The sequence below is a fragment of the Pollachius pollachius genome (genome assembly GCF_949987615.1).
Source record: "Pollachius pollachius genome assembly, chromosome: 10".
Lineage (NCBI taxonomy): Eukaryota > Metazoa > Chordata > Actinopteri > Gadiformes > Gadidae > Pollachius > Pollachius pollachius.
The window spans coordinates 19,490,056-19,632,231 of record NC_136943.1 but is presented as its reverse complement, the minus strand read 5'-3'; the positions used below and the strand labels follow the sequence as shown (position 1 = coordinate 19,632,231).

The 142,176-nt window shown below is 44.7% G+C and overlaps 9 protein-coding genes across 13 annotated transcripts; 1 reads left to right on the top strand and 8 right to left on the bottom strand.

Annotated features, from left to right (window-relative positions):
- Nucleotides 1-10,514: 10,514 nt before the first annotated feature.
- Nucleotides 10,515-18,864, bottom strand: LOC307081683 (caspase-3-like). The gene is made up of 7 exons (XM_079744939.1): nucleotides 18,795-18,864; nucleotides 18,061-18,135; nucleotides 16,648-16,802; nucleotides 14,820-14,948; nucleotides 13,514-13,689; nucleotides 13,080-13,194; nucleotides 10,515-12,258 (listed from the first exon to the last, which is right to left on the bottom strand). The coding sequence occupies exons 2-7, from the start codon at nucleotides 18,126-18,128 to the stop codon at nucleotides 12,032-12,034; spliced, it is 870 nt and encodes a 289-aa protein (XP_079601065.1). The 5' UTR covers nucleotides 18,129-18,135; nucleotides 18,795-18,864; the 3' UTR covers nucleotides 10,515-12,031.
- An 8,035-nt stretch (nucleotides 18,865-26,899) lies between these two features.
- LOC307081685 (caspase-3-like) lies at nucleotides 26,900-33,573 on the bottom strand. Of its 2 annotated transcripts, none has more exons than XM_079744941.1 (7): nucleotides 33,496-33,573; nucleotides 33,145-33,219; nucleotides 31,821-31,969; nucleotides 31,023-31,151; nucleotides 30,684-30,859; nucleotides 29,433-29,547; nucleotides 26,900-27,626 (listed from the first exon to the last, which is right to left on the bottom strand). In XM_079744941.1, exons 2-7 carry the CDS (start codon nucleotides 33,210-33,212, stop codon nucleotides 27,400-27,402), a joined length of 864 nt encoding a protein of 287 aa, XP_079601067.1. In that variant the 5' UTR covers nucleotides 33,213-33,219; nucleotides 33,496-33,573; the 3' UTR covers nucleotides 26,900-27,399. The 2 variants fall into 2 exon arrangements, with proteins under 2 accessions (XP_079601067.1, XP_079601068.1); XM_079744942.1 differs by having other exon boundaries at nucleotides 26,900-27,297.
- A 1,608-nt stretch (nucleotides 33,574-35,181) lies between these two features.
- Nucleotides 35,182-40,101, bottom strand: LOC307081684 (caspase-3-like). Its single transcript, XM_079744940.1, has 7 exons — nucleotides 40,009-40,101; nucleotides 39,658-39,732; nucleotides 38,354-38,502; nucleotides 37,556-37,684; nucleotides 37,183-37,358; nucleotides 36,716-36,830; nucleotides 35,182-35,931 (listed from the first exon to the last, which is right to left on the bottom strand). Exons 2-7 carry the CDS (start codon nucleotides 39,723-39,725, stop codon nucleotides 35,705-35,707), a joined length of 864 nt encoding a protein of 287 aa, XP_079601066.1. The 5' UTR covers nucleotides 39,726-39,732; nucleotides 40,009-40,101; the 3' UTR covers nucleotides 35,182-35,704.
- A 1,594-nt stretch (nucleotides 40,102-41,695) lies between these two features.
- LOC307081915 (caspase-3-like) lies at nucleotides 41,696-45,010 on the bottom strand (the record flags this gene model as incomplete). The annotated part of the gene is made up of 5 exons (XM_079745287.1): nucleotides 41,696-42,445; nucleotides 43,230-43,344; nucleotides 43,697-43,872; nucleotides 44,060-44,188; nucleotides 44,839-45,010. 5 exons carry the CDS (start codon nucleotides 45,008-45,010, stop codon nucleotides 42,219-42,221), a joined length of 819 nt encoding a protein of 272 aa, XP_079601413.1. The 3' UTR covers nucleotides 41,696-42,218.
- A 1,546-nt stretch (nucleotides 45,011-46,556) lies between these two features.
- Nucleotides 46,557-53,129, bottom strand: cenpu (centromere protein U). Of its 2 annotated transcripts, XM_079744238.1 has the most exons (13): nucleotides 53,019-53,129; nucleotides 52,422-52,473; nucleotides 52,128-52,209; nucleotides 51,780-52,014; nucleotides 50,549-50,773; nucleotides 50,244-50,328; nucleotides 49,676-49,769; nucleotides 49,186-49,306; nucleotides 48,724-48,802; nucleotides 48,556-48,603; nucleotides 48,400-48,461; nucleotides 47,614-47,770; nucleotides 46,557-46,851 (listed from the first exon to the last, which is right to left on the bottom strand). In XM_079744238.1, exons 1-13 carry the CDS (start codon nucleotides 53,021-53,023, stop codon nucleotides 46,741-46,743), a joined length of 1,356 nt encoding a protein of 451 aa, XP_079600364.1. In that variant the 5' UTR covers nucleotides 53,024-53,129; the 3' UTR covers nucleotides 46,557-46,740. The 2 variants fall into 2 exon arrangements, with proteins under 2 accessions (XP_079600364.1, XP_079600365.1); XM_079744239.1 differs by lacking the exon at nucleotides 50,549-50,773.
- A 1,294-nt stretch (nucleotides 53,130-54,423) lies between these two features.
- On the bottom strand, nucleotides 54,424-70,915 carry LOC307082033 (long-chain-fatty-acid--CoA ligase 1-like). Its single transcript, XM_079745443.1, has 20 exons — nucleotides 70,883-70,915; nucleotides 65,993-66,467; nucleotides 64,651-64,765; nucleotides 63,856-64,022; nucleotides 63,602-63,701; nucleotides 63,057-63,232; nucleotides 62,716-62,748; nucleotides 62,541-62,592; nucleotides 62,285-62,358; nucleotides 60,747-60,824; nucleotides 60,101-60,235; nucleotides 59,512-59,646; nucleotides 58,107-58,202; nucleotides 57,869-57,941; nucleotides 57,669-57,757; nucleotides 57,316-57,432; nucleotides 56,822-56,965; nucleotides 56,612-56,716; nucleotides 56,026-56,097; nucleotides 54,424-55,648 (listed from the first exon to the last, which is right to left on the bottom strand). Exons 2-20 carry the CDS (start codon nucleotides 66,185-66,187, stop codon nucleotides 55,508-55,510), a joined length of 2,097 nt encoding a protein of 698 aa, XP_079601569.1. The 5' UTR covers nucleotides 66,188-66,467; nucleotides 70,883-70,915; the 3' UTR covers nucleotides 54,424-55,507.
- Nucleotides 70,916-71,080: 165 nt separating this feature from the next.
- st3gal5 (ST3 beta-galactoside alpha-2,3-sialyltransferase 5) lies at nucleotides 71,081-90,431 on the bottom strand. 3 transcript variants are annotated; one of them, XM_079744739.1, is made up of 8 exons: nucleotides 90,247-90,431; nucleotides 88,000-88,811; nucleotides 87,355-87,475; nucleotides 84,423-84,632; nucleotides 82,048-82,181; nucleotides 80,428-80,614; nucleotides 78,999-79,085; nucleotides 71,081-72,255 (listed from the first exon to the last, which is right to left on the bottom strand). In XM_079744739.1, exons 2-8 carry the CDS (start codon nucleotides 88,041-88,043, stop codon nucleotides 71,998-72,000), a joined length of 1,041 nt encoding a protein of 346 aa, XP_079600865.1. In that variant the 5' UTR covers nucleotides 88,044-88,811; nucleotides 90,247-90,431; the 3' UTR covers nucleotides 71,081-71,997. The 3 variants fall into 3 exon arrangements, with proteins under 3 accessions (XP_079600865.1, XP_079600863.1, XP_079600864.1); XM_079744737.1 differs by having other exon boundaries at nucleotides 78,927-79,085; nucleotides 90,247-90,426; XM_079744738.1 differs by having other exon boundaries at nucleotides 78,927-79,085; nucleotides 88,740-88,811; nucleotides 90,247-90,424.
- Nucleotides 90,432-90,619: 188 nt separating this feature from the next.
- polr1a (RNA polymerase I subunit A) lies at nucleotides 90,620-122,294 on the bottom strand. Its single transcript, XM_079744736.1, has 37 exons — nucleotides 122,155-122,294; nucleotides 121,681-121,789; nucleotides 120,354-120,449; nucleotides 119,918-120,067; nucleotides 119,568-119,678; nucleotides 119,376-119,461; nucleotides 118,997-119,085; nucleotides 118,801-118,881; nucleotides 118,458-118,572; nucleotides 117,792-117,936; nucleotides 117,287-117,460; nucleotides 116,375-116,497; nucleotides 115,417-115,644; nucleotides 115,183-115,290; nucleotides 114,723-114,869; nucleotides 114,146-114,337; nucleotides 113,497-113,646; nucleotides 112,407-112,590; nucleotides 111,934-112,016; nucleotides 111,287-111,445; nucleotides 110,253-110,351; nucleotides 109,258-109,410; nucleotides 106,906-106,988; nucleotides 106,617-106,782; nucleotides 106,124-106,247; nucleotides 102,931-103,031; nucleotides 100,341-100,534; nucleotides 98,636-98,803; nucleotides 98,223-98,358; nucleotides 97,699-97,856; nucleotides 96,168-96,279; nucleotides 95,482-95,604; nucleotides 95,085-95,348; nucleotides 94,274-94,474; nucleotides 92,829-92,946; nucleotides 92,203-92,367; nucleotides 90,620-91,137 (listed from the first exon to the last, which is right to left on the bottom strand). Exons 1-37 carry the CDS (start codon nucleotides 122,229-122,231, stop codon nucleotides 91,037-91,039), a joined length of 5,073 nt encoding a protein of 1,690 aa, XP_079600862.1. The 5' UTR covers nucleotides 122,232-122,294; the 3' UTR covers nucleotides 90,620-91,036.
- Nucleotides 122,295-122,524: 230 nt separating this feature from the next.
- Nucleotides 122,525-133,328, top strand: ptcd3 (pentatricopeptide repeat domain 3; the record flags this gene model as incomplete). The annotated part of the gene is given in 24 exon segments (XM_079745472.1): nucleotides 122,525-122,555; nucleotides 122,558-122,654; nucleotides 123,013-123,065; nucleotides 123,179-123,227; nucleotides 123,344-123,389; nucleotides 123,475-123,543; nucleotides 123,754-123,858; nucleotides 124,242-124,365; nucleotides 124,509-124,612; nucleotides 124,975-125,139; nucleotides 126,264-126,324; nucleotides 126,769-126,851; nucleotides 127,926-128,070; nucleotides 128,784-128,834; nucleotides 128,942-129,031; nucleotides 129,145-129,173; nucleotides 129,277-129,383; nucleotides 129,549-129,627; nucleotides 130,413-130,503; nucleotides 130,602-130,687; nucleotides 131,056-131,201; nucleotides 131,495-131,536; nucleotides 131,732-131,884; nucleotides 133,038-133,328. Coding segments are annotated over 24 exon segments (2,052 nt in total). The 3' UTR covers nucleotides 133,084-133,328.
- Nucleotides 133,329-142,176: the final 8,848 nt, after the last annotated feature.

Genomic DNA, 142,176 nt, shown 5'->3' with positions numbered 1-142,176 from the left:
TTTCGATGTCTGTAGCTTTAATGCAAATGAGGAGAGAGGTGGGTCAAAGAGGAGGGTGGGGGTGTGGCCCTGAGCAGCTTGCAGCCACGGTACCATGCGCTCTGTTTACAGTGGATGTATCGCAATAGCGAGGCCGGCGGACAGCCTTTAGCTGTGTTCTGTAAATATTATAGAACACACGGGAGTCCTGGAGCTCTAGATCTAAATAACATCATATTATATATAGATATCTATATCGTATAATATATATTATCACGGCCAAAAGCTATGTGAGCCTCCAGACGATATTATGAATCTCAAACGACCGCGTCGGGTTCTCCAACATCTCTGGTTCTTCCACTTCCACATCAATCTGAAGTAGACTGAACCGCGCACTGCCTGCTGCCGGCTGCCGGGCGGTGGTGCTTCGCGGCGATGGTGCCTCGCGGCAACCAGCGGCAGGCAGCATGTCGCAGTTCATGTACTTCAGGGAGTCAAAGCCAAAGTTCATTTCCCCCAATTCCTTCTCAACCATGGCTGAGGTAACCCCAACTAGTCTCATTGTGGAAATACAAGAGACGTTAAAGAACCGAAAGGTGTTATGCGCCATAACACCAACAGCAAACACTTGCGTTACAGTGTGTGCAATCACACACACACACATGTGGCGCTCGCACGGTCATGTCTCATTGGCGGGGCAAATTCTCTGGGCGGGCAAGGCAGAGAGAGGAGAGGAGCTTAGGTCCTTTATGAAGACATATGGGAGCATATTTCAAATCAGCGCGCTTGAGCCTCCGTTTTTTCAAAGGCGAGCCGAACACCTAGTGCCCGTTTTACACGAATGCAAGTTTTAGCCGCTGGGGGACCATAGGCAGGCTAGGGGAACTCATTTATGTTAGAAAACCTCATAAAGTGAGATTTTCATGCCATGGGACCTTTAAGTATACCCACTGAAACAGTCAAAGTAAAGCTTACACACTTACCACCTTTCTACTTTTACTTTACTGTCTGAATGTTGTAAATGTAGAAAATGTTCTGAAGCTTTTCTTTAGTTTGTTTTCCATGCTTCACACATTGTTTAATTGCAATGTAGTATAGTAAAGCTATAAGTGGGTGAAGAAACTGCTAAGCAAAGTAAAGGTAAATCAGTTAATATGTGTCTTCAGTGATGTTTGGTATAGTAATGTCAATTAAAAGGGCAACGCTCTGCTCGCTACGAGAACAGGGGGCGCAAAACTCAATCTCACCTAGGGCTACCAAAGAGCTAGAACCGGCCGTGGGGTAGAGAGCGGGAGATAGGCGATACGGACAAAGGTAGCGAGCTTTGTTTAGCTTTGTCATGTACCGTATGTCATCATCGCGGTTGCCAGTTTGGGATCAGTCAAACCAGCGCCTGCGCTGAATCAAACATCATGCTCCTTGCTTGTTGCCCTTTTTAATTCCACTTAATTCCAATTCTTAATTCCACCATTGTTTTCTTAAGGCGTATTCACACCTGCCTTGTTTGGTTCGAACCAAACCAAAAAAATCGCTGGTGCGGACCTTTTGGGCTGGTGTGAATACAAACCATCGAACTCTGGTGCGGACCAAACAGCCGGTCCGAGACCCAGCCGGAGAGCTGGTCTCGGTTCGCTTCCAAACGAACCCTGGTGCGGTGCGCTTGAGATGTGAAAGCGACTTTTTTGGACGCAACTAGGCTCCCATTGCTGCTTGTTTATTTATATTGTTTGATTAGCGCGGTAAATTCAAAGATAAACGTCACGTTATCAGACCGGCATCACGCTATCAGACGATATTCGGGCAGACGCCAACATATAAAGTATGTTGGAGAACATACCGATGCATTTAATAAATTCAGTACAAGCAGGGGTCGAGTTGTAAAAAAAAAAGCCAGTGGGGATGGTGGATTTTAACTTTTAGGGACAGATCATTTGTGCTGATAACAGTGCATATGGTGGGAGACCAACGGTGTGATAGTTATTATTATTAGTAGTAGTAGTAGTATTATATTATTATGTATTTTTTGGGATAAAATAAGAGCGATGACTACTGTAATCGCTCTTATTTTATCCCCAAAAATGCAGCTCATGGGACGCATCACACGATTCGAGGCATGCATCACCTTTAAGGATTATAAAAACTGACTCCTTATTCTTTTTTTCAAAAATGCATTCGGCAGAGGAGGGAGACTAGCATTGCTCACGGGTTGGAATGAAAGGGAGAAAATGGGACAAAGTTGCCTGCGGAAGCGATGTCTGAGATGCAGAGACAGCTTCACGATACCAGTGCCTGTCTCGTACGGTGTGGAATGAGAGCTCGTGAAGGCACTATTGCGCAAGCACGCAGGCGCGCAGCAAGCGTGTCTGCGTGCTTGCGCAATAGCATACTGCACGAGAATGCAGTATCGCTGTCAAATCTGTGCCTGGGAAAAGTAACGTTGCGCCGAATTGAAAAAGGAAACCGCTATAATGAAATAGCGGTAATATTTCCACATTAATTGATAAAATAACAGGGGATGGGAAGGGGGATGTCTGTTTCAGAAGGGGGATGATATTGATCATTTTAATTCCAAAGGGGGATGCCGTCTCCCTCCTCTGCCGAATGCATTTTTGAAAAAAAGAATAAGAATCAGTTTTTAAAATCCTTAAATGCGATACATGCCTCCGAATCGTGTGATGCGTCCGATCAGCTGCGTTGGTCTTCCACCATATGGGCTGTCATGATCTGTCCCCAGTGGCGTAGCCACCCCGCTGGCCCCCCGAGTCTGATAAAAATATATATATATAATTAAATGTAAATATTTTTTAATTAAAAAATCCCAAACGGAAACGGCCTAAAGAAAGCTGAAGTATACGCACTATTAGTTTGATGTAACCTTGACTTATTATTATTATTATTTGTGTTATATTTTGACATTATGAATAAATATTGACAGTGGAGTCCCCCCCCCACCCCCCTTGATAATGGAGTCTTCCCTCCCCAACCCCCCACCACGGTAATACAGTTTTTTTCAATTGCTTGAACACATTTTGCAAAATTTTGCTCATTGTGTCAAAACTCAACCCACAAACAAATAAGACACAACACTGGGAAATAAACCAGTCACATCTATGTCAAATTGAAACTCGGCTATCGAAACCTAACAATTCTTTGTGAAAATGTCACTCTGATGACAAAATGATACACACTTGCATCAAATGAATACACTTTCAGATCAGCAGCAACACACTGGCCTACTTTATATAAAACACTGCAGTATTTCATGTTCACTGTTTTTATTCAGTTCCACAGAGGGCACGTTTTCACCCCAACCAAAAGATCAAATACTAAATACTGTACCTTGCAGTACTGTACATTACAGTGCAGTAAATACAGTTTGAGCAAAAATAAACCTTACTTTACTGTAAACACAGAAAAACATGGCAATTGTGCGTGGGTGGGATTACGGATCCTGCCGTCTGTTGGGGTCAGGCCATAGGATCTCATCAACATCACAAGCAATGTTTTCTCCCGCTAAGCATCGGGGGAAATATTGCCTTGTGTGCCGAATCCATCCATGGATTGGCCCTAAGTCAATGTCTCCGCAGGCCTGATCCATTGCCTGCAGATGAGGCATGCGAGCATGTGGTTGGCGGTCATATACGCGCCATCTCCAAGCCGAAAAAAAATCTTCTATGGGGTTTAGAAATGGTGTGTAAGGGGGCAAGTATAGGACTTCAAATTGATGATGGTTGGTGAACCAGTTGCGGACAAGAGCAGCCCGATGGAAACTAACACTATCCCAGACAACAACAAACCTGGGCTGCTCTGGTCCGTGCTGTACAGCTGCATCGTGAAGTGCATCCAGAAATGTTATTGTATGTTCGGTATTGAAGGGACCTAGTTTTGTTTGATGGTGCAGTAGCCTTTGAAGGCTTATGGCAGCACACAATGAGATATTTCCCCCGCGCTGCCCCGGGACTTGCACAATTGCCCTTTGGCCAATTATGTTACGACCTCGTCGTCTTGTTTTGCTGAGGTTGAATCCAGCCTCATCAATGTAAATAAATTCATGAGGCTGTGCAGCTCCATCCATCTCCAAGATGCTCTGTAACAAAACAAAATACATGTATATTTCGATGGCATTACTCAAAACACTTAACTACAGTACTACACATACAGAACCCCCACCCCATCAAACAGGTACCTGGTACTTCTCTGAATGTATCTATGTGGTACTGATACAATGGCACATATTCAGCTGTAACTGGATGACACCAATACTGTATTGTAAAGGTTAAGGACTGTAACACTTACCTGTACATATTCACGTCGAAGTCCTTTGACCCTGACACTGTTCCTCTCAAATGGGACCCTGTACAATTGCTTCATGGTAATTTGGTGCTTTACCAAGATGCGTCTGATAGTGGAAATGCTTACTCGCTCTATGTTATTGAATACTTCTCTATCTGCAAGTATTTGTTGCTATAGCTGGTTGAGACAGATTGCATTGTTTGCTCTGACCAGGTCCACAATGGCAGGCTCCTACCGTTGGGTGAACAGGCGTTGGCATCCGCCCCCAGAAGGTCTTCTAGTCATTCTATAGAAAAAAGCAACCACAAAATGTTACTGTATTGGTTTGCTTCTGTTTTACAGTACTGTATATACTGTACTTTACTGTATATACCATAGAAAGTACTGAGACATCTCAATGTAGGTAATCACAGTATGTCACAAAACTTCCACTTTCGTTCAAAAAGGAGCATTAGCCACCCTGCAATACAGTACATGTGATACGGTACAGTACTGCAAATACTCTAGATACAGTCTGAGTAGAGTAGAAAGTACAGAGTGGAAGACATCCCTGTTTTCCAGTCGGAATGTCCTTATCATGGATGAAACTGTGAAACGGCTTAGATTAGGGTGGACTCTCTGCCCAGCTTCCCTCATAGTCAGACCATGGTTTGTGACATGGTCCACCAAAGTTGCTCTTATGTCATCGGAAATAATGTTCCGTGCACAGCCTCTTCCACCACGTCCTCCTCTATGTCTCTGTCCTCCTCTTCCTCCTCTACCTTAGGCTAGTGACAATGCCCCCCAAATTCTGAGATACCCCTACCGGAGGTAGAACTAAACCCAACAATGTTTTTCCTCATCTCTAAGGTCTCCCATACATGAAAGTGATTCTTGGCTAAAATATTTTTACTGCTAAGATTGTGAAATTGACAGATATTGTTATATACCTCCAAACAAAAAAAGGCCTAAAATATAGCCTGTCCGTATGGGAGTTAAGACAGATAAACTAATGCAGAATGATAACACAAGCTCTGAGAGCTTTGAGACTTGGCAAGTTTGTAGCCAGGGAGTCAATGCACCTACTGGAAAAATCTGGATGTGAATATCTTGATGTATGAAGTAGATGGAGACCTATAAACACATACCTAAAATAAGCGGACAGTGAAAAAAATTGTTTCTATGCAGAATGTTATCATTTACTTTGTAGTTGCTTTGCCAGGCATTATCATAGGAACAGATAAGATGGCTTGTTGGAAAGGTGGGATTGTGCTGAATCCAGCAATACCAAACATCTATATATGGTATGAACAATGAAAATGGTATGTCACTCAATGTATGAGGTGTCCAAAATGAAAGAAAATGAAACTGATATAAAAGTCCAAAGCTGCAAATTGCAAATTAAGTAAGAGGTTAGTGCTGCTCTATACTACACATTTAATAATGACACAAATAATATAGCACATTGTATATATACTGTATATATCTATACAGTTCATATGGAAACAAAGACTGAAATTGAAAGATGACACGTTTACAGTGACTACTTGTACTGTCCTCGAAACTCATAAAATGGCTTGTTGGAAGGATGTCATTGCGCTAAATCCAGCCAACCAAATATAAAAATATAATATAAATATATTATATATATAATATAAAATAAACCATGCAACCATTCATAATTAGATGTTTTAGCTGTCCCAAATGAAAGAACTCATTGCATTGCAATGTGCTGTAGTGTCCTATCTGAGGCGAGTCTAGTTATGGCTTAGGGCCTGGCAATAGCACACACAGGAGACCAGGAGTCAGGATTGCAGTTTGGCATTGATGAGCCTTTTAATAAAACTATTACTTAAACTATAACATTTCATTGTCACTCATCCACATCATCATCAGTGACAAAATGAGTCACATTTGGACAGTTTGGAAAAGAGCAAGAGCAAAACTCAGTGCAAGTCAATCCCACTGCAAGACACTGGCATTTGGTGGTATCATTGCATTTTCCATCTTTACAGTACATATGGGTGATGTCTCTGACTTCTTTAGGTGCTGGTTCCTTCTGGAACATCACAGGTTCAATGGACCCATCTTCTCTGAGCTTCCATCCTCTACCAACTGGGTTCCAGAGATGAGGCCTGGCCAGGTGGCTGTGACGCCACACTGCTGTTTGATACAAGGCTCTCAACACATGTTGCTGGAAGGCATCTTCTGTTGGAGGTAGATTTGCTGCAGATGCATCTGTGGTAGATGCAAGTGTGTACCTCAGCTCATCCAGATTGGTGCAAAGATGTCCATCCACCCTTTTCTTTTGGCCATACAGGAGCAGGGCATATTTTCTTGCCACAGGCAAAGCTTCTTGCAGGCTTCCAGAAAGTCCAAACTTAGTCATTTCCTTCAGCTCACTCAGATGGGACTTCAGTCTTGTGAAGGCAGTGGTCTTCCCAATTCTGTATAAGCTGCTTGTTGTATCGCAACCTGTGAGGGCATGGCATGCAGGCAAACAATCACAAAGAACCGGTCCAAGCTTCTGAGTGATTGAACAGACTGGGATGAATCTTTCCTTCAGGCCATGTCCAGAGTGCATGAAAACTGCAGAGGATCCAAACATTCCTTTGCTTGTATAATAGATCAGCAAAACCAGCACATCTGTGTCATCACATTTGACTATTAGACGAGAATGTGACCTTGCAAGGTGTATTGCATGTAACACCAGTCTCGTATCTGCCTCCTCCTGGTCACTGTAAAGCTCTGTCAAATTGTCGATGCCTGACTTCCTAACCCTCTTTACTTCCTCACCATTATCAAATCCACCAGCCAAGATAACTGTGTTCTCTGAAGAGAGTCTCATCGGCCCAGTACTTGTGATGTAGTTACTCACAAAGCTACATAGAGCAGCCTTGTTTCCACTTATCTTAAGGTATTTCCTATAGTTTGGAACACTTGCTTGTCCTGTGATGATATGTGTTCGTGTGGTTTAAATGGTGCCTCTTCTTTGCCTCTCTAGATCTTTGACTGAGTGTTGATGGTCATATCTGTCAAACACTTCAACAACACAGCTGATGCCTTCCTTTCCCATTAACATTGTGATCTTTTTCCAGACACACTCGGCCAGGTCGTTGAATGTTTGAAAGGCTGAATCATGGAGAGTCTGTATAAGAGCCATGCCATCGATGATGTATGCTGATGGTACGTCAACATTTGGCAGCTGCTGTGACTCTTCAACAACAGCCTCCAGTTTCTTGGCAAGGTCAGCTTTAGTTGTCTTCCTCATGCTTCCATCATCATAAAACAAAGAGGGCAGGACAGCTGCGAGTTCATGAGACATCACAGTTTCCATGGACACCTCTCGCTGCTTGGAAACAGCCAGTAACCTTCGAAAGAGCACATCTGAGTCCATGTGAACCTGTCTAGACTGGACTCCAACTGATGTTTTCATATCCTTGAAGGTTGCACACTGGTTTCTTTTCTCAGGCTCCCAGAAGCTCTTTGTTCTTTTTGATTTTGCCAGACGTTCTTCAATAAAGACGGCATTCTGCTTTGCACCATCTTGGAGGAAGCTTGAGAGCCCTTTTGCAACCTTCTCAGATGCAACCTGACCACTTGCAATATTGATCAATTCCTCAGGAATGCTTTCAAGATCAAAAGGATTCTGTCTCTGCTCCACAGCTTCCATTATCTTCTGTATGTCTCTCTCGTCTCTTTCCGTTCTGGATGCTCCATGCTCCTGGTGTACTTTTTGGCCCTTTGCATCAGTGTCACAAAGCTCTTTCATGGCATCCACATATGCTGTGGTCACATGTCTTGTCATCAGCCATCTTGTGAGAGCTCCCTTTCGCAATGTAAAACCAACAACTCCACCCTGACTCTTGCCTTCACGATGAATGGTTTGCTCCAGTGCCTGATCAGATGCCACACAGTTGAAGCTTCGATGCTCAGACCGGCGAACAACAAACCCACCTTGCTGCATGAATGTGTATGCTTCTGGTTGTTCATGTTCAAGAGCTTTCATTTCTGCAACATAGACAGGCATGTACTTGGAATAATTGGTCCTTCCAGCAGCTCTGAACCAAGGCATAACTTCACACATGCAATTCAGGTGAAGTTGAAAGTCAGCTTCGCGTTCTGAGCGAAGGATCCGTAGCAACAGATCAGCACCATTTAGGAACATTATCCAGTATCCAAATGTTGCTGATTGCTTAACTCCCTCATTTGTGAACTTCTGGATTTTCTTCTGAATCTCATGGAGTTCAGTCTCCACCTCACCGATGAACTGTTGAGCAGTGGCCTTGTCATTACCATGAAATGCATGCTGTACATCTCGTAGGAGTTGCTCTTGTTCTTCAGTCATTGCACATTGGCCTTGTTTTTCAAGCCATGATTGCATAGCTTTCCAGAAGAGCCTGAACAGAGCCTCAGAGGCTAGCTTTATGCTCCTTACTCCTCTTGCCAGCTGTTTCCCTTGAAGCATCTGTCGAGCTGTTCCCTCTGCATACACATCTGACTCAGTAAGTATGTCAAAGAGTCCACCATCGCCATACAGCTTTCCGATGCTTGCCAGGTAAGCCATCGTGATATGCATACCTCCCAGTCTCATTGTGATCTTTCCTTGTAAAGGAAGTGGTTTGCTCCACATTATCTGTTGTGCTTTACTATAAATAGCAAGGTCTGCAGTCACAAGAATATGGTCCTGTCCCAGGTCTGCAGCAAGCTGTACAAGTCTTATCAAAGATGTATAGATGGTGGACAATTCTGAGGGTGATTCTCTTATGAAGGGCATGTAGAGTACACTGGCTACTGAACAAGCAGTGTCTGACGTGAAGGCATTGAATGCAGACCATGAAGGGACATGCTGCTGTAATGATTGTAATGCAATGATTTACCTGTCAGTTTAGGAAAATATCCATGAAGACAATGATGTAGCTAGCTTCATCATTAGTCACATCAAAGGTCAAATCAAAGGTCACATCAAGGGGGTAGTGGGTTCTACTGCCCACTTCTGGTCTGGAGAGACCAAAGCTGCCAACATTATTTCCCATTATTCAGTAATTACTTGACTACAAAGAAATTCAAGTGGATGTAAATATTTTGATATAGGTGTTCTTTTCAATTATAACCTGATTCAATTGGATCTTTCTTTCTGTATGAACTATATAATACAATGTGCCATATTAAAAATATAATCATTAAATGTATTATAATATACAGCAGCACTGTAAGTTAATTTGCAGTATTATTGAATTTATCAACATTCCTCTGACCACTGATATTGGGCATTGGACTGGTTTCATTTTCTTTCATTTTGGACACCTCATACATTGAGTGACATACCATTTTCATTGTTCATACCATATATAGATGTTTGGTATTGCTGGATTCAGCACAATCCCACCTTTCCAACAAGCCATCTTATGTGTTCATATGATAATGCCTGGCAAAGCAACTACAAAGTAAATGATAACATTCTGCATAGAAATCATTTTTTTCACTGTCCGCCTATTTTAGGTATGTGTTTATAGGTCTCCATCTACTTCATGCATCAAGATATTCACATCCAGATTTTTCCAGTAGGTGAAGTGACTCCCTGGCTACAAACTTGCCAAGTCTCAAAGCTCTCAGAGCTTGTGTTATCATTCTGCATTAGTTTATCTGTCTTAACTCCCATACGGACAGGCTATATTTTAGGCCTTTTTTTGTTTGGAGGTATATAACAATATCTGTCAATTTCACAATCTTAGCAGTAAAAATATTTTAGCCAAGAATCACTTTCATGTATGGGAGACCTTAGAGATGAGGAAAAACATTGTTGGGTTTAGTTCTACCTCCGGTAGGGGTATCTCAAAAACTAAAGCCCTTTCTGACTGTTTCTCACTAGCCTACCTCTGCCTCTTGCTCTTCCTGCATCCATGCTTGCAAAGTTCTCAAAATGGCTTAACTGAGGCCTTTTTTTCTGTAGCTGGCTGATTGGTGTTCAGTTTTGGAATAAAGTGTTTTCAGGTGTGAATGTAAGTATTTTCAATCAACCAATGTGTTTAGGATTTTGAATAGATGTGTTTTCCCAATCCATTTTACTTTGCTGCTCAATTTATTTGCTTCACTTTTGTGGTGTTTTTATGTTTACAATTTGAGTATGTATGCACTACTTGTGCTAATGGTATGTAGTATGTTTAAAAAGACTGTTCTATAAGCACTTATATAGCCTTGAATTTAATATGTTGAGGTGTAGCCTGTAAGATGTGTTTAATGTTTCACAATAAAAACACACATGGTTTAATAAGGTTTATTTAATCATATTTCATGGTTAAATAGTTTAAGTGATTGTGATTCATGATAAATAGCTAAATATAATTCATATTTAGTCAAACGATTAACACATTTCATATGTGGAAAAAAGCTGTACAGTTAAAAAAGATAATTCATTCATTCATTGTATTACTATGGTGGTTCAACAGTATGTTGAGGATTTTGATGATATCCATTATGCCATAAAGAGTATTATTCTAAGACCCATGTAGTAATAGACTGTTTTCATATAGGCTAGGTTTTTTGGAGTCCTTGGAAACCCTTGAGAATCTGGATCGAATTCCCCTTGACGAAGTGGTGGCGAGCTAGTGAAGATACCTCCTTATCCAAAGGAGTGGACCGCTATCACCTGTGCCGAGGAGGATACCAATCTTCCTTTACATCCGTCACTTGAGCATATCAGGTGAAAGCGCTCTGAGGCGCCACACATGACCAATTGACTTTTACTTTTTGACTTCTGACTTGACATTCCCCTTTTTTGACTAAAGTACACTGAACTGGCTGAACCAAGGAAACTAAAGGAACACTTACAAGGAATTTATTTTTGTTTAAATTTTTTTTTTTCCTTATGGACATTTTTCAGCCATTTCATGGTGTTTAAAGATAATTGTTTCTGACCTAATGTTAGGGTCTAAATTGTGGAATCCCTGAATATTCTTGATTGCATTGAAATATAAATTATTATTTTTCTACAAGGTTGAATACAGTTAATCAAAAAGTTAACCTGTGGCTCCAGTTCGTCATTGTGTTGTCATTTATTATTTCCCTCCTTACGAACCTAGTGACTAGTCCATATCTGAATGCTCTACTGCCCACTAGGGTTACATGTATTAAAAAAAAAAATATATATATATATATATATATACAGTGCGGTCGGGGGCCCTAAGAAGCCGCTTAGTTTGAGTATATAGACTCTGATAAGCCTTGATATTAACATCATGGTGATGACGCCTCAATATATATGATAAAATAGTTTGTATTTACTCTGTCACTTTAGAGGAGCTATAATGGAAAATTGTTAAGTAAGAGATGACTGAGTCATCCTGTGCTCATCATTCTGAGTTGCTTTTTATTAAGACTTTTCATAAACCGAGGAAAGATAATCCTAATTTATAATTTAATAATCCTAAATCGAACATTTCAAAAGATTGTTTTGCAAGCATACAACAACAATCAAATTTGAGTCAAGCACCAATATAGCAATAATCATAAAATGAAATTTTACATAAATAAGTTTCTGTTCTGGTCCAAATGTGGCTAGCTTCTAACCTTCTAACAGATTACACCATCACAATACAGTGTAAAATACATCAAAAGCCAAGGAAACCCAGTTTAACACACCCAGCGACATCCAGCACCACATTCATCCCATACATTCATCATAGAAACAAAAACCCAGCCAATAATCTCCTCGGCACCAGTAGTCGAACACCCATAATCAAACTAAACGGTTTTGAAACCAGCCATCAATTTATGACTATCAAGGGAAGTAGAAGTCCTTGGTCAACATGGAGATGATGCACGGGATCTGCTTCTTGGCGCTGAAGCCTGGCGTGCTGGAGGCTGACTCAAAGTCCAGCGCCACCTTGTGGTTGACCCGCGTCATGATCTGCATCAGCTCCAGCTGGCTGCTGTGCTTCTTCAGCATCTCGCACAGCGCCTGCATGAACCAGGAGCCGCTGGTTGTGTTCCTCCAAGAGTAGTAGCCTGGTGGGAGATCATGAGGCAATACCATTCATTGTAGGACAGATCATATTTTTATTAGATTTTTTTTGAATCATTTAAAAAAAAAAAAGGTTTATCCTTTATATTGTAGAGTAAGACAGGCAGGTATGGGAGAAAGAGGGGAGGACATGCAGCAAAGTACCACGGGCAGGAATCAAACCCCGACCACTGCAATAAGGTCTGGGCATTAATGGTACGAGCTCTACCTGGTGAACCCCAATAGATCACAGTTTTTAATACTTATCCCCTGTGACTTTGACTGACCCAGTCAATACCAAAGGTATGGATGATAGTAATAGTAATTACTATGATCATAATAATTCAGTGTGTTGAATACATAGCACCGTTCTCACACACACTTCACAGAGACGGATAAACAGACACATTCACATTTATACTGGGGATTACATTTGAGAACCATAAGGCCAGTTTTGACCCAGAGAGCAATTCATTAAAGGTGGAAAAGGTGTGTTTGATATCCCTGAACCCATTTCATTTGATATTTTTTAAGAAAGCCTCATGACTGATTACTATGGGTATTAATATTAGAGGTTTTGCCACCCAGCTATAAGAGTTCTACATAAAAATGTATGAAGCCAAGATATTTGTTTGGATAAATACCATAACTGATAACAATTTGGTATGGACAAGTCTTCAACAAAGACTACAATAAAATGGGCAGTGATGATCATATAATGGATGCATTGTAAGAGATTAATGCTGGTCATATGTTGTTTGTGACAAAAGGACCAAGATTGGCATATGACCGCCTCATGATTCAAACAGCAGCTATTACTGTTTACCTGGAGCTGTGGAGTAGGCATACAAGAAGTCGGCCTCCACGGGAATCCTATCCGATGATTGGTCGCAGGAGCTGTCAGTCTGAATGCCGTCGTCCAAACAAGTGCCACGGCATGCCTAGCAGAGATAAGACTAGTTTAGAGTCCCATAGCTTGGTCTTAGAACGGTACTGTTTAATGATCAACAGAATGCACTATTTTAGCCTGCTATTTAATATACTGTATGTGTATAGGGCTAGGATATTTCTGATGGAGAAAACATTTGATTCAACACAAATACTAATGATCCAATCAAAGATTGATACACAAATACAACCAGAGGTCTACTAAAGGACAACTGTATTCTCCCTCTACACTAGCTTTTCCAGCCGTGAATAATAAAGGGAAGAACAACATGCAGGCATATGGCTTTGGCTATGCTGTCCTTCAAAGCCCACCTGTATGAAGAAGAGTTTGGGCTTGGCCACCAGAGTCTTGCAGCGGTCGCCGCGGAACATTCCGGTCAGCGTCTTGAGCTCGGTGAAGCCGTCCGTCCCGTAGAAGATCCCTTCATCGCCGTGGCTCAGCAGCACGCACACAAAGGAGGCGGAGCCACTGTGGTCCTCCTGGGACACTATGGGGGGGGGGTTAGATTGAGGAGGACAAGATGGAGGCTGTTCAGATTGAGGAGGAGGAGATGGAGGCTGCTCAGATTGAGGAGGAAGAGATGGAGGCTGCTCAGTCACCAAGTGTTGGTGTTTATAAACCCTGAATGGGTCTGAACAGGCTCGCTATCTTGAGCACACATCATAGGGACAAGTCTGTACCAGTGACCATTTGTGTAGTTGTCTCCCCGTGACGACACCACTCAGTAACACCATGGATATACAGTATGTGGTCGCTGAACAGCTACAGGTTTGGCTTGGGTGATTATCCTGTTGGGTGATTATCCTGTTTATGCTTCTGCTGGCAGTTCCACAGGGACCAGGCGTATCTCTGTCTGCTTCTACACTCTGATAAGAGGGGGACTGGGTCCAACTGCTCTCGTTCAAAGCACTGCACTGATTGCCCTGTGTGGCACCGATTGGGTTAGCTTCAGTAATCATATTCGAATAGAAAACCTGATTGAATTTCAAATGTGTGTTTTATGTAGGGAAAACTGGGATTTCAAGTAGGATGGAACTTTAATATTATCATTTTACTAATGCTACTTTTTAAGTAAAAACTAGCAACAGGTGTTATGTTGTCAGCAGCATCTGAAGGCGGCCAAGTGCTTCAAGCAAAGCAAACTGCCCTTTGTAGAATTGTTAGCTAAACCCTTTTCTTGTTAGCCTATACAAGCTCACTTACCTATGTAGACATGTACAGTAAGGGGTCGGAAGTTTCCACCTACAAGATTAACATCTAAAGGTATTATTATAACCTGTATGATAACACTCTTTTGATTAATTTTTTCTGCCGCCGTCTTAACAGTAGTATAATGATCAGTTCTTCCTCTACCAGCGTCTCCATGTTGTTTATTTACATGAGCGCGCAATACACATGCTTTTGCACGATTACCGGTTCTGATATTACTGTGGTCTGCCCCAAGTGGAGACTTCCACTGTCATGCGTTTTGGCCGCGTAATGCTGCAGCAAGTCTGCAGGCAGGACCCAGCAGGTTCCATACGCTTACGCTTGGAAGACAGCAAGTCTAATCCAGCCCACCACACTACCCCTACAACGCTTTGGCTCAGTTTGAGCTCTACATGATGAGTCCTGTACCGGTGTAGAGCAGCTTCTCCAAGTCTGCCACCGTAAGGTCATTGGCCATCTTCATCTTGTAGCCCAGACCGGAGAAGGTCTTCATTGCACCCCCCGCGTCTAGGTCGGTCCCATTACGAATGTTCATGCCTGGTGGGGTGGGTGGGCGCACACACACACACACACACACACACACACACACACACACACACACACACAGTACCATTGGAGAATAACAAAACGTCTGTAAGATATGGTTCAATGTTAGCAAAATGCTTTCTGACCTCATCATAAACAATCGCATGCATTTTATTCAACAGTGACTAAAAACAGAATGAGTAGGTTAACAGATAAGCGTTTAGTGAAATAACAGGAACTGATTAATTTGAAGCGTCATTTGAAGTTATTCATATTCATTTATACTTTTTTTGGTTTCCTGTTTGCCTTTTACACTGTAACAACACAGGCAGATTCCACCGCAATATAGGATTGAGACGAAGGTTTCCTTGAATACAGGAAATATGCGCCATGGAGCACGCCTCCCAATATAGACGTTGTGCTGCAAGATGGCCCTCCTATTATGTTTGGGGTCAATTTGTCCCGATTCACTGTTTACAGCCTCTAAAAACATGGTTAACATACTTTTCATGTGCGTGTGTGTGTGTGTGTGTGTGTGTATGTGTGTGTGTGTGTGTGTGTGCGTGTGTGTGCGTGTGTGTGTGCGTGTGTGTGAGGAGAAAACAGTTCCCACGAGAGCTCTTATCATTCAGGAATGGGAGAGGGAGGACATATTTGCTGCGAGAACTCACTGACAGTTCTCATAACAACTCTGACAATTCTCACAGGATAGGGGTTGGGGCAAACATATAACCGCGGTAACTCTGATCATTCTTGCAGTATGTGGGATGGGGCAAACAAAGTTCCCGCAAGAACTTTGATAATTCAGGCAACATTTCTCTTTGCATTTGTGCCTCAACTTAACATTTTGAAAATTATCCCCAAACAGGAAAAGATTTGACGCCACTAAGGTTCTGTCACAGATCTTTCAGGGTCTTTCAAAGTGATATGGATAAGGACGTGTCTGAGACAAAGGATAATGTTGAGGAGGTCCCTGATTATGCGGCATCCTCCTGATGAGAATGAGCCAGTGAGATTGGACATTCTGACCCTCCTGTGCTTTCTCAAACACAATTATACCCACTTGTCATATCTCAACCACTAAGAACTGACCAAGAACATCCATAAATGGAAAGCTGCTGATCCCCAGTTACAAGACAGGCTAGACTGACTGCAGCTAATGTCATCAAAATGTTTCCAGGCCTCACCAGATATGTTTGCAGTCATATACAAGACAATCTGCATTTTAACTATATTATATTTTACTATGTAAAATACATTACTATATTTGAATATCAACATAAAGCCCTGCAAACACCAAAACATAATTTGTTTTTCATTTTAGGTCAATGAATGAGATCGTACAGTGATTTGCATATTTCGCATTAGTCATGTACAATAAATACTAGATGTATAAGGGGAGGTTGGGGGCAGTCATGTATTATTTACTGGGCTCTAAAGATGGTCAGTAGAATGGCCTAAAGTAGCTGCTAGAAACTTGGTTAAGACTTTCAGTTACAATCATTTTCTGCATGTTTACATTGCTCAGGTCAAATTGACCCCAAACATCAAAGTTGTATGTTTATTTGAACATAATAGGAGGGTTACCCGGGAAGCACCGGTTTGCAATATGTATAGCTGTGATCTGATCTCCCTAAACGTCCAGCAGAGGCCAGGTGTGTTCTAGCGTGTCTGTGTATGAGGAGTCATGATGTGTCATGGGGGGCTTTACCCGTGCTCTTATGGAAGTTCTTGTTGTTGATGATCACGCAGGTTCCTATACAGGGGTAGTCCATTTTGTAGCGGTAGGGGTCCGTCGACACGGCTCCAGCTTTTCCCTCTTGCCCCGCCTTGTCAGTCCCTTCAGGAACCTCAGAGCCGACTTGCCTTAACACAGAGTTTACGTTGGGTTAAACACATACCTATAATGTCTGTCATTTCTTGAGTGTCTGATGTGGTTTCACCTTTTTTATCGTCTCTGTCTTCTTTCTGTGATTAAACGTTCACCCCAATGTTGTGCAAAGGAATATCCTCTTCGATGAGGTTAAAAGACTTTATACTACTTTATTTAAGAATGCTTGATTCTGATTGGCTGGGAGGAGGGCATTAACCCGGCAGGTTACCCGCCGACTTGTCAGTTCTACTTGCTGCTGACTGAGCACAGCTTCATCAAATAGTAGATCAATACGCCGCTTGTATTTCAGCCTTCAAAACGAGAGCTGGTAAATTGTGAAAAATGTTGTCGGAAAACGCGGTTATATGCTATAGACCATATAGTATAGACCGTCGCGATTCCCGTTGAAACGAATGGCGCAGTGATTATTCTTCAAAACGAGGGCTGGTAAATTGTGAAAAATGAATTGAACTGTAATCAGACAACAACTTTATATTTGGATTGTAAAACGCATGAAAATATAAATGAATGATCTTAATTTATTTTCTTTGGCAAGTGACCATGGTATAAGCGGGATAATGTCCTTCGAGGTGTCCAAAATATGTTTGATCGATCGTAATGAAAGGGGACTACTTTTTGAGGGAGATGAACTCAAACAGAGTATACATTTAATAAGCATGCAATACGAATAGGAAAAAGCGTTATTATTAAAGTATTTGAATTGTTTCATTATGCTGGCAAGCAAGAAGTAGAATAAACGGGATAATCACCTCAAGGCAGGGCAATAAAAAGTTTGATATGCCCGGCTCGCGGAAGGTTAAGCCGTCCACGAGCCGGGCATATAAAACTGTTTATTGCCCTGCCTCTCGGTGATTATCCCTTACATATATCTAGCTTCAGTAGGGTCCAGAAGTGAGTTACCTGTGAGGATATAGGACTATCTATCTATCCTCAGTAGGGTCCAGTAGTTAGTTACCTTTGAGGATATAGGACTATCTATCTATCCTCAGTAGGGTCCAGTAGTTAGTTACCTTTGAGGATATAGGACTATCGATCTATCCTCAGTAGGGTCCAGTAGTTAGTTACCTGTGAGGATATAGGACTATCTATCTATCCTCAGTAGGGTCCAGTAGTTAGTTACCTGTGAGGATATAGGACTATCTATCTATCCTCAGTATGGTCCAGTAGTTAGTTACCTGTGAGGATATAGGACTAACTATCTATCCTCAGTAGGGTCCAGTAGTTAGTTACCTTTGAGGCCAGAATTTGGCGTCCACACTGTCTCCTTGCTCCTCTGCATCGCCACAGTTCTCCGACATGGTTATTCTATACATGACCAAAAACAATCAAGAGATTATAAATGGGCTATTGCCTTGCAAACACCACTGCCTACTGTATCAGTTGCATAGTAAGCCATCATAAGGTATCAGCTAACGTGTGATCTGGTGTGTTGGTAGACTTAAGGGCTCTTTCTGAAGTGTACTGGCCCCATATAGTGAAACACCAATGAACAATAAGAGGGGCTTCACGTTAAAGGAACTCATCAAAAGTGATTTGTTCCCGTCTCAATTGACATTAAAGCCAGTGAATAATGCGAGAGGAAGCTGGCTTTGTACGATTCTGAAGTAGTGATGCGTTAAGGTGAAACCAAAAGTACTGTCCTCTCCTATGAAGACGTGTACAGTTACTACAGTACGAGGTGTATGAGGTTTACACTTTGATGCTTTTATTGTCACAAAGCTACCGTCATCAGGACAGCAGAGACCGACCAAGATCACTTTTAGGGAACAACTTGACGCTGAAACAAACTAATAAAGAAACTAAGGTGGGTGGGGTGTTGACTGTTAATGATTATCATTGATACACATAACTATATGCTACGACATAACGACGATATACAATATAAAAACAAGTATCCGCAAATTATTAATATACCAGGTTCCACGAAGTGTTTAACTAAATCTACACTACTTCGTCTGACTTACCGTTCAGCCGCGACCGCAGGTGAGTGGCGAAATGTAAGGACAGAGACGAGGAAGGACTCCCTGTCAGCGGCCAGCCAATCACGGAGCAGTGTCGAAAAAGGGGCGGAGCTATGAAGAAACGGATGGTTATGAATCCTGTATTGCAGAGCTATTTAGAAAGAAACAAATAAATCTCTAAATGGCTCTGCTGTGTTGAAAGTGATTTAAATTGATTTATTCTATGCTTTAGTAAGACCACATGATATTCAAGCTTACATCAGTACCTCAATGGACCACATATTTCTAGTGCTAACACCAGTCCTGAATAGCTTATTCTTCTACAAATAGAGTGGTCATCACATCAGCACAGTTGTATGTGTTTGAGATAAGTCCGGCCCTACAAGCAGAGGCGGAGCTATGGAGCCAGTATCCTGCCATAATTCAAACCTGAAAAAAAAAGTTTCAAAGGCTTGTAAGTCTGGGTTTGAAAACTCAACACCTTGTAAAAAAGGTCTGCAACACTGAAAAAAGAGATTATAGCCTGAAAAAAAATTAAAACATCTGCAAACATGATTTTGTGTTCTATTTTATCTTCTCCATCATTTTCACCAATACATTTTCAAAGTTTCAAAAATGTCACCAGCGCATTTGCAGAGTTTCAAATCTTGCACTGTTCTAGCAGTGTATTTCATTGTTTCCCGGTTTTGAAACCTTGTAAATGGGATTCTGCAAACAGGTGTTCATACATTGAGAAATAAGTTTTGAAAGGTTGAATATTTATTTTTAAAAACTTGTAAAGGTGTAAATTTACACCATTGCAATGTTTTTAGAACTGACTTTTCAGAGATTTGACCACACAGGCGCAAGCTTTGAGTCACGTGATTATTGGCAGTGTTCTGTCGGGCATTCGTTTTGAAACTCCCTGACAGTCAAAGGTCTGAAATCGTTGATCTGCAAAAAGGAAAAAAAAAACGTTCCTGGGGGCGGGACCATTTGGCTCTAAACCTATTGGTTGCTCTCTGCTGACGTACATTCCAATCACGTGTGCCGTTGACCGGGCTGTGCGTGATTGACAGTGCTCTGCCGATGACAAGATTAACAAGCGACCTGCGTGGTTGAGTTTGTTTTCCACTTTCTGGAACCATGGCTGGGTACGGAAACCGTAAATGGACATCGGGGAAAATAAATAAAAAATTAACGTTTCTCGTGAGCACGAGAAAGTAACTGGTGAGCACTGGTGAATTCTTTTGAAAACTGGAAGCAAAACCTACTTTACACACTCTCTTTGGACCCATTGTTTGCTCCACTTCTCGTCGAGGGGGCGACGTGGGCTAAGAAGAGTAGAACTGCCGTTCTCAGAGGATTCCGGGACGATGGTGAGCAAATTGCTGAAGCTCGCAGGCGAACTGCTCAACAGAAAGTGAGCCATTTAGAACTGATGCTAGGTCAGATTGCTAACTATTGCCCTGTGATTTCACGTAACACCATTGTTCGAAATTCCACATCGATAGATAGTATCTGGCAAGCCATTCGACTACATTACGGTTTCCAGACAACTGGCGCTCAGCTAATTGATTTTGTGGACATTCACTTAGAAACTGACGAGCGACCTGAAGATCTATATCAGCGCCTTATGGCATTTACAGAGGATAGCCTCCTCAAAGCTCGTGTGTTGACTCACCATGGCGAAACTCTAGCTGAGGATGAAGAGCTGTCCCCATCCCTTGAGAACTTTGTAGTTGTGACATGGCTACGCTTAATTCATACTGGCTTACCCAAATTTATCAAACAACGCTACGGCACTGAATTACGCACACATACATTGGTTTCTATCAAACCAGAGATTTCCCAAGCTCTTGACTCCCTCCTGAATGAAATCCGCACAGCTGACGATGCCAAAATCCTGCGTGCGGCTGCCAGTAGCCGCACATACAGGAGCTCATTGCCACGCAAGCCCCCATTCGGTGCTTCCCCTAGAATGCCGATGAGAATGAGCCCCCATGAGAAATCATGCCCTCTCTGCAAACAAGCAGGCCACCAGGGCAACACACACTTCCTCAGCGCATGCAAGTACTTGCCCGAACAGGACCGTAGATTCATGCTGAAGGCAAGACAGATTGTCTCTGTGCTTGACGAGGATCCTGACGACACAGCCGTGTACCATGAGTATCCTGATGAGCCACTTCCTCACGAGTGCCCTGAGCCGACACAGCCCCACACTGCTCGCGCTGTACAAGTTCGGCAATCTCCATACATCGACACCTTTTGCAAACACCACCATGCACGCATTACTCTTGACACTGGTGCTACGTGCAACATGATAAGACTGTCAGCGGCACGCCACCTTGGTGCTCTTGTGACCCCGAGCTCCCAGTCGGCTCACCAGGCCGACGGTTCCTCTCCCATTAAGGTGGTAGGAGAGACCCGCCTCGCGTTCTGTCGTGACTCAAATGAGTTCCACTTTGACGGCCTCGTAGTTGAACACTTGGATGTGGACATACTGGCAGGCACCCCCTTCATGTCCTCAAATGACATTTCTGTGCGTCCTGCTAAAAGACTGGTCACCGTAGCCGATGGTACAGCATTCCCCTACGGCTCCGCTGACACCCGACTCACCAGGAACGCTGTCCGCCGCACCATACTGTTGCGTGCCCCTCCCACTTCAACCACCATTTGGCCGGGTGAGTTTGTGGAGATATGCCTCCCACCTGATGCTCCGTCCGATTCGGCATATGTCTTGGAACCCCGCCTGGATGCGCACAGTGCGCGCAAGTGTGAAATGTCACATGCCTGGCCTCACCCTGGATTGATATCAAGCGTTGCAGGCAGGGTCCGCATCCCGAACCTCTCGAGTGAGCCTCATGTCTTGAAGCGCCACCAGCACTTCTGCCAAGTGGACCCCCTCTCACCACCGTCCACGCCACACCCAGCACCAGACTCTTACACTATCACGCCCATAGTCAGACACCTCCCTGTGCTGACTACAGGTGTTAAACACTCCCGGGGCATCCTAGTGGATCCAGACAACCTACTCCCTCCTGGCTTTAAAGATAGGTTTCATACCTTGCTGGACGAATATGATGAGGTTTTCAACCCTGCTATCTCGGGTTACAATGGTGCTGTAGGTCCATTCGAATCCAAAGTGAACATGGGTCCGGTTGAGCCTCCTCAACGCAAAGGCCGCTTACCCTTATATGGCAGAGACAAACTTACCGAGTTGCAACAGAAGTTCGATGAGCTGGAGAGTCTGGGGGTCTTCCGACGCCCAGAGGATGTAGGTGTGTCAGTGGAATATCTCAACCCTTCCTTCCTAGTCAGGAAACAGAGTGGCGGTTACCGTCTGGTGACTGCTTTTGCTGATGTTGGCCGATATTCAAAACCCCAGCCATCTCTAATGCCTGATGTGGACAGCACCATACGTCAAATTGCTCAGTGGAGACACCTGATAGCGACTGATTTGACAAATGCCTTCTACCAAATACCACTGTCGCACGAATCCATGAAATACTGTGGCGTTGTCACTCCCTTCCGAGGAGTCGTGTCTATGCACGCTCGGCTATGGGCATGCCTGGATCAGAGACAGCTCTCGAAGAACTCATGTGCTGTGTGCTGGGTGATCTGCTTCAAGCCGGTGTGGTGGCGAAGCTCGCTGATGATTTGTATTGTGGCGGCAACTCCCCAGAGGAGCTGGTGAATAACTGGTCCTCGGTCCTACATGCTCTGAGACACTGCAACCTGCGCCTTTCGGCGCTGCCTGTCATTAACCCTCACTCTACAAACGTGCTGGGGTGGGTGTGGTCCCAGGGTAAGCTTCAGCCAAGCCCCCATCGAGTGTCCACACTAGCTGCTTGTGAGCCCCCGAAGACAGTAGGAGGCATGAAGTCTTTCATTGGAGCGGTTAAGGTAATGGCCCGTGTGATCCGACACTGCTCTGCCCTCCTTGCTCCTCTGGACGCTGCCATCGCAGGGAAGACGTCACAGGAGAACATTACTTGGACTGAAGAAATACAGTGTGCCTTCAGTAAAGTTAAGGAGTGCCTCTCCTCCAGCCGCTCAGTCACGCTGCCACGTCCAGATGATCAGCTATGGATTGTGTCTGATGGCGCCGTTAGGAGACCTGGCATAGCCGCTACCCTGTACATAATGCGCAACAAAAAGCTTGCCCTTGCTGGCTTTTTCAGCGCTAAGTTACGTAACCATCAATTAACATGGCTACCCTGTGAGGTGGAGGCTCTTGCCATTGCTGCGGCTGTCAAACACTTTGGTCCCTACATCATTCAGTCATCGCACAGGGCCTGTGTCCTGACCGACAGCAAACCATGTGTGCAAGCCTATGAGAAGCTTTGCAGGGGTGAGTTCTCTGCTAGTCCCCGTGTGTCTACATTCCTCTCCACGGCAAGCAGGTTCCAAGTATCGGTCCGACATGTGGCTGGCACTGCCATTCTCCCATCTGACTTTGCCAGCCGTAACCCTCCTGACTGCACTGACATGGCGTGCCAAGTTTGCAGCTTTGTGCAACGGACTCAGGACTCAGTCGTGCGCTTGCTGTCCAGTGATGATATCCTGGCTGGTCGCGCAAGACTTCCGTTCACGAGCAGGACAGCATGGTGGTCCCTACAGTCTGAATGCTCTGATCTGCGTCGCACCCATGCTCATCTCACTGAAGGGACACAGCCGTCTAAGAAGATGACCAAAATCAAGGACATCAAAAGATACCTTAGCATAGCGTCCATAGCCAGTGATGGCGTGCTCATCGTGAAACGTGATGAGCCTCTCTCCCCATCGAGGGAGTGCATCATTGTCCCCAGACAGGTTCTGGATGGCCTGGTGACCGCTTTACACTTGCAGCTTAGTCACCCAACGGCGAATCAGCTCAGGAAGACAGTAGGGAGATACTTCTTTGCCCTTGACCTCGACAAGTCCGTCAGCCGGGTTACTGATGGCTGTCATTCCTGTGCTGCCCTTCGTCACACCCCCCAGGTCATTGTGGAACAGTCATCGTCTGATCCCCCAGCTGCTGTCGGCATCATCTTCGCCGCTGACGTCATGAAGCGAGCACGTCAGTTAGTGCTAGTGGTACGTGAGTGTGTGACATCCTTTACAGTGGCCATGCTCGTGGAGGATGAGGGCAGCCAGACCCTGCGGGATGGACTCATCAGACTATGTGTGGAATTGCGCCCCCTAGATGGTCCATTTGCCATGATCCGGACAGACCCAGCCCCTGCCTTTAGGGCCCTGGTCACCGACACGCTCCTTGCCCAGCACAGAATTTCACTGGAGCTGGGGCGAGCGAAGAACCTTAATAAAAACCCTGTCGCAGAGAAGGCAGTGCAGGAGTTAGAGGAGGAACTGCTCCGGCAGCAGCCACGGGGTGGTCCTATATCAGCGAGACTCTTGGCCATAGCGACCGCTTGCTTGAACTCCAGACTCCGTTCACGTGGCCTGTCTGCCCGGGAAATGTGGACACAGAGAGACCAGTTCACCTGCACTCAGTTGCCCCTAGCTGATGAGGAGCTTATACGCAGACAACACGATGTGCGGAGCAAGAATCACGCTTACAGTGAGAAATCTAAGGCCGCTCATGGGAGGACCTTGGTCCCCTCTCCAATCGAGGTTGGCGATCTAGTTTACATTCGCACTGACAGCAACAAAGCATGTAGCCGCGACCGATATCTCGTCGTTTCCATCGGTCTCTGGTGTGGTCTGCGCAAGTTTGCCGGATCACAACTTAGGAACTTCACCTATCGAGTCAAGTCGACGGACTGTTACAAAGTCCCTGTCACCTGCCATGATGCCATTCGGTCCACCAGCTACGATGACGCATCTGACGACGACAATCCTAGGTCCCCGGCTGCGCCCCAGGTGGAACCCCCCGTGCCGCCTGCTATTCCCCCTGAAATAGCATCAGTGCCCACCCCTGTGAGCCCCGTTGGGCCCCGCCTTGTGCCGGTGTGTCAACCCACTGACTTTACTGCCCCATCATTTGATTTGCTGGAGGCTCCGGGGACGGCGTGCGATGGCCTTGGTAGTGCGCCCTCTCCCCCCAGGCGATGCACCAGGCCGCGCCGCCTGCCATCTCATCTCAGTGACTATGTCGTGGACTTGTGATGGACCTGTGGCGTATCCTTTTTCTAATATCTTATGACGTTATACTGTGTTTATGTGATGTTGTTTTGTTCTCATGTGCTGGGATGTGAAGCTGTGTATTGTGTAGTTTGCCTAGATGGGTCGTCTATTTGTATGTTTGTTCGCCATGGGTTCAGCGTGTGGTTTCTGCTGCTATGTTGTATTGAACTGATGCCTCCCACTGGTTAGGAGGGGGTGGGGAAGAAAGGTGGTCACGCCAGTCCGCTGGCTTGTTATTGTTTAACCCTCATCGGCGCATGCGCCGTCGCCTGCCTTTCCTTTTTTTTTTTGTTTTCCTGCCTGTCTCCGTGCGCGCTCCCCGCTCCCCTGTGTGGATCCTCAGTAAAGTTATGTTCGACTACTATACTCTCAGTTGTGAGTTTCTCCTAACTACTGGCGCTGGGTAAATTAGAACTTGTAGGCATGGCTTTTTTAACATTCTGCCCATTTCCAATCTAAACAGAATTCTTACTTGTGTTCGAGAGATGCTTCATTAACCCCCTCCAGAGTGCCAGCTCGTTTACCTTGTGTCTCTGAATAAACCACCTGTTGAACATTTACCACTCTCATGGTGCGTTCACACCAAACGCGAAGGGGCGACACGATCCCATACAAAGTGTTTTGATTTATCGCGCCACACTTTCGCCCTGCACAGTTGAGCGCCTTCACGAGTATTTGTAGCGCGACAAATTCGCTCGAGTTGAAATATTTCAACTTTGCTGCGACAGTCGCGTGATGACAGCCAATCAGCGTTCAACAGCGTGGCCACTGAGTGACATGTGTAACGTAACAGCCAAGCAGCGTTCAACTGGCCAACCGTTCCCTGCAGTGCAGTCCAGGGTGAACCGCAGCAAATTCGCCTGACAAAACTTGCTCAGCGACAGTTTATGATTTGTCGCGCGACAAAACTTGGGCGACAACGCGAACGGGTGACAAATGTGTCTTTAGGTGTGTACGCACCTTCTGAGTCATACAAAGCGCCCGAAACAACAATAGGCCTACCACAGAAGATTCAACTTTCGAAGAATCTACAAATGCAAACTTTTCGAAAACCCTGTTGAATTTCACAATTACAACCAATCACGGCAGAAAACGGTGAAATGTCAAGAGTCATGGCCAATTCTGGCCTCTCTATGGTTTTTTATGCAGATCATAATATGGGCGGATTACAAAATCGAGTAAGCTTGGAAAAAACTGACCTAATGTGTAATTAATTTAATTTTGTAAGGCATATTATAATTGTATTATGTTTTGATTGACAATGGTGATGAAGCCACCAATATCAATCAAATGTAATATATAAATGGATAAACTGCTGCATCTTAACGCTAATCACAAGCAAACAAAGAAGGGTGGTCCACATGCTGATTGAGTGGAATGAACCAACCTGTTAAGGATCCACAGACCACTGTCCAGAAAAGGAGGCTGAGGTAATAGGTCATGCTTGCCACGGTTTCTGGGGTGTTGAGTGACAGCTCAGAGTCCTGCAGTGCTGAACTCAGAGGGCTTTAAACCCTCTCAGAAACCTAGTTTCAGCACATGCAAAGCTCCCTCTACATGGAAATGAGTGACCTGTTTCCACTCATCAGACTGGGGGAAGAGAGTGACTGCAGACATTCCGGGAGGACCGCTGTATCTCTTCTACGTTCACACTTTTGGAATACAAATATTGTTTCACTGCAAACTATTGGAATTTATAATCAATTACATTTTCATTTGTTAATCTGTTTGTCTGAAATCCTTTCACTTTTATCTGGTGTTCTGTAGGACGCCCACGTCAGCTGGAGGGATCGTTTCATCGACCTGCCTGAACAGCAAGTCCTCTGCGCTCGGCTCCAGGCAGGACTACAGGCCCCGGGCTGGAAACAGATTCCATGCCAGTCCGTGAACGTGTACATGGACTGGCATCAAACTGGAGTTTGTTGAATAGTTGAAAATCCCAAAAGGTTAGGGCTCTCGTTATATGAGAAATGACTGATGAGTCCTGCATCATTCTGGTTTACTTCTTATTTAGTATTTTCATAAACAAATTGAAATGTAAATTTTGCTTGATACTGCAATTTAAAAATATCGCCTAATACAGCAACAGCAAACCGATATTTCTCAAGCATAATAATGTTTAACATTTTAAAGACTTTCATTCACTTTGGAATGAAAGTAATATACACATTTTCCAGTAGAAGAATTCTATAAATTCTGAAATAATCTAGGAATTCTATGTAAAATAAGTGATTAAATTGTCAATCATCTCCAGAGCAACTTGTGGCATAGAATCCACCATCACATTAAAACGTAAAGTATATCAAAGCAAGCACAGGATCCCCAGGTCCAATCAAATAGATTGCAAAGACAGCAACAAATGCTTCTCCCATCCACCACAAGCACAGACAGGACAGACCTGAAGAAACAAAAAAACAGCCAATAATTTCCTCAGCACCAGTAGTTGAATCCATACGATCACTTTAACGGTTCCAAAACGGACTCCATCAGTTGGCAACTATCAATGGAAGTAGAAGTCCTTGGTCAACATGGTGGTGATGGAGGGCATCTGCTTCTTCTTATTGGTCTCATGATCGTCGGTGGACGACGCCAAATCCAGCGCCACCTTGCGATTGACCCGCGTCATGATCTGCATCAGCTCCAGCTGGCTGCTGTGTTCCTTCAGCATCTCGCACAGCGCCTGCATGAACCAGGAGCCGTTGGCCTGGTTCCTCCAGGAGTAGTAGCCTGGTGGGAGATCATGTACGACACATTTAATACACTTGTAACTACACTTCAGCCAAATACAATCCACAACAGGGTATTGATGATGATTAGCTTGAAATTTACAAGTTCTGAAAACGTGTTTTAGCCTTGAACCTCTCAGATCATTTATGATTTCCAAGGGGCGAAAACAACGGGCGGACCAAATGGCCTCTAGACGCAATTGGATAAACCTAGAACCAATCACAGCAAAGAAATCAGTGGCATCCATCTTGGTTGTTCAAGGAGTGCCCGAAAGGCGTCCTCCCATATTTGATAACAGGCTGTGATTGGCCTGTCCTTGCCCGGGGGGGGGGGGGGGTTTGGGGGGTGCAGACGAAATGAACTCGCAGACGTATTGTTCCCAGGCTAGATCATTATAATAATCATAATAATAATAATCAGATAAACAGACACAATTATGTTTGCACTCTATACAAGTCGATTAAATTAGATCTGCAGAGAACAATGAGGAAAGCTTCGACCTAGGCACTGAGGCACCTAAGGCACTGAACCAGGCGCGTTGCTAGACCTTGCTGGGCCTTCGAGGCTATAGCCCCGGATCTTTTGGAAATAGCCCCTGATCACTCTGCCTTCAAATAAAAATTAAAAAAACATAATTATGATGAAAATAGCCCCGTAGAGTAGGCTTGTTTGTGGTTGCATTACCAGCCACAGATGCAACATTGTAGCCAGTGAAAACCACAAAATTCTGACGTGTCCATATATGGGCAGATTTAGAATAATTTGTTGCAAAATGTTGCAAATTCAACGTTGGTATGGTTTCTTCTCTATGCATAGCGCATCTCGTCGATATTGCTGTTTCGTGCTGCTAGCCTTTTAGTGAGATCAGAGTGTTGTGAAGGACAGTAATAAAATATCTTTGGTAAGATGGATATAAGAAGAGAGACCCGCAGTGAATTCAACCCGGTCCACTTGACATCGGGTAGGTGCGTGACAGTGTCTACAGTAAAACTTCAATAGCCCAGGCTTTTATTTGTTTCAATCAGTGAACGTTCGAACAAAACTCTTGCTCAGCAAAGATGGGAAATACTATCAAATGTATTATTTAAACCAGTATGAATATTACCGTACATGTATAACCATTACCAGGCTATCAAATAACACCTGCACGCTTACACGCACACACACACACACACACACACACACACACACACACACACACACACACACACACACACACACACACACACACACACACACACACACACACGCACACAGTGGCGGAGTAATAGTCGGGAGCGTCAGGAGAATTCCCGGTGGGCTGATCACTGCGGGATAACAATATTGTGTTTAGAAAAAGTTCCTTGCAGCGCCCTCCGGCAGCCTTCCCTGACGTAAGTCAGACGTCATTGATTAGTCATCCCTTTACCTCTCAAACTACATTACAATTGAATGTTCATCAGCCCGATTTTCCAATTTTCTTGGGGGAGAAAGCCCCGAACAACCGTCTTAAAAGGACTTCTGGGCTAAAGCCCCGAATATTTTCAATTGCTAGCGACGCCCCTGAACTGAACTATAATAGTTATAGATTTAATTTAATTGTGTGATGCAAAGGTATTTGTTTGGACGCACGTATATCAGAGGTAACAACTATTTGGTATGGAAAAGTCTTTACACAATAACTACAATTGAATGGGCAGTAATGATTAAATAATTAATAGATTGTTAGGATCATAATGTAGGACATTCAGTATGCTGTTTGTGACCAAAGGACAACAATTGGAATTTGATCGCCTCATCATTCAAACAGCAGTGATTACTGATTACCTGGAGCTGTAGAGTGGGCGCACAAGAAGTCCGCCTCCACAGGAATTCTATCCCATGATTCGTCTCTGGAGCTGTCCGTCTGAATGCCATCCTCCAAACAGTCGCCATGACATGCCTAGCAGAGATTTATACTCATTAATTTATTTTATCGAACCTTTATTTAACCAGGAAGTCCCACTAAGGCTACGTTTACATGATGACGGTCTGAACAGAAGACACAAAAGTGGCATCGCGTCTACACTTTTTATTCTGCGTTTAGACGAGTGTTTTCGGGAGGAAATCTGCGTGCATACGGTGATGCAAAAGTGTGTGTATTTCGATTGGGTATGCCTGTCAGGCAGCTAGCTGATGCTGTGATACACTTTCACACAACACCACCATGTCGGAGCGCATGCGTAGAATCTTCCTTCTTCTATTATCTGCGCCGTGAAAACCAAAACATAATTACAGATCCTTCTCTATTCAGTAATACTATCTGTACATATCCTGTACATTTCTTGTCATTTAATAAGACTCCTGTACGTTTATTTCCCTGTACTGGCGCTGTATGTGACGTAAACGCGTACGCGACGTGAGCAGATCTGAGCAGAGTTTTGCGTCTTGGCAGTGTAGACGGAAACGCTTCGGCGGAGCGTATTCAAGTTTTCCACTCTGGAGGCTGGTTTCCGATTTTTGCGTTTTTAAGCCCCAAAAACGCCGTCACCGGCTAAACGAAAGGAACTTCCGATAAAATATTTGGTCGTTGTTACCCGCAAGCGTCCTCGTATAAACGGGGCCTGAGTTAAAGTTATTCTTCTCCAAGGGAGTCCTGGCAAAGACTCAAGGCAACAAGTTTAAAAATACATAAAAAATAGGACAAAGGTAACATACTACAACACAAATCGCATACTATACATACTAGAACACAAACAATACATTACATTTAACATGACAAATAACAAGCTAATACAGGCAAACAACTTAAAGGGCACCTAGTTATAATCATCAGATAAGGTGCAGATAAGGCGGGACTAGTTTAGAGTCCCATAGCTTGGTCTTGGAACGGTACTGTTGAATGATCAATATGATGCACTGTTTTAGCTTGCTGTTTAATATACTGTATGAATAGGGCTGGGATAAGTATTCTCACTCCACACTAGCTTTTCCAGCCATTACCATTCAAAGGAAAGGGCAACATGCACCTCAGTGCGTTAAATAAACCCACACATCAGCAGTAAACCACACGTCATGAACCTGTCCTTCAAAGCCCACCTGTATGAAGAAGAGTTTGGGCTTGGCCACCAGAGTCTTGCAGCGGTCGCCGCGGAACATTCCGGTCAGCGTCTTGAGCTCGGTGAAGCCGTCCGTCCCGTAGAAGATCCCTTCATCGCCGTGGCTCAGCAGCACGCACACAAAGGAGGCGGAGCCACTGTGGTCCTCCTGGGACACTGGGGGGGGGGGGGGGGGGCCCTCCTGCACTCCATCAGTGCAGGAGGGTCAGCAACCCAGGGACGTGCAGACCCGAGTAGCGACTAGGCTTTGAAGAGCGGCATTACTCCTACAACTCAGGGCTTCGGGTCAGTTTAATCGCTGCATAATGTCGTCCTGTACCAGTACGGAGCAGCTCCTCCATCTCTCCCACGGTCCGGTCGTCTTCTCTTCTTATCTTGTAGCCCAGACTGCGGAAGGTCCTCTCCACAGCCTCTGCATCCACGTCGGTCCCCTCACGGGTTTCCATGCCTGAAAGGGTAGGCACGCACACACACACGCACAGACAGGCACACACACACACGCACGCACACACACACACACAAACACACGTTGTTGCATGTAACAAAAGATTCTGCCTCTCCACTGGGTGAATTGTGTGTTAATAGTGCAAAAGACAAACCGACCACAAAAAGGCTAAATCTCTACAGATCACTGCTTTAAATGAGACTGTTACTGTTATTTCAGTAACCGATAATCTATTTTGCTTTATTATTCGTTTTTTCTGATAAGATTTAACAGCAAACATGGAAAAAACGATAATATTTTAACTAAAATATACTATAATACTAGCCTATTATATATCTTCAATAGAGTAATAATGATTGTAATAAATGTCTGGCCCCATAATTATATTCACAACCCTCAGCATGGCCCTTAGTTCAATTTGACAGCCCTGCTCTAGTCGTTATGTTTTAGTCACTTGACTGTTAAATAAAATGCATTCCGTCGATTGTGATGAGTCCAGACACTTGGCCAACATTGATCCATGCCCTTCACAGCGGTCTGCAGTATGGCTGTGATCTGACACCCCAAGACGTCCTTCAGAGGCCAGGTGTGAACGCTGGATCCCACCTGGCCTTGGAAGGACGTCTTGGCAGGTCTGTGCGAGGAGTCATGATTTGTCATGGGGGGCTTTACCTATGCTCCCATGGAAGTTCTTGTTGTTGATGATCACGCAGGTTCCTATGCTGGGGTAGTCCATTCTGTAGCGGTAGGGGGCCGCGGACACGGCTCCAGCTTTTCCATCTCGCCCCGCCTTGTCAGGGGGTCGGGGAGCCTTGGATTGCCTCAACACACAGATGCCGTGTGGTTAAACACACAACTAAAAAACGAGGATGTGGTACAACAGAGATCAACAAGCCGACATTCTTTCTTGTTCAGGTAGCTGATGTACCTTGTAAATGAATGTTAGTGCATTATGATATTTCCACTCAAATGGACTGTGTGGCTGGGAGTAGCAGAATGTTTCATGTTCTGTTGTTTATTCTGTGTCTGATGGGGTTTCGTCCTGTGTACTTGTGTACTGTGTCTATCTAACGTTACTCACTATGATTAAACATGCACCCTGTTTTCGCAAAGGAATTTCCTCTGCGATGCCGATAATCGACTAATGACATATCGATCGTTATTAGGGTCTAGTTATTAGTTACCTGTGAGGATAGAGGCAGTATTCGAGTTGAGGGGGGATGAGGGGGGATGGCATCCCCCTTTGAAATTAAAATGATCAAAATCATCCCCCTTCTGAAACAGCCATCCCCCCTTCCCATCCCGTTATTTTATCAATTAATGTGGAAATATTACCGCTATTTCATTATAGTTGTTTCCTTTTTCAATTCGGCGCAACGTTACTTTTCCCAGGGACACATTTGACATGGATACTGCATTCTCGGTCAGTATGCTATTGCGCAAGCACGCAGGCAGGCTTGCTGCGCGCCTGCGTACTTGCGGGATAGTGCCTTAACGAGCTCTCATTCCACTCGGTACGAGACAGACACTGGTAGCGCGAAGCTGTCTCTGCATCTCAGACATCGCTTCCGCAGACAGCTCTGTCCCCTTTTCTCCCTTTCATTCTAACCCGTGAGCAATGCTAGTCTCCCTCCTCTGCCGAATGCATTTTTGAAAAAATGAATAAGAATCAGTTTTTAAAATCCTTAAAAGTGATGCATGCCTCGAATCGTGTGATGCGTCCGATGAGCTGCGTTTTTGGGGATAAAATAAGAGCGATGACAGTAGTCATCAATCTTATTTTATCCCAATAAATATATAATAATAGAATAATAATACTACTAATAATAATGATAACTATCACACCGTTGGTCTCCCACCCTATGCGCTGTTATCAGCACAAATGATCTGTCCCTAAAAGTTAAAATCCACCATCCCCCCTGGCTTTTTTTTTACAACTCGACCGCTGGATAGAGCACTATCTCTCTACCTTCAATAGGGTCCAGCAGGGAGTTACCTTTGAGGCCAGAATTTGGCGTCCACACTGTCTCCTCGCTCCTCTGCATCGCCACGGTTCTCTGCCATGGTTATCCTATGGAGTTAGTTACATATTAATACACACGGCGTAATAATTTGTTTCTAAAGGTGACAGTAGAGCTGATGAATAATGCGACCTGAAACCACAGGATCGAGACTCTAGTTTAACGAGACGAAACGCGGCGTTAAAGTGAAAGTGAAACGGCCAACTCATCCACAAATAAGTAGTTTACGCTCAAATCCGTTATTTTAAAAATAACTGATTTGAAGTAAAATAACATTACCTAACAATATATCCCGAAATGTTAAAAAAAAGAGTTCATTAGCCTACCGTGTACGCGACCAAAGGTGATGGGAATGTAATTGACTTCAACTTCAGACAGGGAGACGCTCACTAGGCCGTTTCTTTATAGGTCCATAGGGCCGATCGACTGACAGCCAATCACAGGTGACTAACAGGGCGGGGCTAGGAGGAAACAGATTGGTTGAAACTGAGCCATCACTATGGGCTCTCCCTGCTCCTTCCCCTGCCAGCACCACTATGTTCCATATACCATATGATTACCAATATATTCATGTTCAAATGGAAGCTAACCCTCACCCTAATATTTATAAGCCACCTGAGAGGACCCAGCGGTGAAATGAGTCATGGCCTATTCTGGCCTCTCTGTGGTTTTTATTGCAGATAATAATATGGGCGGATTTCAAATCAAGCAAGCTTGGAAAACTGACCTAATGTGTAATTCATTTTATTTTGTGGGATAAATTATAATTGTATTATGTTTTGATTGACAATGGTGACGAAGCCACCATTGTCAATTTAAACATAATACATAAACGGATAATCTGCTGCATCTTAATGCTAATCACAAGCAAACAAAGAAGGGTGGTCCACATGCTGATTGAGTGGAATGAACCAACCTGTTAAGGATCCACAGACCACTGTCCAGAAAAGGAGGCTGAGGTAATAGGTCATGCTTGCCACGGTTTCTGGGGTGTTGAGTGACAGCTCAGAGTCCTGCAGTGCAGAACTCAGAGGGCTTTAAACCCTCTCAGAAACCTAGTTGCAGCACATGCAAAGCTCCCTCTACATGGAAATGAGTGACCTGTTTCCACTCATCAGACTGGGGGATGAGAGTGACTGCAGACATTCCGGGAGGACCGCTGTATCTCTTCTACGTTCACACTTTTGGAATACAAATATTGTTTCACTGCAAACTATTGGAATTTATAATCAATTACATTTTCATTTGTTAATGTGTTTGTCTGAAATCCTTTCACTTTTATTTGGTTAAAATAATTCTGTTGACATTGTGACCTCAATCAACATGAAGATACTCAAATATTCTAGTAGTCTTGAAGGTTTTTTAGTAAGTCAATTTAATGAATTGTGTTCAAAGTGACAACTGTTTGCATGTGTGTCTTCAAAGATTTTATGAAAAAAATCTATATTTGGTTTATTAAATCCATATGCATTCAAATAATAGGTAATAATAGGTAGTCCATTGGTCTCCCCACAGATGACGAAGGGTTCCCCAATTCGTCCCGGTCTCCGTGCCACTGGGTCCTGGTCCTCTGTCAAGGACCGCTTGGTGACTCAGCTCTTTGGGTCTCTCCGGTAACAGACCCTACGTTCAGGAGTCCTCCATAATGGAGGCGGAGGCAGTTCATCTCTAGGACAGACGCACCAACACCCGTGTTCTGGAGGACGCCCACGTCAGCTGGAGGGATCGTTTCATCTACCTGCCTGAACAGCAAGTCCTCTGCGCTCGGCTCCAGGCGGGACTACAGGCCCCGGGCTGGAAACAGATTCCACGCCAGTCCGCGAACGTGTACATGGACTGGCGTCAAATGGTGTCGAGAGGAATCGCAGCCTCAGCCAGTCTATAACAGACATGCTAGGGCTGTCCCTCCTCATGTAGCCTATGAGCTCAGATCAACAGGATATATAATGGAGCCCTAACCCCAAAAGGTTAGGGGTCTCGTTGTTTGAGAAATGACTGAGGGTCATGCGTCATTCTGGTTTACTTTTTATTTAGTATTTTCATAAACAAATTGAAAGGTACATTTTGTTTGAAAGTGCAATTTCAAAATATCGCCTAATACAGCAACAACAAACCGATATTACTCAAGCACAATACTGGTTGTTGAACAATTAAGAGTCAAAAAGCATTCACTTTGGAGTGAAAGCAATATACACATTTTCCTGTAGAAGAATTCAATAAATTCTGAAATAATCTAGGAATTCTATGTTAAATAAGTGATTAAAATGTGGCCACAGCTGTTCATCTCCAGAGCAACTTGTGGCATAGAATCCACCATCACATTACAACGTAAAGTATATCAAAGCAAGCACAGGATCCCCAGGTCCAATCAAATAGATTGCAAAGACAGCAACAAATGCTTCTCCCATCCACCACAAGCACAGACAGGACAGACCTGAAGAAACAAAAAACAGCCAATAATTTCCTCAGCACCAGTAGTTGAATCCATACGATCACTTTAACAGTTCCAAAACGGACTCCATCAGTTGGCCACTATCAATGGAAGTAGAAGTCCTTGGTCAACATGGTGGTGATGGAGGGCATCTGCTTCTTCTTATCAGTCTCTGGAGCGGAGGTGAGCGACTCAAAGTCCAGCGCCACCTTGCGATTGACCCGCGTCATGATCTGCATCAGCTCCAGCTGGCTGCTGTGTTCCTTCAGCATCTCGCACAGCGCCTGCATGAACCAGGAGCCGTTGGCCTGGTTCCTCCAGGAGTAGTAGCCTGATGGGAGATCATGTACGATTCAGTTATTTCAGAGTTTATTGTTTTTAATATTTACCCCCTGTAACTACACTTCAGCCAAATACCATCCCCCACAACCCAATCCACAACAGGGTATTGATAAGGATTAGCCTGAAATCCACAAATTCAGAAAATGTGTATTAGTCTTGAACCTCTCAGATCATTTATGATTTCCAAGGGGTGAAAACAACGGGCGGACCAAATGGCCTCTGGACGCAATTGGATAAACCTAGAACCAATCACAGCAATGAAATCAGTGGCATCCATCTTGGTTGTTCAAGGTGTGCCTGAAGGGCGTCCTCTGTGACCGCATCTTATTTAACCCGCCCCCCGACGCATATGCTAGATTAAATAATCATGAACTCACAGACGCATTGTTCCCAGGCTAGATTATTATACTAATCATTATAATAATAATCAGATAAACAGACACAATTATGTTTCTACTCTATACAGCTAGATTAAATAGATCTGCAGAGAACAATGAGGTAAGCGTCGACCTAGATGGAACTGTACTATAATAGTTATAGATTTCATCTAATTGTCTGAAGCAAAGGTATTTGCACACATATACCAGAGCTAACAACTATTTGGTATGGACAAGTCTTCAAACAAAGACTACAATAATTAGTGATAATTAGTGATGATTAAATAATGAATAGATTGTTAGGACAATAATGTATGACATATGTTGTTTGTGACAAAAGGACCAAGATTGGCATATGACCGCCTCATGATTCAAACAGCAGCTATTACTGATTACCTGGAGCTGTGGAGTAGGCATACAAGAAGTCCGCCTCCACGGGAATCCTATCCGATGATTGGTCGCAGGAGCTGTCAGTCTGAATGCCGTCGTCCAAACAAGTGCCACGGCAGGCCTAGCAGAGATAAGACTAGTTTAGAGTCCCATAGCTTGGTCTTAGAATGGTACTGTTTAATGATCAACAGAATGCACTATTTTAGCCTGCTTTTTAATATACTGTATGTGTATAGGGCTAGGATATTTCTGATGGAGAAAACATTTGATTCAACACAAATACTAATGATCCAACCAAAGACTGATACACAAATACAACCAGAGGTCTACTAAAGGACAACTGTATTCTCCCTCTACAATAGCTTTTCCAGCCGTAAATAATAAAGGACAGAACAACATGAGCCTCAGTGCATTAAATAAATCCCCACATCAGCAGTAAACCACACGTCATGAACCTGTCCTTCAAAGCCCACCTGTATGAAGAAGAGTTTGGGCTTGGCCACCAGAGTCTTGCAGCGGTCGCCGCGGAACATTCCGGTCAGCGTCTTGAGCTCGGTGAAGCCGTCCGTCCCGTAGAAGATCCCTTCATCGCCGTGGCTCAGCAGCACGCACACAAAGGAGGCGGAGCCACTGTGGTCCTCCTGGGACACTGGGGGGGGGGGGAAACACACACATTTTTTCAGTTGCCGTGTTCACGCTAACTTATGCTTGTTCTCCATCAGTGCAGGAGGGTCAGCAACCCAGGGACGTGCAGACCTGAGTAGCGACCAAGCTTTGAAGAGCGGCATTACTCCTACAACTCAGGGCTTCGGGTCAGTTTAATCGCTGCATAATGTCGTCCTGTACCAGTACGGAGCAGCTCCTCCATCTCTCCCACGGTCCGGTCGTCTTCTCTTCTTATCTTGTAGCCCAGACTGCGGAAGGTCCTCTCCACAGCCTCTGCATCCACGTCGGTCCCCTCACGGGTTTCCATGTCTGAAAGGGTAGGCACGCACACACACACGCACAGACAGGCACACAAACACACGCACGCACACACACACACACAAACACACGTTGTTGCATGTAACAAAAGATTCTGCCTCTCCACTGGGTGAATTGTGTGTTAATAGTGCAAAAGACAAACCGACCACAAAGAGGCTAAATCTCTACAGATCTCTGCTTTAAATGAGACTGTTACTGTTATTTCAGTAACCGATAATCTGTTTTGCTTTATTATTCGTTTTTTCTGATAAGATTTAACAGCAAACATGGAAAAAACGATAATATTTTAACTAAAATATACTATAATACTAGCCTATTATATATCTTCAATAGAGTAATAATGATTGTAATAAATGTCTGGCCCCATAATTATATTCACAACCCTCAGCATGGCCCTCAGTTCAATTTGACAGCCCTGCTCTAGTCGTTATGTTTTAGTCACTTGACTGTTAAATAAAATGCATTCCGTCGATTGTGATGAGTCCAGACACTTGGCTAACATTGATCCATGCCCTTCACAGCGGTCTGCAGTATGGCTGTGATCTGACACCCCAAGACATCCTTCAGAGGCCAGGTGTGAACACTGGATCCCACCTGGCCTTGGAAGGACGTCTTGGCAGGTCTGTGCGAGGAATCATGATGTGTCATAGGGGGCTTTACCTATGCTCCCATGGAAGTTCTTGTTGTTGATGATCACGCAGGTTCCTATGCTGGGGTAGTCCATTCTGTAGCGGTAGGGGGCCGCGGACACGGCTCCAGCTTTTCCATCTCGCCCCGCCTTGTCAGGGGGTCGGGGAGCCTTGGATTGCCTCAACACACAGATGCCATGTGGTTAAACACACAACTAAAAAACGAGGATGTGGTACAACAGAGATCAACAAGCCGACATTCTTTCTTGTTCAGGTAGCTGATGTACCTTGTAAATGAATGTTAGTGCATTATGATATTTCCACTCAAAAGGACCGTGTGGCTGGGAGTAGCAGAATGTTTCATGTTCTGTTGTTTATTCTGTGTCTGATGGGGTTTCGTCCTGTGTACTTGTGTACTGTGTCTATCTAATGTTACTCACTATGATTAAACATGCACCCTGTTTTCGCAAAGGAATTTCCTCTGCGATGCCGATAATCGACTAATGACATATCGATCGTCATTAGGGTCTAGTTATTAGTTACCTGTGAGGATAGAGGCAGCACTCGAGTTGAGGGGGGATGAGGGGGGATGGCATCCCCCTTTAATGATCAAAATCATCCCCCTTCTGAAACAGCCATCCCCTGTTATTTTATCAATTAACGTGGAAATATTACCGCTATTTCATTATAGTTGTTTCCTTTTTCAATTCGGCGCAACGTTACTTTTCCCAGGGACACATTTGATATGGATACTGCATTCTCGGTCAGTATGCTATTGCGCAAGCACGCAGGCAGGCTTGCTGCGCGCCTGCGTACTTGCGGGATAGTGCCTTAACGAGCTCTCATTCCACTCGGTACGAGACAGACACTGGTAGCGCGAAGCTGTCTCTGCATCTCAGACATCGCTTCCGCAGACAGCTCTGTCCCCTTTTCTCCCTTTCATTCTAACCCGTGAGCAATGCTAGTCTCCCTCCTCTGCCGAATGCATTTTTGAAAAAAAGAATAAGAATCAGTTTTTAAAATCCTTAAAAGTGCTGCATGCCTCGAATCGTGTGATGCGTCCGATGAGCTGCGTTTTTGGGGATAAAATAAGAGCGATGACAGTAGTCATCAATCTTATATTATCCCAATAAATATATAATAATAGAATAATAATACTACTAATAATAATGATAACTATCACACCGTTGGTCTCCCACCCTATGCGCTGTTATCAGCACAAATGATCTGTCCCTAAAAGTTAAAATCCACCATCCCCCCTGGCTTTTTTTTACAACTCGACCGCTGGATAGAGGACTATCTCTCTACCTTAAATAGGGTCCAACAGGGAGTTACCTTTGAGGCCAGAATTTGGCGTCCACACTGTCTCCTCGCTCCTCTGCATCGCCACGGTTCTCTGCCATGGTTATCCTATGGAGATAGTTACATATTAATACACACGGCGTAATAATTTGTTTCTACAGGTGACAGTAGAGCTGATGAATAATGCGACCTGAAACCACAGGATCGAGACTCTAGTTTAACGAGACGAAACGCGGCGTTAAAGTGAAAGTGAAACGGCCAACTCATCCACAAATAAGTAGTTTACGCTCAAATCCGTTATTTTAAAAATAACTGATTTGAAGTAAAATAACATTACTTAACAATATATCCCGAAATGTTAAAAAAAAGAGTTCAGTAGCCTACCGTGTACGCGACCAAAGGTGATGGGAATGTAATTGACTTAAAGTTCAGACAGGGAAACGCTCACTAGGCCGTTTCTTTATAGGTCCATAGGGCCGATCGACTGACAGCCAATCACAGGTGACTAACAGGGCGGGGCTAGGAGGAAACAGATTGGTTGAAACTGAGCCATCACTATGGGCTCTCCCTGCTCCTTCCCCTGCCAGCACCACTATGTTCCATATACCATATAATTACCAATATATTCATGTTCAAATGGAAGCTAACCCTCACCCTAATATTCATAAGCCACCTGAGAGGACCCAGCGGTGAAATGAGTCATGGCCTATTCTGGCCTCTGTGTGTTTTTTATTGCAGATCATAATATGGGCGGATTTCAAATCAAGCAAGCTTGGAAAACTGACCTAATGTGTAATTCATTTTATTTTGTGGGATAAATTATAATTGTATTATGTTTTGATTGACAATGGTGACGAAGCCACCATTGTCAATTTAAACATAATACATAAACGGATAATCTGCTGCATCTTAATGCTAATCACAAGCAAACAAAGAAGGGTGGTCCACATGCTGATTGAGTGGAATGAACCAACCTGTTAAGGATCCACAGACCACTGTCCAGAAAAGGAGGCTGAGGTAATAGGTCATGCTTGCCACGGTTTCTGGGGTGTTGAGTGACAGCTCAGAGTCCTGCAGTGCAGAACTCAGAGGGCTTTAAACCCTCTCAGAAACCTAGTTGCAGCACATGCAAAGCTCCCTCTACATGGAAATGAGTGACCTGTTTCCACTCATCAGACTGGGGGATGAGAGTGACTGCAGACATTCCGGGAGGACCGCTGTATCTCTTCTACGTTCACACTTTTGGAATACAAATATTGTTTCAATGCAAACTATTGGAATTTATAATCAATTACATTTTCATTTGTTAATGTGTTTGTCTGAAATCCTTTCACTTTTATCTGGTTAAAATAATTCTGTTGACATTGTGACCTCAATCAACATGAAGATACTCAAATATTCTAGTAGTCTTGAAGGTTTTTTAGTAAGTCAATTTAATGAATTGTGTTCAAAGTGACAACTGTTTGCATGTGTGTCTTCAAAGATTTTATGAAAAAAATCTATATTTGGTTTATTAAATCCATATGCATTCAAATAATAGGTAATAATAGGTAGTCCATTGGTCTCCCCACAGATGACGAAGGGTTCCCCAATTTGTCCCGGTCTCCGTGCCACTGGGTCCTGGTCCTCTGTCAAGGACCGCTTGGTGACTCAGCTCTTTGGGTCTCTCCGGTAACAGACCCTACGTTCAGGAGTCCTCCATAATGGAGGCGGAGGCAGTTCATCTCTAGGACAGACGCACCAACACCCGTGTTCTGGAGGACGCCCACGTCAGCTGGAGGGATCGTTTCATCTACCTGCCTGAACAGCAAGTCCTCTGCGCTCGGCTCCAGGCGGGACTACAGGCCCCGGGCTGGAAACAGATTCCACGCCAGTCCGCGAACGTGTACATGGACTGGCGTCAAATGGTGTCGAGAGGAATCGCAGCCTCAGCCAGTCTATAACAGACATGCTAGGGCTGTCCCTCCTCATGTAGCCTATGAGCTCAGATCAACAGGATATATAATGGAGCCCTAACCCCAAAAGGTTAGGGGTCTCGTTGTTTGAGAAATGACTGAGGGGTCATGCGTCATTCTGGTTTACTTTTTATTTAGTATTTTCATAAACAAATTGAAAGGTACATTTTGTTTGAAAGTGCAATTTCAAAATATCGCCTAATACAGCAACAACAAACCGATATTACTCAAGCACAATACTGGTTGTTGAACAATTAAGAGTCAAAAAGCATTCACTTTGGAGTGAAAGCAATATACACATTTTCCTGTAGAAGAATTCAATAAATTCTGAAATAATCTAGGAATTCTATGTAAAATAAGTGATTAAAATGTGGCCACAGCTGTTCATCTCCAGAGCAACTTGTGGCATAGAATCCACCATCACATTACAACGTAAAGTATATCAAAGCAAGCACAGGATCCCCAGGTCCAATCAAATAGATTGCAAAGACAGCAACAAATGCTTCTCCCATCCACCACAAGCACAGACAGGACAGACCTGAAGAAACAAAAAACAGCCAATAATTTCCTCAGCACCAGTAGTTGAATCCATACGATCACTTTAACGGTTCCAAAACGGACTCCATCAGTTGGCAACTATCAATGGAAGTAGAAGTCCTTGGTCAACATGGTGGTGATGGAGGGCATCTGCTTCTTCTTATCAGTCTCTGGAGCGGAGGTGAGCGACTCAAAGTCCAGCGCCACCTTGCGATTGACCCGCGTCATGATCTGCATCAGCTCCAGCTGGCTGCTGTGTTCCTTCAGCATCTCGCACAGCGCCTGCATGAACCAGGAGCCGTTGGCCTGGTTCCTCCAGGAGTAGTAGCCTGGTGGGAGATCATGTACGACACATTTATTTCAGAGTTTATTGTTTTTAATATTTACCCCCTGTAACTACACTTCAGCCAAATACCATCCCCCACAACCCAATCCACAACAGGGTATTGATAAGGATTAGCCTGAAATCCACAAATTCAGAAAACGTGTATTAGTCTTGAACCTCTCAGATCATTTATGATTTCCAAGGGGTGAAAACAACGGGCGGACCAAATGGCCTCTGGACGCAATTGGATAAACCTAGAACCAATCACAGCAATGAAATCAGTGGCATCCATCTTGGTTGTTCAAGGTGTGCCTGAAGGGCGTCCTCTGTGACCTCATCTTATTTAACCCGCCCCCCGACGCATATGCTAGATTAAATAATCATGAACTCACAGACGCATTGTTCCCAGGCTAGATTATTATAATAATCATTATAATAATAATCAGATAAACAGACACAATTATGTTTCTACTCTATACAGCTAGATTAAATAGATCTGCAGAGAACAATGAGGTAAGCGTCGACCTAGATGGAACTGTACTATAATAGTTATAGATTTCATCTAATTGTCTGAAGCAAAGGTATTTGCACACATATATCAGAGCTAACAACTATTTGGTATGGACAAGTCTTCAAACAAAGACTACAATAATTAGTGATAATTAGTGATGATTAAATAATGAATAGATTGTTAGGACAATAATGTATGACATATGTTGTTTGTGACAAAAGGACCAAGATTGGCATATGACCGCCTCATGATTCAAACAGCAGCTATTACTGATTACCTGGAGCTGTGGAGTAGGCATACAAGAAGTCCGCCTCCACGGGAATCCTATCCGATGATTGGTCGCAGGAGCTGTCAGTCTGAATGCCGTCGTCCAAACAAGTGCCACGGCAGGCCTAGCAGAGATAAGACTAGTTTAGAGTCCCATAGCTTGGTCTTAGAATGGTACTGTTTAATGATCAACAGAATGCACTATTTTAGCCTGCTTTTTAATATACTGTATGTGTATAGGGCTAGGATATTTCTGATGGAGAAAACATTTGATTCAACACAAATACTAATGATCCAACCAAAGACTGATACACAAATACAACCAGAGGTCTACTAAAGGACAACTGTATTCTCCCTCTACAATAGCTTTTCCAGCCGTAAATAATAAAGGACAGAACAACATGAGCCTCAGTGCATTAAATAAATCCCCACATCAGCAGTAAACCACACGTCATGAACCTGTCCTTCAAAGCCCACCTGTATGAAGAAGAGTTTGGGCTTGGCCACCAGAGTCTTGCAGCGGTCGCCGCGGAACATTCCGGTCAGCGTCTTGAGCTCGGTGAAGCCGTCCGTCCCGTAGAAGATCCCTTCATCGCCGTGGCTCAGCAGCACGCACACAAAGGAGGCGGAGCCACTGTGGTCCTCCTGGGACACTGGGGGGGGGGGGTTATTCATATATGTTTTGTTCACACTAATTGATGCTTGTTCTCCATCAGTGCAGGAGGGTCAGCAACCCAGGGACGTGCAGACCCGAGTAGCGACTAGGCTTTGAAGAGCGGCATTACTCCTACAACTCAGGGCTTCGGGTCAGTTTAATCGCTGCATAATGTCGTCCTGTACCAGTACGGAGCAGCTCCTCCATCTCTCCCACGGTCCGGTCGTCTTCTCTTCTTATCTTGTAGCCCAGACTGCGGAAGGTCCTCTCCACAGCCTCTGCATCCACGTCGGTCCCCTCACGGGTTTTCATGTCTGAATGGGTAGGCACGCACACACACACGCACAGACACACACACGCACACACACACACACACACACACACAGAAACGCACGCACGTACGCACGCACACACACACACACACACACACACAAGTTGCTGTTACTGTTATTTCAGTAACCAATAATCTCTTACCCTATTCCATGACCTTATTTGTTATACAAAACCATTTTTCAGCACTTGATAAATACTGTTTTGCAAAATTATTCGTTTTTCTGATAAGATTTAACCACAAACATGGAAAAAACTATAATATTAGAACTTTTCGTTTTTCATTGAATGCAGTTTCTAACTTATTATATATCTTCAATAGAGTAATAATGATTGTAATAAATGTCTGGCCCCCTAATTATATTCACAACCCTCAGCATGGCCCTCAGTTCAATTTGACAGCCCTGCTCTAGTCGTTATGTTTTAGTCACTTGACTGTTAAATAAAATGCATTCCGTCGATTGTGATGAGTCCAGACACTTGGCTAACATTGATCCATGTCCTTCACAGCGGTCTGCAGTATGGCTTTGATCTGACGCCCCAAGACGTCCTTCAGAGGCCAGGTGTGAACGCTGTGGAAGGACGTCTTGGCAGGTCTGTGCGAGGAGTCATGATGTGTCATGGGGGGCTTTACCTATGCTCCCATGGAAGTTTTTGTTGTTGATGATCACGCAGGTTCCTATGCTGGGGTAGTCCATTCTGTAGCGGTCGGGGGCCGTGGACACGGCTCCAGCTTTTCCCTCTCGCCCCGCCTTGTCAGTTTCACCGTCTCCTCGCTCCTCTACATCGCCACGGTTCTCTGACATGGTTATTCTATACATGGAGTTAGTTACACATTAATACACACGGCCGGGTACCTGACGGAGAAGGAACTCATCTATAGTCGATTTGTTTCTAAAGGTGACAGTAGAGCTGAAATAATTCAATTATTCAACCTGAAACCACAGGACCCTTTAAAGTGAAAGGGCCAACTCATCCCCAAATTACTAGTTTACGCTCAAATCCGTTATTTAAAAAAAGAATCCTACCTAAATGATTAACTTAATTTATCAATATATCCCGAAATGTTAAAAAAAAATTCATTAGCCTACCGTGTACGTGACCAAAGGTGATGTAAGGACGTGACTTGACCTTCAGACAGGGAGACGCTCACTAGGCCGTTTCTTTTATAGGTCCATGGGGCTGACCAACTGACTGCCAATCACAGGTCACCAACAGGGCAGAGCTAGGAGAAACCAGATTGGTTGGAACTGAGCCAGGGGCTAAGGTCTAAGGGCTCTTAGCCAACATCCCTGCTCCTTCCCCTGCCAGCACCACTATGTTCCATGTACCATTTGATTACCTATATATTCATGTTTAAATGGAAGTTAACCCTCACCCTAATATTTATAAGCCACCTGAGAGGACCCAGCGACCTGGGGACGAGTCGGCGACTGACGTCCTCTAGAAAAACCTCACCCACCACCCAGGGCCACGACACCAACATGTGGACCCGGGATGTGCTTGAAGGAAGATCATCACTGTTGATCTTCCTTCAAGATAGGGTTAGTCTATCCCGCCACACAACTATACAAGACGAAACCCCAACAGAATGAACTAGACACATCAAACATGCTGCTGCTCCCAGCCACACAGTTCTTTTGAGTGGAAAGGCAATAATGCCCTCACATTCATTTAGGATCATCAGCTACACGCTGTACACCTTTGAAAGGGCCCGGTCCTTCTACCTGAACCACTCCGACAGGACCACGTTCGCCTCCTGGATGAGGAACCTGTTCACTGACGATTGCTTATCAATGTTATTAAATCATCATGGCATTCATGGCTACTTTAAGCCATTGATGCATGTGTCTACACGTGTATTGGCAGACGTTTGTTAAAAAAAAAAAAGTAGAGAGAATGAATGTTGGTGTGTTGATCTCTGTTGTACCAAGTCCCCGTTTGTAGTTGTGTTTAACCACACGGCATTTGTGTTTTGAGGCAATCCAAGGCTCCCCGAACATCATCACCGATGGTCTTTCTTCATCTCACCCGCTTTAAAATGTATTTTTTAAACAAGCTTCAAGCCTGTTTGCGAACATGTACATGGCTTGGTGTCAAACGGTATCTGAGAGGAATCGCAACCTGAGCCTCTAAGAGACGAGCCTGGGCTTTGGTGAGCCTGGTCGGTGTGGCAAACCTGCGAATAATTAATAAATAAATGAGTGTTGTTAATGATATGTTGTAATAACATGGTGCTAATAGGGGTGAGTAATCTGAATCATTCTGTAATACACACACACACACACACAGACACACAGGTATTTCTCAAAATACATTTTCTTTATTTCGTCAACATAAATGGTATGAATAATTGCTTTCCTGCTCAAGAGTATGATCAAGACATGCATAGAAGAAAAGGTCAGAATGAATTCTAACATTGAAATTTAGCATACATTGTTTGTGTGCTTTCCACGTCACTTAAGTGACGTCCGGATACGATCCGATTAGATTAATTCATTGAACACGGCAGGTGTTCCCAGACGTCCTCATTGGTTCATTCTCTTATCCCGGCCTCCAGCCGGTTGTTGATGTCTCGGAGGCTGTCCTCGGCTCTCAGGAGGCTCTTGGTCTCCAGCAGCAGGGCAGGCAGACTTGGGGACCCAAACTAAGTAAGGACGCAAAAGACCAAGAGTCATTCATTATTTCATCACATTAGAGGAGAACAGATTAGCCCGACAGATGAGTGAACTACAAGGGACAATTCAAACCAATCAAGAAAACAATTATGAAACGTAGAAGTAGCCTCATTAGAGTCATCTCCCTGAACATGTCCAGCCACCAGTCTGGGCTTGAAGTAGGTTTTTGTGACGGGAATCACACTTTTCCCTCTCAATATAAAGGCGCTGTAACCAATGTGGTCGTTTTGGCCAACTTCCTGTCCATGTCTAAAGTCAACACTCCTCTCCATATCAACGTGGCTCTGGCACGACGGCAAACGGTTTTATCTACTTTGCCTATTTGGTTGTCAAGCTATTCCCGGGAACGCCGGAATAGGGAGCGTCACTGCCTCCACCACCGGCAGTCGACATTTACATCCTGCCGGCTGCCCGTGAAGGCCCAAGTGGGACCGAGTCTTGTTGGATAGTGCTCTTCACAGGTTGGATAAAGCGGGAACGGGTTTCCAGATTTTTCCTGTTTATTGCAAAGGAATGATTGGAAAACCCATAATACTTAAACACTGCATCGGCGATGTCTGTCGGAATATAGGGCTATCCAACACTCTTTTTAAACACACTCATTTAGATAACTTACGCTTTAACTAATTGAAAGCTGCCTTAGATGGACGTTGCGTAGAGTCTTTATGGGGTTCATGAGGGAAGTGCCTCCCCACATGGACCTGCAACCGGTACTCTTCAATGGGACCCACCTGCTCTTTCTCCGAGGGGTGTGCCCGTCTGTGGGCCAGGTATCGCGTGGTCAGGTCTCTGAGGCCGTGCAGGGAGGAGAAGCCTCTCCGGATGTGGGCCAGTCGCGCTCTCAGCTCCTCCTCCTCCTTCCTCAGCGAGCCCAGCTGCCGCTCCGCCCTGTCGGAGCGGTCAGAAGACGTCAGGGAACACGCCACACGAGGCAACCCGCACGCTACGAGAACACTGTGGAATGTCGGTTTCTCTTGTCTCTCTGTGTTCACATTCCTTAGTGTGGGGGCAGGTCAGTGCCTCTTCAGCTGATACCAGGCGTTATTACCAACACTCCTTCGTTTGTTTATGTCCCTACAAGGAAGGACCAAATGGCCGGTCCAAGGCCGTCTGGGTAATAGCCAGGGTCATATACCTTATCAAGGGAGGAACTGCATCTGTTCTTTTGTGATTCATGCTTTATTTTGTATAATACTCAGACAAAACTTTAGTTTGGTCAGAAGCGGGATCGACAGCCAAGGAGTATCTATCCGACCCTCTGATCCAACCTGTCATGGTGCCTTGGTTTCCACTTCAAGATAATACGACGAAATAAGCTGAAATCTAACAACACTGACACCAGGCTGGCAACATGCAGCCTCCATGGGGCCACTTCGTCAAGACGTTGTGTTGTTACTATTATTAACTATTATACACCATTTCTCATTGATGCATTTTATTGCAAATACAGATAATGTTTCTCTGAGGAATGGTTCGTGTTTTTTTAACGGGAGAACTGGTGGGATCTCCGAACTGACCTTAACCGCTGAAACTTGGCCTCCAGCAGTTTCTGTCTCTTTGCTTTGATCTTTGAGTCAACCTGTCAATCACAGTGGAGATCAAGCCTTGAGGGACGGGAGGGAACGCACTGGACCAATGCCATTGTTATCACAGCCACTGATTTCCATGGTTACCTTGGCGTTGTCCCTCTTCAGAACCCGGAACTCCTTCGAGATGGTGATCTTGGGGGGGAAATCACAGTGTTAACGTGTTTTGGGGTCTGTTGCTCTGTGCGTTGGCGGCAGGGCAGTGAATACCAGCTTTAATAGTCACCCACAGAAGACCAGGGACAGAGCGCTCACCCTCTCAGTGAGTTGCTCCTCCAGGGAAGAGGAGAACGTGTCGATGGCGCGTCGCACGGCCGTTGACTCCACAGACTCCCTTCCCATGAAGAATAAAAGACGGATTAGTCATCCATGTTGGTTAATTCAGGCAGAGGGATGCCAGAAGCTGTTTAGGGCAAAATGATCTCATATTGTGAGACAGATAACCTCTACATTACAGATCATCCTGAAAACAGTATGTGCCCCAACAAATACATTCATATACTTTAAGAAATACCATGCATGGTATTGAAGCATGTCACATTTTAATTAAATTGTAACAAAACACACCCATTCCCCGCCAACTATGTGTAAAATATATTGGTCCGATATCATGAACATTCATAGCAATAGGATCATATGTAAGGTACAGAGACCATATGAAACGGCCGGGGGGCCAACCTGAAGAGCAGGGTGTTGAATCAAGGTTGAATGACTGACTTGTATGTTTGGCAAAGGGACAGGAAGCTTTCCAGCACCACGGACACGTCTGCCCCTCCAGTCCCCCGTGACCTCCCTCCTGTTCTGTCTGTCTGTGAGACCGTGGGCTCAGCATCACCACCTGGGAGGAGGAGCAGATAGGACCACAGTCAGCGCTGTTCACCTCTACCCGCTGGAAAGGCTTAAAATGGCTTTCTATTTAGTACTTTAATGACCAACCGCTTGGATTGAAAGTGTGTCGTGGGTGTTATGAGCGGGTAGGGGCTTTGCTTTGTTTGTTGCTCTAGAATGCACACAGGATAAGGGTTCAGCTGGGAATCCAACAGTGAGTGTTTATATAATTAGGGGGCCAGACATCTTGCATCATTCAACAGCCAGTCAACTTGACCGGAGGATACCATTTCCTGATGCTGTATAAAGCATAAAACCTATTGGCCTGATATCATGATGACAGTCATATAAACAGGACCACAGGGGACAGGAAGCCGACCTGGAGAGGAGGACGTCCTGGCTAACTGCTGCTGGCGGTCAGCTGACTGGCCTGAGGAGGACTTCCTGGTGCGGGCCCTCTTGGGACCAGGGGTCTAAATACATGAGAGAAGAATGTCAACACAACAACACAGCAACACCCCCGCAGTATCCATTGGCCTGCATTTTAGATCCGGCCCTGAGTGGTTGAGGCCCCTGGGCAGGGGCCCTGAGCAAGGCCACTTCCCACAGTCAGGCCCTTCTATCTCCGAGCCCGAGTCCTACTAAAAGTTGATCAAGACTCAGTTTCTAAATAATTTGATCGTACCTCTCGGTTCTTCAAAGATGTGTTGATGTCTGTTATTACGGTGAATCAGGTGCATTGCTTTGTAAAGTAGGAACCTCTTAGAATGTCTGCATGTTATTACATCTTCCACTAAGCATTTGTTCTAGGTACACCGATGTCTTTCATACATGCTAAATAAACCATCGGTTGAAAACCAAACTGCACAGAAATTGTATTCAATGTTTTGATAAGAATCAACACCTCAAGCATTACAATCAGACCATCTTAACAACCACTCCCATACCGGTGTCTCAGAGCTGCTGGACTTCCTGTCTGCTGATTTCCCCCCTTTCTTCTTCTCCTTCTCTGCCCCCGGTTCCTTCCCTGGTCTGGGAGAAGAGAAGCGACACACAGAGGGTAAGAACAGGGAGCAGGGTATCCCCGCTGGATAGGACGGATGCAATGGATGGACGGATGTCCTACCTACTCAGAAGCACATTAGTGTCACACAAAACATCGAGGGAGGGTCAAGTCTCGTCGTAGCGACAGAGCCAGTGTGTGCTACTTTGTTGTGAGCCCACCCGAGTGAACCAGGCTACCTGACCGTACCTGGCTACAAAGGGGAGCTGCAGCTGCCGGCTAACCCTCTTGGCAGTCGACTGTCTATCTGGGGGTGTGACCCTGCGTGAGGCCTCCCTGGGAGCTGGGGCTCGGGGCGGTGGCAGGGTCCCTCTGGTGGGCAGCGGACCAGGCCGCCTCCCTAAGCCTGGGCCTTTCCTTCTCTCCTCCTCCACGATCCCTCCTGCCTTCTTTCGGGCGCGCTTCCCCGCTCTCCTGTCAGGAGTGTTGTGTATCGGCAAGAGAGTGATGCATTTCAAGAGATGGAAAGATATCTCCGCCTCGCTCTCTTTCACATTGCATTGTGAAACTGTGTGTTGAATGATTGGAAACTGATGCCAAACTGTTCCAAATATAATGGTAGATTGGGAAATAGGATCAGGCTGAGCTTATGAAAGTGTTTTAACACCACTGACTTAGCCAGTCTAAGGAAATGAAGATAAAAACAACAAGAACATGAACAATTTTAGAGTGTGTGAGGGGGCTAGTGTGTGAGCGGACGAGTGTGTGAGTGACTGTGTTATGCCGCTGTACACGTCCGTCTACAGATCTCATTGACTTTGCATGGGGCGCTCTCGAAATGCATTGTGGGTCAATCCATTCCGTTGGCTCCGTACTTTTCAGGCTGCGACAGATCTGTCGGCCAATCAGATCGCCTTACCCATACGTCAGACACGCTCTCCGTCATCCGGCGACAGACATGTACAATGTGAACGCGCTGTTATGGGGCGTGTGTGAGTATGACTCTCGCTGTGTCTTATAGGAAAATGTAGCATCACAATAATTATGGGGGATTTTACACAATGGTGATAAATGTCAGGATATTCTTATGAATTCAGAAGACCAGTCTAAACAGTCTTACCCAGGTTCCTTACATCGAAGTATGTCGAAATGTAAAGTATGTTATCCGACTAAGGATCGTTTTCTTCCTTCACTGATTTTTAAACCTGATATTTGATGTATCAGGCATTGATCGGCATAGATTCTCATTGTAAATAATTAAGACTATAAACCCAGATATCACAGAATATCTCCATTATGATGTACATATGCAGCATGAAAATAAAATAAATGATAATATTCAAGTGTTGTTCGGCCCCATGACAAACAGACACATCATATTGATGACACCTTTGGGAATCCAGCACCAAGCCTTGGTGGGGATAAGAAAAGAGACTACTCTAAGGGTCTCGGAGGGAGGAGCCGGTGTAGATGATCTTACCCAGCCGCCACTTTCTCCCCAACACTCTTCCTCTTGTCTCCCGGCCTGGGGCCTTCCTGACTCCTGGGGGACGCCGCTGGCCTCTGCTTGGCCCCCGCGGACGTTGCAGCCTTCCCAGGACCTCCTGCTCTTCCTCCCACTTTCTTTTCCACCTTCTCAGCGGGCCTGGACACCTCCTCCGTCTCCTCTGAGAGTGCGAGGTCTTCCTCTAGAGCCGTGCTGTGGAGAGGGTAACCTAGGCAACCGCAGCATCAACAGTCAGGCAGGGGAGACGTTTTTTTGACCACTGACTTAGTTTGAGGGAACACGTCAGGAACAAGGCTGTTTCCGAGTGTGCGGGTCGCTCACCATAACTGATTTGTGGTTCTCTATCCAGGCTGCTGGCCCGCAATATGCTGGACACGTCCAGAACCTCAGGCAGCACTTGTTTCTGGAGAACAGGCGGAGGTCTTGTAACCTTCAGTCCACAAGTTAAGCTCACAAGCCAATACCAGGTGACCGCCACCGTGACCATCTCAGCCCAGGATGTTTGGTTACTGAGGACTGGTGAGCATTTATAAGACGGTAAGGCTTCATAAAACCTGCAGTCTCCCTAACGTGACACACACACACACACACACACACACACCCACCTCTACTCACCTTGGCCTGACGGAGAGGACCTTCAGCCTTCCTGGGTCCCTGCTTCTTGGGTCTGTGAAGCCATGAAACACGTTGATTCAATGTGAACAGGAATATTAAAGAGCTGTTTAAACTAACTAATTAACAAACCGAGGAAAAAACTAACAAAACAGGTGTAAAACACGGTCGGGCTGTTCGGTACCCACAGTGTTTGTTTTGATTAAAGTCATAATTATATTATATAACTTATTGTAAGAGCCATGTATAGTAAATGTCTAGTTTGCATAGTTTGCGTTATTGTTTCTCTTAATTAGGATTGCATATCAACATGGACCCATAAGGCTTCCGTATAGTCGTGACGTCCAAAATAGTGAAATCATGCGCGGGAAACACAACGCTAGAGTCTTACCGTCTTACCTTACAAAGCTAGAGTCAACCCAGTTTTCTGATTCTTATTTGGATTTCATGCCTTTGTTAGTTTTGTTCCCTGAGACATGTCATGTTTGTCATGTTTGGACCCAAGCTCATTGCTTCTTTGGGCTTACCGAGGGTTGGAAAGAACATTGGAAAGACAACGCTACACTTATAATTCATAGTACATAGCAGTGAACAACATACCCCATCGTTATTATGAACGGCGCCGCCTCAAGCTTTCAGACCAGCATTTCCTCCATAATAGTGAAATGCATTCAAAATGAACGACGCTACATAGTTTCTGGTCGTCTGGACCGTACCACTGCGCTAAGGAGGGCGTCCCGCTGAAGCATTCAAAAGTCTGGACCGTACCATTTGTTGGTCTTCTTCTTGCCGGGGTGGCCGGCGGTTAAAAGCGTCGACATGTGACACTGCCCCCCGCAGGATGACCAGGAATTAATCAAACAAATCAGAAGCACAATCAGAAATAATTTATTGGTGCGTACCTGATTCACGTTACAGTTGCCATCTCCCTATAATCTAAATATAAGAATAGAAAAATAATAAGAAAATACTAAATAAGAAATAAGAAGTGTATACAAATATGTAATCATCTTTGTATTATATAGGCTACAATATAAAACAACAACAATATAACAATCCTACAACAAAGAAATATTGATGTTGAGAAATGGGTTTAGACTGTTTTAAAATGCAGGAATAGCGTATCACAGAGTTGAATCATAGCACACATTATTGCAGAGTTGAATTATTGAATTATTGCACAACTATTGTGCAATAATACATAATACAGTATTACACTTTAACTGAATGTAGACCGGGCACACACCATGGAGTGGGTGGAAGACATGTCCAAGATGACACGTAAAGCTAGACTGGAGATCTATTGCAGATATCTGTGATTCAATAGTCCTATTCAAAAATAACATTTCAGATATCAACAGGGGAATTGTTGACATAGATTATTGGAAAATAAATATATCATAAATATTCGAAGGTAAATATAGTATAACGTTTTGGAATAGTTTCAAAAATAGTGTTGCTTTGTGCATTCCATCATGTTTTACATTGTAATTCTTTCCATAGACGTTTTTTGTCTGCTTAATAAACAAACTTGTATTTTGTCTTGGCTCTCCGTTCCTCTCTGGCACTGCAGTAATTTGGTGAAAAATTCTACCTAACCAATGGTCAGCTTCTCCGTTTTTTATTTTTTATTTATTTCTAAAATGTTGTGTACAACACATTATAATATAAAGACGAAGACAAAAACGATTTGAGTGTAAATCCACTATGAAAGAAACTGAATCAATAAAGCATTATTATAGTATTTAATGTATAAAGGATAATGTGCTATAAATATTATAATATAATAAAGCCTAATTATATATAATTATAATACAGGCATTAAAGCCACGCTGTAGATAAATGCACCTTGTCTGTGAATGAATAGTGTTAGACCCTAATACGGGGTAACGCTGGTTTGCTTTTGAATTCGAAAGGGTATGAGCATGGAGAAGATCACACAACATACCACACAACACACATGGATACAGTTTTTAATATTTATAAAAACTGCCAAATCCCCGAGAGCACAATAAAATAAAATGATAATATTTTTGGATTTGTAAAAAAACAACAACATTTAAATGTGATCTTGGTCGACAAGACATTCCACAAGCAATTTCTTTAAACAAAAAATACTTTCCGAATTACAATAATTAGCTATAGTTCCTAGGAACATTTCATACAATAAAAAGCTGTCTTCACCTCTATGATAAATAAATGAACACAATGAGCTCCAGTGAAGGAGTGAGTATACATTTTAATCTCTCATCTGTCACATCCCTGATATGGACCTGAGCACCACAACAAAACTATTAAGCACCGTGCAGAAACACATGCTTCAATGTCTCTGTTGTGGTTCTCCACCTCAACAAAACTCAAACACTACTTTAAACCACCTTTCCAAACAAAAAAACATGGTTTACATGACACTTGAGAATTCATCTTAGGTGTAAGAGAAGAAAGTATTCAATATGGCTGGTAAATATATTTAATCCCTGTTTGAGAGAATCACTTTTGAAAAGTTTGTGCCAACGAGATCCACAGTGTGGTTTAGCAGCATGACGCCGGTCCCTGATCCAACAGAGCAGTTCCCGGTGTTGCCAGATTGGGCAGGAAATCTGGCCCAATCTGGCAAGACTGGCGATTACCCGCACTGTTTTCCCTTTAGAAAGCCCTCACAGTTCCTATGAGACCCACCGACACACCTGATTCCTAATCAACGCATAATGGTGTGTGTAGGCCACACCGGAGAGCCTCATCTGCTCATTCACATCACAGGGCCGCTCGTCTTCTGTGCCGTATGTCTAACATGACCCCACATGGACCCCTGTCTCCTTCACTGAATAAACCCCATCATAATGCTCTATGAAATCACTATTAAATCAGATAGCATCACACAGACACTCACACGCTGTAACTTGAAACAATCCAGGACCAGGTGTGTGTGTGTTTGTGTGTGTATGTATGTGTGTGTGTGCATTTTCATCTTTACAATGAATTGCCGGTTCCTTGTGCTCTTAGCATCCTTCTGCTAGGGGTCCCCCAACACGCCCTCCTCCTACATCTGGACCCCGGTGTAGCTAGGGGTCCCCCAACACGCCCGCCTCCTACATCCTGACCCCGGCGTACAGCTCATCGATCTGGGCCCTGAAGCGCGCCTGCAGCTCGGTCCTCTTGGCCTTCAGCGTGGGGGTGAGCAGGCCGTTCTGGACGGAGAACATCTGGTCGTGGACATGGATGGCCTTCACCTGGAGAACGGGGAGGCAGGGATCAACAAGGGCACCCACAGGGACCCCTGCAGGACCGAACCTGCAGCTCGTTGGTGTGTTCTCGAAGGGAACGTGATGTCAACCGTGTTATTAACACATCACCCCTTCACTGACACACACGTCAGACTAACGTTTAGTGGAACTTTTAGTGAAGGCCTCACCAGGGTCAGGGTTGCAAGTTAGTCTCGACTAACTATGCAAGGCATCTATTTTAGAATTGATATGAAACAATGTACAATGTATTTGTCCCTGCTCAATAAACTTCTAAATAAAATAAATGAATGACTTAATTGACAGAATGTTTGCATTGGTAGGTTAATTTGACTGCTGACGACGTCTACATTACTGATGACTACCTGCTCAAAGGACTTGAGGCCTGCTTGCTTGCCAATGGTCAGCAGGTCATCCAGGATGGCTGCCTTCACCTCCTGGGAACACAGCAACGGGAATTAAGAAGAGGCTGAAAAATGATGTCACATGGTCATTCAGATAATTGATGTTGTCGCAGATGTTTACTCGTCTATTACCCATATATTGGTTGAGTACAATTACTTTAATGTCCCCAAAATTTCCTTTTGAATGATTGAATTCAAAGAAATCATCCGTACATCTGATAAACTTTAGCTTCCAATTTAATGTATCGAAAACACATGATGACAATAAAATTGTGGTAAAAAAGCCAGCCGAAACTTAGAAAAAAACGTTTGTGTGTGTGTCTCTGTGTGATTGTGCGTGTGTGTGTGTCTGTGTGGGTGAGTGTGTCCGTGCGTGCATTTGTGTGTGCGTGTGTGACTGTGTGTGTGTGTGTCAGTGTGTGCGTGTCTGTCTGTGTCCCTGGGTGCGTGTGACTGTCTGTGTGAGTGTTCGTGTGTGTCTGCATGAGTGTGTGCGTGTGTGTGTATGTCTATGTGAGTGTGTGTGTGTGTGGTCTGTGGTCCTGACCTGTTTACCACTCAGCTCCAGGTAGCTTCCCTCCAGCCCCAGGCTCTTCTTCACCCAGCCACAAAGGAAGTCTGGGTCAGGGACCACCACCGCTACCAGACAGGCCTGGAGGAGCAGGCATGAAGAGCAGGCATGGTTACACCTTCAATACACACACACACACACACACACACACACACACACACACACACACACACACAGTGCCGCTACCTGCAGGCTGTCCCCGTGCACAAAGACTTGGGCCAGGGCGTCGCTGCGGATGTAGACGTTCTCGATCTTCTCTGGCGCGATGTACTCGCCCTGTGCCAGCTTGAAGATGTTCTTCTTCCTGTCCACGATCTTCAGCGTTCCGTTCTGCACAGTCCACCGTTCCCAGCAGGGACACAGTCAGGTTAACAAGGGGAGCGCTTTGGGACGTAGAGTATACCTATTGTATAAGTACTGATCTAGGTGTTTAGCTTCATGTAAAGTGTTTAACATTAAGTTTTGATATAGCTGTCCATAGTAACAATATTTTACTAGGACGATTTATCAAGGTCCAGGTTTTTAACATTGAGGGGACACCTAGTTGTGAGGTCGAACATTGCATCGAACAGTTGTTTTCTAGAACTGTTGGTTGGTTCTGGCGGCACGATCCTCATTTCTAAACACTTCAGATCATGGACTGAATCAGCGCGCCGTGCTGATTTGAGATCACGACTCACCGGCAGCCACTTCCCGATGTCTCCAGTGTGCAGCCAGCCGTCTGCGTCCAGGGCCTCCTCCGTCTTCTCTGGGTCCTTCAGATAACCTATGAACACGTTGGGGCCCTTCACACACACCTGCACACACACACCCTCCCTGTTGGCATCGGAACTAAAGAGTCTTTGTGTTCATGCATGTGCTTGTGTGTGTGTGTCTGTGTGTGTGAGCATGTGTTTTTGTGTGTGTGTCTGCGTGTGTGTGTCTGCGTGTGTGTTTTTGTGTGTGTCTGCGTGTGTGTTTTTGTGTGTGTGTGTGTGAGCATGTGTTTTTGTGTGTGTGTCTGTGTGTGTGTCTGCGTGTGTGTGTGTGTTACCTCTCCCTCCCCGTTGGAGGCCAGGTAGTTCATGTCCGCCACGTCCACGAGTTTGATGGCGTTGCAGGGCAGGGGAGCACCGACGTGGCCTTGGTGGGGGTAGACAATAAGAAAAACACTGTAGCCTGTGTGTGCCTGTGTGTGTGTGTGTGTGTGTGTGTGTGTGTGTGTGCATGCATGTGTGTGTGATTTCATCCTACCTGCGCTAAAGTCACCGGGCATTGATAAAGTGCATCCAGCGGTGCATTCTGTTTGCCCATAGCCTTCATAGAACTGAGAAAACAAGAGACCACATCATGCAATACTTCTCTAATAACAGGAGCCAGAGCATCATCGTTAAATTATCAAAAACAACATTATGATTGTCTGTAATCATAATGTGACACCCTTTGTGTGTGTGTGTGTGTGTGTGTGTGTTTGAGTGTGTGTGGGTGTTACCTGACAGCCCAACGCTGCTCTCAGGAACGTGAGCACAGTCGGGGAGACTGGAGCGGCTCCAGTTATCATGAGCCGCACGCGACCGCCAAGACTGTCCTGTAGGTGGCAGGGTTACATATCATTATTATTAGGAGATGACAATTTCGAACAATACAATCCACTATTGTCCATTATCAGAATTGCCTTTTCAGGAGCTTGTTTTGTGAGCAAACATAGGATATATTAGGCAAATTCAGTTTACGAGGTGATCTTCAAATCAAACATTCCTGAGAAAATATTACACATGCTGAGCACTGAAAACACTGCCAGTCTTTGATTTCAGAGAATATTCACGCACAAAAACCCAATATCAAGAACTATTATTTCATTGTCTTTAAATCTTGCTAGCACATCATAGCATGTTGGACTACATTTACATCAAAAAGAGAAACTGATAGAAAGTTAATAGTGTGAGGGCAAAACAAGCCACACTATTGTAATTATGTGTCCTGTTTATTATAATTCTTCTGCCAGATTTTTTGTAATTTTGCCAATTGCAAAACAATTCTGAAAAATGTGTATGTCAAATCAATGGCAAGTCCAACTCAGAGAACCCCAGAGAACAACTTTGGTGTGCCAATAACGGACCTCCCCCTTAGGTAATATGGAACGTTTTCTCAGTGCAAACTTCTCAGGGTAGTCAAAGTGAGTACACACAAAGAAACTGCGCTTAAGCAGATCTCCAAAAAATAAAGTACTGCTTTGGTGACGGGGGCATCCATCTTCTTCTTCTTTTTGTGTCTATGAAGCTGGTTGGCTATATAACAGTTTCCCATTTCAAGGGGCGCCATAACTCAACCAATCAAAAACGATCAGCCCCATTATCAACCAATCACAAGTCCTCTTCAAAGCGGCCCAGGGCCTTGATACTTGGCGTGGTCGCTCATTAGCCTTGGAAATCCGCGCACACGACGAGTTGGCGCAACCACACGCATATTCTTTAGAAAATGCACATGCAGCAATATGTCTAGTTATGACTTGTAATCATTTACTTCTGACAATTTACCACAGAGTTAGTCTTTATCGATATTCCTAGTGAAGAGGAACTTACAACTGTTGGGAGGCACGGAATCATCATCATACTTGGACATCATACAATGTCAGAATTCAAAGTTGAACTCTCTTATGGTAACCTGACAAACAACAGCCAGATGTCACACTGATGTCTACTGATAGTCGGTGGTTGTTGCAGCTTGGGCACCATCAAACTAGAGGGCCAGCACGTGTTAAGTTTTAAGCTGGCCTTCCGTGAAGACCAGTGTCTTCACTGGCACGCTGCAGCTAGTGTTGCCAGATTGGGCAACATTGCTGAAGACCAAGCTGAGCGTCCCCGGGCTGCTGGACAGTCCGGGGAGCCGCCACCCACCTGGACCTTCCTGAAGATCAGCTTGTCCCAGATGCTGTCCCTCCGGATGATGCCTCTCTTAAGCTCCGCCTCCTTCCTCCGGTAGGCAAAGCCCAGGACCCATCGTTTCAGCGAACTGTTGGCCTGTCCGTAGATCTGCACACACACCGGGGCACACACACTTCAGAGGGATCCCACAGCCGGCAAACGGTGTATCAGCACACAGACCACTGTTTCTGAAGCCCAGACACACGCACACACGGACACACAAACACACACGCACATACACGCACAAGCACACACACACAGGCGCACACACACACGCAAAGCGCACACAAGCACACCAACGGGGGCAATAAAAATGCACAATGTTTGTTTCCAGAGACTATTAACTTTTAATCCTAAAGGTGGCAGTAAAGACACAGTCAGACAGGGCTAAGTCACTGTGACTTGGGGATATTTAACACTGTAGTTGTGTTATTGAACTAGCAAATTGTCCCCAGCCGCCGTGTCAACGGGCTCTGCTCTCTACTAGTCCTAGACACGAGGATGTCTCCCTCCCCAACGGCCAGCTGGAAGGAGAGGCGGGGGGTTCAGCCTGAAGGCTGACCTTGTCAAACATCCGGTTGAGGAGTCTGGGCACCACAGGGAAGACGGTGGGCTTCAGGGTCACCAGGTCGTCCATCAGCAGCCGGATGTCCCCCTGGAAGTATCCGATGCGGCCGCCGTGCACCAGGAGCAGGCCCTAAGGACAGGACGCACGGTTCAGGGGCGGGGAGGCGGACGCAGGGCCACCGAGGCCGGGGGGGGGCGGCAGAGGGGGCAGAGTTAGGTCAGATAGAAGATGGGTTAAAAGTGACACGACAAGCAGCACAAGATTGAACATTCATTCAGGGGTTTTTTTTTGGGGGTCCATTGCATTATTTATTGTATTTTTCCTGGTGAATTTAGGGCTGTAGGTCAAATGTGATTGAGGATGACTTTATATTATATAACGGGTCATATGGTCATGCACTCTTCGCGGCCTGGAAGAGTAAGGAATGTACCATTTTCCGCAGCCAATTCCAGGGCAACGACTCACAAACACCTCGGTTTGTGGCAGACACAGAGAAGGGAGGGGCTCGGGCTAAGATATAATTAACCGGCGGCTGGGAACCAACCAGCCAGGCCAGTCAGGGACTGGAGAAGCAGAGTCGTGGAGACGACGGAAAAACAGGAAGGAGGAGAGGACGAACAGCGACACGCTAAAAACATACCTCTACTACTCTTTCAAACATATGAGCCAGGGGCAGGTAAGACATGTGGACATCACTGGAAGTACATGGAGTGATAGCCTACAGGGTGGTACACACACACACACACACACACACACACACACACACACACACACACACACACACACACACACACACACACACACACACAAACAGGTGAGAACGGTGGCCTGGGAGGTGAGTGTCAATGCTCATGTGTACCTCCACCATCCTCTCAAACATGTGGGCCAGAGGCAGATAAGACATCATCACGTCTCCGGACGAGGTCGTGGAATACGACTGTAGAGCAGGGCACAGCATTACAGTTATCACCGACATTAGAAAACACTAGAGCACAGTAGAGTCATTACAGTACAGTAGAAAACACTAGAGCACAGTAGAGTCACCACAGTACAGTAGAAAACACTAGAGCTCAGTAGAGTCATTACAGTACAGTAGAAAACACTAGAGCCCAGTAGTTAGCACAGTACATTAGAAAACACTAGAGCTGAGTAGTCATTACAGTACAGTAGAAAGCACTAGAGCTGAGTAGAGTGAGCACAGGACAGTAAAATAGAATATAGTTGAGTAGAGTTAGAGCAGGACAGTATAAAAGAATAGAGTTGAGTAGAGTTAGCACAGGACAGTAGAAAACACTAGAGCCCAGTAGAGTTATCACAGGACAGTAAAAAATAATAGAGGTGAGTAGAATTAGTACAGGACAGTAGAAAAGAACAGAGCACAGTAGAGCAATCCCAGTCCAGTAGAAAATAATGGAGCACAGTAGAGCGATCGACAGAAGACAGAAAGCATCTGTATCATGGTAGCATATCATAGCAGTATCATCTAGCCCAGTAGAGCAGAGCAGGCCAGGGGTGAGCACTGTTCAGGCTCACAATAGCTCATCAGGGAAAGTCGCCTGCTATTCTCACTCTGTGGGGATTGGGGGTGGAGTGGTTACCATGGTTACAATTGATTCTCCATGGTAGCATTTCCCCCTTGAATATGTCAATAGGGAAGCTCAGTTGTTGATGATAAGATAAGGCATTCAGCTGGTCCATTGTGGAAATTGTGGGTAGATGCTATCTAGCAATATTATGTTTAACTTTTCTTTACTATTAAGTATAAATGTAAAACATTTTTACAGATGGTACGGCCATGTCCACTCTTACATTTCAAACCTTCAAACTTTGGTCTTGCATTCTGCAAACGCAAACATAAATTAAACACTAAATGATTTATTTCTATGTACAGAATTGTGTGCCAACTTATTTGGCGCTCGGGTTGTTGTGTTTATCTATCTTATCTAGAGTATAACAAGAGGCCCACAGAAGAAAAGATGTGCTTCTTCTTAAAGCCATGGCACAAGGGGTTACCAGATACATGAGTGAAGATGGAGCCATCCTTCACTATGGAGGGGGAACAAACTGATTGATCCGGGAGAGAGACGGAGGGACCAGGGCAAGGTAGAAGAGACAAAGTGTGGTTAGGAGCCGTGTTCTCTACAGAGTCAGTCTGGAGGAGCGGGGAACAGCCCTTACGTTGGTGATGCCGATGAAGGCTGAGCAGTTGGAAACCAGGTTCCCATGGGTCAGCATGGCTCCCTTAGGGTTCCCTGATGCACACGCACACACACACACACACACACACACACACACACACACACACACACACACACACACACAATCCATACCCATACCCACGTCATGAGAACAAAGCCCATGGAACATTGGAACCTGTGTTGTTATGGAGTAGTGTGAGGATGTGTGTGTGTGTGTGTGTGTGTGTGTGTGTTACCCGTGGTTCCACTGGTGAAGCAGATGATAGCCATGTCCTCAGGTCGTGGGGGCTGGTGGGAGTGAAAGAAGGTGAGAGGGGGGAGGGTCAAAAGCTGACGCGTCAGAAAGACAGCGCCATAATGTATTCACCGGCGGTTGCTGTGGTTATTCAATAGGTGGACGGGGTAACTCACAATGGGCTGGCGATGATTGGCAGCACCGATCGCCTGAGGGACAAAAACAGTGAACTCTGTGATGCTCCGGCTCATTTCAATACGGGAGTGACGAACCCCATCAATATTTCAGCTTCAGTACAAGCCAAACAGAGCCATCATTCAGCAAGCAATTCAAAGGCGCTGCAGGTACATTGTGAGAGTTGTAAAGAGAGAGCGAGTGGAAAAGGGCCGAAGAGCGGAGGACCATGAAACTAATCCTCAAACGCCCCCTTCCCTCTCTGCTCCCTCTCTCCGTTCGTTACTCCGCCAAGTGATGCGTCCCACAAAACGGTGGCTGACAGGCAAGATCACTGGGCTACCTCCATGGCCTGCAGGCTGAGTATCTGGATCCCGGCCTGCTGCCCCCTGCTGACCAGCTCGCTGCTGGGGGGCTCCATCAGCACGATGGTCTTCACCGGGTGCTCCTTGTCCCTCACACACTCCAGCACCAGCTCCACCTTGGCCACCACGTCGCACACCACGGTCGAGAGGACGGCTGCACACACACACAGCAACCCGCGTCAGCCAATGCTTTCTCCCGCCATACAGCTAAATGCATCTACATTTACATTCGCGTGATCTGGCTGACGCTGGTATCCAAAGCGGCTGACAACCATTCATTCACACATTCACACACCGACGGCGGAGTCAACCACGCAAGGTGACAGCCAGCTCGTCAGGAGCAAGTCTGGGTGAGGTGCCTTGCTCAGACGCACCTCGACTCAGGTAGGAGGAGCCGAGGATTGAACTAGCAACCTTGGGTTACCAGTCAACCCGCTCTACCTCCTGAGCTACTGCCGCCCCTATCTATATCAAAAAGGTTAAGGTACAGACCACCTGATTGGAGAGAAGGTTGTTGGATTACCTTTGTCGAGGATGTAGCTGATTGCCTCCAACCCCAGAGTGTCATACAGCGGGACAGACACCAGAGAGTACGTATAGCAGGCCAGCTCGGTGATGGTCCACTGAAGGGACACACACACACACACTGTTATATGGAGTATAACATATAAACATATGATCAGAGTGTTTTGGTTTGACAGCAGGGCGGTGGCTAGCCCACAGATCAGGACTCTGGACTTCACAGCTGATCAGCGGGGGCTTTGTCGCTGGCCTCACCTCTGGTCTGTTCTGAGAGAAGATGCCGACGTGGGGGTCTCCCTTCTGGGAGTGGCCTCTGTGGAGGAAGGCAGAGCCCAGGTGCTCTGCCTTCTCCAACACCTGTCTGTAGCTCAGCCACTCGTAGGGCTGCTTGGCCTTCCTGGAGCCAAGGCATGGGCCGTTGTCTGAGGAATGAATTAATAGAAACAGATATTAAATAAAGACTAATAATGCACCTGCTCCAGTGGCAAATAGGACCTCTGCTGGAACACAATACAACAATGTAGTGCTGGACTAGAATATCATGCTCATATGTTTAAATTTGCGTTTAATACGATTTTGATAAGAATTGTTAAGTTTCCTTACCGATCGTGTCTTTCGTTAGCCATAATCACTATCTTACTTGTAATCTATTACCTATGGTTTTGCAGACTAGATAACCTAGTACAATTTATAAATCTACCAAGGAACCTACTTGGCTGCTGGACAGTTGTAGACTCTGACATTTTGAAATTACGTCATGGCCCCTCAAAGGCCACCGTATCTCCCAAAAGAGTAAGGGAGGGGTGAGGGGAGGTGAGGAGGCGAGGAGGCATTCAGTTGGTTGCAATCTGCAACCTCACCACTAGATGCCCCTAAATCCCACACTGCCCCTTTAAACTATTGGAACTCTACTCTCTTCAGTCATTGTTGTCCCCAGCCCTTGTTGTGTTATTCATCCAGCTGTGGGAGGATGTTATTAACTGTCCAGGAGAGCGTGAGCCCTGACCAGCTTCTCTCAACGCCGTTGATAAACCCCTTTGAAGGACTTACTGGAGACTCGGACCCCTCGGAGGAGGAACTCGTACATGGTCCTGGCGTCGTCGTAGAAGTGGGTCATGTGACCTTCTCCGTTCAGAAGAACCGAGTCCCTCGCAAAGCCTCCTCCCTGATTGGGGAAGGAAAGGGGGAGATAAAGAAAGGGTTTAGACAGTAGAATAGAGATACATGCACACACACAAACACACACACACACACACACACAAAGAAACACACAAACACACGCAGCTCATTCCCATAAATAAATAACAAGGATAAGTGAAGGTTTACCCTCCCTTGAACCTGGAGGGGCCTGTTGCTCCCAACCAACCCTGCCTGTGTCAACCTATAAATCCTACAGCTCAGAGAAGACCTGCGGTGCTTTCACAAGCGTACCTCGGATGAACAGATCCTATCAGAGTATCACGGTCCAAATCAAAACACATGTAAGCGCTGAACCGAATGGTGTCTCAGGGCATCACGTCAGATCACTGCGGCCCGAGCGTGGAGCGTGCCGCAGCTCTGTACAGAGCACCACGCTCCGCGGCCGCACTGCAACCAACGTAGTAGTCTAGTTTGAACGTGAAGCTCAACCCAACTACTTGCATGAGACGCTGGGCAGCGCTGCGCCTGGTGCTCTGCTCCGAGTCGTGCTGGGCCCTAAAGTTAACAGCTCTCTAAATGAACGGTGCCATTCTGTCTGCATGGTGCCGCTCTAACTGAATGGTGCCAGGGCATGGGGGGGGTCAGATATTGACAGACAGACAGACGGATGGAAAGAGAGTTGTTACTATCTTTGATTACTTTTTAAACTGCTTGGCAATGTAATCAAGTACTGTATATTTAGTTTGAATTGAGAGAGAGAGAGAAAGAGAGAGAGCGAGAGAAAGAGAGAGAGCAACAGACAGAGAGAGAGAAAGAGATAGATTCCCCTCTATGCATCCAGGAATTCACTAAATGCAATGCCTTTTATTTAGAAGCATTCAAATCATACCCACCCCATACTGCAACCCCTCCATTGTTACATTGCCGTTATTGTCGCTGTATAAATATGACAAGAATCAGCAAGAGAGCATAACGGTCATCTGCAATCTAATAATAAACCCATGATACAGTAGGGACGTTAGCTCCTGAATGGCTAGTAGACTAAAAGTAGGAAGCATGCAAAGAGGAAGTCACACAACGAGTGACTTATTAATAGAATCGTTTGGGACAGAGGCAGCTGTATGATAGAACCCAGATGGCAGGTCGGTTCCCAAGTCCTATAGGAAGCGAGCGGAGAACACAGGCCTGGTTCATTCACGCGGCGTGGTTGTGAATGACCTGAAGGAGGTTGCTCCCCGACACCCCCCCTCACCTGGATCTCCCGGGACTGCGTGCGGAGGTCGCAGGGCGACGGGAGGGCCTTGGGCCGTGTGGCCAGGTAGTAGGTTGTCATGGCGGCCACCGCCCCCATGCTGACCAGCGTGGGGACGGAGAGGCTCTGGAGGAACTTGCCCATGTCGTCCATGTCGGGCAAGCGCAGCCTGGTCACCATCCCCTGGCTCAGCATGGCGGGAATGATCGGGACGGCCCCTACTACAAGGAGAGCCTGTGCGTATGCCTGTGTGTATGTTTGTGTATGAGTGTGTATGTGTGTGTATGAAGGGAGGGGAGACGGGGGAATTGGTGGGGCCGGATGAACCTAACTAGGAGTGTGAAGCTGTTTAGGTTGCATTTTGTGTGTATGTGTGTGTGTGTGTCTGTGTGTGTGTGCGTGTGTGCGTGCATGTGTTTTTGACAGGAGTGTGGTGGGGAAATTGGCCGAGTGGAGGACCGGTCCAGGGGAGAATCTGGGAAGGAAAATTGGTGGACACAAGTCATTAATTAACTGGAATGAATAATGTTGATATTGATTTATGCTGTTAACTCTCCAACCTGCTCTAATTCCTGGCTTTTGGAAGCTGGTTGTATGGTGACATTTATATTCTGGCATCAGACTAAAGGATAGCACTGTGTGGAAAAAGCATTCAGGATAAGTAGGTTCCCTTTTTGGTAATTGATGTTCCTCAAACTGAACTGAACTAGACTAAATACAGTCTATGCCCAAGGCGAAGAGGCACACTTTCTTGTCGTTCGGGTTTCCCAACAAGATATGTCCATTCATGCGAGTAGCTGGGTTTCAGTTTGAGAGCCTGTGGTGTGGTGGGGATTCAATAATACCAGGCTGCATTGTTCTGCTGCACCTCAACAGACTCTCGTTCTATCGCTTTATTGTGTTACCGCTGGCCTCGGTTCGACAGCTTTCCATAGCAGGTGTCAAATGTTGAGTCCCCATTATGTATGGGGACCCACCCAGAGAGACAGGGCTCCTCCCCTGGGCTCCTGGTTATGAAAGTGTGGTCCCATTAATAGTCCTGTTCCTAGATAAGGGAATGTGGCCAAGACATTGCACTCTGGAGATAAGTTTTGTGTGGTCACTCATTGGTTGACAGGAGAAGGTCGTGTGAAAGTCTTGTAACTCGTTTAGGGAGGGTGGTCATGTTTGAGCAGCCAGCATCAGAAACAGGTAATGTTGAGCAGTGGTCAACATTGAGGGCAGGAATTGAACAGAGAGGGGCAAAGACTGGTCTATAAGTAAACGGGGCAGCTAGAGGTTTTGTTTGTTTATAGGCCTATGTAAGGCCTTATTTGTTTACAGGTCATTCTTCCTCTATCAAACATGGCGGTTTTGATGACATAGTGCAGCAACAGGTTGAGGAAGTCAATGCGGTCTACGTTCATAGGTCCTAGCTCAAACTAGTGTATGCCCAAAACTCGTAAACGTTCTATCCTTAATAACCTTTATATATATATACACACATTTGTTTAGCAAAATACATAATAAAAAGCCAAGGATATCCTAACCAGCAAAAATGTAATTGATTGGCTTTGGATTTCAAAAATGAAATCCCATTTGATGGTTCATTGATGCGTCCATGTCCCGCAAGACTTTGTCAGGCACAATGACAAACCTGTCAGCTCAAGGAAAATGTAAAGAAAAAGTTGCAGTTCTCTGTTGAGATCCGTTCCATAGTATGCCAGATACTTACATTACCACTCATCTTAACAATATTGTCCAAAAGCAATAAATTGCAGCCTGTTTCATCAATCACAGCTGCAGTTTTCTTGCTCCATACTACCCTTATAAACATTGTTTTCTGCGTTAATCCCTTGAACCCAGAATGTTTGAAAACAGGGTGCAGGATGGAAGGTTGTCTTTTTATTTTATTTTTTCACACTGATTAAAGGATATCAATACTTTCTAAACCATTTAGGAATTACTATTATAACAAAGATTTACATACTTCTTTATTTTTTTTTCCTTTTAATTTCAGGGTATTTATAGATTACGCATATCCTTTTGCAACAGCATTAATATTCTATTCATTCAGCCAGATGGTCACAATATTGTTTTTCCACAGTTTTCATTCAACCAAATTTGTTCTGCCGATCTATGAGCTGCCACCATTGGTACTAGATTTACCAGGAAGCCGATTCATCCAAAGCAACTTACAGCAGATGTAAAGCTACATACCATTGATGAACATGTATCTACAGGTAAACCCAGACAGCAAGGCAAACCCAGATCCATGTTGACTCTGAACCAAATACCCTCACCAGCAGAATATCCTGTCCCAGCTGCTGTTTCTCATGCTTCTACACACATGCATTGCTGCATGTAGGCCAATCACGACACACACATCATAACCCAAAGGACACACAAGCTCATCCAATCCTGACAACAAATGGTCAGGATTGGAACTGACCATTTTAATAGTTAACTACTAGTAGTTGAACTAAAAAAATGATAAACAGCTGTACTTCAATTTATAGCCATTCAGGATCAAAATAGTGCATTATTTGTGAAGGAGCCTTTGGAACCATTGCAATTATGCCACAGAATTGTGTATAGCCTGTTTAACAGCCTGCCATAAAATTGAACAGCTTGAAACAACTGTCAGAAATCGTATCATCTCTCATCCACAGCACACCTTCGAATAGACCACACAGGAGGACGCTAGATTCACCGCCACAACCTTGTAGCCAATGACAACGGCAGGCTCCAGACCACTCAGGAGCAGGCTTCGAGAGCACACTGTCAACTAACATGTTATCCGCACAGTCCCAAAAGATAGGTGTCCTCTAAGAGTTTCCCTGATTGGTCTCTCGGGCTGGGACACACTGGTGATGTCAAAGAGGATGATTGTGCGCTTGTGTCTTGACTACATAGAAAGATGGTCACTGATTGGTTAACGGATGAGACAACTGAGGGAGGCAGGGAGCGAGTGAGGAGGACGATGGTTGGATCCACAAACAATATCTGCTTGTGATAATTCCACTTTGGGGACTTTGTGGTGACAAGCAAGGAATGGCAAAGAAGATGACAGTACACGGCATGTTAATAGAAGGCAAGAAAAACCTGATTCTAATGGGTAAAGAAAAAGGAAAAGTATCGTAAAAATGATCAGTATAACTTCAAATATAAATTATATAATATAACAATTAATCCACAAACGTTGTGAGGAGGTGGAGTTTCCTCTAGAAAAAACGGAAAAATGTCCAAATTGTTTGCACAGGCAAATATTTAACATGAAGCCAGGAAGATTATCCACCCGAATGCACAACAGAAATGCAAATCAAACCTGCAAGATCGAATGTCATTGCAGAGAGTGAAGAGCTCCCTGGTATACAGACAGGAATATTCAAACCTCTTGTCTAACCATATAGCTTATCAAAAATAGTACAATTCTGATTTGTTATTTATGCAAACGCAATGTAGCTAGGCCATTTTCAAGATCCTGCTTCGCCAATTCTCGAAATAACAAAGGACTTAATAAGCTTAAAAAATATTCAGACGGGTTCCTGTTTCATTGTAAACGATCCTATGCAGTGCAACCTACACTGCATTCGTCCCAACAACCTTGTCAATGCGACCCCTCATTCACTGACTGGGTTGGAGGAAACAGCGCCCCCTCAGGCCAAGAGAACTCCCACAGTACACAGCTCACCTTTACCCCAGTGACCAGCGACCCGGGCACCTGTCATCTGAGAGGCCTTCACATCATCGGTTAGGGGAAGACGAAGATAAGGAGATCGAAGGATGAGGTGACAGGCCGAGTGATATGGAGTAATGTGTGCTCTGCGCAGTTACGAAGGCCTATAAATGTGAACTTTTGTATGCATCTAGAACATATCTGAATCTATTTCATCCCTGCATCTCCACCTCATCATTTGGAGTGAAAGTTTGACCACAAAAAGTTAAGTCCCTTGATCTTTATGGTTTATGGACATGGCGTAGAGTGTGTGAGTGCACATAGCATTATTACTTCTGTGCATGATAACATGGTCAATGAAGAGTTGCGTGTGTGTGTGTGTGTGAGAGAGAGAGAACCTGTCACGGATTAAAGATCACTGTGAAGTGAAGGAACCCATGGCTTAGCTGGTGGGTTCCCGTCCGCCAATAAGACAGTTGACCTTTCACCTCCAAACCTCCTCCACCACATATGCACTGTGAAGCCATGCATGTGTTGAACCAACAACCATCTTATCTTACGACACTAATGCCCTACCCCACTACAAGCCGCTCGTTGACATACTGACATTGGTTCGACTTCGGGCTGGGAAAAAAAAACATCATTGCCGGTTCCAGTCCCATTGAGCTGTGTGCTGCAGAATGGTCCGGGCGTGATGTAAATTATTTTAGTCTATGCTTCTTCTGACATGTTTCCAGCTAACAACAGTTATGAATGATTTCTTCTCCACACAATGGACAACAACGTATAGGCGCTCTGTATGCCCTGTGGGGGACACTTCTGCCGCAGCCCATGAGCCAGACGATATCTGGCTCAGCGTATTAACATAGGCAGAGACTGCGGGGTTGAAACTGTTCAACTCTGCAGGAAACAGCGTTGAGACCGGTCCGTATATGGCGGTGAGACAGCGGGCTGGTCCCAATACGGTACACGACGTACGAGGCTTCATACCGTCCCTCTCAGTAACGACTCGTTATAAAGCGCGGGCCCGTGTTAACGTTTAACGAAAGTTCGTGGTAATATATTAGTAACAACAGAACACAAAAGCAGGGACGTCTCTCAGGGTCAAATCAAATCAGAACAGCGCATTGAGTTTTAAGAGTCAGAACACATCATAACACAAGTCACCAGCGACATAACGGAGCAGTTATATTTGAAGTAGAATAGAAAAATATTTTCTAACGGTTTCCCACCTGTTCGTTTCTCGAGCTCCTAACGTCTTGAGCACGCGCCTGTAGTACACTGGAGAGGAGGCGGAAACCAAGGGAAACCTAGACCCACGTCAGCCAATCAGCAAGAGGATACGACGTTTAGCATAGTAAGACAACTTCCTATTGGTTTAACATTGATAGTAACTCAACGTATAGAGGAACGTATGCGTGGCTCGATAGTGCATTTGTTTTTCTTTTATTAGTTATTCATTATGCTATGAAACATGGTAGTCAATTGTCCTATTATCAGTGCACATTTGATCATACACATGATATTTACTCGCTGTAAAAGTGGTTTTAATAAGATGATCAAGGGTGGTATTCAATTATGAAATATGAGCAAAAACAATGTATAACAGTGCTAGTGCTAGTTGAAGTTATATAATGACCTCAGGGGTAAAAGGGCTTCAAGTACAACACAACGCAAATGGAGGGTATTGATCAAACATGTAAATCATACAATAGAGCGCATTCACATTACTTTCTTTCAAAAAAACTTCACAAAATATCACTATCGAGTGTGCAGCAGATTAGAATACCAAATCAATGATAAAAAATAAAATGACTTTACAAAGGGTCAATAAGAGGACATTAAGATATAATTAAAAATGTCAATAAACCAAAACATTAAAATAAAAGTTTCATATTCTAACAAAGTCTCAAACATCGACCAGTGCAGTTTTAATTTCATCCCAGATTTGCAAAATGGAAGTCCTTCACCATGGCAACAGAAGTGTCCAATGTCTTCTCCTGATCTATGGTGAAGACCTTTGCCTGAGGCTTCCCTTCTTTGTTCGAGAGCTTTCCTTCTCTTCATCCCGTACGTCGTCTGGCGAAATACTTTAACGTTTTAATTCCAAGCATTGCCAGCTTATTTGTATCAGTAAACTCATGGATCCAGAACATTTATATTCTATTCTTAACACCTATTTGGATTATTTGTGTCATACAAATAAAATTGTCACATTAAAAGCTAAAATTGTACATTGTTCTCATACTGCCTTTTCCTTTCCTCATGACAGGTGCCATGCCCCTCCAGGTTGCCCCAGTAGGGCCAACCCCACACCACCCCCGCCGCCCGCCGCCCCCCGCCCCTGTCAGCCTGAGCAAAAGGAGCAGTGCAGCCCCCCTGTCAGATCGCTGATGGCCCCGCCTTTCACCAGCTCCCGCAGCAGCTCCCGCTCCCGGTCCACGTTGTGCATCTTCTGCTGCAGCATGGCGGCCATGGGCAGCCGGTCGTAGTAGTGCAGTGGCGCCCCCTGCTGGGACATGTTGTAGCCAAAGCCCGCCAGGCTGACCTCGTCACACAGCAGGCTGGCCAGGGAGAGCGCCGACATGCCCAGGGTGGGGACGTTCTGTCAGGGGGGGGGGGGGGGGGGGGTCACAGAACATGTTGTTATGCAACATGGAGAACCACAAACTATACTATAACTCTAAGTAATAAAACAACTGCTGCTACGACTACTAGAACTTTTACAGAACCCTTTATCTTACAGAGATTCCATTACAAGCCTTAGTTTACAAAGCGCTTGTAGGGCACAAATACAGATATTTATGAAAATCGAATTTAAACCTTGGCCCTCTGGCCCACTTCCCCATCGTGAAAATAGAAAAACATCAGCTAAGCTTACCGTGTACTCTCTTTAGTAGCTTACTCTGTACTCTCTATAGTAGCTTACTGTGTCCTCTCTATAGTACCTCACTGTGTCATCTCTATAGTAGTTGTCCTCTCTATACAGTAGTAGCTCACTATGTCCTTTCTAAAGTAGCTCAGTGCCCCCGTTCTATAGTAGCTGTCAGTCCTATAGTAGCTCACAGCTGTCATCTCTATAGTAGCTGCCATCTCTATAGCAGCTCACTGTGTCCTCTCTATAGTAGCTCACTGTGTCCTCTCTATAGTAGCTTACTGTGTCCTCTGAAACACAAATGAATACACTAGTCCAGCCAATGCAACGAGCAAACAGCACGTACTAATACTAAAAATATCTATCTCTACAGCTAAATGCAAATCCGCCTGACAAATAATCGCATCATCACACAAGCTGTGTGTGCACTTCAGAATACATAGACATATGTATAGAAATGTATATTAACTTAATATAATAAAATACAATTCATATATTAAATGAATTCCTGTTATTAACTTAACCTAGTAAAATGTGTAGAAAATAAATCAGTAACACTAGCTGCGTTTCCATCCCCCTGATTTTATGCGAATTTTGAAGTATCGAATCAGTAAACGGTGATGGAAACACCAATATTTGCATAAAAATTCTCTAATTCGCAAAAAAGTTTATCCGCTCGCTTGAGGTGGTTTTTGAGAAATGCGAAAGAGAGTAAATGCGCAAAATGGGAGATGGAAACACAATTTTTCGAAACAGCTGTTACGTAGCGAACATTGAACATACAGGACTGACAACGTCCTTCCGATTTCCGCATAACGACCGGCCATAGCAACCCTGCCGACATCAACTTGTAGTGTCAATATATATATATTTTTAAGCGTTTGTATACATTGACATCTTATATCATATATATATGATATAGGATGTCTATGTTTGCATATCCTTTAATTATACCGTGTCCATTAATCCCTGATATAAGGACACCAACTAAGTAATTCCAGTCAAATTGTCTGTTCAGCCTTCAAAACGAGAGCTGGTACATTGTGAAAAATGCATTAAACTGTAATCAGAAAACGCAGTTATATGCTATAGACCCTTTAGTATCTGTGGTATAAAGGCTGCGACGAATTTCAAATTATAAATATGAACAATGTATCATTTAAATACGTCCATGGAACTGATGGCCTGAATGTGAATAATAGATACGTGTGTGGGCCGCTGAAGAGGTAAAACTTTTCCTTGCTCTCATCGAAGAAAAAAACATTACAGCTATTTTAGATGGAAAACAACGCAATTCCACTATATATCAGGACCTAAGAGAGGATGTTATCAAAAGCATACGACAAGCCCTGTAATGTGTGTAGTTTTCCCGCTCCAACAACTTGATGGAAACGCACCTAATTTGAATTTCTTTTTTGCAAACTTTCGAAAGATTTGCTTCCCCTTTTCGATCGAAACATGACTAATGTCCTCCTCACTTGCGGTAACGTTACTCATGGCTGCTGCCATTGTGAAGTAAACCAAATCCGCCTCATAAGCTTATATCCAGTTCATTGGATTGTGTCAGCAAGAGGAACTTGTCATAAAGTTAGCGATAACATAGCCCACCCATTGAGAGGGAAGATATGATTGGTCAATTTGAGTGTCATTTGAAATTAGTCTCATTGAATTACTATTACTCAACCTCTGTGAAATTATAGCGGACCCACCCATAACAGGTCAAGTCATTGGATGTCCTCTTCTCTCTCTTGAGGATGTCTACAATAGAGCCTGCCTCAGGAGAGCTCATAGCATCCTGAGAGACTCATCCCACCCAGGCCATAACCTGTTTGAACTGTTGCCCTCTGAGAGGCACTACAGGGCAATCAGATCAAAAACAAACAGGCTAAAAAACTGTTTCTACCCCAGAGCTGTTATTTCTCTAAATTATGCAGAATTATAAATTATTGCATCATACCAATCCGACCTTTAAAATTGGCTGACATTTATAAATATATATATTTGTTTTTGAATTCTTTAACATTCTATATATATTTTTTTAAAAAATATTTTCTCATTTTGTTTTTGTTTTAAAAAAATCATTTTTTTAAAAAAGCACTTATTTTGAGAGCCTCTACCCCAGTTTCGTTGCACTTTGTGCAATGACAATAAAGAGATTCTGATTCTGATTCTTAACAGAGCTCATAGCATTTTCCTTCCCAACAATTGCAGAGTCAGCAGCATTCTGATAAATGGGCTTCTTTGATTTACCCCTTCACGTTCCAAAACAAATTGAACACGCAGTTTTGAAGGGTTTATTTCCTCTGAAAATTGTGTTTAGTCGTTGATTGTAAAACAATGAATTAATGAAATAAAATTTAAATCTCTGGAATATCTGGGGCCCTCTCTGAGGGCCCTGATTGTTCCACTCTGTTGGGGTGTGTGCAGGACTTTTGGGGGACACAGAAAAAACCCAGCTTTAGCTTTTGCAGATTTCTGTCTGCGGAAACAGACACTTGACTAATTCAATAGCTCTTTGCGTTTGACGATAATATAATAATTACTTTACTTTGACGATAATATAATAATATATTCGGTGAGGAGGCCGTGGTTCAGCCAGCTCATGACGATGAGCCTTTTGAACTATGTGTTCTCCCCCGTCCCTCTAGTATTGGTGGGACCCATTCCTCACCATTGTCATCACAAGTGAATCATTGCTGCTGTTACTGACCCCTCCCCGTACTGAGTACCTAGCTGACAATCAGCAGCATGAGAGATTTGCTAAACAAAAAGGGTTGTACTTTAAGTGTGGACGATTTGTGTGGAATTTATGCTAAGGTTAAAATTTTTGTCGAAACTGATGTTAATTGACTTTCAGAATCGTACAATACCATGAGCGGAAACTTTCTCTGGTGGAAAATGTATTATTTCTGAGCTGTCTTTGTTGCAACTTGGAAATTAGCCTTTTTGTGAGCTTTGTAAAATGCCTGTGTCTTAGTCACAGTATAGGTAATCCCAGTCCTCTTAAATGTGTATTGTTACGTATTTTAAACACATAAAGCTACCCACACATAGCCACTAGGAAGTAGGATCGAACACATAGGCCGTAATTACCATACATAGCCACTAGGAAGTAGGATCGAACACAGGCCGTAATTACCTTACATAGCCACTAGAAAGTAGGATCGAACACATAAACTGGAATTACCACTCATAGCCACTGAAGCCAATGAGATCAGAAACATGCGGCAGTCCATACTACAGGCCTATTCGACTAGCGGCCCGCGGGCCGGATACGGCCCGTTTGAAAAATTTTCTGGCCCGCGAGACTGCCAGTAAATAACAGTGATGAAAATTATTACAAAATATATATATATATTTTTTTAAAAATTAAAATATTTAATTATTATTATTTTTTTTTAATTTTCTTAAAATTATTACATCAACAACGGCTCTGATCTGGATCTAACCGGATCTAACTCATAAATATCTATGTCACGCACGTGAACTAGGCGTGTGATGCGTAGCCAATCACGCAGCCAAATGCAGCCAATCGCACCAATCACAGCGCTGCTCTGCAGTTGCCGCGCTGCTCTGCAGTTGCCTGAGCTCATGGGTGACAGGGTTCGGCACCAGCATGGCGCTCTCTAAACCGAAGAAACAGAAAATTGACTCGGAAAACCGCCAGTTCCAGAGCGAATGGACGGACAAATATTTATTTATTTTGCCTGCCGTGACCAGTACGAAACCGGTCTGTTTACTGTGCAACGAATGCATGTCTGTGATGAAAGAATACAACTTGAAGCGTCACTACAAGTCAAACCACGGCTCGTTTTCGGCTCGTTTCCCGGAGGGCTCGGATGAACGGCGAAGCAAAATACAGTGTCTGCTAACATCATTTCAACACGGTCAGGCCGTCCTTGGTCGCTTTTGCACGGAGCAGGAGAGGGCTATGATAGCATCCCTTCGTGTAGCCTGGACACTAACCAGACAGAAGAGGCCTTTTACCGAGGCGGAGACGGTTAAAGATTGTATGCTGGCTGTCATTGACGAAGTGGTTGTTGATGAAAAAGTGCGGGAAAGCGTCACCTCATCCATTAAAAAAGTGCCTCTCTCGGATACATCAACTCTTCGCAGAGTGGAATTACTCGCAAAGGATGTATCAAGGCAGCTTTTGGATAACCTAAAAAAAACCGATGTTATGAGCATCGCTGTGGATGAATCAACCGACTGTACTGACATGGCTCAGCTATGCATTTATGTCAGATTTCATGATGGAGTGTGCTTTAGAGAAGAACTTGTGGGGCTTATTCTGATGGAGGGACACACCACAGGTGAGGCGATATTTCAAAAGATTGTCGCATTTTTTGACGAGCGTGAACTGGATTTACAGAAAGTTTGCCTTTTGGTCACCGATGGCGCTCCAGCAATGATTGGTAGATTACAAGGGCTGACAGCGAGGCTATCAACCATAGCTCCACACATGCAGTTTTTACACTGCATCGTTCATCAGTCTGTGTTGTGTGCAAAGTTGAGCGGTGATCTGAAAAACACCATGGACACTGTCATGAATATTGTGAATTTCATCCGCTCAACCTCCAGCCTACAACACCGCCTTTTCCGTATGATGCTTGCCGACATGTTTGCAGAACACAAGGACTTGCTTGTTCATAACGATGTCAGGTGGCTTAGCAAGGGGAATGTTTTGGACCGTTTCTGTGAGCTCCACCAGGAGATTGTGTCTTTCCTTCGCGTGTGTAAACACAAACGGGCAGCAAACCTCCTGGAGCGCATGCTGGATGAACAGTTCATGGCAGAAGTGTACTTTCTGTGTGACATTTTCAAACACTTGAACACCCTGAATCTTGAACTGCAGGGACGAGAAAAGTCTATTGCTGATTTGGTTGAGAAGCTTTGTGCTTTCAAAACAAAGCTAACCATTTTCACAACAGACTTATCAGCAACAGGACTGCTGCACTTTCCAAGACTGCGTGGATTCATGAACACAGCACCGGAGGCACGGATAACGCCCGTCATGACAGATTTCATGACAAAACTGACTGAGAACTTTACTGAGAGATTCAAAGGGTTCAACATTCCCATTGAGGTATTGCACTTTGCTCGTGACCCCTTTTCTATCAAACCTGAGGCAGACTTTTGTGCAAAAGTAAAAGAGGTAATGTCTTCTATTGATGAGAGCATCTTTCAGTTGGAAATGGTTGATGTGCAATCCTCCTTTGCTTCAAAACAGTACTTGCAGTCTGAGGGTGCAGAGAGCTTTTGGTCTAACCATGTGAACCAATACCAGTACCCCACAATGAGGAAAGTGGCCTTGCTAATACTGACAATGTTTGGGTCCACTTATACATGCGAGTCAAGTTTTTCACATATGAATGCCATAAAAACAAGGGCACGTTGCTCCATGACCAATGAAAAGTTGCACGAGTGTCTGAGGATTGCCCTGACTACATATGAGCCAAACTATGTTGAAATAGCAAGGTCAAGGCAGTGCAATTTTTCACATTAACCTGAAAAGGCTCAGAATGACAGCAGTGTGATGCTAATGGTAATGTCTTCTATGACAGCATCTCTCAGACTTAAAGGGGACATATTATACCACCAGGTGTGAGTGTGATTAGCCTTACAAGCCGTTTCTAAAATCTGCCCCATGTGACATCACTAGGGGGCGTGTCCACCTAGATCTGTGCTGGATAGATGAGCAACATTTACTTCAGTCCACTGGGTAGGCTGGTAGACTGATCTATCCAGCACGGATCTAGGTGGACACGCCCCCTAGTGATGTCACATGGGGCAGATTTTCGAAATGGCTTGTAAGGCTAATCACACTCACACCTGGTGGCATAATATGTCTCCTTTAAATGATGAATGTGCAATTACTTTGTGTTAAAAACTTGCAGTCTGAGGGAGAACTTTTGGTCAAAACATGTTAAAAAACAATATCAGTCTCTGTGAAAACAGTTCAGTTTTATGTTCATTATTTTGTCTGTTTTACTGTCCAGCTCAAATTTTAACTGAGTATGGACTGCTATGTTTGAAATTGTTTATCTCTATCTATGTTGTGAACAGTCCCATCTATGGTCAGATGGCTTTGCTTTGTTAATCTTGAATGTAGCATTCATATAAATATGGACCTTGGTTATAAAAGCCCTTTTGTGAAAGTATTAAAGTGGGGGAAAAAGTGGATACTGTATGTGTCATTCGTTCTCTATTATCAAGAGTTATTTTTTAGACATTAGTTTACAAATATTCTGTGCGGCCCACGAACCCCCAGTGATTTTCATATTTGGCCCACTTGCTATTGAAGTTGAATAGCCCTGCCCTAGGCCCTGGCCGTGTGAGGGCCCCACTCTGCCAGCTGAGCCAGTAGTCAGGATCTATGAGCCCTGCCTGTCCTCTCTTACCGGGTCCCAGCCCCAGAGGCGGCGCTGGGGAGGGGGGTACTGCAGCAGGCCCATGGCAGTCTCTCTGATCACCTGCAGGTTCAGCAGTCTGAACCGCTGAGGCTCCAGCGGGATCCGATCCGGAACCTTCTGCCAGAAGAACAGCCTGTTCCAAATACCCTGTGCGGCGCAAGGGAAGAAACAGCTTTTTACCAGCCTGATTTGTACAACGTGTACAGACAATATATGTTGCCAAGACGTAGCAGTGTTCAACCTTTGTATTTCTGGAGTCAGAGGTGTGTCACGGGTGTATAGAGTGGAACTCAAGTAAAGGTCATCACATGTTATGCTAACGTAGGGGTCTCCATGATAGCATTCAAACATAGACGATACAGTTAAAGTAAAGTCTCTTGTTGCCAGGTAAACCTATAACGTTTATAGCTACATCTAAAATCTTAATAATGATGCCTGTCAGGACTGCATACTGGTATCCAAAACCTGTGAAGCCGTCTCCTGTTCACAACCAGCCTGAAGCTGTTAGCTAGCTGTTAGTAAGCCCTAGCCAACCTAGGCGGTAACATCACAGATTGTGATGTGAATAACAATGACTGTTGAAAAAGGTCTTTGATTTGATGTGTATCGTGTGTATCGTATTTTTGTGTATCGTATTTTTGGAGTGCGTGTGGGGGATGGCTGGTTCAAGCAGCCTCACCTGGCCCCGAGGCGGACTTATTGGACTATGGGGGTTGGGTGAGGCTGCATAGCTGTAGTATTAAACAATTATGGTGTAAAGGTAAACCCAGGAATCACACCACTCCCTCTCTGGGAGCATCCGAATATTAAGTATATCCTATTTCTGTGCAGTGTCTACTACTTGGCCGACTAATGTAGTATGTTCTACAGCTATGCGTAGAACGTACCGGATGTTTGGAGATTACGTATTTCCCCTCTGTGCGCTGCACATCAGACGCCGGCAAAATTAAAGTCACCTGCGATAATTTACAGATTTTTTTTTTTTCTTCTTCTTGGGTTACCAGACTCCAGCTGAATTGTGGGACAACTTAGCGACCTACCGTTGTATACTGTGGTGATAGTACGCATTCTGAAACTTTTTGCCTACTACACAATGCGTACTGAGCATTCGGACGCGCTATATTTGTGACTACTATATAGCAGTCAAGTATGAGTATTCGGATTCAGTCAATATCTCCTGCATGGCAGCATGGATCTCCATCATCATGTCTAATTGTTTGCAAAACTTACAACCAACTGGTTTCCAAAGCCACCAGCCTGGGTCCTGGTCTGGGGAGCCCAGCAAAAGTCACTGGTAGCCTCCTAGGTTGTGTGTTGCATAGAGCTCGCTACAGTCATATGAAATGCTATGTTGACATTGAAATAAGAGAATCATCAGTCCCTTTAGTTTAGAAAGTGATTGAAAGATGATTCAAATGTAATAATAATAATAAATCCATCCATCCACCATGTTTAAAAGGTGGATGGATGTGCACACACACATACATACCACGGTATGTTTGTTGATCATAGCAGACAGCCAGCTGAGGTCCACTGCCTTGTAAACCACAGCCACAAACAGAGGCTGGGGGTCATGGTCCACCCACTGGCGTGGCGTGCCCTCTGGGTAGCTCAGCCTGATGCAGGTTCGATTCCCCACATCGCCGCTGAATTCGCCCAGAGGCCCGCTGTTTAATCTGTTATGGTTACAGAAAAAGAAATGGGTCAATTCATTTATCTCTTAGGGCTGGGTTAATTTGTGACCAATCGGCGCCTCTGATGTTGGGTTTGGTTGAATATATCTTGCCTGGCAGTCAAAGCTGAGTGAACAAAACACTTTTCAAAGTGGTGGCCGAGAAATAAGGGAAGGAGGGGACGTTTATTTGGGTTGTGCATTTTAAAAATCTGGCCGATGCACTAAAGTCATATGCTATTGGTAATAATGGTGTTTTGGTCATCGTCTAGTGGTTGTCTACCTGAGTCCAACTGATTCGGCTCGGCCATCACCAAACACTATCAGGGAGTGTGTCTTTGTGTGTGTTGAATGGCAACACGGAGCACCAGTTCATGTATCACCGTCAATAAACCTCTACGATGAATAGGTTTTCCAGCCCAGGCATATAGCCTGGGCTACTGAGCTGTTCTTATAAATCTTCTGCTTCTGAATCATCACAGTCGAAACGGGTTAGGACGCGCCACAAAGGTCAGTAAGAAGGGATTATTGTACGTTAGGTATCTTATTAGCAGGCTGTAGCCTACCTAAAGTCTATGGGTGTTACAGATACAGACACCATGGCTAAAGCAAGTCTGTTGTGGAGAGGAAGTGTAGCCCTAGAATACAAGTTAAGGACAACTCTCTACACACACACACACAAACACACACACACACACACACACACACACACATTGTGGTTAGGACTCCTAACAATCAATAGTTAGAACATTTCTACCAATCAATGGTGGCTATTAAAGCCCTAGCTGGCCATAATAAACAAATGTGTGTGTGTATGCACACACCCTCATATCTCATGCCATTGTGTTTTGTTTTTCCAACACAAATAGATGAATATAGTTAATACGCGTTTTGTTACACTGGCTTCAGCTAGTCTCACAGAGACAGCCTTTTCACGGTGATGTACTGAAAATGAACCCACTAGGTTTCAACCAATAGAGGCACTGAAATGGCATTGATAGCTTGGGATTCCCTGATTTATCACAATTTCAAGATGCAATTGATGATGGCTTTTGAAGCCTATCATAAACGTGCGTTTTTTCAGGTTCCACCCAGTAGAAGTTGAGTGACCTTGTTCTTCGAGATTGAAGTCAGCTGTTCAGAAACTGAAAATTCAGTCAAGGGGAGTGCTCTGGTTTAAGCTGATACTTCAAATCAAAACCTGCTCTTTGAAACAGGGCCATAGTCTCTCTCTTACATCCTTAAGCCTTAGCCACGGCAGCTTCAAGGGATAAGGTCAAATTAACACACAGTTCATTTGTTCTTTCATAATTCACATTCCAGCCACATTCTTCAGTGACTGACTCACCGATGGGAGAGAGGGCCGCTGCTCCAGAACCACAAACACAACAACATCATCATCATCAATAGAGACAGACAAAACCAAAGCATGCCGACCTGATTATTGTATCGAAGCGGTCGATAAGCGGGCCCAGCTCCATGTTTCTCAGAATGCCTCCGTTTCCCATGACCACACAGCGGCGGCAGGCCCCGGGGCCCTTCTTTGGCCGGGGCGGCTCAGTGCGGGGCAGCTGCAGAGGACAGAGGACAACAGGCTGTCTGTGTGGGGAGGATAGAGGGAACACTGTGTGTTTGGGATCAGCCATCCGACTGCATTGAGACGGTTTCATTAACCCCCCCTAGGGAGGACCAAAGAATAACCCATGACAGCAGATGTTGCTTTGTGCTTTTGTATTTCTTTATGGAAATATCTTAAGTCACTTCTGCATTCTAACTTTGGATTTCTTTTGCCTTTAGCAGCTCAACTTTCCTCGACTCGGCCCGCCTTTTTTTGCGTTTCGATCGCCAAAATTAGGTACCTGGTACTTTTTTAGTCTCACCTCCGTCGAGGTTCCAAGCGAGCTGATCTGATCATTTTGTGTGACGTAAAAAGGTGCTGGCTACTGATTAGCCAGAGAGTGACGACACTGGACGAGCGCGACGTCCGAGCGGGTTTATAGCTTATAGCAGTGTTTATATCATATCATCACAAGATGAGCAACTTGTCACAGAAAGCGATGTTACATTGTATAGGCAACCCACAACGTAAGATGTCACATTCACGATAATGAACTACGAGGGGCACTAAAATACGTAATAGTTTAGTAACAAGTCATACATGTATGCATGATGTGACCCTAGAAAGCACAGACGCGATAAGCTATAGCGCATTCACGCGGAGAGGGGTTGCGATTTCAGAGGGGGATTCCATTCTCGGCAGAAGACCGGCATCTTTAAATACTAGCATCAGCGTTCAGTCAGCAATAGAGGTGGTTCGGTCGCGAACTGATTCGTTCGAACGAACGAATCGTTAGAACGAACGATCCGAACTGGTTCTTCTCTCTCGTTCGCGTCGGTCGCGTCGATCGCGTCGGTCGTCTCGTTCGCGTCGGTCGTCTCGTTCGCGTCGTTCGTGACTCAGAATTGACTCCTCCCAGACCCACGACTCGCAGACAGTTCGTTCAGGAAGACGAGGGACCGAGGCTACTCACGGCACACACTGTTGCTTGCACTGCACCAGGAGCAGGTTATAGTTATAACTAGGCTTTACTTAGTTAGCTTCAACGATACATGAAGTAAACATACTTGGAACGTCCATGTAGGCCTACGCAGCAGCACTATGCGCAGGTGATGCCGCATGATATGCCGCAAGGCATATCATTATTAACTAACGCATTATCTCTGAGGTGAAGTAAAGCCTCAGGTGGTCCGTTACATTTTCTTGTCAAGTAGCCTGGTGTTTACATTTTAGGGTTAGGGTTTCACATTGTTCCTTTATCTCGGGTATTTTTTTAATATATAAAATTAACGATATTGACTCAACTTTCAGGATAAAGTGATTCGATTCGCCATTCGATTCACCGGAAACTCGACTGAACCAGTTCAGTCGAGTTTCCGGTAGCACTGAGTCTGACTGACTCAGCTGAGAACCATGCAATGGGTGCATTGCATGATGCGATTCACCGCTACCGGAAACGGAAACTGGACTGAACCGGAAACTGGGCTGAACGAACGAACGAACGAACGATTCGCGAACGACTCATCTTGGCGAACTGACTGACGCGAAGTGGTTCACGTAAACGAATCATTGAATCCACCTCTAGTCAGCAATAGTGATTGATTATTGAACACGGCAGGGTCAGTGTGCGAGAACACGCCGTGGGCCGTGACGCTCCTGTGTGTAGCCCCGTCTGTTTATAATTCGCGGGGAGAAGTACGTCACTGCAGTTTCGTGCATGCGTGCTCTGACGACCCGCCCACGTTGAAGAGATCCTATTTTAGATGGAAACACGACGTGCCTGGGACCAAACCCAAGTCGTGCCACGCTTATTTGTGGCGAGTTGAGCTGGTACTGACAGTGGATAAGGGGGATTTGTGTATGTTGTTTGTGGCGGGACTTGAATGGCCACCAGTCAACGTCAAAAACACATTATTATTCATCCCTTCATAACCTTTGACTGAAATGCAATCGTCTACCCAGACCTCACAAAATAGATCACATTTTGATGATCTAGCCAACGAGCGCCCAACTGAGCAAAGAAATGATAGGCATTGTGTTACCAGGTTGAAATCACATTTCCTCCTGTGGACTTTGAATGGTGTCGGGTCATTCTACATCCCTTCATTTGTTGCGTGTGATTTGCCATGTGATATATCTATATATCCCTTCCATTGAGGGACATTGGGTGATTCCCCCTGGTGAATGTCTTTGCAAGCACCAGAGATGTTGGGGTCCCTCAAAGATATAATCAGTAGATATATATTGCCCCCACCAGCCTAAGTGTGTCTTCCAGCTTGTCCCGCAGACCTCTGAACCCAAAGGGCGGCGGGAAGAGGAAGAGGTCATCGGGGAGCGGCGCATCACTCCCCAGGAAAGGCTGGGTCACATGACCAGAAGCAGGAAGCCTGTCCAGCAGACTCCGTCGGGCATTGCCGGGACGACACTTCTGTTGCAGTACGCTCTGCACGTACTCGTGGACCCGCTGGAGGAAAAAAAAACAACAGGAGACTGTGAGCGGCCCGTTAAAGGGGAGACGATGTACATTAACATCTGGACACAAACGATTTATTATCGAACCAAATTTTATCCTTTTGTTCTTATTGCACCGTGGATTGGAGATAAAAGCAATTTAGATTCCTCTGTGTGTCTGGCACATATTTTGAAACTTGAAAGGTGACTTTAACTTTGGCGCTACAAGTTTAACTACATTTCTCAGTAGAGTGGTAGTCACATTTCGGTTATGTCAATCAAAAGGCTTCTCGGTAACTAAGCTCTTTTATTGATCAGGTAGCGCGGAAGCATCCGCCAGAGCTACATTACACGATCATCTCTGAGGCTCAAGCTCAGTGGAGCTTTCTGCTGATAATGAGGGAACAAAGGAAAGGTTCTTACATAGTAATAACATAGCAAGATTTAAAGAAGCACATGATCTCCTTCAGTACACACACACACACACACACACACACACACACACACACACACACACACACACACACACACACACACACACACACACACACACACACACACACACACACAGACAGACAGACAGACAGACAGACAGACAGACAGACAGACAGACACACAAAGGGGATGAACTCGTTGGTGAACACCCGTGGCTTATCATAGAAATGTGAGCTTGAATACACACATCAATCTGGTATGGCATGTTTCAATCTAGCATCGGATGGGAGTTGAGATCTCAGGTTAGTGTTGACGTGACATGACGCAGCACTTTCATGCTCAGGGTAGGGCCCAGGTATCACTAAATATGTAACTCTGCGTTTATTTAACCTGGTAAAAGTCTCATTAAAATCTCAATGAGAAACTCACCGCTGTGATTTTAGTACTTTGCTTGCAAAACAAAAGAGCGTGTTGAAAGAGGGCAGAATTCTTTCAGATGAGTCTTGTCTTCACTCTACAACAGCCCAGCTCTACCAACCTTTTCAGCCCAAGATCCCGAACCTCGGTAAGAGGAAGTGTCAGAATTGTACTTATTTTCGGTCACTTTTTAAACCTACATGGTGAAAGGCAAGATCCTGCTCTCTACCCACTGAAGGCAGATAAAGAAAAAGGAAAAAGACAGCCCGGATATTACTTCAGACTCAAGGCCTTTTATTAGGCTAATTGTATTTGAATTACATGAAATGCTTTGGTCCAGCTTTAAAAATTTTGCAACAAAGAAAACACTAACTAGCAAAAGCAGGCCAAAGATCTACCAGTCAATAGCAGTCGACGGGTTGGCAACCACTGCAACACCAACTTTATCTTTGCTTATCCATTTCAAAAAAATAATTGGGTTGAGTAAGCCAAGTATATTTTGGATGGCAAAAAGGCCTGTAATTTTGCTTACAATTGACCACAGAGACTTTTTGCTATTGAATTATCGTGTGTCGACATTTCTATTAAAAAGGCACCCATTAATCCTTAAGGTGAAAGATGGCAAACAAAACAATGATGGACTCTGTATGGGAAGCTCCTTCCAACTGGAATTTAAATTGCTGTCTTTCTGCAATGTGTGTTACCATGTGCTGAATATATCATCCCAAAACCATCCCACACCTTAGAGGAAAGGTCTGTGCAGTTTTACAATCTACAACCCTAAACCTTTTAAATGTTCTAATGTATTCATCAGCTTTGGGGTTTTTCCTGTCAGACTTCCATTTGTGGTGAGTTTTTTCCATGCCTTTTTCGTACATAGTTTTATACTTAATTTGTCCCAAGGGGATATCTTCCTAGACATAAAGGCTACCACATGAAAATACATGCAATTATTGTTAATGAACAAATATCACTTTGTCAATTTATTTGTGATTTCAACGTAACATATGTTACCAAACCAAGGTGAGATTCGGTAAGGTAATATACCCTCCATCACAGAATGAGACCATTTATCATGTGGATGCAAGGTCATATTTTCCGAGGTTGCATCAATATAAAACAGGGTTCCTGCCAGACAACGTTAAACTGGCGATGCACCATCACGTAACATTTAGATGGTACTGTCATGGCGAAGACATTTAATTTCTAAAAAGGCCTAATTTTTTAAAAATGCTTCAAGAAGCAGAACTACAACAGCACGCTAGCGCTGTGTGGAGGAAGTCTGTGGCTTTTGGATCCACTCTTGGTCTGAGTCAGACTCTTTGTTAAACTCGTGTTTGTGCTATCGCCACCAGTAGTTCTCTTCTTGAGCCCCGTCATTACAATAGAGGTCGGACTGTTTAATATGGACTGTTTAATATGGTCCATACTGAGATATGGACTGTTTTGAATCCACAGAGCTTTGGAAGACAGAGACCCAGGCTGGTGTAAATTCCTCACGTCTTCAAAAGGAAAGCTGATACAGCGTCAGGGTGTATCTTATTTATGTTTGTTCTTTTATAAAGCCTGGTGACTTCCCTGGGACTTAAGTCTATCCACACATCATCTGTCAGAACACAATCATCAGTTGTTATGTTGTTATTATTGTCTGGGAACTTATCCCTTGTTTTATTTATTTTATTCCCCTTTTTTCCTCAATATTGTAGTCCATGTGCTGTGCGTTAGTCCTTCATGTTTTGGTCCATGTGTTGTTTTTCCCTTTCCATTTAATCAATCAATTAACACAGCCACTTTCAACTTCTGTATTTATGTTTGTTTTTGACATGGAACAACAAGGTGAATCTGAGTTGGTTCAGCCTGTAAACTGTTTTCTTTGGGTTTACCTGTTGGTGTGCAGGGTTGATGTGCAACTTAAGAGGCTTGGGGCTTTCCGTCTCAAATAGGGGAAGCGAGACGATCCCCAGACTCACGAAACCCAAGATCACAACAGGAAACAACACCCGCCTGGCAAACAGGGAAAAAACATCCATACACACACACACACAACCTATAACTTCTTATTTCCATGGTTTATTGATCAATCGATTACTTGATTGCTTATAATAATACAATAAAATGCCTAAGTTGTTTAAATTAACATTTAAATTAAACTTTTCTAACCCTCAACAGAAATCTTTTAATGGGTTCAGTCCAAATTAACTTGGAAGTACAGTTGTTCATCTATTGTATTTTACATTATGTTAGATATACGTTGTAAAGCACCATGAAAAACAGGGAGAAAAGAGCAGCAGGTTGTAACCCTGGTCATGTACGATAATCGGGTGAACAATGCCAAAACATTGTGAGATCAAATATCAGCCTATTCTGATGTAATGTTATGATCTAATCCTATTCCAAAACTGCTAAAGCCCTGTTTGCAAATTGAATTTATTTAAGAATGTCTACGATCTAAACACCATGAAAGCTCCTGAACTTTCTACAGGGAATAATGGACAGCACTTATCAAAAATAAATAAAGATCCTCTCACCAAACTGCATTCTGGTTCGGAACGGTGTAGCACCTTCTGTTCATAATCGATCTTCCCTTCTAAGTTTTCATTAACAACCAGAAACTGTGGACAATTGTCCAGAGCATTAAGAGCTTTAAGAGCATTGCCAGCATCAGCCTTTCTGAAGCCCTGATGGCTTGGACACACTGTGATAAAGATCATGTTTCTCATGCAGGATTGAGTTCCTCATGGCGTGCACCCCTGACGAGCCGCAGAGCCTCGTTATAAGGATAAGATAACAACGTTATTCATCCCCCGGACGGTACATTTCTTTGTCACAGCAGCCCAGCAGCAGTTGAAAACTCAGAATAGGATACAATACAATAAAAATACAAAGCACTAATGAAAACTAAAACAGACGCTAAGTAAATGCTAAAGTAAAGACAAACAGAACAAACAGGGCAAACAAAACAGACAGTATAAACAATATAAATTGCAAAGTGCAAATGATAAAGCGACATAGTACCAGTACTTCACATTATTTTAAAGTGTATAAATGCAAATATAAACAAAGAGAAGTGGCCCAGTGATCAAGTGTGTGTATATATATATATATGTATGTATAAGCATACATAAACACACACACACATACTCATCCTCCACACAGAACGGCGCGGTAAACACCACAGCTCATCCCCGGCTTCACGTCTGTGAGTCAAGTTTCCCACAGAGGCCCCAGACCGAGCCCTGCCTTGGAGTTCTGCTGCCGGGAGTATTACCTGTAGGTGCTCAGGTGCTTGGGCCACCTCATCACGACCCGGTTTCAGCAGAACATCGAGGCAGCCCTCCGTCTGCGCAATGGAAGCAGAGGAAGAGGATCGCAGAGGAGGAAGAGGATTGCAGAGGAGGAAGAAGATAACAGGAAGAAGAGGATCACAGAGGAAGAGGATCAAAGAAGAAGAAGAAGAATAGAATAGAATAGAAAGCTTTATTGTCATTATACAACGTACAACGAAATGCAATGAGCAGCAGAAGAGGATCACAACAAGTGCACAAGGGGACTAGTTACAGCCAAGATTAGAGGTAATGCCATACTGAGAAAGCTGTCAACCTACGTAACAAAGCCCTGAGAGGAAGAACGGACACTGTAAATACAGGAGGACCGATCTCTACAGGTTAACTTGAGGGGACGACCTATTTCTAGAGGTGAACTATCTGGCAAATACAGGAGAACCGATCTCTACAGGTTAACTTGAGAGGAGGACCTATCTCTACAGGTTAACTTGAGAGGAGAACCTATCTCTAGAGGTTAACTATCTGGACAAGACAGGAGGACCGATCCCATACAGATTAACTATCTGGTAAAGACATTTGAAGACATTTAACCGCTCAGTTCTCTGAGGAGCTCAGACCGTTTCATGGGGTCACAAATAAACGGCTCTCTATACGGAACATCATGGATCTTCGAAAACTCTCTTATTGAGCCTTCCGGATGAAACACTTTAAGCCCTTGTATGGTGAGCAGATAGTCTCCTTTTACTTTCAGTCTCTTTTTCGACAAAAGCAATGGTGCATCGATACTTCAGAGATCAATTACACACAACACAGTACTGATCGAATCCCTTTCTGGATTACATTCATTAATCTTTTACGGATCGTCATCAAAACACTTATAATATACACTTACAATGATGTCCCTACCATGCTTCAACACTCTTGGTATTTTGAGATAGATTGTATCATGTGGTGTGAATATGTTGACATGGTCGCCTTATCCTTCTGTAGCTCCCTCAGTTTGGATTAGATTAGCCTCAAAACTCTTTAATAGGTAATAACCCACCCGTTAATATTGATATCATTATATATTATATTAATATATATTATTGTCAAATCATAAATAACATCAGTTTATATATATATATATATATATATATATATATATATATACCTTATATAAAAGGATGAGATTTATAACCAGTTATATATAAATACACACCTTAAATAAAGGATTAGGTTTTAAACCAGTTATATATATATACAACCAGTTATATAGAGGTTTCTTACATGCTCTGTATTAACCTTTAAAGTCGTTGCCGTTAGACCAACCGCACTCCGCGATAAAGAGTAGTTAAAAGCGGGGTTTCACCTGCAGCCTGATAAAAACGTGTTAATAACCCCAAACCCGTCATGAATGCATGCAACCCGCTATAAACGTATTAATAACCCCAAACCCGTCATGAATACGAAGATACAACAGCCTGTAATAGATGACAGAATGATCCTTACCAGTGTTCTTACGGATTCAGTTCTCCTCGACGACCCAGCGCATCTGATCATCTGAGCGATCCCCAGCTGCGCCGTCTGGTACGCGGCCGCTGATTGGCCAAGTACTGCCCCGCTTCCGTTACGCTGCTGCCACAATAAAAGCCCTCTTCATTTCTATTTTTTTTAAGAATTTTTTTTCATTTGCATTCTTTATGAGTGAGAGAGACAGGAATCTATGGGAGATAGAGGGGAGGACAGGCAACATAGAACCGCCGACATGAATGGAAGCCAGGTCGCTGCGATAAGGACTCTGCCTTAATGGTACGGCCCCTCTCCCTTTCTATTTCCATTGATCAATGGGAAGCTCTTTGCATGATCAAAATAACACATTCTGCCAGGACAGCATTTCTCCCAGAGCCAAGACCGCTTGGGCCATAGGTCACAGAGATAAGGGCGTAAACAAAATAAACAAACAAGATACGTTTGAATAAAAATGTTTATTTTGACAGTTGAAATATGTTCACATGCACATATTTGTGAAGTTGAAACCTTGTGGTGCAAAATTCCCCGGACAACATCCCATCAGCTGTGTCACTTAGTCAATCGTAAATCAATCAAATCAACACAACTACTTAAATATTCACAACGGAAAAGTTAAGCACACACAGTTTTAGCAAACAGGATATACACACTTCCACATTTGCAGAACTCCGTGATTTCATAGTTTCAGAGTTCTTTCACTTTGGTCAAACCCAGGAGAACAGGTGAGGGGCTGTGCTGCAGGCTGGGTTCTGTGGGGGCGCTGCCTCTCTCACTGCAGGGGCTGCTTCAGCTCAAACAGCCCCGTTCCTCCCTTCACCACCTTGCCGGTGACCAGACAGGCGGAGGGCGACTGCAGCTCGTCGTGAGCGCCTTGACCAGAGGGAGAGAAACATTGGGTCAGTGGGAGTGATAAGATAAGCCTTTATTGTCTCTCTAAGGATACATTTGTCTTGGGCATTCGAGAGAACAAAGGTGACGCAGCCTCATCAGCACAATGTGCACGTACATTAACCTGCTGTTAACATTTAGCGACACATACAGATCAATATATACAAAAAATATTGCATGATGCCCTACACCAAAAAAATACACAGTGTACGATGTACCGTTGAAGGCTGGTACTGGAAAGTGGAACATTAGTTAGAAGCTTTCTTGGTACACAGGGATTTAGCATTACGGCTAATTCGAACCTGCCATTCTCAGAATGGTCCCTGAGAATCTAATTAAATACACACATATATTAGCCGGAAGAAAGGATGATGCCAACAGCTCTGGGGCCGCTGTGACCACAGGCCCCCGACGAAACCTTGTGAAACTCGGTATCTGGGCATTATTGACTTCCTGAACTTTTTGCCTCAAGGACCGATTAGGTCTGTCTGAAACGTTTTTCTGTACCGTTAAAGTTTTGACATTTCTTAAAAAAACACCTGTAAAATTACCCTTGAAAATAACAAAATATTTCTGATTAAAAGCGGCTTTTTAGTTATTATACACGTTTTAAAAGTTGTTTTTTTTGCATAACTACAATTATGCAAATGAGACGCAATTATTTTACCAATAACAAGTACGCTTTAGAGTAGCACAGGGATCTAAACCTTGGCTGACCCATCAAGGACATCCCCCTTAGTTAACGTGGAACGTTTTGTGTTGATAACTCAAATGACGTCAGAGGGTCAATCTCACTTTTGGCAGGTGCTCACCGAGCTCTTTTCCTTAATGGACGTCAATGGGGAAGACTTCAACTATTGGTTCACCAAAGGTGAACAAGTATGCTCAAGTTGGAGTTGCAGAGCTCATACAGGAAAAGTACCAATTTGACCACATGGGGCTGTAGATCTCCCAATGACATTTACATTTTTCCTTCAACCATCCCCAATTTCCTCACATCACTCGTCATGATTCAACCTTTCTAATAATGCATGAGGCTCCTCTCACCCATCAGAGTGGCGTCTTTGAGGAACTTGTAGCTGGTCTCAAAGGTCATCTGCTGTAGCGGGGACGAGTTGGAGCGGATGGCGAAGCGGTTGAAGGGTTTGTATACGCCCTCAAAGCACATGTAGTCGGCCACCAGGGACAGGTGCCTGGGGTCGACCTCGATGCCTGGAGAACACAAGGCGTTAACATTCAGTGCATTTAGCAGACGCTTTCATCCAAAGAGACTTACAAAAAGTACATTTGGCAATGAAGGTGAAACATCAATATATCGCTGTCGGTACATAAAGGATGTTCATAGAACCAAGTGCCAAGCACTAACAGTCACTAGGTTAACCCATCCCCCGTACACAGCAAAGATAGCTAGGATAAGATGCTACACAACTAAGTAGTATAAGTAAATACGACATAACGTAAGTGTGTACATTAAGTGCCAGGACGTACAACATACAATAAGTTTGAGGAGTGGGACGGGGTGGCTCCACAGAGTCTAGTTGAACTCTGAACAAGTGACAACAAGGGAGGTGATGTGGTGTAGCAGAGACACATAGAGGCATGGCAGGGATTCATGTTCCACTGCTGTACGCATCCACATGCGTGCCCGTTTCAGTGTGTGTGAGATTATTTACCGTAGACGGCAAAGACGTCCCTGATCTCCTTCTCGATGACCCTAAGAGCCACTTCTATCCCGTAGGTGTTGGCCATGGCGTGCACCTCGTTGGAGTACAGGCGGTTGAGGTCAAGGACCTGGATGGCAGAAGACACAGAAGTGATTTAGGAGTGTTGGGCGGGCGTCCCACTCTTGTTGTCCGAGTTAAGGACCCGAAATCGCCTTCGTCTGCATTGTTGTGGTCCCTTACAACATTAAAGGACAAATCCGGTGTGAAATGGATCTGGGATATGTTTAGTATGATAACGAGTTGGGATGTTTGTTCGGGAACAAAAAGGCGCATGTATACGCATTCTTAAGTTGGCTGTTTTTAGCCGATTCTACCAAAATGCTATAAACTTGGAACGGTGGGGGCTCAAGTTTTTAAGACTCGAAAAGTAGATTGACGAACACAGAGATTGTGCCATCCGTCAACAACACGCAAGCTCTGTGTTCGCCAATCTACTTAACGAGTCTTAAAAACAAGATGGCGTCGACAGGTGAACTACTGATGTTATTGTGTGTATAAAATGTCCTTTTTAATAAACAATCTGTACACTTACAATGCCTCGTTGTATATTTTAAGACCCTTGTTTTACTACCAAAGAAGTGTCGGGCTACTTCTAGCCTTTTAAGTGGATTAAAATAGCGATTTAGTTTTTACCATAACACATGCCCCCACCGTTCGAAGTTTATAGCGTTTTGGTAGAATCGGCTACAAACAGCCAACTTAAGAACGCGTATACATGCGCCTTTTTGCTCCCAAACGAACATCCCAACTCGTTATCATACTAAACATATCCCAGATCCATTTTACACCGGATATGTCCTTTAAGGTGCAAGCTTTTCTTGAATTCATTCATCTAAAATTGAAGCTCTTCAAGAGAACAAAAGAAATTTATGCATGGCTGACCAAAAGGAACCCATCAAAAAACAAATATATTGTGGGGAAAAAAATTCATGTGTTGTTTACTTTTCATGATCTAAGCTTTGTTAACCATTCCTTGTATTTTCTAGCCACCCTAAATTTTGTCAGTGTTATCTACCGTTACCTTTGTACCTGGTGCAAACCGGCCAAAGGGGAGCTGGGTTCACCTTATGCGTTGCTCCGTCCTTTAGGTAAACATTTGCCTGATTTGATCATTGACAAATTGTTTAAATATCTCTGTGAACCTGTATTCTGGGCTGGCTTTACTAAAGAGGAGACTAGTGTATACATACATTAAAATAGGTAAATTGTCTACAACTATTGTGCGTTTTTTTTGCAGTCTCATCTGTCCTAGACGCAATGTCTCGCAGAGAAATAGCCACGACGGTGTAGACCTAAGCGCCCTCTTGTCCTAAAGCTGACACCCAGCCGCCGCCCTGGGAGGACGCCCGCGGCGAGGCCCAGAGCACTCCCCCCCCCCCCAGAGTACCACGTACGTCGCTGTACTTGAAGAGCTCGTGCATGTTGATGCCCTCTGTGTTCAGCAGGCTCTCCTTCTGCCCCGTGCGGCCGGTGGCCTCGTTCAGCAGGCAGCGTGTGATGCCGCGCGTCTGCATGATGACGGCGCTGTGGGCCAGCGTGGACAGCACCGACGTCAGGTCAAAGTGCACGTTGGTCAGCGGGAGGGCGATGGTCACCTGCGAGATGGGGGCAGTGAGACGTCAACGCGTGGGTCACCACGAGGGTAGGCTGTTCATGTCAGAAGGCTGGGGAGGTCTGCTGCTTAGGCTAGCGAGCTAGTCACGTTTTAAGGGGATTGGCTTTGAAGGGGGGCCTGAAGGGAGGGGTGGTATTTTTCGCTTGCCGTCTTTTAAAATCGAGCTTGCACTGCCTGTTCTACCCCTACACCAGCTTTAACAGCAATACATTAACTGTACGCAAGTTGTTCAGAATAACAGACGCGTGTACTAACCCTAAGCCTTTGTTTTAGAACCTTAGGCAGCAGTGGGCAAAAAAGCTGTATCTACTATGTATCTGGCATCTACATCAGGACATGAAATGGCATAACCGCCGTCATTGTGGGAGCATCATTATGTCCGAAGTCATCTCTTATCGGTCACTTCATAATGAAATGATTAGACCATTATGGAGTGACCACGGTTGTGTTAGATACTGCCACAGTGTTTCTCATGCGAGACGTGGTATATTTGTGTGGGTTTAGGATTTTACAGGACTCCAACCCTCTAGAGTCCTCTGAAGACGGACCACCACCCCATGGAGTGTTGAGATGTGCTACACGGCGCGTACCTGACACCAGAGGCTGTGCTGCGGATCGTAGGAGTAGCTCTCGATGGCGTGGTGGGAGGCCAGCACCGAGGTCACCCGCGTGCGGTCCATGGTGCTGCTTCGCCTCTTCTTCTTGGGCATCGGTTCGAGGCCACTTCCTTCCTGTGCCTCTTCTGCCCCGTCGTCTTCCTCCTCCTCCTCCTCATCATCACCCTCCTCCTCTCCCACCTCCCCTTCTGGCTTGTCCTCTGGATCCCCCTCGTCTTCCTCGCTGTCATAGTCAACCTGGGGGATGACAAGACGTTCAGTGTGTATTCATTATTACATGTGTGTGTGTGTACATGGGTGTAGTTGTGTATGCTCGTGTCTGTACGTGCGTGTGCATGTTTGTACGCGTGTGCGCGCGTGCGTGCTGCACCTCTTCCTCCTGCTTCTCCCGCCGCTTTACGTCCGTGGCGTCGGTGTCCCCTTCGTTCTCCCGGTCGTCTACGATGGGCGTCTCCGGCTCCTCCCCCTCTCCGTCTCCGTCTTCGCCTCCCGCCTGAACAAACGATCAACCCTCGAATCACCCAGATCTCCATTGTTTTGCTCTTCTCTAACAGCGTGCTAGTCTCTGACATCGTGCTAGTCTCTGACAGCGTGCTAGTCTCTGACATCGTGCTAGTCTCTGACATCGTGCTAGTCTCTGACATCGTGCTAGTCTCTGACATCGTGCTAGTCTCTGACATCGTGCTAGTCTCTGACATCGTGCTAGTCTCTGACATCGTGCTAGTCTCTGACATCGTGCTAGTCTCTGACATCGTACTAGTCTCTGACATCGTACTAGTCTCTGATATCGTGCTAGTCTCTGACATCGTGCTAGTCTCTGACATCGTGCTAGTCTCTGACATCGTACTAGTCTCTGACATCGTACTAGTCTCTGATATCGTACTGGACGCCAACGTCGTACTAGTCGCCAAAGGCGTACTAGTCGCCAACGGCGTACTAGTCGCCAACGTCGTACTAGTCGCCAACGTCGTACTAGTCTCCAACACTGATAGCCACTGATATCTCAGGGTAAATTAAAAGGCTGCTATTGGATGAACACATTGGATAAAGCCCCACCACTCCGGCGGCTCCATCCTGGTCCTTCGACGTGGCCTTCCTAGTCTCCACGGCGATGGAGGCCAACTTCGCTGAGCGCTTCTTGATGGCCTCCAGCATGAGGAGGAAAAACCTGAGATGCAAAGAAGGGTGGAAGTGGTTCAATTACACCAACAAATGAAGGGTTCCCTACTCTTCTTTCTGTACTCTTAAAGGTCCCATGGCATGAAAATCTCACTTTATGAGGATTTCTAACATAAATGAGTTCCCCTAGCCTGCCTATGGTCCCCCAGTGGCTAAAACTTACGTTCGGTGTAAAACGAGCACTAGGTGTTCTGCTCGCCTTTGAAAAAACGGAGGCTCAAGCGCGCTGATTTGGAATGTGGTCGTCATAAAGGATCTAAACTCCTCCCCTTTCTCTCCCTGGCCCGCCCAGAGAATTTGGCCCGCCAATGAGACACGACCGTGCGAGCGCCACGTGTGTGTGTGTGTGTGTGTGTGTGTGTGATTACACACACTGTAACGCAAGTGTTGGTTCTTTGACGTCTCTTGTATTTCCACAACAAGACTGTAGTTGGGGTTATCTCAGCCATGCTTGAGAAGGAATTGGGGGAAAGGAACTTTGGCTTTGACTCCCTGAAGTATGAACTGCGACATGCTGCCTGCCGCCGGTTGCCGCGAGGCACCACCGCCGCGAAGCACCACCGCCGTGAAGCAGCACCGCCCGGCAGCGGGAAGCCGGCAGCAGGCAGCGCGCGGTTCAGTCTACTTCAGATTGATGTGGAAGTGGAAGAACCAGAGACGTCGGAGAACCCGACGCGGTCGTTTAAGATTCATAATATCGTCTGGAGGCTCACACAACTTTTGGCCGTGATAATATATATTATATGACATAGATATCTATGTATAATATGATATTATTTAGATATAGAGCTCCAGGACTACCGTGTGATCTAGAATATTTACAGAACACGGCTAAAGATACACACCCACTGTAAACAGAGCGCATGGTACCGTAGCTGCAAGTCGCTCAGGGCCACACCCCCACCCTCCTCCCTGACCCGTCTCTCTCCCCCTTATTTGCATTAAAGGTACAGACACCGAAACGGCGCATTTGGGAAAACCTCAATGTGCGACTGGCTCGTAGTGGCTGTAATTCTGCACCACGGCTGAATTTCGGGAACGTCTTCAAATACTGTGTTTGGGGCCTACTAATATCTATATTAAAGCATCCATAAAGTAGCATGCCATGGGACCTTTAATGGACAATGAGACTACTGGACTATGAGATTAATGTGAACCCCCACAAGGTTAAATATAAAACCAAAATATTGTTAACCTTTTAAACTCGTCTTTCAAAAGATTAGATTTGAGATTTTCAAAATGTACCGCTTCCATTTCTGAACACGGACAGCTATTGAAAATCACAATTGATTACAGTTCTTCGGTTACATGGCTGTGCTGGTATTTATGTCAATACAGGAGGAGGTACTTTGAATGTGGGGTGCCCTAGTGAATACAGCTTTACACGACGGAATCCAAGACGTCTAACCTGGTTTCCATGAAGCGCAGTATCTGATGAGGCGTCAGAATCTTATCCTCTTGGTAGCGGTCTGCCGGTAGGAAGTGAAACTCAACATTGAAAGTCTGCATCTTCTCAGTGCTGCTCTTGATCCTAAGTTTCTCTGTAACCTCCACTCGCTGCAAGACCTGCGATAAACAGAACAAAAACAGTGCTCAGCGTTTGGACATCCGGCCTGCTTTTCAATACAAATTATAAATGGGACATTTATATGGTGGTGGTGTAGAGGTGGCTGCTGGGTAAGAACCAGGTTAAACAACAGGTTATCCACTCATCGATTCCGGTCATGATCATGGCATTATGCCGGCATTCATTCATTGCTCTTGTAGGAACATGCGTTTTCTTTTTCAAATTTGAAGTAAGGTTAGTGCCGGCCAAATAGTTACTTTGCCAAGCGACCCTCATCTCAAACACTTAGTCCAAACTATGACGACGAGAGTGGAACCAGGAAGCTGGTTTCCCCCTCCATAGAGCTGACGACGGGAGCAGCTTACCTCGGCCAGACACACCCTGGTGAGCTTCTTGCGGAGGCTGTTGGCCTGGCTCTGAGCCGACATGTGGCCCAGCACAGGAACGCTCATCATGGGTGTCTTGATGCTGGACGTGGCCACCAGCAGGATCTCTCTAAGCCTGGGGGAGATGAGCGAAAAACAGAAGGATAGAAGGAAGTATGGATGGATGTGGGAGGTCAGGGCAACATGGTAGAGCGACAAAATGATTCAAGTTTGTTTTCTCATCTTTATTCCTTAAAACGAATATAACTCAAAGTGACATATTATCATGTCATGTTAAGTAGTAGATCATAAACATCTGAACAAAAGTGTATGTGTGTGTGTGCGCCTGTGTGTGTGTGTGTGATTGCGTGCGTGCGTGTTTGTCTGCCTCTGTGGGTGTGGGGATTGCGTACCTGGGTATACCCAGGGTGACGTTCATCTCTCCTCTGCCGGCGAAGTGGAAGGTGTTGAGGGTCATCTGGGTGGAGGGCTCCCCGATGGATTGGGCGGCCACCAGCCCAACCGCCTCTCCAGGGTCGCACAAGGACCGCTGCCACTTGTAGTTCAGAAGGTGGCGGAGGCTAGGGACACACACAGGAAGACACTGAAGAATCACGACTCTTGTCTTCGATGAACATGAAAAATGTTTTCCCATTTGTCTTTGGTTTGCCTTTGTGTGTTTGTATATTGCATCTGTGGATTTAACCTTTTGAAATATAAAAATGACCTAATCTTACATTATCATTGTCATGTTCTCACATTTGCCTGCCTTCATTTCATCATTTTTGCATCTGCGTGTAACAATAACATGCAGATAGCACATGCACTAAACAAACCCTACTAAAAAACACCTACCTCAACTAAATCCTCTTAGGGCTAAACGATTTGGGGAAATAATCTAATTGCGATTATTTTGACCAATATTGCGATTGCGATTTAATGTGCGATTTTTATAATTTAGTAAGTTTCTTATGTTGTGTATTATTCACTTAAAAAGAAATAAATCATTGTTTAGTATGACCAACACAACATTGGAAGCAGTCAACATAAAAACTGCTCTTTCCTTTAGGCCAGGCCGATGTGTTGAGATTCATTTATATTATAAACTTCTTTATTCCACTATTGAATTGTAAAATGAAATTATTTTCAATCGCAGCCTTTGCTTCTTTGCATACCGCGTTCTATTACATCGCAATTTCGATGAGAATTTGATTAATCTTTCAGCCCATCTTTGCACTTCTACACACTTAATTTGCATCAAATATTGACCCAGGATATTGTGCTCTGGCCCTAAGGTACTATAGGCCTATTGTATATTTACCCGCTGGTATTCAACTTCAAAAGGAAATCTTCCACTCATGCCGTGTTCTAGCGGCGTGAGTCAAGTAGCAACCACATTAAGAATTAACTTGCACAACAATCTCAGAGGTGTTCTCTTTCCAAGAAACTGTCAGTATTACCGAGATTATCACATATTAAAGCCACTCAAGATTTCGAGATATAAAAAATGTAGTTTGGCTTAAAGAACACAAAGTCAGCACTAAGCTGCCAGTCTGGTGGTGGTAACGGCCGGAACCTTGCCTAGGAAAGCCTCTCTTAAATGGTTTTACCGTTGCGGAGTATTTGGCAATCACAGTTTTCAGTTGTAGAGCTCTGATAGAGCCAACATATAATACATTAATTATTATTTATTTATTATCGCCTCTGCAAGCCTCATGCAAGGGAAGCCCATTAGGATATGCTGTAGGTCAGACTACTCATGTGTTCTTAAGTATATAGTTTTAGGGTAATTCGTTAAAAATTGCAAAGTCATCCATCAGGTATTAGTGATTGGTCATCAGATTGCTGAGCTCCACCACAGGGGAGTGAACGCATCACTTCTCAATGGCAGAGGAACTTGTTAAGGGAGGGAGGGAGTTGTTGTTGTCAGTGTTCATTTTCAAAACATGGCCTCTGCTCTCTTTTCAGTTCTCAAACATGGGCTATAGCAGCCTCTGGAACCAGTTAGATTTGGATAATGCAAATCATTATTTCTTTTTCATGATAGCTTGACAGACAGAATTTGTCTACGTGGCTACAGACCGCATGGCTTTCGCTAACAACTAAGGCTAAGCCCACCTGTCAGAGTCCAGGCCGCAGCGACGGGGCGTGGCCTGGATGTACTTCTCTGTGACCTCGTGGAAGCTCTCCGACACGGCCCCGAAGCAGAGGTCGGGCCGGAAGGTCCCCAGGCTGGGCTCTGGGCAGCGGGACGACTTGCGGCGGTACTTGAGCTGGTTGGCCGCCTCCAGGGACCGCCAGCGCTCCATCAGCTGGGGGAGGAGAGGAGGGGGGTTAGAGGCGCTCCCTGAGCTGCAGGACAGCCTGAGAATACTCTGCCATTCTCGGTCTTGGTGCTTAAATATTGTATGGCGTTTGTGCGTTATACACAGGGTGGGAAACCAGCCATTGGGTCTGGGGGATGAAAACATCAACAAGACCGGGGCTCAAGACGAACATGTTTGACTGGTGCCAAGACATTTTTCATTTGGTGGCATACTAAACAATTTCATCGCACCCCCTTTTCCCTGCTTTGTCGCAGGATCATTTGTCCAATTCCACCCACCGCAGTACATTCATTTGCAAAGATGCACTTATTTGGAATAAATATGTCAAATGTTTTATTGCATCGGTGGTCATTTAACGCTTTAACCGTCAGTAAAAAAGCTGACGGTTTCCTCGAAAAATGACCTCCGGCGGTTAACCAGAACTTAATTGATTACTATCTCCAATGAAAGCAAACGGGCCAGCACTGCATACAGCCACTCTGACTTCCAGCAAAATAACCTATTAAACCACGGAACACTTGTTTATAAGATGTGATTTCAAGTCTTGTTGTGTGTTCCGTTGTTGAGACACGGCGTTGCGTGGCTCGTCTGTGGTGTGTTTCCACGAGAACTAAACTGGCCCGGCACGGTACGGCAGTTTGGCCTTTAAAGGGTTCTTCCATTAGAACATGTGCTCTAATCAATTGACCCTCTTCAGAATTTAAATGGGAAAATAACGACAATGTCACGTAACATATACAAATGATTCACCGATCACACCCACTCTTAATGGTACATTCCCCCTAGTGTGCCGGGAACACCCCTACCCAGATGCACTGGTCTATCTCTACACCATGGCTCTGACCATTGGGGGCCATAATAAGGATGGGAAACCGCAAAGAGTTCTTATTCAATGCATCACTTCTGATTTAAATCATCGACATATAAATAAACCTGATTAGCCATGAAAACTAGCTTCAAATGAATCCGAACATTCCAATGCGTCATCTCCACATAGCTATAGAGTAGCTCTTGTGGGACAATTTCACTAAACCTTAGAAGAGATTTTATCAATATCTTGCCTTATATGCTGTATGAATGACATAAGCGTAGGAAAAGAGACTCTTGCTTCTTAGCTGGGTGATACGACGTTCTGTCTTACTCAGGCCTGAGGGATGGAGGTGACCTGGGCAGGATCAGCCAGAGACACTCCCACAGACAGAGCCTCTATACCAGGGGTGGGCAATTATTTTACATTGGGGGCCACATAAGAAACTCTGAATGCCTTTGAGGGCCGAGGAAATCTGTCATGTCTTAACCATTAGATTGGATTATAAAAAATATATTGCTGTAACTCTTATTAAACATTTATGATTAAAAGTCAATCCAAATGAATCATTTAATTCATCTGCTCAATCTTTCAGCAATGAGAAAGTTGAATGACACTTGTAAAACAAACAGATGTTCATAATCACGATCAAGTATGCACCAGCAGTTTTCACAATAAAAGCCCTTCTCCTTTTCTGATATTTAACTGCTTATAAGCAGTTTTTACAAAAAAAAATGTATCAATAAATAATTCAAATGTGTTATGACAAATTAATTCTGAGTGGACAGCGAGTTCCCCAAAAGCAAGAGAAAAATAAATTAGAAAAATAATAATTTTGAATCTTTTTTCTTTTGGAACTCATGGGCCACTCAGGATCGACCATTCCCCACAGCCCGTATAATGCCCAGGTCTGCTCTATATGGTTTGTTTAGGGACACATCACGCCCTGGCATCAAGAGTCTACACAGCTACCTTTAATAACAAGTAGGGCTGTCAAATTAGCGCGTTCATTTCGATTAATTAATCGCAGAAAAAATAACGCATTAAAAAAATCGTGCTTCTATAGTGCCCTTTGACCCGGTGCATCATTTACATTGAAACTAAATGGAGGCAGACAAGAAGACACTGCTCGGCCCCGTGAACGGAAAATTCAAGTTTAAACAACACCCAGACGGAACTGTAGATAGGAACACCATTATCTGCAATTTCTGTAGAAAGAAATTTTCCTATCGCCGGAGTACATCACCACAACAGAGTCTTGTCAGCACCCCTGATAACAACCCTGGCTTGGAGCTCATGGGAGGAGTCACAGAAGGTAGTTGTTCAACTGGTAGAGCAGGTGTCCTGCAGACCAGCCCGTGTCCTGAATTACTTTCTCTTCCTTTGTTGGAGTTGTTTAGTGTTGTAACAGCCTTGACTGATTGATGGCTTGTGAATGTTGTATACCTAGTTTTTAAGCACTTTTACAGCAGGGTTTATCGGTCAATCTGCACTGTATAGGCAGCTACAAAATCAACCCGCATTTGGCAGGTGCATTCGGCAGGTGTCCACCCTGATTGCAGTGTTTGTGTACCTGGATGGTGGCAGCCTCTCTGCCGCAGATCTGACTTCCCCCGCCACCCGCCGACTGCCTCTGCTTTGCCAGCTTCTTCTGCGAGAACAGCAGGAACCCTCCTGCACAGAGAGGACCAACCCCGTCATCAAACTCAAGGAGCAACGGGAAAAGGAAATAAGATGAACTGTTATTCTGTACAAAGGAGACCATCTCTATCCCGTGCAGCTTCATAGTGGTGCCTTGGGAATTCACTGACCACAGCGGGCCACTGGGGCAGCCGCTTGGGACGCTGTCGCCCCACAGCTGCAGCTGGGCTGCCCAGTGAGCGAGACCTGATCATGTACTATTAAAAATGACTGAGTGCGATATGCACCAACGTGTGTGAGTGGAATGTGCTGCTATCCTATCGCTCAAATGAGGCCATTTGTTCTGATGTACAAGAAAAGATCAGCAATGCATCATGGGAAAAGGTACATTGGAAGGGTTGATTGTCCTTTCCAATGCAACCACTAGACATCCTGTTGATGGCAGTATCAAACACCACTGTGAAATGCTAACAAACAGGCTGATGATAATTACCAATTCAGACCCATCGCCCCAGAATCCAACATTAACCCCTCCTAGATTCCTCTGACGTCTAAACTTAGACTTGGCTTTATTGATCCTTTTGGGATGACCCCCTCACGGAAATTGAATTTCCAGTAGCTTACAGAAACACAACACAATATATATACAATATGAGATAAAAACAATAAACTCTTAGCTAACTATAAACAGTAAACAATAACAGTAAACAATAAACTCTTAGCTAATATAGAAAGTAGAGATAAGAATAGAAGTAAAACAGGATTCAAGTAAAATAAAATAAAATAAATGTAGAGAACTGTATAGAGGATAAATATAGATACATATATGGCTGTATATGGCATTGTGTTGTCATACAGTGGATAAATAAATAAATGACATATGACATTCGCAGAAATTAGCAGTTAAATAAATTAAATGAGCAGTTAAATTGAGCGGTGGATTAGGTTATTGCACAAAAAAAGAAGAGTGTCCAGGTATGCATGTGGGTGGATTAGATTACTGTAATTGCACGGTGCACCACTGCTTCCCATCTGTCCATTACTCCATTTCCTCCTCCTCCCCCCGAGTGAGGTGCTGTGGAGTGTGATGGCATGTGTTGCTACACACGACACTCTTAAGCGAAAGCTGTGGCCAGATCTGCGTACATACTCTCTTGACTCTCTCTTCGGCAGAAAGTCACGCTGTGAATTAGCGCTGCGAGTCCCGTGTTCAGCGATTTACCCCTGCTCAGGAGACGGTCGGATGCCTCTCTGTAGAGCCATTGTTTAGTCCATATCTAGGAGATTCACAACGTTTCCTGGCCTAAACAACAGCCTTCATAAAATGTAATTCAACTGCATACTGTCGGCTCATTAAAGAGCAGGAACCAAACCGGTTTAAAGAAATGTTTAAAGAAATTCAATGAAAGAATTACACAAAATATCGATGTACCATGAAGTTAAACATGAGTTATATTAATATATTGTTACCTGACATGCCTCTTACTGATATTCCATTCGTCCTGTATAGTGACTAATTTCATTATAATTGTTCATGTTAATTTCCTCAATTACACTTTGTGTTTCTAGCTGGGTTTTTACTGACTCACTTTTTCCCTTATTATTTACATTTACATTTAGGGCATTTAGCAGACGCTTTTATCCAAAGCGACTTACAATAAGTGCATTTGTTACAATAAGTATATTTGTCATAAGAAGTGAAACAATATATCGCTGTCGGTACAGTAAAGATGTTCATAGAACCAAGTGCAAGTATTACAATCGCTAGGCTAACCCATTCCCCGTGTAAAGCAACGATAGCAGCTACTGTAGATGCTACACAATTAAGTACCTTGAATAAGTGCAATGTACAAGTGCCAGGACGCACAACATTCAATGGTGGCTGTGCATTGGTTTCTATGCAGAGGCGAGATGAACTCAGAACAGGTGAGTTTTGAGTCTTTTGCGGAAGCTGGTGAGCGACTCTGCGGTTCTGACATCGGTAGGGAGCTCGTTCCACCACTGAGGTCCCAAAACAGAGAAAAGTTGTGACTTTGCTGATCGACCTTTGCTTGCTCTTAGCGATGGCGGTACCAGACGTCCAGCTGAGGTAGTTGAGCGGAGGGATCAAGCTGGGGTGTGTGGCTTTACTAATGCTTTGAGGTAGGCAGGGGCAGTTCCATCGACTGCCTTGTATGCCAGTATCATCATCTTGAATCTGATGCGAGCTATTACAGGGAGCCAGTGGAGGTCTCGGAAGAGGGGGGTTACATGTGAGAACTTTGGTAGGTTGAACACGAGGCGCTCGTGTTCAACGATTTATTATTATTTATTTCAATATAATGGTTATTATTAGTAGGATCACTTATCGGCTTTCCCCACCTTAAAGTTTAAGGCAAAACTATAAGGTTCAGCAATGGTTCATTTCTCAAATTCTATTTCACGGTCCACCTGTGCGTTACTAAATGTGGATTGGTGCTGCCACACCAAAATTGTACTGGGGGCGAAAATTGTACCCCTACGTAATCCGCGTTCGAAACATTACGTCATCGTACGATGCGATTGTCCGTTGCCAGGCAGGTTTCAAAAAACATTCGCGCTCATGTTGCCAAAGACGAAATAACATAATACAGATAACACTTGTTTTTACTTTATATTTGTATTGTATTGTATTGAATATAGCTAGTAAACTGAGTGTTTAAAGTGTATCAAAGTCTAGCTAGCTTATGTTAATACACTCAGTTTACTAGCTAAATGCTATAATAATAAATGACAATAATAAATGTCATTTGCAAAATAAGTGTTATCTGTTTAATGTTATTTCGTCTTGTGACGCTCAATGAATGAGCGCGAACGGTCACGAACCTTCCTACGTCATCGTTCGACGCGATCGTCCGTTGCCATGCAACGTTCGACGCGATCGTCCGTTGCCAGGCAGGTTTGGAATTTTCGAACGCGGATTACGTAGGCGGTACAATTTTCGCCCCCTGGTCATTTTTGTGTGACAGCGCTCCTGAAACCTTAACTTGTTAGCACCAGTGCTAGCAGCTAGAGTTAGCACGTAGCTCTGGCTGCAGGTGGAGAACATACAACAGGAGAGTGAGCAGCAGGTACCCTGGTGCTCAACAAGCTGCGGAAGAGCGCACCGTTACGTGGACAGGAGCCCAGGCGCTTGGCCTTCCAGCGCTCCACGGCGGAGAAGTGTTGGCGGGCGGCTGTGGGGTCGAAGCGGGACAACACCTGGTCCAGGTCCTGGGACTTCTTGATCACCTGTTAGGTTAGTGGCAGAGGGGAGGCCTTAAAGCTGCAGTGTTTAGGATTAAGGGCCCATTAGCTGTGGGGTTGCAGATTTCAACCAACTGAACACCGAATTGGCCAAGGGTACAGTTCCCAGTCCACACTGGTTCCTAACATCCATAAAAGCCGGTGAATTTACAAAGTTATGATAACATGCATCTGCCGGAAAAAAAAAAGAGAATGATGCCCTTTAGATTAAATAATACAAACATGTTTGGGAGAATTCTAACGTTTATACCTTAAGGCTCATGAGCGTGAAGCCATCTTACATCAAATGTTCTGAAACCTTTCCAAAATATTTATTTAAAGCTACAATCCCGGACCCAGCACAGCGGGCCTCACCTGGTAGTTCTCCTCTATGAAGGGGAACTGGGAGGACTGGAGGAACTGGATCTTAGGGACGTCCAGGCCGTCCTCCCCGTAAAGGAACTGCACAACGGAGCCGTCGCTGTCCCTCACCGTGAGATCGTACTGTACCACCAGCCCCTCCAGGTGCTTGATGATGCACCTGGAGCCCAGACGGTGGGGGGGGGGGGGGGAGACACACAAACAGGGAACGGCAGGTGAGACTGAGGTAAAGGCTATGCAGAGTTCAAAAGGGGCAGAGAACAGTGTGTGCGTGCGTGCGTACCGTTGCAGATATCCTGATCTGGAGGTTTTGACGGCGGTGTCCACTAGCCCCTCTCTGCCAGCCATGCAGTGAAAGAAGAACTCCTAGGGACCAAGGAAAGTAAAACCAAACGATCAGCATGAACTAGTGATGTTGACCGATCAACTCAACCCATGTACACCCTGAACACACTGTCGGCCGATCAAATTTAAACTGGCTGATTGCGTGAGTCGATCAAGTGAGTCCAAAACTTGGGGTAAAAAATTAATTGTGCTATTATGTTCAGTCAATTAGACAATTAATGTTTATCCTGCATTGAACATCATCCGTCTTTACATTGCCCTGACTCTCAAAAAGATGGGCTACACTAACACAGACATAGCATGTTTAATATATCTTGGTTAAGGATGCAATAACCAGTCTGCATCTCGCTGGAGAAAGCCTTCTAGTCTCGGTCATCTTTAACGGTTGTTCGTCGTGTCTGGAAACCTGTGCCTGTTACAGCTGGACGTACCATTTTCTAATTATCAGTTTGACAGCCCTTTGTGTGACGGGAGTGGCTCTATTCATTTCCCTTATTTCAAAGCGGTCACACAATGTCAGTTATAATTGTGCTATTGTGTGCAATTGTGTGTTAGAGTGGGACACCCTGGTCTGGAGGAAAACAAACAGAAAGGTTTGGCAGCGTTTCAAAACCACAAAAGTAGTATGTACAATTTGTCTTTCTCTATAAACACCCGCAAATATTTCCCATTCTGCTAAATTGAATGGATCCGCATTTGTTCTATGAGCTGAAACGCATCGTTCACGTTGACTGATGAAACATTTAAAACACATGTGAATGATGCATATCAGCGTATGTATAGCCAGCGTATAAAACATTTGCATTTATGATGTGAGTTTTGCATTTGTTTTGTGGCATTTGCCTTTGTGTTTTCCATTAATGCGCTTTTTTGACGCATATCGGCACCAGCCTTTTTTTTTATCCAACGGCCGACAAGAGATCAATTTAAAATGGGGTTATTTTGGCTCTGATGCAGCCGCGCCTCTCTGTCTGCTGTCACTACGCTGTCTCCAGCAGTGTCCCACCCACAGCACCATCTGATTGGTTACACGCTCTGGTTACACGCAGAGCCACGACGGGTTACAGCCAATCAGCAGTGAAAGCTGTGCATGCACAGTGCTCACACACACGGCAGAGAGGAGAAAAGGTTTTGTCTGGTTTGGTTTCGAGGTAAGTTAAGGCAGCAGACTCTCCCGAAATTGCAATAAACATCCCAGTCCTCTACAACTCACAACTATAAGTGACATTACTGTGAGCCCATTAACGTTATATAAACATAAGCGGCAACTCTGCTCGCAGTCCGGCGTCCAGGCATGCCTGTTAATCACTCGAAACAAGGTTGCTGATAATATCGATATAGAAATAGTCCGTAACAGTAGAAGTCTGTGTGTGAGTGAGAGTAAAAATATATAATTCTTCTTATAAATCTACAACTGCGTAATGCGCTATCCAACTGCGTAACCACGGAGCCCCTCGAGCCCTTAGGCTTTAAGGTTAAGGCTGATTAGCTTTTAGCGAGTTGAGTAAAAGATTAATATTTCAGTTCAGTTCAGGAAAATTTTAGTGAGCCATTTATTTTTTTAAATTGTGTTATGTTGCAAATCTGATAAGCTGTTGCGTTTATTAAACTTCCCTTCATGAATGAAGTTAAGTGTTGGAGTTTGTATTATTCAAAATTCTGACGCCAACCTTTTCCCTTTTTCTGTAAATTAATATTGGTTCAAATATCGGTTATCGGCACCCTTGACTACTAATAATCGGTATCGGCCCTGAAAAAAAACATATTGGTCTATCTCTAGTCAATATCCATTGACTTACTGTCGATGTGTTGCGGCTTATGCAGTAGTTTTGAGGCTTTTGCGATTGTTTTGAGGCTTTTGCGATTGTATGGTGACTTTTGCATTTGTGATGGGACTTTTGTGTTGTGGCATTTGCTATTGTGTTTTTCCGTAGCAGAGTTAGACAGGAAGGTATTGGAGAGAGGGAAGGACCAGCAGCAAAAGACCAGGGGAAGGAACTGAAGGAATGAGCCTTAATGGTCCGCGTTCTAGCCGGTCAACCACCGGGGAGCCCCAAATATCAATATTTGAATTAATAAAGTAAGGCGCTCTAAACAGTTTTCCCTGCTCCCAGCATCGCTACTCCAAGGCTCCTGGAGGTGGCGCTCAACACATGAATGAGGGAAACATACGCGTGAACATGACTCAAGAAAGAAATCCAGCAATTCACCTTTTTAGAGTCACACGCACACAGAGAGCAGCAAACACCCTCCCTCACACACACGCCTAACCACCATCCCCCTCCTGTACCTGTGGTCTGATGCCAGTGAGGAACCTTCCGGAGATGAATCCCCCGGCGGCCGGCGACGGCTCGTATGGCTGGTAGCACGGCAACGACTTCCCAGAAGGCATCAGGGGCGGGCGACGCCCCTCCAACTCAATCTGCCCCAGGAGGCATGAAATCTGAAACAGACAGACATGAATGTGAACACACACACACACACACACACACACACACACACACACACACACACACACACACACACACACACACACACACACACACACACACCCATATTAATTACAGAAGTGCACTATGGTGACAATGAGGTGGTGAATGGCTTGACATGTGTTCCAATGTGTTCCTCTGTAGTTGAGCGTTGAAGGCCAGCCTAGCTACCATTGGTGTAACGGAAAGATTGATCCCCCACCTATGCTTCAAGTTCAAAAATCCATATCACTCTAAATGCCATCAGCTAGGGTGCCCCCTAAACCGTCTAATTCTTTTGTTTGTTCTAGTCGGCTCAAAGTCGCTCGGTCAAACGGTCAGGATTTAGGTGGGAGGATATATACTCAAAATTTCACTCACTAATATGGCTGATGGATGGCTATGCAATTTAGACCAAATTACACGCAATGATAGCTTTTCCATCATATAGGTATCTTACCTACAGCCACTTTTAAATGGCCTACGGCAAGTGGATTAGCCTTTCACTCTCTGCGTTAGATCTCTTCATTGCAGACTTATGTTAGGAAAACAGTAGCCTATATTTTGACATCGTCATCAATTTTTCACTGCATATCAGTGTGAAGAGCATCTATCTGTAGAGGCAGTGTGTCGTTTGTCAAAACAACCAAGGGTGATATATTCCAGTCCTAGCGTGTGGTGACTCAGTGACTTACTGTCCCGAGCTTCCACATAAACAATGTAAAAGGTTGTCTGGCCGAATGCCGTCTGGCCGAATGCCATCGCCCCCCCTCCATCAGGAGCGGACAGCCTCATCGGTGCAGGGGAGAGAGGGTACCTGCATGGTGTTGACCGAGGAGCCCTTGGCCCCAGACTGGACCATCAACTGGAGGTTGTTGTCGGGAAACGACCTGTGGAGCCCAGCGGGCATACAGACCTGGACACGGACGGACAGACAGACAGACAGACAGGGGTCAAGGGCTGGACACTAAGGACAACCAACAGACTGAACAGTAGTGTAGTGTTACTGAACAGTGTTGTAGTGTTACTGAACAGTATTGTAGTGTTACTGAACAGTATTGTAGTGTTACTGAACAGTATTGTAGTGTTACTGAACAGTATTGTAGTGTTAATGAACAGTATTGTAGTGTTAATGAACAGTATTGTAGTGTTAATGAACAGTATTGTAGTGTCACTGAAATTGTTGTAGTGTTAATTAACTGTTTTGTAGTGTTAATGAACAGTATTGTAGTGTTACTGAACAGTATTGTAGTGTTACTGAACAGTATTGTAGTGTAGGTGAACAGTAGTGTAGTGTAGGTGAACAGTAGTGTAGTGTAGGTGAACAGTATTGTAGTGTTACTGAACAGTATTGTAGTGTTACTGAACAGTATTGTAGTGTTAATGAACAGTATTGTAGTGTTACTGAACAGTATTGTAGTTTTACTGAACAGTATTGTAGTGTTACTGAACAGTATTGTAGTGTTACTGAACAGTATTGTAGTGTTACTGAACAGTATTGTAGTGTTACTGAACAGTATTGTAGTGTTACTGAACAGTAGTGTAGTGTAGGTGAACAGTAGTGTAGTGTAGGTGAACAGTATTGTAGTGTAGGTGAACAGTAGTGTAGTGTTACTGAACAGTATTGTAGTGTTACTGAACAGTATTGTAGTGTTACTGAACAGTATTGTAGTGTAGGTGAACAGTATTGTAGTGTAGGTGAACAGTAGTGTAGAGTAGGTGAACAGTAGTGTAGTGTAACCGAACAGTATTGTAGTGTTACTGAACAGAATTGTAGTGTAGGTGAACAGTAGTGTAGTGTAGGTGAACAGTATTGTAGTGTTACTGAACAGTAGTGAACCAGGGCTTCACCTTGTTGATGCCATTGTTCACTTGGTTGGCCACTTCCTTGAACTTCATGTCGGCCAGGTTGAAGTCCCTCTGGTCGGGGTTGAGGTGGGCGTCCTGCCAGCGGCCCCTGGCCTCCGCAGGGTCCACGTTGTCGGGCAGGTTAAAGGCCATCTGCAGGGCCTGCCCGGTCCAGAGGATACAACAGACATATTACTGAAGAATTACATTGGCTTTGTTTGTACAGTTTGATGCATTTCAAGACACAGGCTGTATTGTAGGTTAATGTTGGTATAAAACAGAGACAAATTATATACTTTGTCAAATGCGTTTGTCCCGTTGCATGCACTTCAAGACACAGGTGACTGTGGTGTGTGGAGCCTGTGTTTGTGAAATATCCTCATTGAGTCGTAAATCCAACATAATCCCTCCTGAAGGGCACTCAAATTGAATGGATAGCACCTCGTTGTCTCACGCTTGAAAGTAAAATTCTCCCATTATACTTAGAAGGTAATAAAGCCGATCATTTGGAAGGCTGTTTAATTGGCACCAATGCTACCATAATTTACATTTGTGTGCAGGGCCTTTCAGTGTGGTGCTTACCAACGTACTCAGAGAATACAACCGGCCTTTGTGCACAAGGGATAGCAGCAACCGTGCTCCGAACTCACCCTGGTGCCGATCTTCTGAGACTCTTTGATGAGCTTTTTCCGCTGTCGGTTGGCCCCTGGCTTCACCAAAATGTCCTCCACACCTTAAGACACAAGACACAGTTCTCTCGACTGATCCATTGCCACCAAATAAAACAGAAATGAGACTGGAGACATGCTGGATAAAGACTCAGACGCATCACCCGGTGAAAGTCCAGTTCAAATTTGAGCTCCACCCAGGCACTGAGCTGATCATCTCACCTCAACCAAAATGTCACCAACACAAAAGCTACAGCGAGTACCATGGGGGTTTGTGAGATTCCCTAACAACTGACTTCACCCCAAACACAGGACCAAGTCTGGTGGAAACCACACTTTCACCCGACTTGAAACAGACGTATCACGTGGCGCCGTTAAAGTGCACGTGCACCGTGACATAATTCACGGCGCGGACATGTGACGGCGTGCTTGTGGAGGTGGAGGGGGCTGCCTACTCAGAGTGAAGCCCTTGTACAGCTGCAGGTAGGCGGTGAAGAGGCGGGCCAGGCAGGTGAGCAGGCGGCCGCCCGTCTCTCCGCCGTACAGCTCGTGGCAGCAGTGCACCAGGCCGTAGATGGACGAGCCGTAGTGGGCCTTGTCCAGCACGCCCCTCAGCAGCTCGCCCTGGCGAATCACCACCTGGGGGCGGGACAGGAAGCAGGAAGGAGGGGTGGGGGCGTGGGTAGGGTGGGCAGGGCGGATGTTGTCAGGATTACACTTTAAGATGAGCAATAGCAGATGTTGGGAGAATTTGTGTCAACTTGAAACCGGGGTCGCACAGACTAGGCAGAAGTCAAGGTTTACACAACACAGGTCTACCCAAAACACAGGTGACACAACACAGGGCTATGCAACACGGGCTACACAACACAACACAGGGCTACACAACTGTGTCCACTACAAAGCATTGAAGTGCTAAAGACCAACAGGCTGGTGGGTTACCCCGGTAACCCACCAGCCCCCACAGTTGGACTGGTTGAGGTCAGACCGGAAGGTGGGAGCGTAGCCGGGGGAAACCTTTCCCTCGAGCCGTAGCATTCGTCTCACCTTCTGTCACAACCAAGTTGGTGTTTGTTTGTTGTTGCGTACACAACTTGCAAACAAATCTAGCTGTAATTCCCTGACTTATAATGTTTAATCTAAAAAGATTGATTTAGTTCATAAGTTTCCCTTATTAATGAACCGGGGAGGCCAGCCAGCAAGTATCTCTTTAAATGACTGACCAGATATGAATCTCTACATGGGTATTTCATCTTCTCGGGACCCTTAAGACTTAAGAACATAATTAAGAATAACTAAGAACAGCAATAAAAGTGTAACAGAATTAGAGGCAACTAAAAACAGGGATCTTTAGGACCCTTTGCATTAAGCCATTAATGATAGAAAACACTGCAACATTAAAACAGACTCCAGAAAACTGAAGAGCCAACACTGGGAGCCAATCATGTGTTTACACATTGCCATATCAACTACAAGTGCAGCCTGTTTGGCACATCCACATCCTCTCTGGAGGCACAGATGGACACTAATAAAGACGCTGTGTACCGTTGAGTCACACATGCTATCGGGGTTGTATCCTGGCGCCACTCTGGGCGGGACTTGGATCCAGGACTTGCTGGGGATCTTGGCCATGCCGTTTAGGTTAAGCGGGAGGGCTTTCTCTGGTATGATGTTCAACAGCAGGGTAGACACCACCTACAGCACATACACAACAGTGTTTCATTGCTACTGTTAAACACACACGTCAACACACATTTATGCTCAACGTATTCCTGTTTGGTCGTGATGGGACTACCACTAACCAGGCCTTTTGGTTCCGAGGCTAAAAGAGAGCCACTTGTTATTAGTTTAGTTATGTTCCTCCAATTGTATTGAAGTCAGGAGCCACTTGTTATTAGTTTAGCTATGTTCCTCCAATTGTATTGAAGTCAGGAGGCTGCAATAGACCTGACATTTCCCGACAATAGTTCACTTAAACAAGGGGAGGAGTTCTGTGTCTTTTGAACACATGCCACCAACTTATGTTCATGAATATAGAAACTGACGAGGATGTGAGCACACGCCTGGTAAGGAACACCAGAGGCCAGGATGGATGTGTTTATACCGTAACGCCGGACTCTTGCCAACACACCACCGTACCCGACCTCCGGTTGGCCCAGAGCGTGCCACTGTGTGGATCCGGGAGCCCGTGTACCTGCTTCCCGGTCCACAGGTGCTGGGGCTTGAGGATGGTGGGCGGCAGCAGCCTGACGCGGCCCCAGCGGTCCGTCAGGCCCCGGTACACCAGGGCCGTGTAGTGGTCCCGGGTGAAGAAGCAGCCCCTCAGCGTCATCCTGGTGCCAGAGACCATGTGGTCCTGGATCAGGCCCGCCAAGGGCTTACCGTCCTGGGGAGACAAGGCACGCAGGTGTGAGCACGGCCAGAGGCACGTACTGGGACCGCCTGGACGCCAGCTTGAAGTATCGGGACGTCAGAATATAAAGATAAAAAGGGGAGAGGGATATGCTTTTCTTCTTGGACACTGACCGGTTACTGATGCTCGACAACTTTATAGCATTGTTTTTTTTTTTTATATGATTCAATGGACAGCACATACACATACACCTGAGTGATCGTTTTACAGGTAAAATACCCGTTTGTATACTGTGAATATTGGTTGTTGTTTTATTAGTATATATTATTGTTAGGGGCTCCGTCAATCACCATGTATTGCCATGATTAACTGTTGAGACCCTTTTGTTTCTACCCCAATGTGTGTGTGTGTGTGTCACCTTGGGCACCAGGTACTGCTGGTCGGTGCTGATCAGTGTGTAGGCCTCTGCGCGGGCCAGCTCACTCTGGGGGAAGTGGGCGTTCATCTCGTCGCCGTCGAAATCGGCGTTGTAGGCTTTGCAGTTAGCGTAGTGGAGCCTGAGCACCTACAACACCACAGATTATATGTTATCATGTCATCATGATCGCCGCTCGCGCCCTAGATGGACACACTCCATTAACAATTACGGGGTTTTGCTAAAGCTTTGATCCAAAGGGACGTCCAACCATTCATTCACACATTCCCACAACAGGGACACATCAACACGAGGCGCCGGGGACCGTAACAGCAGCCTTCCCGTTACCAGTCCGCCCGCTCTTCCCCCTGACCTACGGCTGCCCTACACCACAATGAACCCCATAGGGCACGGCGCCCCGCTCTCCCTGGGCCGGGCGTAAAGCAGGGCGTGGTCGACTCGCCTTCTCCCCGGGCAGGATGCGGGCGCGGTGCGACTGGATGGAGGGCCTGTGTAGGGTGGGCTGCCGGTTCAGCAGCATGACGTCCCCGTTCTTGATGTGGCGGTTCACCTGCAGCGAGCCGCGCGGTCGGCGGCGGAGGGAAGACACAACACGGGGGGGGGTTAGGTCGCGCCGCGTAAAGAAGACCAACTGTGCGTGGGTGTGTGTGTGTGTGCGTGCGTGTGGCCATCGTACGATCTTCATGGACATCTTTTGGCGGCCGGGGCAGGGCGTCAGCAGCTGCTTGGCCACGGCCTCGCGCTGCGTGGCGTCCGAGGGGGAGAGGATGGTCTTGCTGCCGTCCTCGTTGACGACGGTCACGGCGCCGGGGTGCACGTCTGGCCCGTTGAGCACAGCCTGCCGCAGCTCCTTCACGTTCCACGGCGTGACGGGCTGAGGGTAGGTGAGCCGCGTGGCGAACACCTGGGGAGCACAGAGGTCAGAGGGGGGGGGGGGGGGGGGGGGGGTTAACCGAGCCGTCTCTGATTGGTCGGGCAGGGGGAACGGGCGTGGTGTTTTGTTTGGTCAGCCGGATACGAGGTAAACAAAGCCGGTGTGATTTCGTGATTATTCAGCATTGCATTTTAATGACTTGGCATCATCTTTTTCTTTTACTTTACTTTTATTTATTCATACAGCAATTTTCATACACAAGGCAGAAAAAGTGTTAGATTCTAATGATTCTAACACTTTTTCAAACATTTTCAAAGTAGCCGACTTGGCTTTGTGATTTTGATGTTATTTTGATTTTGTCATTCAAGTGCATTGGGGATTTGAGGTGCTATACTGCCCCCTGGTGGCGGGAGCCGTGCACCGTCAGGGAACTGAGCACACAGGAAGTGGTGACCCCTTTTCTGCAGGGATTCTAAGCATCGTCAGACCCTGGATATCGACCCAGTTAATGAAACACTGCTCTGTAGCATGAACTGAAGTATTCAGCGATGCAATAAGCCTTGTGAGTTAATGTATAGTGTGTCTGGTCCTTAGCTTTTGTCCTGATAAATAGGTGTCAGAAGATGCAGAAGAGACCCAGAGACCCCCAGACTGATGAACACATGAATCAGGATGGAAGTGATCCATCCTGATTCATGTGTTCATCAGTCTGGTACTCAGTGGTGAATGTGACAGGAACGGAGGTCTGAGAGCGACGTACCATCGGCAGACCGATCTCGTTGGTCCCGATGTACATGTCGGGACAGATGACCGACCGCGCCGCAAAATCCACTCGCTTGCCCATCATGTGCTTCCGGAAAAGTCCCTCCTTCTTCTCCAGGAGCTGAATCAGGGGACAGGGGATGAAGAACAAGCTTTAGATATTTTGGAAAGTTGTTGCGTTGGGCTGCACTCGGTTGTTGTTGTTATAGTGGTGCAACGTTCACGTTTGTCGCCATGGTGTGTTGGAGATGCCTCGTACACCACCACTCTTGTGACTTTCGCTTGTAGCACTTACAGCGTTTCCGTTGGTCTTTGTGAGTCATTGGCTAGTCATTGATATTATTAGCTACATTAGCCTCTTTAGCAAACCTGCTTGAAAACAAACAACACAACTTTACATTGTATTGCACACACAGCAAGACCGTGGAATGCATAAGAATAATTTCTTCTAATAAGATAAGAAGAAATGCATTTCTTCTAAGATTTTATACTCATACTTTGCAAGGTGACCGGGGGTGACTTGGAAGTCGCCTCTAAATTAAACGTATTATCATGATTATAAATTGGTGACCGGATTAAAGAAGCAATGTAATCAAGTGTTTGTTTAAGAGCGTTTAAATATCAACATTAAAATGACCAATGTGGTACAAATACAAAGAAAACACATCTCTTTACGGGCGCAGCCATTTTGGTTTGTTGAGCCGTACGGTCCACCTCACTGAAATCGGTTGACTCTCAGAATCCCGAGTGGGACCGACCAAAAGGGGCCGTGCCTCGGTGAAATGCCCGAAAGAAAGCTGGGAGATTTCACACTTTGCATCTGGTGGGAGGTGGAGCAAGATGCATCTCGAACACACCATTTCAAATGGAACATGCTCAGTGGATGTGCCGACAGCATGACGACTGGTACCTGTTTGATCCCAGGGAACTTCTCCTGGGTGATCTTGTCCAGGTCGCTGTCGAACACGATGTTGACGTAGGTCTGCAGCCGGATCCACACGCTGTACAGCTTCTCGGTCAGGGTCTGTCCCTGGACCCCCTCCAGGAGGGCCATGTCGCGGGCCTTTTCCTCCACCTCCACCCCCTTGACACCCCCCCAGAGCCTTGTTTTAATGAGGGAACAAAGGAAAGCTTCTGCTTCTTCTCCTTCAGCACACACACACACACACACACACACACACACAGACACACACACACACACACACACACACACACACACACACACACAGCTTGTTTTTGTCCTATGTGTCCTGTATTTAATGTGTTTCGTTTTCTGTGTGTACTGTGCTTTTAGTAAAGGCCTAACAAGGGACAGGGGTTTCAAATTAGTCTTGACTAGAAACCTGTACGCATGGCATCTATTTTTTAGGTAACAATGAACAATGTATTTGTCCCTGCTCAATAAACTTGCTCACCAGGTCTGCCACCTGTTCCTCTTTTTCTCCCGCCATGAGGGTGAGGATCTGCTGGATGATCCTGCACTGCTTCAGAACCAGCTGCAGGTTCACCGTCTGCCCATTGGTGAAGAGGCGGTCACCCAGGCGATTCAGCGGCCGGTACCTGTGGGGTCGAATAAGGTGTGAATCTCCTACCGGCCAGGGGAACCCAGAGGCGATGACATTAGAGGGCCGGAATATAAACTAGGAGGTGGGTTAATCCGTGAGGAACTCGGAGTAGAGCCGCTGCTCCTCTGCTTAGAAAGGAGTCAGCTGAGGGGGTTCATCGGGTAAGGAGGCCCGCTGGGCGCCACCCTAGGGAGGTGTTCCAGGCTCGACCAGTGGGGAGGAGACCTCGGGGAAGACCCAGGACTAGGTGGGGAGATTATATCTCAACTCTGGCCTGTGAACGCCCCGGTATCCCCCCCGTTAGTGCTGATTAATGCGGCCCGGGAAAGGGGGGTTTGGGACCCCTACATCCTCGGATAAGTGGTTTGGAAGATGAGAATGAGGATGGTTCAGTTACGATGCCACCCCTGGGAAAAGCGACCCAGTGTTGCCAGGTGATCCTTAGTTTCCTCCACTCATCCACAGAGTAGTACCATAGGACGACTCAAAGGTGTGTGGGGGTGGATGGGTCCTCACCTGCAAGGAGGAGTCACCAAGAGGTCCAGGAAGAAAAGTTCAGGGTTGAATTCAGCCTGTAGCTCCAACTCAGGCCCGTGGTCCAGACCGAGAAACAGATTCTTCAGGAAGAAACCTGGAAAAGACACAAAGAAAACTCTTGTAATGAGGCGTGTGGACACCAAGGCCGTGTTGGAATTTGTTCACGTTCTTCATGCTCCCTAAATGTCGATCAGGTCACGGCCAGAGCGTAGTCAGGCCGTGACCCAGGATATTTTATTGTATTTTCTACTTGGTAGAAGTATAGTGTGTAATTGGGGGAGCTGAGGGGAAAGAGATGCACTGATGGGACATGCCAGCTCACCTTCCTTCTCCCATAGCTTGACGAGATGCTCTTTGGCGATCACAGGGGTCATGTAGCCCTTCTTCCCAGCCATGAGGTCCTCTAATGGGGCAGAAAACCATCACAAGCGTTAGATGACTCTCAGGACCATGGGTGATACACGCACACACGCACGCACGCACGCACGCACGCACGCGAGAGTTGATGCGTTCCTCACCCTCTCCGTTCTCCTGATCCTGAGTCATCGGCGGCATCGTCACGATCAGCTTGGAGTTGTATTCCCGGCGCACGGTGGACCGCCCGCAGCTACACCACAAACACACCAGAGATCCATCACTCTTCTACATGAACAGGCTGAACAACATGTCGTCCAATCCCAAACCCCACACCATCTGGGACCCCCACAATGAGGACGTTGCATTGGAGGCATCAGGAAGTCAAGTCAGTTACACAAGCAAGGTGCGGGAGAAGGCCTGGACCCCCAGGTTTAAGACACTTAGAGGATCCTTCCAGGGTGGGATTGCAACACACACTTAATGCAGACTTTCAGACTAGACAGGCTTGGAAGAACATTAACATGCCGGTTGCCATCTTACTTGCAGTTAGGACATTTACGGCCATTCATGAAGACTTTCCAAAATCTCTCAATAAGACTGCGCCTCCTTTCCACTGCGTGTTTAATCTAAAAAGAGAACAAACACAAACGGACCATACATTAGAAGCTGGACGATTTACAAAAAAATAAGTTGGTTATTGGAGGCATTTACTGTGGATGTGTTTGTGCTGACCTGTTGGCTCTGTTTTGCATCAGCAGCTTTGGTACCGATGAGCGCCTTTGTGAATTCACCCAGTGTCTCTTGGATGTCTATCCCAGAGGCCTGGACATTATTTTCAAGGAGCTAGGAGGCCCAGGCACACACACACACACACACACACACACACACACACACACACACACTTTGAAAACTTTCAAAAGAGTCAACACGAACCCAAGACAATTGTACACACACATTGTTAAAATGTAAGAATACCGAAAAGAAAGTGACGATCACAGACATTGATAAGAGCTGAATAATACGCTGTACATACCCACTACAGACCCGAATACCCACTAGAGACCCAGTTCAGGCCCACACACCTGGTTGAGGACATGTTCCACCTCGTAGACCTCCGGTCCGAAGCCGTGGTCCAGTAGCTCGAGCTGGTTCAGCAGCAGGTGGATGGCGCTTCGGGGGCAGGTGAGCATGTGACAACGCAGGCAGGATCCCCGCACCAGTAGGAACAGGGTCTGGGTGGGCAGGGGGAGAAGGAGGAGAGGGAGGAGGATCCAGGGAAGGATGAGTGGCAGTCTTATGAGACCATGGTGGGACTAGGAACGTTACCATGGTGACCATCTCTGGTTTTGCAGAGCTTTTGAGGTTTCCAAAGACGGTGTAAAGAATTTAAAAATGACACTTAGAAGGTAAACTAGAAGCATCACGCTAATGCATCTGCCTGACGGGTTTATCCAGACTGAAGAAGGATGACAGTGTGTGTGTGTGTGCGTGTGTGTGTGTGTGTGTGTGTACACTTACATCAAACAACATGGGGTTGTAGACAGGTAGTGGTAGGTCTACATGCCCAAAGTGTCCGGGGCAATTATTTGATTTCTGACAGCAGGTGGCACACACCTGAAAATAAAATGACACAAGTCAGAGAGAGCAATACTACTGCGGCATAAGGACCCTATCAGCATTAGATACAGACTGTTTATTCATGTACATTAACATGGATGGATGCATGCGCAGAGAGGGGGAAAATAAACCACGTGTTACCAGGAGCTGCTCTGGACACATCGTTAGTGGATACAGCATCAACTCTTTCTTTGTAATGCCTGATATTGGGATAATACAACACTATTTCCAGAGCTGCATTTGGTTTTCTTTCTTTTTCATACCTATGTCGTAGCTTAAAAATGTACAATGTATTCACATCCTAGCTTTTTAACAAGCAATGTATCCACGTCGTAGCATTTAAACAAACAATGTATGTACCTCATGTTGATAACTTGTGTTGTTTGGTCTCAACCCACCCCCTCCAATATAGGATTTATTATAATCCGTATAGATTTTATCATCTATATAACTCACAACGTTTGGTCCAAACAAATATTAAATGAGGAAATTAATGATAGTTTGTTTAAAATGGATGTACTTCATATAACTTTAGTTCTCACTGATGTGGAAACATTAGTTAGGGCAAACTAATGTATCCTTATGCTAGTCAGGGAAATTAATGGATATTGGATATGTCCAAATGAACTATCGAATCAACTACCCATGGTCCAGTTAATACACACACACATCTGAAAGAAAAGCTGAGCATATACCTGGACATGTACACACAGAAATGTTAACCGATTCATATGTTTGACATTTATATCGCTGTCCTTTGCAATGAGTGTAGTTACCGACACCACAACTCCTAGTAAACTAGATGGTTTTCTTTTGGTTTTGCCCCCCTAGTTACGCATACATATCTGCTGGGATGTTACCATCCAAACATACACACACGCAAGTGTCACGATCAAGTGTGATTCTTGCATATACCCAGCACATTATTGACTCTGGCCATGCAGAAGTCACTTGCATTTTCACTGGACATTAGTGAGCATCTGATCCCATAATGAGTGACAGATAACACTCCATTGTAGTTGTGCCAGTATACACACCAGTACGCCGAATAAATCCTTCAATATGCCTTCAACCAGAGTGTGTTGCTATCAATGCGCCCGGAATGCATGGACACCAGTATTTGTAGCTGTGTGGTTGTAGTTAGGTCCCCCAGTAAACATTTAAAACATCTCTCATTGCCATAATGCAACAATGATACACCACAAACTGAACAGAGATGGGAGTTCACCTCTTTATTGTCTGAAGGCCCCATGGACAGATCATAGAGACCGTTGACTGAGACATTTCCAACATTGTCGAAGAACACCAAGTTAGTGATCGCCTTCACACTCAGCTTCCTGATCAGGAGAGAACAGATGGAATAGTTAAAAGAGCCTGCATGTATAACTCATACTCAAATACCCAATGCAGTTGTATGCTTGAATTCAAAGCTACCAGTCAAGTACTTGCATAACAATGTTAAAGACATTGCTAAATTAAAACACACACACACACACACACGCACACACATTTACAGGCATATTATACATTATCGTGACAACTTTGCCAACAACACCCAATGCATAGGCATAGATACACACTAATATCACTAAAGTTAAACCTCCGTGACGTGTCGTCTGTTGTTTTTAAAACGTATTGACTTGACACTGTGTTTTGAACTCATGTTTCGAAGTTAGCTCACGGCTAAGGAGCCACAGCTCACCGTATCTCCTCGGCGCTGTACAGGCCGAAGGAGAGGCTCTCCAGCCTCCTCCAAGGCACGTCGCTCCGCAGCAGCATTTCGGTAAAAGATGATAAAAGTCAAAGTTCTCCTGGATCACATCCCGGTCCAGAGCTCCGCGGCGCCACACGTTGAGAACACGTGGGGACTTCAGGGAACAACCACTTTGTTCTCTTGTGGGGGGAGGACTCTGTATTTTTACTGGGTCAGGATAACTCTCTATCTGACACGTTTGTTTTACATTTAAACCCCACGATATATTGTCAATCAAGGTATTTTGTTTTAACGCAATAAAGTTATAATTAAGTTCAAAACAACAAAATATAATTGATCATCCCCCTATACAGCTTTCATGGTGTCTCCCTCCCACAATGCACCTGGTCTGTCAAAAACATGGCGGCGTCCGGAAGGCATGCAGGGCATTACATCAACAAGAACAGCAGATCTCTACTAAATTACTTGGATAAGTTGTTGGGACAAAGGTAGCAGTTTGGTATATGTATATTTTAAATGATAACATAAGGTCTTTATTAGAGGGGCTTTAGTGCATGCATCCTGAGTTTTGAGGTCTGTCTGTTCAGGACAGCTGCACGGAGCTTCCTGTGCGGAGGTCAAACGATGATAACAACAGGCACAAAAACGACCCATTAATGAGCTAGTTCTGGATATCAAATACGCGTTTGGTATCAACGTAGGAAAAAGTGTTTTTAATTCAGTCAAGTATGATCCATGTTAATGGGCCTTGTCAAAACAGGAAAGAACATGTCATCATCTTGTCATTTTCCTTCAGAGCATTCTGCTGTAACGTTACTTACTCTTTGCCTCTTCCTTTGGTTTCAGAGGGTTCACTTGGAGTTCAGTTTTACGACAGCAAACAGCCACTCTTCAAAATGGTAATCCTAGTGTTCGATTTTTAAAGCATAGTAGCACAATTTATGAATAACAGAGTTTTGGTTTAGATATAGCAGATATACAAATTTTAATCACCAACGCAACCTTTCCTCAGCTACCCCGGAATCTACAGAGGCTATTGTCATTCCCAGGAAGAAAACATGGTTTGAATGATCCTATTTTTCATAATGATAATAACATCTGGAATTGAACACAAGACATGACCATAACAATTTAACATTGCACAACATTGACTAGCCCTATTAATGTTTTGCTACAGGGGCAAGGAAGCTGTGCTGGAGGCTCTGGCTTCCACTGTCAACCGGGTGAGAATTCACTGCGGTTCACCTCCTAGGATGTTTTGTAAAAGCATAATACACATGGTTGTGAAATAATCTCTGTCTCCTGTAGGACCCAACAGCATACCACTACCAGTTCCAGGATGACCCTTACTTGTCGCCGAGGACCTCTGCAGAGTCTGTACGTCTCTCACACATCCTCTGACCCTTTTTCCTAATCTCTTTCTGCAGTGATAGATTACATTAAAACAACAATAAAAACAGTAAAGAAATATAGAAAAAAAGTTTTCAGAATCATTGTGACCCTAGTTAGCCTTCCAACATAATTGAAGAAGATTACAGGGGATATATGTGAGCCCTGACCAACACACTGTCTCTCTGCGCTCCACAGAAGCTGTACTCCATGTCCCAGGAGTCGGGGAGAGCTGCGGCCAAGTACTTTGTTGATATGTATCCCAAATACTTCACGAAGGACTTTGCTGAGCCGCATATTCCGGTGAGATAGATCTGTCTAAATCGATATGCACACGGTGGTGTCACATCTCTATCCGACAACAGACCAATTTATTTGCATTACCAATCCATTTTCAGCCAGATGGATTATCTTGCACGCATGAACGTGCACACACACACACACACACACACACACACACACACACACACACACACACACACACACACACACACACACACACACACACACCTTTAAAAACAAGTTGTATGAAAGAATTAGTGCATCCTTCTGTTCCAAAAAGCTACTTCCCTTATTCAGCGTATATTATAAATGATTTCATAGTATAAAAAGAGGGAGAATATATTGTACATCACAGGATTATACATGAGGTGAGGCATTTAAAAAATGTGTCTGTGTTCGTGCAGTGTCTGATGCCGGCCAGCGTGGCGCTGAGTCTGGAGGAGGTGAGCGAGGAGGCGCTGAAGGAGAGGATCTGCCTGCGCAAAGTTGGAGCTGCTGTCGAGATGTACGATCAACTTGTGCAAGCTGGTAAGGAAAACACACAGACACACTCTCTCACTCTCACGCTCTCACTCACTCACTCACTCACTCACTCACTGACACACACACACACTGACAGTAGTCGACTCATGTAAGACAAGATAACTCTGCATCATTCATCTAATTGTCAGGTACCCCGATCTCCAAGCAAATGACCTATGACCTCTTGGACCTGATCTGTTTCTACGGGGACCGAGAGCCTGCCCAGGAGGGGGAGCCAGAGGCCGGTCAGACGGTGAGATCACTGCTTAACAAAACACACTTTGTAGTGTCAAGTCAATAAAGTGTTCTTTCACCCGTGCCGTTGAATATGCTAAATTCTAAAATAACAAATGAGTTTAGCGCCACGGTAGTTTTGTTTTTTGCTAAGGGCCGTTACCATAGCAGCTATACTTTATCAAAGCCACAATTGCATTCTGGGAAACATGTAGCCTAAACTTAGTTGTGGTGTCCATCTAGGGATGCTAAGTACACCTTTCACACACACATTGGGCTGATTTTGCATATGGAAATTTGGAACAATCCTTCACACCGACGTCTTGGTTTGTACAGACTTGTCATTTGCTTAAAATTTGTAAAATGGGCTTGTGTGTCCAGGAAGCATCCGCAGATGAGCTGAGGAGGAAGAGAGGGCGGTTCCACCGAGCATCTGACCCCCCGCGGGGCATGTGGCGGGAGAACAACAACGCGGAGCGGCTGTTCCGCCTGCTGCCGGAGAGAGACACACGGTGCTACTCGGCCGTCATCAGGGGCATGGTCAAAGTATGCCCTGCTCGCTCTGCCAATACATTGTAGCTATGAAGGACCACTCGCTGCACTTATCAGGGGGAGTTAGACGCTGTAGGTCATTTTATCATTCATTAATGATAAAACATTGGAACCTCGCTTCCCAGAGTTAGTCAGGGTCCTTCATTTCGTGAGACCGTCTAGGTCTATAGGACCAATATGGAAAACAATTGCAGACCAGCCAAGTCCAGACTGATATTCATTGCCGAACGCAAACTTGATTATCTTTATGGTATTATGAGGCTTATGGTACATGGAAGTGCATACAGGCGCAGACCAAATGACCTCTGAACCTTAGTCAATAATATTTTACAGTAGGGAAAAACCTAGAACTAAATCGGCTACAATAAATGTTTTTGCTGTTCTGTGACTAAAGACAAGACCGTCATCTGTTAAAGACACACCTTTAAGCGGGTAGACCTGCTGTGATGGAGATGCAATCCCAGATGCTCTAGGCTGCCACAGAGTCAAACCAAGTTGAGCCAGGCAAGTATAGTATAATGGAAATAGGCCACTGAATATCAGCCTAAATGGCCTGGGCAGCTAGATCAAACAAGCCTAGAGCTTGCAGATTCGTCTAGTTCCTAAACTAACCTAATTCATCATTAAGGACATATTCAGAGATAATATTCACAAATGTATGAAGTGTTTTGAATATCTCACAAAGTATTGTAGTAATCAACCTACCATTGCAGCATTACTAGCAGAATCTGTATGGGAAGAACACAAAGGAAGGAACAATTCCTGTTGTCTGTGCTGCATCTGCCATTTACTGATTCAATATATATCCAAGGATAGAATGCTATGAATTTTTTATGGTATCCAGAATAGAACACGCCACGTTCTGTTACTCGTATCCAGCATAGCGTTGCGTCATTGTGGGAGGCAGGGATGCAGTGATGATGGCTGTCAACATCAAGCAGATAGCAGGATACACTGTGCTTTGCCACGATACGATTTAACAAGCTATTTAAATCGTTCGGTTCCATCTGTTTCTAACAAAATTGTTTATGAATTGCTGAAGCACATCTGATTTGAATCATCTTTTGCCTGTTCAAGGCCTTACCTCTCTTTGTTTGTTTGTGTGTGTGTGTCCACAGCATGGAGCTTTCGTCAAGGCGTTTGATATGTACACAGACATGCTGAACAACAGGCTGACTGGTAAGAGATACCTGTACCCTGTCAGAAGAATCAGAGATTCCTCCTCATTACTGCTCGTTCAAATGAGGCGATTACAATCATGAACTAATGTTTGTTTAAATTATAAATAAACATATTGAAAGAACAGAAATTTTTACCACTATCCGTGCTTAGGCATAACAACTTTCTTTCTTCTGGCAAAACCGTCCGGTTGAAACATAACACATCAGCCACTGATTTACGCGACAGAGAGAGTCGCGGATGGAGAAGTTTTAAGTTAAATTACGTCCTGTCCATATATTGGCAATTTAAAGTGATGTATGCATTTTAGAATCCTATACGTAGGAAAAACTGTCTGTCTGTTGTGTGACATGGTATCATATATCACCAAATGGCATTATACCTTCATTGTATTTGGGTTAGGCCTGAACCATTGCCTCTCATGCTGTTTGTATTCTCCCACAGCTGACGTGGATATTTTCAACGCACTGATCCTGGCTGTTCCAGAACTGAGGGAAGCCTACACAGAGAAAGTGGACTTCATCACGGTGAGGGTCGTCTGGGGAGCCGCAGTCAGAGCTGTAGGGATGTGCATCAGAATGCATCATGGGAGTTTGTGTTGGCGATACCCCGCCATACTGAGGTTACTCAAGATGGCCTCTGATGGGAAACGCTGTTGCAGTTTGAAACAAGACAATGTCTCCCACCAAATCCTTGACAAATCCTTTCACAATTTATTGCTCAGATTCAGAGTTTATTCTATTCACATAGAAGCAGCCATATAATATGATAGCAAAGTAAGTACAATAAGTAGCAGCATCAATAAATGGTCACAATAATATAAATAAATAAAAAGTAGGTAAATAAGTAGACACAAAGTGATAATAACTAATGAACCTAAGGTAAAGTGTACAAAACATTGACCAAAAAAAATCCTATCAACACAAAACTAACATTCCATGTCATTGCCATGTAACATTGAGATGTCCAAGCCATATATAATCAACAAGCTCATTATTTTATGTTTTCATCGTTACAAATGAGTATTAGGAAAGGATAATGTTTCACATGAGATGTGCTGTTGGGTAATTGGGTAATTAATTAGTTTCTCTTCTCTTCATCTGCAATGCATCTATATCAGGAATGGAACAGTTCAAGTAAAACATCCGAGCGGTTCGGTTCGCTAGTGATGGTTTGCTGGTCACGGTTTGGACCCCTAAACCATGATATGAACCGAACCGTTAATCCTGTGAACCGTGTGACCCCTCGTCACTATATGACTCATCCTGGTGTCTTATACATGGAGCAAATCAAGCCGTGCAGATCCTTGAAGATACCCAAGCTTCCATTCTCATTGATTGTCAGCATTGTCCCAGTCAGAAATGAGAAGTAGTTCCAGCGACAGATGAATCAGGTTGTTTTCTGATATTTATTTGGGTAGACCGCTGAGCAGTTATTCAAAATCGCATTTCATGTCCCGTTTGCCTCACAATGGGTCTGTATATCTAGAACTATGGTTCCTGAGTAGAGTCTGTGATTGTTCGTGCTCGCAAGTGAAGAATGGAGACCTTCTCCTGATAGGGGGGTTATGGATTGATCAACGCTCTGTCTGGTCCCCACAGGAGCTGCTGAACCAAATGAGCCAGCAGAAGGTGCAGCCCAACCTGCAGACCTTCAACAACGTTCTCAAAGTCTTGCGGCGCTGCGGAGCACTGGCCAAGTCCATCTCTCTGCAAACGCTCAGCGAGATGAAGGCTCTGGGCATAGGTCTGTTTTCTCAATACTAAACAGGATGTAGAAGGGATCCCTGCGACGACGGCCCCCTGTGAAAAGGCTTTGTTCGACCAGAGTTCAAACGTATTATCTACTTTAAGTTTCAACATTATTTTCAATTTTGACCCAGCTTGACGCTGACGGACGCAGATCGGCCAACAGCTTTGTTTGTTCTAAAACGAATGGGATCCTAACAGCCACTGCTTTCTTCATGTCTAAACCTTTGAGTTGTGTGTTGAAAGCACTGAGCTCCCATCTGTTGGCTGGCTATATTCCAAACACCTTACCGATCGATGTGTTGTCCGCCTTAAAGTACAATCCCTGAATGACACTCGTCTGGACATCTCAGCGAGTTACATAGATTCAGAGTTTATTTTATTACATCTTAGCCTACAAGTACACAAGAGTAAACTTATTTGGGCTTGGTTCCTAATCAGTCTCTCTGGACATCTCAGCTCTGTAACATATTTAATACCCGCCCGTCTCTGGTCTGGTGTATGACCCGGAGATCCCCGTACCTCCTGGTGACATTTGATATCCAGCCTTTCATGGTAATTCAATCTCCAGCGTGGACCATTCTTTGTTCAGTTCTGTGTTCTACAAGCAAGTGATGTGTGGGCGAGAGACACTGTGTCTTTACTGCCACTTGCCATGCTGATGTTGTAATGCTGTGTCGTCATGCTGTCTCTCCCTCGCTCTCTCTCTAGCTCCTAGTCTTGCATCCTTCAACCACCTCCTGGCAATCTTCTATAAAGGAGGTAATATGAGCTTCATGAATCCAGTCACTAGTGGATTTCTGCTCAGTGCGTGAGTGTGTATCCTGTGATAGGGGTATGAATGGGCTCTTCTTTGTTTTTCTGAACAGGATCCGCTGCCGATTATCCGACTGATATTCTTCAGGAAGTGGTGTCAGAAATAGAAACCACTAGCTTCACCTGCCAAGACCCTGAAGACGGTGTGTGTGTGTGTGTGCACGCGCGCTTATGCTTGAATGCTTGTGTCTACAATCTTAGGAAGAATCTTCATGAGTCTGTAATTCTAATTCTCTGTATTATTTTCTATCCGCAGTCTGGTTCTTCTCGAGTGCAATGAAAATAGTAAGTTAATTTGCTCAAGCATCAGCCTCATCCATCATACCGTTCCTTCAGTCCTTAAGTTCTGACCAACTCACCCGTTCTACCTTCTCTTTGCAACCACCAGTGCTTGGAAACCAAAGACATGAAGCTGGGCTACAAAGTTCACAGTTTGGTGGGAGTGGGGGACAACTGGAGGCTGTTGGGAGACTCTTACCAGCAGGGCATGTTCTAGTAAGCACCAACGCTGCACTCTGACTCACCCCTGCCCTCCCTGAGGTCGAGGTGGTAAAACACGTCTGGATTCCAGTGGATTCAGAGTGGGTCCCTTAAAACCCACTCTGAATCCACTGGAACAAGACATGCTCAGCTGTGACCGTATATCTTCTCTTCTTCCAGCTACCGCTTCTTCAGCCTGCTCTGCATGATGGAGCAGGTGGATGTGGTGCTGAAGTGGTACCACCAGCTCATGCCCTCGGTCAGTATGCTGGAGGGTTGACAGTGTGTTCTGCTGCACTGTGTATGGTAATGTACCATGCTGCGTGGAGCTGTTACAGTCATATGTGATGGCTGTGGTCGTTCTTTTCTGAATGACCACAGCCATCACAGAACATAATTGATACTTAGAGCAATTAAACAGTGAAATCAATCTGTAATATCAGCACAAAAACGTTTGGTTATACTAGTTACACAATTAGGCGAGTATTTAAAATCCCAGTTCCCCCGTTCGAAAGGAGATGTGGCTGCTTCTGCGTTCTGTTTTCACCCTTTCGTTTCTCTTAAATATTGTTGACTGTAAACGATGGGGTAGCTGGTGTTAGGGAGGGTTAATTTGAGCCTCGGTCAGACACCGCGTTCGACCCAATCCCTTGTTTTCCTTTTGGGAAAGCGTTGCAGGAGATTCCGTCAGGGGAGGGACCATGTGCCTGACCCGGCGTTCCGTCGAAGCAGAACGGACTTCGAAGTTTGAGGTTCTTTAAACTCTGACCCGGCGTGCCGCATGACGCAACACGCCAACCGAATGATCGGCAGCACAGTCCAAAGAGAATGAATGTGTTGAGCTGTGGCTCTATCCTAGCGCCGCGCGCGGTGGATCTCATGACGTCCATTACAGGCCCTGCCGTTCCTAAAGACCCAGGGCTAACTTAAGGAGCGACACGCGTTTTGGTCCCGACCGTTACCCCTCTGTGATGAAGGCCTGTTGCTGGGCAGCGAGGAGGCCCTCATCGTATTGTGATGGTGTCTCCCCCTGTCTGCCTCCAGCTGTACTACCCCAACCCCCAGGGGATGAGGGACCTGCTGCAGGCCCTGGACACGGAGAGCCGCCTGGAGCTGCTGCCCTCCATATGGAAAGGTAAGACACACGCACACCAATACACCCCATCACACACGATACACCCCAACACACAGTGGTACCATGCCCCTGACGGTCTGCCTGTCTGTCCGGCTCAGATGTGAAGACTCTGGGTCATGATAACAAGCCGGATTTGGTGGAGGAGCTGCTGGCCCTCATGGCCAGAGAGAAACACAGTCCAGAGGTCAGTAGGGCTTAGTTCTCTCTTTCAGATCCACTAGTTGATGCTTAAAGTCTATGGCTGCAGCAGTCCCAGCTGCACATGTATTAAAACAGCATCCCATCAGGCATTGTTCGAGTGTGCATACAATTCAACCTTGAACAGAGCTTAAATGAAATCTTCACTTATCATACTGTTTTTATGTTCAACCGTAGTGTAATCACTGTAATGTGAAATGTCCTTTGAGCAAGTCCAGGGAATCCAGCGAGTATCTTATCAGTAGTAGGGCCTTTCAGTACACGGTTCTTCTTGCTGCCTGTATCTCTACTTTAGTTTCCATCCGTCTCTGGTCAGTGGTGGTTGTCTGAACTCCGTTCTGTTGATGGCTGCAGGTCCAGGAGTCGTTTGCCGACTGCGCCCTGGACATGAAGGCCGCGTTCGACGTGGACCGCCGTAAGCCCAGCCTGGAGTGGAGCCCCTTGGCTCTCGGCCATGTCACCACCCTCCTACTGCGGGCCGGCAGGATCCCCCAGGCCTGGTGAGGGGGGAGAGGGAGAAGGGGAGGGCTGACCAAATGCTCCTCGAATTCAAACCACAGAGCCACATTTGATATTTCTGATTGGGTGGTACAGCTAAGTGAGGTCTCTTGTTATAGTTGTAGCGGTGTTTGATGATATTGGGGTTTGATCATAGTACGGGATTACAGATGGTAATCTACCACGGGGAGATAGGAACGGTTCTTTGCTCTGGGGCATGAACTAAACCTGCTGTACTTTGTTTTCTTCTTTCCCTCTCTTCATCCATGTCTGGTCTGTGTCTGTCCGTCTGTAGGGAAATGATGCAGCTCTTCAAGTCCAAGAACCGAATCCCATCGTAAGTGTTGTGTGGTGTGAGGAAAACGACGAAGGGGATGTTCAGTAGCAGTATTGTTTATTTTTTGGTCCGAGGTTTCAGCTTCTGGATGTTGGGAGCGACATGCCAACCTAAGCTGATGGGTATGGGTGTGCTGCTACAGCCCTGCCTCTGTGACGTTTGTAACCCACTTCCTTTCCTCCTCTTCTTCTTTAGTGAGGCACTGCTGGAGGACTTCCTGTCGCAGTGCTCCGGCGCCCCCACCACGGCGGTGGAGCTGGTGAAGCTGTCTGCGGCCTTCTGTTTGCCCGCCACACCCCAACTGGCCCAGCGGGTGCTGCTGGAGTTTGACCTGACGGAGGACCAGAGGTCAGCAGGTCGCATTGCAAATCGGGCGAGAACTCTCAAAACTGATTAGAATTACTGGAAGTATTACCAGTTAAATACTCTGCTAAAATAAGTTCTCCCAGTTCTCAACCGAGTACATCACAATACAAACGCATTACCATGAGTCACAAAATCTTCTGAGGCATCAAACCTGGGAAATTTTCTCTGTAAATCGATTTATTGAGCTCAAAAGTGATGCAGCTTTAACTATCGAACTCCAGCCACTAGAGGCTTCTAATGGAACAACGTAAACAGTGCAGCTTTAAGTGAAAGACTGTCTTACAACATTAAAAGACTGATGTTGTTGTTTTTTACCTCTTAGAAGCATTATAAATCTTTAAGTGGGAACATCACTGTTTTATATACATGCCTATAAATACCTCAATTATACTTTTACTGTTCATTAATAATGAATGAGATGGATTAATGATATGATGCAGTTTTTACGAACTGCAATTAGTGTAAGTGTGTCAGTCCAAAGACCAACAACGGCATTTATATACAAAGTGTTTAAGGGGTAATTGTTCCTCAATTAGAGTCCCCTGTGAGATTTACTGCTTCTGCCTCTCTCCTAGGACAACAATGTCTGAGCTGGAGTCGTCGTACTGGAAGTATTACCAGTTAAATACTCTGCTAAAATAAGTTCTCAACAGAGTACATCACAATACAAACGCAATACCATTAGTCACAAAATCTTCTGAGGCATCAAACCTGGGAAATTTTCTCTGTAAATTGATTTATTGAGCTCAAAAGTGATGCAGCTTTAACTATCGAACTCCAGCCACTAGAGGCTTCTAATGGAACAACGTAAACAGTGCAGCTTTAAGTGAAAGACTGTCTTACAACATTAAAAGACTGATGTTGTTGTTTTTTACCTCTTAGAAGCATTATAAATCTTTAAGTGGGAACATCACTGTTTTATATACATGCCTATAATTACCTCAATTATACTTTTACTGTTCATTAATAATGAATGAGATGGATTAATGATATGATGCAGTTTTTACAAACTGCAATTAGTGTAAGTGTGTCAGTCCAAAGACCAACAACAGCATTTATATACAAAGTGTTTAAGGGGTAATTGTTCCTCAATTAGAGTCCCCTGTGAGATTTACTGCTTCTGCCTCTCTCCTAGGACAACAATGTCTGAGCTGGAGTCGTCGTGGGACCACAACGAATGAAGCCATTCTGCGTGGCTGCAAACAGACCAACCAGGGTTTCCACTTAGTAGTACAATCTATGTTTCTGTTCCTGTCCCTAGGCATATTTAACCCACCAATGACGACAATAAAGTAAGATGTTTAGACATAGTTTGACTGTTTTCCTCTTTTGTGAGTGGGTTTTCCTTTTCCATCAAAGATTGTTGACGATTCGTCAATGGATGAGTGGGAGCTACACGCCTAAATGAAGAGGAACTCTTTGGCACAGCAGCACTTAAACGATTCATGAACTCCATTCCCCTTTGGCTTAACACCATGAGAACGGAGCAGTGGAGCACAGGACTATCTGTAGAGTCTGATGTCAAGGTCGTTGCCTATAGGTTTCCAAGCGTTGGGTTGGAGATTGGCCAACAATTTTGCTGTAAAATCAATCAGTATATGATAAATAAATGTCAGTGATAAACTAGACAAGTCGCTGCATATGCTTTCTCGGAAGAAAATGTGTGTGGGTGTGTGAGTCATCGTCGTGTGCGCAATATTACCTGAGCGTGCTGACATGCTAATGCTAGCAAGGCTAATGAGCGAGCACGACGAGTTTCAAGTCCCTCAGCCACTTTGAGGTGGACTTGGGATTGGTCGTTAATGGGGCTGATTGTTTTTGTTTCGTTGCGAGTTATAGCGCCCCCTGCGGCCGAAGCGGTACTTTACTTTTGAAGACCTGCTTAAGTGCCGTTACTATACCTGTACTACGTTCCAACAGTCCCTGAACACTTGCACTGTTCCAGCTCTGTGGAAGAAGTCAATTACAACTCCAGTGCCTAAGAAGCCCTGTGCCACAGTTAATGATTTTCATCCGTAGCTCTCACCTCAATTGTTATGAATTGTTGTGAAAAATGTGTTGCTACTGCTCATGAAGGATGTCGAGCCAAAGTAAGATGTGTACCAGTTCAGTTCAGTTCAGTTTTATTATTTGTCTCAAGCGGGCAATTTGTTTGCAGCAGGACCACACATACCACAACAACAATACAGACAGACAGATACAGCTTCTGCACTAGAAGCATAATAAATAGTTAGCTTGAGATACATATTGGCAGTGCACTAAACACAGAGTTATACAAGATCAAGATACAGATTCAATAAATATAAGATAGCTGTAAAAAGAGGTAGTGAAGTTGGAGGGGGTGCGGTCACTAAAATGGACAAAGCTGTCCACCTCTGTTATGTGCATTCAGTGCTTGAATAGAATAGATAAAATAATTGATGTACCTCTATTTCAGGGCAGTGGGTGTCCTAAACCGTAAACCAGATGTCAACAGCATGTATTCTGTGCACAGAAGATGACTTTTATCTTGATAGATGTTTATGGCTTTGTTAAATACCTGCTTGTTAAAATACTCAGTACTACCGAACTTCACTCCGACTATCTTACTGCCACATTCACAATCTTAGACAAAGCATTCTTGTCCTTGATAGTAATGTTTCCATACCAGCAGATAATGGAGAATGTAAGAACAGACTCAATAAAAGCTCTGTAAAACAGTGTCATTAGTGTAGAGTGAAGAGAGGCTTTGCTGTCCTCTCTTGCACACAGAAGTGGTATTCAAGTCAAACTTGAGCCGGTTATCAATCAAGGTGCCTAGATATTGAAGTCCATGTCCTTAGTAGTAGTCGACATGTCCTTAGTCTTATTGATTAAGGTTAAGATGCAAAAAGGATCTCCATCTTCACACCAGGACACAAAGTCATCAATGACAGGGCCATGTTCATTCTCATGCGTGTTCAAGAGTCATCTGCAAATTTGATGATGTACCTGTTGATGGCTAAGGCAGTTGTTGGTGTATGTATAATAGGGGGAGAGATCACACACCTGAGGTGAGCCTGTGGACGATGTTAGGGCATTTGACAACATATACCAGTTTACGTATAAGCAGGAACGCAGCACTGATAATGCAATCCTTTGCACCTTGCACTTTATTTCCAATCACCTTGAGAACACAAAAGCTTATGCTAAAATTGTATTTGTTGATTTTAGCTCAGCTTTTAAAACAGTGCAAATTCTTATACTTTTAGAGAAGCTTAAAGACATGATGGTAAACACCACCTTAATCAGATGGTTTTATTAATTTTGAACTAATAGAACACAGCAAGTGAAGGTCAACAGACCACGGTCAGACGCCAAACACTTCAACACAGGAGTACCACAGGGTTGATTTGCATCACCAACACTGTTTACATTGTACACCACCATACATTGTAGGACTGTGCACCCTAACAATTAAATGGTGAAATGTGCGGATGAGATCGTTCTCCTGAGCCTACTACAAAAGGATATGGACTCCTCTGTGTACCTTGATGAGAAAGACCTATTTATAAAGTGGTGTAACACCAACCGTCTTATTCTAAATGTGACACAGGAGATGGTTTTGGACCTGAGGCAAGTGACTGACTATGGCCAGTGGTCATCAAAAATCAGGAAATCACCCAGATATCCTCATATACTGTAAGTATTAAGGGGTCCATATTGATCTTCTCTGCTTGAAGACACATATCCACAACCAGATTAAGATTGTACGGTGTGAGCAGCCACATCATGATGATCTTCTACCGTGCCATTGTAGGGTGCATCATTAGATATGGGGTCACCTCATGGTTTGGCAACCTAGCCTAACTGTTTAAAGCAAACTGGCCGGCATGCACAAAACAGCAATGAATATCGTAGGGAGGAAAGTACAAGCCTATACAGGGCCTTTATGAGCAGGCAGTTAGGAAAAAGCAAAGAAAATAATTTCACCCACTCTTCCCTGAATATGAAACCATGCTATCAGGGAGAAGACTGTGTGCCGTTATGCAAATCTAACCGCCTTAAATTATAATTTATCCAAGCCTCCATTAAGGTGTTTAGCAATGTGCAATGGATTAATATGCAATTAATAGGGTTTGCACTTTAATACATAGTACTTCATCCACAAGTTCTAGTGTAAAAGGGCAATGTGCAATACAAATACAATATAAACATTTGCACTTTATCCCTATACTGTACATTTCTATGCAATAAAGCAAAGTGCAATTTAACTTACAGTCCATCAGGCTCCATCTTGTCGATATTTAAATGTTGGTTTGTCTGTTTGTTTTTGTTCGGTTGTACTCTCGGTGAAGTATGTTTCTATGAAAGCAATGATGCACTGTGCCCAAGACAAATCTCTCCACGGGGACAATAAAGTTGAACCTAACCTAACCTAACTTAGACTACTTTGACAACCCTGAGTTGTTCGCCTTTGGAATGGTTGAAGTCAGCGTTTTTTCCCAATTGACTTCCAATATAGAAAATAACTTGGTAAGCACCTGCAACAGTCATTTGAAATTGACCGTCATTATGTTAGCTATCAAAACAAAACTTTCAAAACAAAACTAAGCGTCTGGGATTCCCTGAAGTTGATTTGGGAATGGATGAATAAATGCAGCTCATTTGCATAATCGTATTTGCCTATAAATTGGCCATAAGCCTGCCAAACGGTTGGTTTTCATGGTTTTCCAAAACTTTCAAGGTACAGCAAAATCTATCCTGATGGACCTTATTGGTCTTTGTGACCAAAAGATTCAGCATGTCAAAACATTCAGGTTTGGGGTGGTTGATTTAATCATTTTCTTCCCATTCACTTCCATACTAAATATAAACATTAGAAATATTAATATTAAAAGCCTGCAATGGTTGGTCTCTAAGAGTGGACGCGCACTGCATTGATATGTAACTTTTGTTAGTGGTTAATACCTCAAACTTTAGGAGTAGATAATTACCAAAAATCTGCAGAAGAAAAATATGACATACAATACCAATAGTGTGGCTAGCTTTGCAACCACACTAATATCAAGAATTTAAAAATGAATGAATGAATACTAAAGAAAATAGCTGGCAGACTTGTACACAGATCTTATTACCCCAGAAGGGAATATTATGTAATACCTGTCTTGGAACAGGATATGATATCTTTATAAATATATCTAATCAAAATCCATGTATCAATACAACCAAACTTGGTAATTATTGACAGGAAGTTAGCTATGTAAGATAATGTGGTGACATGTAGACTGGAGGAGAGGCACCTTATGCAGATTTCACCCTGGGCACCAAAAATGCTAGGGGTGGCCCTGCATACACACCCCGGCCGCCCGTCTCGTCTTTGAACAATAAATAGTGTCCCATTCCACTACAGCTCTATCTCAACAGCTCAGCACAACACCTACATCTGCATTCACAAGTCAGTTAATGTGTGAGGGAAGTCTGCACTTTTACTTTTTATAAAACGATTAACTTAAAGGTGACCGACTAGAATTAACTTTAAAGTTGCTATCGTTAAGAATTAAGAGCTATTGTTTGATCATAGCAATTAATCAGCTATTAGTGAGGGACATCTGCTAATTTGAGTGCACCTGCCTCTGTATGAGAACTTCAACTCCATAGATTATTATATGGGGTCTTCAGAGTCATGAACTCCATCGCAACCAACCAGGAGCTTCAGAACGGGGACTTCCTCCTGAGTAAAGATGGTAACTTCAAAGCCATCTTTCAGGTGAGCAAAAAACCTTTATTAGTAAATGCTATTTTTATTTCCATCATTATAGTTTAGCATATCATTTTTTTTTAAAGCTAGTTATTAAATACTCTTTTGTTTGTTATTTGAAAAAATAAGGAAGGAGCACCTCTCAGGCCGCCTGGAGGGGTGATGAGTGACACATGGAATTTCCTTGGAACAGGGACCTTAATTGACTTGGCTTTTTTCCACAGCGATTTCAGTCATATAGGCAAGATAATGCTTATACTTCCTTTAAACCTCAGTGGCAATATATGCAGAGGAGTCAGATACTCTTATTATATCTTACTACTATAATAGCAGGCCTGTCGCACCACTTACTCAAGTTAGTCATGTGCGCATGTGCCAAAGGGCCTGCAGCTCACACACACACACACAGCACGCGCGAACGCATATATACACCGCAAGCACGCACATACACACCGCACACACACGCCCATGCTCACGAACATACATGGAATTACACACACACTGTGGCATCCCGCCGCCGGACCTCGGACCGGGCGGGTCCGAGGAGACGCAGTAGACTTGGTTTACCGTCGCCACCCTCCAGCCGGCGACAGAGAGCACCACGTCTCTCCCCCCAATCAGCGTGATCGGGGACACCTGGCCGGAGGAAGGGAAAGGACCAGGAGCCGGCATAAAAGAAGCACCAGACCGGGCGAACCGAGAGAGTGACACGGAGGGAGTAAGCACCAGACCGGGCGAACGGCAAGTGACACGGAGGGACCACGCACCAGGGCGAAGCGACACGGAGGGATTCCGCACCGCGCCGGGCAGGTGACACGGCGCTAGACCGGGAGAAGGACGAAGCGACACGGAGGGATTCCGCACCACGCCGGCGATCTAGAGGCTCACGGAGACCCTAGCACGAGGATGCAGACTATTATTCGTGTGAAATAAACGCCGACTGCGGCCTAACCCTTGCTTTCTGTGTGATTCCTGCCGGGTACCTGACACTCGGGGAAACGGGTTGCCACAACACACACAAACACACACACGCGTGCGCGCACACACCGCACGTCAAGACAAGGGCAGTGACACGTACACGGAAGCGCACACACACGCACGCACGCGAACACACCGTAGTCAAGACAAAGGCAGCGATACGCTTGCCGAGTTAAGACATGTTTTTAATCGTAACGGCTCCGCCATCGACACACGCGCAGGTTAGAACACACTAGCACACGCACGCATTGCAGCGACACTCGCCCAGGTAACACGTTCTGTCTATGGACTGTAGAAATTGCGATAAAATAAGGAAGGGAAGAGACAATTTCTCACCTCTACAACCATCGGCGGGTCGTTCATTTTGTCATATAAAAACTGTTAAATTCAAACGTCGCACCGACCAGCATATCAACACAGAAGTCACGTGATTCTTAAAGAGACAGTGTCCCTATAACGCAGAACGAAAACATGTCAGTAACACAGTATGTATATAGAGTCCACCACAAGACTACACTTTGTTGCTCCAATTTAAGATTACTCTTCTCCTTGAGCCTCCCAAAATGTCTTTACACTTTGTTGCTCAAACTTAATATTACTCTCCCCGTTGAGCATCCCCAAATATCGTGCGATATTGATATCCCCCCCCTCCCCCCTGTGGACTGTCTCATTTGTTTTATTTTCCTTATGTTTTGTGTGTATGCAATGTTTGACTCTAGGCCACTGCTGCCTGTCTTGGCCAGGACACTGAAAGAGATGTTTAATCTCAATGATGATTATTATTTTCAACTAACCAATAGTAGTTGCCTTGCATTTTAAAATGTCAATGCACTTTTCAGCCGTAAATAACAGTAAAATCTATTTAATAATTGATTTGAATCCCTGTTACCATAAATTGAATAATGTAATCAAATGCTCACACACTAGCTGCTTTCAGACACACATGTAAGTCCTGATATTCTCCTGATGGACCGTATGTGTGAACAACATATCCTGACATTTGTACCCTGAAAATCTCCTGAATAATACTACCCCTGAGGTAGTATTTTCTCTGTAGGAAATGTAAATTACCTTATATGTGAATAATGCCTTTTTCCATTTGTTCGTTGAATGGTTAAAAAATATTTAAATGTTGGCACTGCTTTTAAGAGTAATTTATGGTGAACGAATGTTATACGTTGTAAAATTATAGGCAAAATGCTATTATATTATGCGATCAATTACATTATCGATTGGGGTTTCCACAATATTGCTATGGGTTTAATTACAACTAGAGGTTGAGCGTGCACAACGCACGCTCGAAAACTCTAGTTTATATTAAAATCCACTCATCGCCTTATTAATTAAACTGATTTGAAATATACATAAAATATGTGCTTATAAGATGAGCCATGTAAAATCAAAGAAAACAAATCCTTATACAACATATATGGGTTAACATTAAGATGTTACATGCATGAGCATAGTGAAAACCACTTCTACTTAAACAATAAGCATGCATTAAGTGTTTGACTGTACTATTAATTAATTAACTTTAAAGGGGACATATTATGAAAACTTTTCCTGGGATTTGGGGTGTTGTTTTGGGTCTCTGGTGCTCCCACACGCATACAAACGCTACAAAAATCTGTTCGTGATTTTTTGAGTGAGATATGCATTTCTGAAAGTACCCCGCCTACAGTTTCCCAACGAGCAAGTCAGTTTCGGCACCCCCTCCTACATGGGAAGGGGGCACATTTGAACATTACCTCCCACTTCCCGACCCCCCTCAAATCAGGGCATAGCTAAGATTTTGTGTACCAGCGGACGAGCTGCCGCCGAAACTTCGGCGGCAGCTCCGGTGGGGGGAGCACGGCGGCAGTCGGGCTGCTCATCTCCCGGAGTACAATCCCTTTCTCCTCCTGTCGTGGTTCATGGACTTCAGAGAGTCAAGGCCAAAGGTCCTTTCTCAACCATGGCCGAGATAACCTCCAGTACGAGTCTCTACTTGTTGTGGAAGTACCAAAGACGTCAGACGCAGTCTTTATGATTCTATATGATATTATATAAATACTATTCCTATATATTATATAATATTATTATTATATTATATTATATTATATAGACATTGAGCTCCGGGAGTCCGCACACAGCGACAATCACTTCTCCTCCATTCAATGGGCAGCAGCTCATTTGCATTAATGCTACAGACACCAGAAACGGCGCATTCTGAAGAGACTGAAACAGAGGAGAATATCTGTAGGTGAGATCTTTTTTCTTAAAAGCTATTTCCGGCAAACAGCTTCAAAAATATGTTTTCTGGAACTCATATATTTACTTATTTACTCTATGTTCACTTGTTGGGATAACACCATAATGTTTCCTTTAACATATACGTCTGTATAAGTAAGATGAGAGAAAGAATGTACAACACACATTGGCCCGAAGCATAGGTCGTTGTGATTGGCCAGTGCATGTAGAAGGTATCCAAACATTTCAGTTCGATAACCTGAAGCCTGATTCCAGATAAGGAGTTCTTTGTCAAACCAACTCATATTTGGTTAATACTTCTGCAAAAGTGATTGCAGAGTCTCCATCTTTCATACTTCAGCTTTCTCGACCGCTCTTAATGTGTTAAAGTGTTTGATTTCATCTACAAAATCATCAAGGCTGATTCTAAAATAAGTGCTTTGGTTTGGAACTCTGGGGTTGGGCTCCAGCAGGCCTTCTGCCATTAGAGGAGCAAGTTTCATTAAATTCATTAAATTATGTATTTTTTTTAAAATGCAACATATTTTCAAAAGGTCACCAATTTCATCAGCTCGCTGTTGAAAGCTTCCCTGTCATGGCCACAGTTGTGGTGCTGTGTGTTCTCCTTTGATATACCAAGTAGTTATTCATACCTGGCTCCAGTATGCGCACTTTCTAGTTGTTGTTTCTCCTGCTGAAATCTCGTGCCTCTCTTTTGCCTATAGTTTTTTGGATCTACACCTCCAGCCTGCCTGCATCACTCCGTCCAGCCTGATGCGTCCCACTCTCCAACCTGCCCCCTGCCTCGCTCCTGGTTATACCAAATAAACCTGTTCACCTTCACTCCAACTCCTGTCCTGTCTCTGTGTTCTGCTCTTGGGTCCAGCAGCTATCGCTCCCCCAATACTCCCTCTCTTTCAACAGAATGTTGTCTGAGCGGTATTGAAGGCATTTGAGGTGTCAAACTTTATCTCATGAAAACACCTCTAGAAGACTTGATTAGTACATAAATAATCATGGTAAAGACCCTCATTTTTTAGCCATCAGACATTAAAGAAGAAGCAATTGTGCATTGTGTACTGATTTGGAAACAATTCCATTTAAATTCTGAGAAGATTCTAGCCTTCGGTCAAACCTAATGCCAATCTCCACTGTAGAGCCAATCAGCATTAAAGTAGTGATATTATGCCAACAGGTCTGAGTGAGATTAGCAATTACAAGCTGTTTGAAAATCTAACTTTTCCTGTGTTTTAGTGACATGACAAGTGGGTGTGTCCAGCTAGATGTACGCTGGATAGATCAGTCTACCAGCCTTCCCAGTGGACTGGAGCAAATGTTGCTGATCTAT

Excerpts from the sequence above, each read along its gene's own strand:
- LOC307081683 (XM_079744939.1), bottom strand. The coding sequence starts at position 18,128 with ATGTCGGAGAACTGTGGCGATGCAGAGGAGCAAGGAGACAGTGTGGAC. Across the intron at positions 13,195-13,513 it reads CCAAACTCTTCTTCATACAG|GCATGCCGTGGCACTTGTTT; the intron begins GTGGGCTTTGAA and ends TATCTCTGCTAG. Across the intron at positions 12,259-13,079 it reads TGCCTACTCCACAGCTCCAG|GCTACTACTCTTGGAGGAAC; the intron begins GTAAACAGTAAT and ends ATCTCCCACCAG.
- LOC307081685 (XM_079744941.1), bottom strand. The coding sequence starts at position 33,212 with ATGGCAGAGAACCGTGGCGATGCAGAGGAGCGAGGAGACAGTGTGGAC. Across the intron at positions 31,970-33,144 it reads GCCAAATTCTGGCCTCAAAG|GCAATCCAAGGCTCCCCGAC; the intron begins GTAACTCCCTGC and ends CTGTGTGTTGAG. Across the intron at positions 29,548-30,683 it reads CCAAACTCTTCTTCATACAG|GCATGTCATGGCGACTGTTT; the intron begins GTGGGCTTTGAA and ends AATCTCTGCTAG.
- LOC307081684 (XM_079744940.1), bottom strand. The coding sequence starts at position 39,725 with ATGGCAGAGAACCGTGGCGATGCAGAGGAGCGAGGAGACAGTGTGGAC. Across the intron at positions 37,359-37,555 it reads GGAGGAGCTGCTCCGTACTG|TGTCCCAGGAGGACCACAGT; the intron begins GTACAGGACGAC and ends CCCCCCCCCCAG. Across the intron at positions 35,932-36,715 it reads TGCCTACTCCACAGCTCCAG|GCTACTACTCCTGGAGGAAC; the intron begins GTAATCAGTAAT and ends ATCTCCCATCAG.
- cenpu (XM_079744238.1), bottom strand. Across the intron at positions 50,329-50,548 it reads CAGCTCCCCTTTGTAGCCAG|ACCAGGGAAGGAACCGGGGG; the intron begins GTACGGTCAGGT and ends CTCTTCTCCCAG. Across the intron at positions 48,462-48,555 it reads TGAAGAGGGACAACGCCAAG|GTTGACTCAAAGATCAAAGC; the intron begins GTAACCATGGAA and ends TGTGATTGACAG.
- LOC307082033 (XM_079745443.1), bottom strand. The coding sequence starts at position 66,187 with ATGCTGAGCCAGGGGATGGTGACCAGGCTGCGCTTGCCCGACATGGAC. Across the intron at positions 62,359-62,540 it reads CTTCACCAGTGGAACCACGG|GGAACCCTAAGGGAGCCATG; the intron begins GTAACACACACA and ends CGTGTGCATCAG. Across the intron at positions 56,717-56,821 it reads TGCACGGGGACAGCCTGCAG|GCCTGTCTGGTAGCGGTGGT; the intron begins GTAGCGGCACTG and ends CTGCTCCTCCAG.
- st3gal5 (XM_079744737.1), bottom strand. The coding sequence starts at position 88,043 with ATGAACAGAAGGTGCTACACCGTTCCGAACCAGAATGCAGTTTG. Across the intron at positions 84,633-87,354 it reads TCAACCCTGCACACCAACAG|CGGGTCCACGAGTACGTGCA; the intron begins GTAAACCCAAAG and ends TTTTTCCTCCAG. Across the intron at positions 72,256-78,926 it reads GCCTCTGGGGCTGGGACCCG|AACGTCCCCACCCTGGGCAT; the intron begins GTAAGAGAGGAC and ends CCCCCCTGACAG.
- polr1a (XM_079744736.1), bottom strand. The coding sequence starts at position 122,231 with ATGCTGCTGCGGAGCGACGTGCCTTGGAGGAGGCTGGAGAGCCTCTCC. Across the intron at positions 120,450-121,680 it reads GGCCTTCAGACAATAAAGAG|GTGTGTGCCACCTGCTGTCA; the intron begins GTGAACTCCCAT and ends TTTTATTTTCAG. Across the intron at positions 115,645-116,374 it reads ACGAGATCGGTCTGCCGATG|GTGTTCGCCACGCGGCTCAC; the intron begins GTACGTCGCTCT and ends TGTGCTCCCCAG.